At 41.7% G+C, this 101,684-nt stretch overlaps 3 protein-coding genes across 24 annotated transcripts; 2 read left to right on the top strand and 1 right to left on the bottom strand.

Annotated features, from left to right (window-relative positions):
- Window positions 1–6,420: 6,420 nt before the first annotated feature.
- LOC127011035 (uncharacterized) lies at window positions 6,421–49,021 on the bottom strand. 20 transcript variants are annotated; one of them, XM_050887930.1, is made up of 4 exons: window positions 48,816–49,013; window positions 48,574–48,682; window positions 15,187–15,333; window positions 6,421–6,672 (listed from the first exon to the last, which is right to left on the bottom strand). In XM_050887930.1, exons 2-4 carry the CDS (start codon window positions 48,581–48,583, stop codon window positions 6,500–6,502), a joined length of 330 nt encoding a protein of 109 aa, XP_050743887.1. In that variant the 5' UTR covers window positions 48,584–48,682; window positions 48,816–49,013; the 3' UTR covers window positions 6,421–6,499. The 20 variants fall into 20 exon arrangements, 16 of the variants coding, with proteins under 16 accessions (XP_050743887.1, XP_050743888.1, XP_050743891.1 ...); XM_050887931.1 differs by having other exon boundaries at window positions 48,822–49,013; XM_050887934.1 differs by adding an exon at window positions 48,097–48,479 and having other exon boundaries at window positions 48,574–49,010.
- On the top strand, window positions 38,255–40,628 carry LOC127011037 (uncharacterized). Of its 2 annotated transcripts, XM_050887946.1 has the most exons (3): window positions 38,255–38,620; window positions 39,154–39,920; window positions 40,002–40,622. In XM_050887946.1, exons 2-3 carry the CDS (start codon window positions 39,632–39,634, stop codon window positions 40,010–40,012), a joined length of 300 nt encoding a protein of 99 aa, XP_050743903.1. In that variant the 5' UTR covers window positions 38,255–38,620; window positions 39,154–39,631; the 3' UTR covers window positions 40,013–40,622. The 2 variants fall into 2 exon arrangements, with proteins under 2 accessions (XP_050743903.1, XP_050743902.1); XM_050887945.1 differs by having other exon boundaries at window positions 39,154–40,628.
- A 294-nt stretch (window positions 49,022–49,315) lies between the features above and the next one.
- LOC108030943 (uncharacterized) lies at window positions 49,316–61,769 on the top strand. 2 transcript variants are annotated; one of them, XM_050887910.1, is made up of 6 exons: window positions 49,316–49,442; window positions 49,497–49,833; window positions 49,888–50,283; window positions 54,498–57,474; window positions 60,810–60,984; window positions 61,051–61,769. In XM_050887910.1, the coding sequence occupies exons 2-6, from the start codon at window positions 49,507–49,509 to the stop codon at window positions 61,496–61,498; spliced, it is 4,323 nt and encodes a 1,440-aa protein (XP_050743867.1). In that variant the 5' UTR covers window positions 49,316–49,442; window positions 49,497–49,506; the 3' UTR covers window positions 61,499–61,769. The 2 variants fall into 2 exon arrangements, with proteins under 2 accessions (XP_050743867.1, XP_016959630.1); XM_017104141.3 differs by having other exon boundaries at window positions 49,317–49,442; window positions 54,498–57,485; window positions 60,737–60,984.
- The last annotated feature ends 39,915 nt before the right edge of the window (window positions 61,770–101,684 follow it).

Raw genomic sequence — 101,684 nt, 5'->3', positions numbered from 1 at the left:
TCCAGGATGTTTGGTATTATCAACATTGTGGTCGTAGCCGTTTCCGTTCCCAAAGCTATGCGGGTACCCAGGGCGCGGGTAACATCGGCAGTGGACCCATCTGCAAGAGAAATTCGCGTTCGCACGTCCCTTCGGTTGGTAGTGCTCCCAATGTCCTGTGCGATCCCCTCACTGATGAAACTCCTCGAAGCCCCGGTGTCTAGGGTAGCGTGGATAACCTTCCCCTTTATGGTGACCGCGGCTGCGATGCGTCCTTCCTCAAACCGTAGAGGTGGGCGAGGACCCTGTCCGTTTTCCGAAGTCGTTGGCCGGCAGCAGTCGAGGGTGCGTACGCCCCTTCTTCCGCACTCCCAGCAGAAGAGCGCCCGTTGATTGCGACATTGTCGAGTGAAGTGTCCCAATCCTCCACAGCGGTGACAGGCGTTCCTTACGTCAATTGGTCCTACAGATACTTTAGGCACCGTTCGGTTGGTTGCGAGGGTGACCGGGGGATCGGCGGGTTGAGTATTGTTTCTTGGGTTTCCGTTTCCTGAGTGCGCGGTTCCTGAGGTTTGCAGTGGTACTTGGTTATTTCTTTGAGATCTGCGCGACCCGTTGCCAGACAGCGTTGGATGCAAGGCCTGATCGCGGTCACGGGCGGTCTCGTATGCCAAAGCCCGTTGGATCAGCATGGCTAGATCTTCGAACTTGTGTCGCCGAACGAATAGTTGGTATCCTGGCATGAGATTGTTGTAGAGTCGCTCGAGCTCTTGAGCGGAAGAGAACTTTGCCCTTTGCATCAAGAGTCTCAGTTCCACCACGTACTCCTTGCAAGCTTCCCCTTGCCGTTGGTACCGGTTCCTTATAGTATCTTTAAGTAGTTGAAAATAGAGGGGAGGTAGGAACCAATCTAAAAACTCCTTCCTTGAGAACTCGGTTCCCAAGGCAACGTTGTCCTTGGTTTTTCCTTTGCGCTGTTCCAGATCTCCTGGTGGGGCTGCAGACTGTCCACGAATGTCCCTCGGCGTTGGTGCCTCCGGATATATCGTGGCTAGTTCTCGGATCCTGTCCTGCTCTGTTTGCTCGTGGTTACCTCGGGTGAAGAACGCTATAAGCCGGGTGCGCAGTTCCTCAACCGTTCCCGTTGGTTGCAACCCAAACTCCGCCGCGAGGGCTTGCAGCTCGTTGTTGGGGCGATCCGTTACTCATCTTACGCCCATAGCGTAGTATTTGCGCGATGTAGACTGTACGGATTCAATCTAAAGGCCGCTGAGAATCCTTGTAGTTGCGTGCGGGTTTGCGTGGGTTTTACGAATTAAATATACAGGTCTCCGAGGATCCTTGTAGTTGCGCGAGGATATACTTACACGGTTTACCTAACAAGGCCGCTGTGGGTCCTGGTCGGTACGCGAGAAGGTGCCAAGAATTTAATTGTTAGCTCGGATTCGTCGAGTTATTGAATAATATTTGTAAAATTATTTAATAATTATTAAAACCACGGGAGGTCTTTGTAGGTGCGCGAGGATGTACGATGAATACTAATTAAATTATTAAAATACTGGAGGTCCTTGTGGGTTTTCTTGAGAATTTTTTTTAGCTGGGTCCACTGTTGAGGTTGTATTCGCGATGACGACCAGTGATCGACTGTCCCTTAGCCAGCAGGCGCACCTGGTTTTATAGCTGCCGGGTCTACGTGTTTCTGCGACGCGGGCAGAAGACGCGCGACCTTGGAAAGCTTTCGGGCGCTGGCGTCGGTTTGGCTAGCGAACCGCGGGGTTGAGGAAAGGCAGAGGACACACGATCGTGGAAAATTTCCAAATTTTTACACGAAGGGCCACGTGTGTGGTGTCGCGGCGACGCACGCAGCCGAAAACCCAAATCAGAGAACCGGCATGGCAAACATGTGTTGGGAAAATGCTATATATATATATATACAAATTCATTCTTTTATTATTTTATTATTTATCTATATTAGATTTATTGTAATCCTAGCGTGGGTGGTTTGATGTCGTGGAGCCAAATGTGTGTGATGGGAAATTTTTATTGTATTTCGATATGCATTTGTACATCTAAAATGTTATTCCCTAGGTATTTACATTTTGTTCCTGGCGCTTTGTGGGGTGCTTTGAACACCTGTTTAAACGACAGGTTCCACTGCTCGGGATGCTCCCTGTTTACGCCCGCCGCTGTCACCTGTTCCCGTGATTGGTAGAAATATGAAGGGGAGGGAATGGGATGCGCTGAAAAAAATGTTTTCCCCGCCACCCCAACATGAAACACAAGAAAACAGAAAGGGGGGCACAGAAAAATGCTGGGCCATCTTTGTTTCAAACACTTTTTTTCCCCCGGGTCCTGTTTCTGGGTTTTGGATTACGTGCTCCTTCGTCTGGGCGGGGATCCTGGTGCGCATATCCGTCGTTCTTCAATGTAGTTCGTGGTTTTCTCTCAGAAAGTAAACAGTCGTGCCCTGGGCTTGTTGAGATGTCCACTCACTTCCACTCAGAAATGTAATCCTCTCCCGCTCTTGCGACCAAATTTCGCATTTTTAAGTGGACGTTAGCAGCATTTGGCGGTGGCAGAGCTTTATTCTTATGCGGCTGCGATCGGATTCTCTCGAGCCGCTTAGTTGGCTCGCTTTCGGGCGTTCGGATGACGTTGGCTGAAGCAGAGCCCTCTGCCGGTTGGTGAGATGCTTGGCTTTGGCCGCTCTCTGTTGCGGGTGATGTTGGCCGCAGCAGAGCCCTTTGCCCGTGGGATGCAGGAGTTCCTTTCCAGGCTGCGGCGCTGCGTTGGCGAGGCCTTTCTTAGCGATGGTGGGTTTTAAGCTTCTTATATATATTCTTCTATATATTGGCCTTCGTGGCTGGGGTTTAGCGGGCTAATATTTACATTATCTTACGTGTCTACAAATATGTGTCTTACATGGCTACAAATATGTTTAATGTGGGACTTGTGAGAGCCGTTTTACGACTCTTCACAGACGATCGTTGCATCCATCCAGTAAAATACTGGGATGGGCTCGTTCGTCCATATATTGTTTTCCAATACTCATCGTGCCAGCTTAACGGTGTGAACTGCTCCGCTTAATTCGGTTCTTGGAATGGTTAAGGGTTTTTGAGGAGAAAATTTGCTTTTGGCTGTAAGTAGGGAAACATAATATGAGTTAGTGTGCTGTACGCGTAAATAGACTGCTGCTGCGTAAACTACGGATGAGCCGTCACAAAAGGCATGAATTTGATAGCCTTCACCAGAGTCGGAGGAAAGTCCGATCCAGCGTGATATAGTGATGGTGTCGGTGTCATCTAAGAAACTGAAAAAATGGCGTCCAGCGTGCCACGATATGCGAAGAAACTGCGTCTTCCCATTGCAATCCAGTGATGGTTCCATCGCACTGGGTGATCGTTGCAACATTATTTATTTTAATAAAATTCTAGCCGATATGATGATCGGGGTAATCAGTCCGAGCGGGTCGAATAATCGTGAGATATTAGATGGGATTAGTCTTTTCGTTTCGGAGGTTGAACAAGGATTTTGTATTCGAACACATCTGAAGTTCGTACCCAGTACATTCCCAATGTCTTGACCGGGTCCTCATTGTCCCATTGTAGCAGAGTTTTACCGCATCTGTGCTCGACGGGAATTTCTGGCAACAATGATGGACTGTTGCTCGCCCACTTCCTTAACCCCATGCATGCCTTTTGAAGTGCCCCAGATACTTGCTCCATTTTGTCCTTTGCAGCCTCAACTGTACAGTCCTCGGTAAGCTTATCATCGACGTAAATCTCGTGCTTCAGGACATGTTTCGCCCTCGGATATCTGCCAATTTCGTCTTCGCCAATTTTATATAGCACTCGAATTGCTGTAAACGGAGCGGATGCTGTGCCGAAAGTTACCCTTGTGAGACAAAATTCGTTGATTTCGCCGTCGGCTGCCCTCCAAAGGATCCGTTGGTACTGATGGTCGTCGTGATGTACGTTTATGCATCGATACATATTTTGGATGTTTGCTGTGAATACATGTGAATATTTTCTCCAATTCAGAATAACTGTAGCCAGGTAATTTTGCAATGCTCGTCCGACACACAGAATGTCGTTTAGCGACCGACCATTGGGAGTCTTGGCGGATGCGTCAAACGCTATCCTATGTTTGGCGGACAGGCTTTCTTCCTTGATAACCGCGTGATGTGGAAGAACACAAGAGGATATCGATATGTTGCTAGCGCTTACTTGGTGTTCTGTCGCTCGGTACTCTTCGCTTGCGTTATCTGGCTGGGATCTAACGGATCCATTCATCTGGTGATCATTTAAGGTGGCGTTCCAGGTTTAATCGTCCGATGGTCATTTCTGGTCGCAAAGTGCTTTAAGCGGCAAAACATAACGTGGAATTTTTAAGTGCCGGTTGGTTTCTTTAAAGAATTCTTCGCACCAAGACTCTTTAGCGGAGAGAGGATGGGGTTCCGGAACTGCTTCTGTTTCGCAAAACTATTTTAATATATGTTCTGTGTTTATTGCGGTGTGAGTTGCTGGTTGGGCTCGGCAGATCATGCTTGGCCGGACTGGACCCATCCGAAGATTGTGTTTTGTGCCATGGGCTCGGCTGCTGACCCGGTTCGCAGGCCTGGCAGAAATATTTGAGTCAACAAATCTGCTCTGATTATTAGGTCGATTCGTTTGGAGCGGTAGAATTGCGGGTCTGCTAGCGCAAGGCCAATGTGTTGTTCCCACTTCCGAGAAAGGGTGCTTTGTCCGGGCAAAAATGCTGTTAAGGAATTAAGGACATAGGCAGCTCCGACTTCTAAACTGGGTGAGCTTCTGCTCGGTGGACGAATGCTGAAGCTAACGGTGCCCTTGCACTGCTGAGTCTTACTTGCTGCAACTCCTGCATTTGTGCTGTGCGTGGAAACCTTCTTAAAACGTAGCGATTTTACTGTATGTTCCGAGATTAGGGTTGCTTTGGATCCATTATCCAGTAGGTCGTTGATCGCGGCTTTTGGTCCGGTTTTTGGATTGGTGATATAGACTCGGGCGGTCGCTAGTAAAATGCTCCGTATTGGTGCTGCGTTGAATGCAGGCTGGATGTCGGAGGCGTTTGTACAGGTGTAGACTGAGTTTCTTGTGTGAGTGACGGACGCTATGGGTGGTGCATGAGCGTATGGTGACGCTGACCACATTTCTGACAGTTCCGCGTACTTGTGTACCGTGAGTGCGTGTGTGAGGTTCCCAAACAGTTAAGACGAAATTTAACCCAGATGGCAAACTCCTTTCGCTGATAAGAGTCCATGGACAAAAATGCGGGGCACCTCTGGAGGATGTGGCTGGACCCGCAATGCACGCATCGAAGGTTGCTGGGAACCCGCGCTTGCTCATTGTGACATTGGATATGACTGTTGGGGTCCGTGGACGGACGAACCTGTTGCTCAAACGAGGCGTTTCGGTCGCATCGATCGTGACGAGGCGGTCATTTATAAACTGCTCCAGGTTGGGGAATGATGGCACCTCATCTCCTTCGCCAATGTTGTAGACACAGTAAGCGAGCCAATGACTGGGTTTTTTGGCTATTTTACTGATGCGCTGAAGTGCTTAAGTTCAAGCTAAGTTGCACGGTTATGTTGGATGAATATAAATATAGTCTTGAATGAATTAAACGCACATATCAGATATTGTATGCTGGCGTGAGGTTGTTCTAAGCGCGACGTTCAGACTTTCAATTGAATTGGAGAGGCAAACAATGAAAAGATTGGAGACTGAAATACTCGCATACAATTCAAGTTATATTCGCGGATCAAATTCACGGGTGTCTTCTTTCCAATTCTCTGTGTCCAACTCTGAGGCATATTGAATTGCAGCGTGCCGAATGTAAAAAATGTAGAAAATGTATTTATTTAGTAGATCGTACATTTTCGTCACAAAAGTTTTTTGTTTGATATAAGAAGTTTTTACACTTTTTTTTTTTACACTTAACACGTGTACAAAATTTAGTTATTTGTAGCTGTTTTATCTTTAAACTAGCTAGTTTATCCAAAAGTGGTAGAAAAAAAGTTTCCTTTGTTAAGCTATTTAACATCATCTAAATATTCAGGACCTTCAAATAGAGTTTGGAACGCACAAGGTCCATGCTCAGGTAAGGTAAGATGCTCTGAACTGGTAAATGTGGCCATATTTGTTGATTAATTACTTTGACACGGGTATTTTTACAAGAATGTATCGTGGGCCAAAGGTTGAGGAGCTGTTTTGAGTAATTAGAAAGAACGATAAAATAATTTAAAATCTAATCTTAAAGTCTTGGTATGCAATTCCCTGCAGTACCAATCAGCACTTAGTGAGCACCGAATCGCTACAAAGTGCCGATTACTGAACGCTAATTCAGTGCTCAATTTGTTTGAAGTGATCAATAATTAGCACAGATTCAGTGCTTTTTTAAGCGAAAGAAAAAGCAAAGGTATAGCGTTTAGCAGATATACACATAGATATAAAATATATTTCGGTTCTATTTCATTGTTTTGAATTATTTACTATTAAATTTACAATGCGGGCGCTTTTAGGTTACCGGTGTTATTGGGGTTCTTGGCACCTCCTCCATCATCTGGAGGCTGCGTACCCTTCCGCTTCGAGCAACTCAAGTTTCTCATGCACCGCATCGCCTTCTGAAGAACCTTTTCCGGAGGCTCCGAGGGCTCCACCTGAGCGAATGCATCTAGAATTGGAAAAAAAATATGTTTGCATTAGTTGAAAAATTTGGATTTGTCTTCTTGTTTCTGTCTCCTGATTTATTTAATTTTGTTGTTAAAAATAATTGAGAAAACAAAGAAGAACGCTATATTCGAGATATCAAATACCCGTTAGTCAGCTTAAAGGAGCAAAAGGAATATGGAGATATATAAGCAGCAAAGGGATATTTTAGTAGATGTTATGTGGGCGGAAGACAGATTAAAGCGTTTAAGCCGTTTGTGGGCGTGGCACATTTTTTCTTGGGTCAGCAGAAAGGTATTTATGAGGCAAACACATTTCAGTTAAAATTTTCTTTCTGAAACTTATTCTGAACTTGCGCTGCGCAGGAAGCCCAGGAATCTATATGCCAAGTCTGAATTTTCCTGCTCCTATAGTTTTCGAGATCTCAGCTTTCATAGGGAAAGACGGATATGGCTAAACCGACTCGGCTAGTGATCCTGATGAAGAAAATATATTCTTTATGGGGTCGGAAACGCTATTTTCTTCCTTTTACATACTTTCCTACGAATCCAGAATATCCCATTTTACTCTACGCGTAAGGGGTATAAATATACAGTTGCGGAAAAAATAACACTTTTCCAGGAATTAATAATTAGAGAAGTTTGGAAGTCTTATTTTAAAAGCGTCGTTAGGAATTTGTTTAAGCACACAAAAGTAAAATTTAAAGAATTTAAACCACAACCTTTAGTTTTAAAAACAAACATCTCTTATTTTCGGTTCCTTGAAAGTTTTCCCTCAATAAGATGTTAAGAGTCTTTAACAGATTTGTAATACCATAAATTTTTTATTAATACCCACCGTTTCTTGTTTTTTACTACATAAACGAATATTTTAGACTACAATTTTTTTTAAATCACTGGTTTTGTTTATTAATTATTGTTTAATGAAAACAACAAGCAACATCATATTTTCCGCTAATCCGTTATTGCTCTGTTCTTTGACATGTCCCGTTTGTCTATGCCTGTCCCCTTGCACATGAATGCAGGGTATTTATGGACATGTTCGACTATTCAAATCGTTATGTAAAAATAAAATTTTAAAAATTCACTTATTATTAAATTATTAACGATTATTAACGATAAAATATTTTTAAATTTTTTCTTAAATTCTTGGTATGCAATTCCCTGCAGTACCAATCAGCACTTAATGAGCACCGAATCGCTACAAAGTGCCGATTACTGAACGTGAACGGGTGTTTCTGTCGATTAGGAGAAGCTGGACATCTGTTTTTCTGGCGACTCTAAGAAGCAGTGGACAACAGCAGTTTTAACAGCGAATTTTAGATTTCTGATGCTAATGTTAGCAGCACGACACACCGAGGAAGACATAAGGAGAAGCTGGTTGCGTTTATAACCGAGCTTTTATATTTCATAATTTATAAATCAAAATTAGCATTAAGTCAAAGATTGAAAGTATTTTAACGAACTGATTTCTTTGGTTTCTGCTCGCTACGGTATTTGTGCGGCTAGCTCAGTAGATTGTGTGTGTTCGTCCCACCAAATTTATATAAACGTGACCGCCCAGTAGTTCAGTGAAAAAGCACAGAATTCTCGGGTTCGGAGTGGGTTTATTGCGGGTATAACTGCAGTCGGCTTTATAACTTGCTTGTCTCGCTGTCTCCGACGGTGTGGGTTGTCTTGTCGCTCCTCGAAGATCCTTGACCGCTGATTGCTCCTGACGTGGCTGGCTCGGTGACTGCTCGGCCACGATTCAGACTCGCTATGGGGTCAGCCGTGCGGGCTTAGGGAAGCGTCACCGTTCTCAGACTAGGGTGAACAGACTGACGAGCTCTCCAGGATCACTCCTCTCGATACCCGACCTCCTGTCCCTTGCTCTGTCCCTGATGGTCGCACGGGCTTCCGCTCAGATCGTGCGGACAGTCAAGGCGGAACGCCAGGAAACTGCCTTGCTTTTCACTTCGCTTCTGTGCCTCGTGTAAACGAACGTTCCACCCTAGCGTCACCCTTCCGCGTACTGTACGTGCCGTTCCTGCGGGCTCGATCCTCCTTGCGTGGCCGTTGCGATGTGGTGTCCTGCTTGCTGGTGGCGATGTCCTGCAAGCTGCTCCTGACAGGTGGCTGTAGGTCTTGACTTCTGTGCTGGGCTCGAAGGCATACGCCGATCCGGGACTTCTCTCCCTTCTGGCTCGTGACTCTCAGGGTTCTGTTGCGCCGCTCCGGGACTTCTCTCCCTTCTGGCTCGCTACTTTAGGGGTTCCGTTGCGCCGTTCCGGGACTTCTCTCCCTTCTGGCTCGCTACTCTAGGGGTTCCGTTGCGCCGTTCCGGGACTTCTCTCCCTTCTGGCTCGCTACTCTAGGGGTTCCGTTGCGCCGCTCCGGGACTTCTCTCCCTTCTGGCTCGCTACTCTAGGGGTTCCGTTGCGCCGTTCCGGGACTTCTCTCCCTTCTGGCTCGCTACTCTAGGGGTTCCGTTGCGCCGCTCCGGGACTTCTCTCCCTTCTGGCTCGCTACTCTAGGGGTTCTGTTACGCCGCTCCGGGACTTCTCTCCCTTCTGGCTTGCTACTATCGATTTCAAATCTAAGTCTAGTAGACCCTCCAGGCGTAACGCCAGGACTTCGTCGGCAGGACAGAACAGAACCTAGCCGTGTGGTGCCTCCTTAGACCTCAGCCACCTGTGTCTCAGTTCGGAGATTCCTAGTAATCCCAATCCCGAACGTCTCGACGTGACGATCTTGCTCCTCGTAGGCTCCTACGGCGCTGCTTCCGACGACTCGCCCTGGTGTGGCTCCCTCGTAGCTTGCTTGGTTGGATTTCGTTCGCTCTCGACTGACCGCTCGCTCTTGACTGTCTGATCTCGACAGAATGCTCTCGACTGAATGATTGATCCCGCTGCCAGCGCCCTGCGGGTTTATATAGGGCCTCTGGGTACCGTTATTTCCCTTTTGCACACGGCCCGCCAAAACTCTCCACATCGGGTCCAAAGTCCATGGTTCCTGTTTGACCCTCTTGTCCCTGACGCACTGCTTCCCGCCTGATGCTGCCGTCGCGCTGATCCCGGAGACGCATGCGACATGTTTGTGTGCCGCACCGCTACTGAGATGTGGCACCTTCTTTCCAAAGTCCAAAGTCCGGCGGCGTCCCGCTACTCCTTTATGCACACGGCACTCTCGCTCCGCCCGTCAAGTCTCCGCTCTCTCCTTCTCCATTGTTAGTCTCCAAACTCTCTTAGTCTCCGAACCCTCATGCTCTCCAAACTCTCTCGCCCTCCAAACTCTTGTCTCCAAACTCTCTTCCTCTCCAAACTCTCTCGCTCTCCAAACTCTCTTCCTCTCCAAACTCTCTTCCTCTCCAAACTGTCTCGTTCTCCGTTCTCGATCTCCAAACTCTCTCGTTCTACGTCCTCGACCTCCAACTCTCTCGTTCTCCGTCCTCGCTCTTCGCCGCGCCGCCACTACGCGAATTCGCCGCGTACCTCGTGAGCGGCCGGCCATCTGCTGCTGGGATTTGTGGGGAGTTATTCAACTCCTTAGTATACAAATGAATACAAATGGTGAAGCTCAACATATTTCCGAGTTTTTATTACAAAGTGTGTGAAAGACCCCCAGAGTAGACTTCTGCTCAACTTTGACGATCGGGTGCGAATCGGCACAACATTTTGGTGGCCCATGAGGGGAATATACACTCATAACTTCACCAGCTTCCAATATTTGTAAACATACTTCAATCTTTGTGCTTACTTGTGTGCAAATCTACTATTAATTTAAACCAGCAATGTTACGCAACCTTTGCCACGTACATCCCATAACGGAGCCTCGAATAACGGAGGTATCAAGAAGTCGAGGAGAATAGCGGATTCAACCCATGCCCATTGCCATCTCATGCGACACACTAGTCTCGTGAAGTTTGCGTTCCCCTTCAAAGCTTGATCGCAACACGAGCGGAACGACTAAAAAAGGTGAGTGTGTTTGTGAGAGTATTTGTGTGTGGTTTTTCAAAGCAGAGTGCAATAGGAAAACATTAAAATGGGTAAAAATGAAAGTAATGGTAGTGATTTGGCAGAACAGAGCTCGGCACCTTTGGCTGTGGTCGAGCCTTTTGCAGACGTGTACGCAATGCAGATGGACTTATCTTCCAGGTTGACCCAACTAATTAAAAATGCTAAAAAGGACGGTCAAATAAAGAAAACTAAATCCTACTATGAGTTTCGCCTCAACAAGCTCAACGAGCTTTCGAAACAATTTTACGCAAATCATCAATCGCTCATTTTACAGCAATGTCCACGATCGCATCCGTATTTTGCGGATGCTGTTGAATACAATTTTGAGCAAGCATACAGCCACATTTATTGTTCTTTCGTCGATGAATACGATACCAAGTTTCCGGTTCCAATACAGGTATCAAGTGATCAATCCATAAACAACACCCTTGTGCCCAGTCCTGTTTCCACAAATCAGCTGCCCAAATTGCCAGTACCCCACTTTTCAGGAAATTTTGCAGATTGGCCATCTTTTTATGACAGCTTTACGCAGCTAAAACATGAAAATCAATCTCTTTCAAACATTCAAAAATTTCATTTCTTGAAGCAAGCACTACCGCACGGACGAGACCAGGATATAAACCATATGGCATTAACAGAAACCAACTATGCAGTGGCATGGAACCTTGTGGTAAAACGATACAACAACCCTCGACTGCAGTTCATGTACAATATGAATGCACTGTACGGAATCGAGCCACTGTCCAAGGAGATCGCGGTGGACCTTAGGAATTTGTTAAACTTGGCAATTGTATGTATAAGTGAATTCCGACGACTACACATTGCCATTGATTCCTGTGATCATTGGTTGGTACATCACTTACTCACAAAGCTGCCTATCAGCACAACACAGGCCTGGGAACATTCCCTGGGCAACAACGTGGAAATCCCCACCTTCACAAAGCTGGAGGTGTTTCTGCACAATCGATTGGTCAGCATCGATCTAATTGAGAGTAGGAAACCAGCCGTTCCAGTTAGATCATCTATACAATCGACCAACCATCGCCAGACAACCAGACCATCGGGAAACTCCACTGTTAGGGGACACAGCTTCCACAGTACTCTTGAGTCTGGATCCATCAGGTGCTCTGAAACTGAAAAAATGGCGTCCAGCGTGCCACGAGATGCGAAGAAACTGCGTCTTCCCATTGCAATCCAGTGATGGTTCCATCGCACTGGGTGATCGTTGCAACATTATTTATTTTAATAAAATTCTAGCCGATATGATGATCGGGGTAATCAGTTCGAGCGGGTCGAATAATCGTGAGATATTAGATGGGATTAGTCTTTTCGTTTCGGAGGTTGAACAAGGATTTTGTATTCGAACACATCTGAAGTTCGTATCCAGTACATTCCCAATGTCTTGACCGGGTCCTCATTGTCCCATTGTAGCAGAGTTTTACCGCATCTGTGCTCGACGGGAATTTCTGGCAACAATGATGGACTGTTGCTCGCCCACTTCCTTAACCCCATGCATGCCTTTTGAAGTGCCCCAGATACTTGCTCCATTTTGTCCTTTGCAGCCTCAACTGTACAGTCCTCGGTAAGCTTATCATCGACGTAAATCTCGTGCTTCGGGACATGTTTCGCCCTCGGATATCTGCCAATTTCGTCTTCGCCAATTTTATATAGCACTCGAATTGCTGTAAGCGGAGCGGATGCTGTGCCGAAAGTTACCCTTGTGAGACAAAATTCGTTGATTTCGCCGTCGGCTGCCCTCCAAAGGATCCGTTGGTACTGATGGTTGTCGTGATGTACGTTTATGCATCGATACATATTTTGGATGTTTGCTGTGAATACATGTGAATATTTTCTCCAATTCAGAATAACTGTAGCCAGGTAATTTTGCAATGTTCGTCCGACACACAGAATGTCGTTTAGCGACCGACCATTGGGAGTCTTGGCGGATGCGTCAAACGCTATCCTATGTTTGGCGGACAGGCTTTCTTCCTTGATAACCGCGTGATGTGGAAGAACACAAGAGGATATCGATATGTTGCTAGCGCTTACTTGGTGTTCTGTCGCTCGGTCCTCTTCCCTTGCGTTATCTGGCTGGGATCTAACGGATCCATTCATCTGGTGATCATTTAAGGTGGCGTTCCAGGTTTAATCGTCCGATGGTCATTTCTGGTCGCAAAGTGCTTTAAGCGGCAAAACATAACGTGGAATTTTTAAGTGCCGGTTGGTTTCTTTAAAGAATTCTTCGCACCAAGACTCTTTAGCGGAGAGAGGATGGGGTTCCGGAACTGCTTCTGTTTCGCAAAACTATTTTAATATATGTTCTGTGTTTATTGCGGTGTGAGTTGCTGGTTGGGCTCGGCAGATCATGCTTGGCCGGACTGGACCCATCCGAAGATTGTGTTTTGTGCCATGGGCTCGGCTGCTGACCCGGTTCGCAGGCCTGGCAGAAATATTTGAGTCAACAAATCTGCTCTGATTATTAGGTCGATTCGTTTGGAGCGGTAGAATTGCGGGTCTGCTAGCGCAAGGCCAATGTGTTGTTCCCACTTCCGAGAAAGGGTGCTTTGTCCGGGCAAAAATGCTGTTAAGGAATTAAGGACATAGGCAGCTCCGACTTCTAAACTGGGTGAGCTCCTGCTCGGTGGACGAATGCTGAAGCTAACGGTGCCCTTGCACTGCTGAGTCTTACTTGCTGCAACTCCTGCATTTGTGCTGTGCGTGGAAACCTTCTTAAAACGTAGCGATTGGACTGTATGTTCCGAGATTAGGGTTGCTTTGGATCCATTATCCAGTAGGTCGTTGATCGCGGCTTTTGGTCCGGTTTTTGGATTGGTGATATAGACTCGGGCGGTCGCTAGTAAAATGCTCCGTATTGGTGCTGCGTTGAATGCAGGCTGGATGTCGGAGGCGTTTGTACAGGTGTAGACTGAGTTTCTTGTGTGAGTGACGGACGCTATGGGTGGTGCATGAGCGTATGGTGACGCTGACCACATTTCTGACAGTTCCGCGTACTTGTGTACCGTGAGTGCGTGTGTGAGGTTCCCAAACAGTTAAGACGAAATTTAACCCAGATGGCAAACTCCTTTCGCTGATAAGAGTCCATGGACAAAAATGCGGGGCACCTCTGGAGGATGTGGCTGGACCCGCAATGCACGCATCGAAGGTTGCTGGGAACCCGCGCTTGCTCATTGTGACATTGGATATGACTGTTGGGGTCCGTGGACGGACGAACCTGTTGCTCAAACGAGGCGTTTCGGTCGCATCGATCGTGACGAGGCGGTCATTTATAAACTGCTCCAGGTTGGGGAATGATGGCACCTCATCTCCTTCGCCAATGTTGTAGACACAGTAAGCGAGCCAATGACTGGGTTTTTTGGCTATTTTACTGATGCGCTGAAGTGCTTAAGTTCAAGCTAAGTTGCACGGTTATGTTGGATGAATATAAATATAGTCTTGAATGAATTAAACGCACATATCAGATATTGTATGCTGGCGTGAGGTTGTTCTAAGCGCGACGTTCAGACTTTCAATTGAATTGGAGAGGCAAACAATGAAAAGATTGGAGACTGAAATACTCGCATACAATTCAAGTTATATTCGCGGATCAAATTCACGGGTGTCTTCTTTCCAATTCTCTGTGTCCAACTCTGAGGCATATTGAATTGCAGCGTGCCGAATGTAAAAAATGTAGAAAATGTATTTATTTAGTAGATCGTACATTTTCGTCACAAAAGTTTTTTGTTTGATATAAGAAGTTTTTGTTATAAACATAAATCAAAACCAAACTCAGAAAGTGTTAGATGTTCTGAATCGATGGTTATTAGACAAATCATATTAGAAGGGTGTAAAAAGACTTTAAAATATCCTCTAATAACATATAGTACCTGAAGCTTTAGTTTTTTACAAGTAACACGTGTACAAAATTTAGTTATTTATAGCTGTTTTATCTTTAAACTAGCTAGTTTATCCAAAAGTGGTAGAAAAAAAGTTTCCTTTGTTAAGCTATTTAACATCATCTAAATATTCAGGACCTTCAAATAGAGTTTGGAACGCACAAGGTCCATGCTCAGGTAAGGTAAGATGCTCTGAACTGGTAAATGTGGCCATATTTGTTGATTAATTACTTTGACACGGGTATTTTTACAAGAATGTATCGTGGGCCAAAGGTTGAGGAGCTGTTTTGAGTAATTAGAAAGAACGATAAAATAATTTAAAATCTAATCTTAAAGTCTCGGTATGCAATTCCCTGCAGTACCAATCAGCACTTAGTGAGCACCGAATCGCTACAAAGTGCCGATTACTGAACGCTAATTCAGTGCTCAATTTGTTTGAAAGTGACTGCTTAAATTAACATAGGCATATCCTAGGATTAAGTAGTGCTCAATAATTAGCACAGATTCAGTGCTTTTTTAAGCGAAAGAAAAAGCAGATATACACATAGATATAAAATATATTTCGGTTCTATTTCATTGTTTTGAATTATTTACTATTAAATTTACAATGCGGGCGCTTTTAGGTTACCGGTGTTATTGGGGTTCTTGGCACCCCCTCCATCATCTGGAGGCTGCGTACCCTTCCGCTTCGAGCAACTCAAGTTTCTCATGCACCGCATCGCCTTCTGAAGAACCTTTTCCGGAGGCTCCGAGGGCTCCACCTGAGCGAATGCATCTAGAATTGGAAAAAAAATAGGTTTGCATTAGTTGAAAAATTTGGATTTGTCTTCTTGTTTCTGTCTCCTGATTTATTTAATTTTGTTGTTAAAAATAATTGAGAAAACAAAGAAGAACGCTATAGTCGAGATATCAAATACCCGTTAGTCAGCTTAAAGGAGCAAAAGGAATATGGAGATATATAAGCAGCAAAGGGATATTTTAGTAGATGTTATGTGGGCGGAAGACAGATTAAAGCGTTTAAGCCGTTTGTGGGCGTGGCACATTTTTTCTTGGGTCAGCAGAAAGGTATTTATGAGGCAAACACATTTCAGTTAAAATTTTCTTTCTGAAACTTATTCTGAACTTGCGCTGCGCAGGAAGCCCAGGAATCTATATGCCAAGTCTGAATTTTCCTGCTCCTATAGTTTTCGAGATCTCAGCTTTCATAGGGAAAGACGGATATGGCTAAACCGACTCGGCTAGTGATCCTGATGAAGAAAATATATTCTTTATGGGGTCGGAAACGCTATTTTCTTCCTTTTACATACTTTCCTACGAATCCAGAATATCCCATTTTACTCTACGCGTAAGGGGTATAAATATACAGTTGCGGAAAAAATAACACTTTTCCAGGAATTAATAATTAGAGAAGTTTGGAAGTCTTATTTTAAAAGCGTCGTTAGGAATTTGTTTAAGCACACAAAAGTAAAATTTAAAGAATTTAAACCACAACCTTTAGTTTTAAAAACAAACATCTCTTATTTTCGGTTCCTTGAAAGTTTTCCCTCAATAAGATTTTAAGAGTCTTTAACAGATTTGTAATACCATAAATTTTTTATTAATACCCACCGTTTCTTGTTTTTTACTACATAAACGAATATTTAGACTAATTTTTTTTAAATCACTGGTTTTGTTTATTAATTATTGTTTAATGAAAACAACAAGCAACATCATATTTTCCGCTAATCCGTTATTGCTCTGTTCTTTGACATGTCCCGTTTGTCTATGCCTTTCCCTTTACACATGAATGCAGGGTATTTATGGACATGTTCGACTATTCAAATCGTTATGTAAAAATAAAATTTTAAAAATTCACTTATTATTAAATTATTAACGATTATTAACGATAAAATATTTTTAAATTTTTTCTTAAATTCTTGGTATGCAATTCCCTGCAGTACCAATCAGCACTTAATGAGCACCGAATCGCTACAAAGTGCCGATTACTGAACGTGAACGGGTGTTTCTGTCGATTAGGAGAAGCTGGACATCTGTTTTTCTGGCGACTCTAAGAAGCAGTGGACAACAGCAGTTTTAACAGCGAATTTTAGATTTCTGATGCTAATGTTAGCAGCACGACACACCGAGGAAGACATAAGGAGAAGCTGGTTGCGTTTATAACCGAGCTTTTATATTTCATAATTTATAAATCAAAATTAGCATTAAGTCAAAGATTGAAAGTATTTTAACGAACTGATTTCTTTGGTTTCTGCTCGCTACGGTATTTGTGCGGCTAGCTCAGTAGATTGTGTGTGTTCGTCCCACCAAATTTATATAAACGTGACCGCCCAGTAGTTCAGTGAAAAAGCACAGAATTCTCGGGTTCGGAGTGGGTTTATTGCGGGTATAACTGCAGTCGGCTTTATAACTTGCTTGTCTCGCTGTCTCCGACGGTGTGGGTTGTCTTGTCGCTCCTCGAAGATCCTTGACCGCTGATTGCTCCTGACGTGGCTGGCTCGGTGACTGCTCGGCCACGATTCAGACTCGCTATGGGGTCAGCCGTGCGGGCTTAGGGAAGCGTCACCGTTCTCAGACTAGGGTGAACAGACTGACGAGCTCTCCAGGATCACTCCTCTCGATACCCGACCTCCTGTCCCTTGCTCTGTCCCTGATGGTCGCACGGGCTTCCGCTCAGATCGTGCGGACAGTCAAGGCGGAACGCCAGGAAACTGCCTTGCTTTTCACTTCGCTTCTGTGCCTCGTGTAAACGAACGTTCCACCCTAGCCTCACCCTTCCGCGTACTGTACGTGCCGTTCCTGCGGGCTCGATCCTCCTTGCGTGGCCGTTGCGATGTGGTGTCCTGCTTGCTGGTGGCGATGTCCTGCAAGCTGCTCCTGACAGGTGGCTGTAGGTCTTGACTTCTGTGCTGGGCTCGAAGGCATACGCCGATCCGGGACTTCTCTCCCTTCTGGCTCGTGACTCTCAGGGTTCTGTTGCGCCGCTCCGGGACTTCTCTCCCTTCTGGCTCGCTACTTTAGGGGTTCCGTTGCGCCGTTCCGGGACTTCTCTCCCTTCTGGCTCGCTACTCTAGGGGTTCCGTTGCGCCGTTCCGGGACTTCTCTCCCTTCTGGCTCGCTACTCTAGGGGTTCCGTTGCGCCGCTCCGGGACTTCTCTCCCTTCTGGCTCGCTACTCTAGGGGTTCCGTTGCGCCGTTCCGGGACTTCTCTCCCTTCTGGCTCGCTACTCTAGGGGTTCCGTTGCGCCGCTCCGGGACTTCTCTCCCTTCTGGCTCGCTACTCTAGGGGTTCTGTTACGCCGCTCCGGGACTTCTCTCCCTTCTGGCTTGCTACTATCGATTTCAAATCTAAGTCTAGTAGACCCTCCAGGCGTAACGCCAGGACTTCGTCGGCAGGACAGAACAGAACCTAGCCGTGTGGTGCCTCCTTAGACCTCAGCCACCTGTGTCTCAGTTCGGAGATTCCTAGTAATCCCAATCCCGAACGTCTCGACGTGACGATCTTGCTCCTCGTAGGCTCCTACGGCGCTGCTTCCGACGACTCGCCCTGGTGTGGCTCCCTCGTAGCTTGCTTGGTTGGATTTCGTTCGCTCTCGACTGACCGCTCGCTCTTGACTGTCTGATCTCGACAGAATGCTCTCGACTGAATGATTGATCCCGCTGCCAGCGCCCTGCGGGTTTATATAGGGCCTCTGGGTACCGTTATTTCCCTTTTGCACACGGCCCGCCAAAACTCTCCACATCGGGTCCAAAGTCCATGGTTCCTGTTTGACCCTCTTGTCCCTGACGCACTGCTTCCCGCCTGATGCTGCCGTCGCGCTGATCCCGGAGACGCATGCGACATGTTTGTGTGCCGCACCGCTGCTGAGATGTGGCACCTTCTTTCCAAAGTCCAAAGTCCGGCGGCGTCCCGCTACTCCTTTATGCACACGGCACTCTCGCTCCGCCCGTCAAGTCTCCGCTCTCTCCTTCTCCATTGTTAGTCTCCAAACTCTCTTAGTCTCCGAACCATCATGCTCTCCAAACTCTTGTCTCCAAACTCTCTTCCTCTCCAAACTCTCTCGCTCTCCAAACTCTCTTCCTCTCCAAACTCTCTTCCTCTCCAAACTCTCTCGTTCTACGTCCTCGACCTCCAACTCTCTCGTTCTCCGTCCTCGCTCTTCGCCGCGCCGCCACTACGCGAATTCGCCGCGTACCTGGTGAGCGGCCGGCCATCTGCTGCTGGGATTTGTGGGGAGTTATTCAACTCCTTACAGTATATAAATGAATACAACTGGTGAAGCTCAACATATTTCCGAGTTTTTATTACAAAGTGTGTGAAAGACCCCCAGAGTAGACTTCTGCTCAACTTTGACGATCGGGTGCGAATCGGCACAACATTTTGGTGGCCCATGAGGGGAATATACACTCATAACTTCACCAGCTTCCAATACTTGTAAACATACTTCAATCTTTGTGCTTACTTGTGTGCAAATCTACTATTAATTTAAACCAGCAAAGTTACGCAACCTTTGCCACGTACATCCCATAACGGAGCCTCGAATAACGGAGGTATCAAGAAGTCGAGGAGAATAGCGGATTCAACCCATGCCCATTGCCATCTCATGCGACACACTAGTCTCGTGAAGTTTGCGTTCCCCTTCAAAGCTTGATCGCAACACGAGCGGAACGACTAAAAAAGGTGAGTGTGTTTGTGAGAGTATTTGTGTGTGGTTTTTCAAAGCAGAGTGCAATAGGAAAACATTAAAATGGGTAAAAATGAAAGTAATGGTAGTGATTTGGCAGAACAGAGCTCGGCACCTTTGGCTGTGGTCGAGCCTTTTGCAGACGTGTACGCAATGCAGATGGACTTATCTTCCAGGTTGACCCAACTAATTAAAAATGCTAAAAAGGACGGTCAAATAAAGAAAACTAAATCCTACTATGAGTTTCGCCTCAACAAGCTCAACGAGCTTTCGAAACAATTTTACGCAAATCATCAATCGCTCATTTTACAGCAATGTCCACGATCGCATCCGTATTTTGCGGATGCTGTTGAATACAATTTTGAGCAAGCATACAGCCACATTTATTGTTCTTTCGTCGATGAATACGATACCAAGTTTCCGGTTCCAATACAGGTATCAAGTGATCAATCCATAAACAACACCCTTGTGCCCAGTCCTGTTTCCACAAATCAGCTGCCCAAATTGCCAGTACCCCACTTTTCAGGAAATTTTGCAGATTGGCCATCTTTTTATGACAGCTTTACGCAGCTAAAACATGAAAATCAATCTCTTTCAAACATTCAAAAATTTCATTTCTTGAAGCAAGCACTACCGCACGGACGAGACCAGGATATAAACCATATGGCATTAACAGAAACCAACTATGCAGTGGCATGGAACCTTGTGGTAAAACGATACAACAACCCTCGACTGCAGTTCATGTACAATATGAATGCACTGTACGGAATCGAGCCACTGTCCAAGGAGATCGCGGTGGACCTTAGGAATTTGTTAAACTTGGCAATTGTATGTATAAGTGAATTCCGACGACTACACATTGCCATTGATTCCTGTGATCATTGGTTGGTACATCACTTACTCACAAAGCTGCCTATCAGCACAACACAGGCCTGGGAACATTCCCTGGGCAACAACGTGGAAATCCCCACCTTCACAAAGCTGGAGGTGTTTCTGCACAATCGATTGGTCAGCATCGATCTAATTGAGAGTAGGAAACCAGCCGTTCCAGTTAGATCATCTATACAATCGACCAACCATCGCCAGACAACCAGACCATCGGGAAACTCCACTGTTAGGGGACACAGCTTCCACAGTACTCTTGAGTCTATTTCCATCAGGTGCTCGCTCTGCCAACAGAATCACTTTCTAAGACGGTGCCCGGACTTCCTTGCCAAGGATTGTTTCGCGATTATAGTCGACCGCTCAAAGGCATGCATCAATTGCCTTAGTGCTTCCCATTCTCTCAGTCAATGCAGCAGCAACCGAAACTGCTCGCAATGTGGTCAACGGCACCACACTTTGTTACATTTCCCGAATGCTCAACAAAGTCCTTCATTGACTCCTGGAGTATCCCGACAGCATATTTCAGACTCGGGTCGGAGCGCAGACGCGGTACAAAATGCACCATCAACGCAACTCTTCAGCGCAGTTGCCTCCCATCTGAACTCAACGACTTGCTACTGCACTGGTTCGGATCGTAAATAGCTCCACTGGGCAGTCAGCTTTAGTTCGAGCTCTCATCGACCATGGTTCGGAAGGCACCCTCATCACGGAAAACATCATCACGGAACGGCATCCTGTTCGAGCTGAGATCACGGGAATTGGTAATACGTCGCATAATCAGTGCAGGCACAGCACCGACTTCACCATAATCTCATGTTCAGGATCGGATTTTAACGCCTTCATCCTTCGGTCACTAACAGGTCATTTACCAAAACAAAATGTAAATATTAAGTCCTGTAAACATCTCCAAGGGTTATCCCTTGAAGATCCTAATTTCATCAAGTCGGGTCGCATTGACTTACTTATCGGTGTCTACATTATCCCGCAATTAATGCTTCCGGACATTCGCAAGGGGACGGTGGCAGAACCAATTGCACAAAACACACAGCTGGGCTGGATAGTTTTTGGACCAGCTGAAGCATCCCAGACGACATCAATCTCCATCCGTTGTAATTTGACAAACCTAAACAACATGGTACAGAGGTTTTTCGAATTGGATCAGGTCTGCACAACAAGACAACTCAACGCAGAGGAAAGATGGTGTGAAGACCATTTTTAACAAACTCATATCCGTCAGCCGAATGGAAAATATCTGGTTCGTTTGCCTTTAAAAACGTTGTTTGACCCCACACAGGTGATCGGCCGGTCAAGGTAAATCGCATTAAACCGTTTTCACGCCCTGGAAAGGAAACTTAATCATCGGCCAGATTTCAGTCAAAAGTATGTCAGCACTATTCAGGAGTACTTTGATCTCAAGCAGATAAAAGAGGTAAAAGGTAGTGAGGAAGAACACACTAGGATCAACGCTCAAAGGCAACTCTCAATCTCTGCGTGCACCGTTCCACATCATGCTGTGATCAAAGACGACAGTTTAACTACAAAGATGCGCGTCGTATATGACGCTTCGTGCAAAACATCTAACGGGAGGTCTTTGAATGATATTTTATGCAAAACGATCTTGGAGGAGTTATACTTAACTGGCATTTCCATCGGTATGTCTTCGTGGCCGATATAACGAAAATGTATCGCTGCATAGATATGCATGAAGAAGATGCCCAGTATCAGCGAATTTTCTGGCGCGATGAAAAGGGACTCATCAAGGAATATTTTTTGACTACAGTAACGTTTGGCACTGCCTCGGCACCCTTCACGGTGATTCGAGTCATACATCAGATTGCGTCCGACGAGCGCGAACGCTATCCTCTGGCCGAGCATGTCCTTAAAAAGGAAATCTATGTGGACGATGTTCAAACCGGCACAAGACCATCGACGGAGTTCTAAAAATTCGCAATGATGTTATCGCAGCTCTGCAATCAGCAGGCATGGAGCTCAAGAAGTGGGCATCTAACCATCCAGATATCTTAGAAAGCATCCCAACTACAGATCTCTCTAACAGTAGCATTTTTGAGATAGACAATAAGGACTCCATTAAAACTTTAGGGTTGTATTGGCATCCAAACAAAGATGGTTTTGGTTTTAATCTTAAGTTTTCTCTCAATCCTATATTCACCAAACGTTCTATACTATCCACAGTAGCACGCTTATTCGATCCGTTGGGATACCTGGCACCAGTGATCATCGCTTCGAAAATCCTGTTGAAGGAAGTTTGGAGTTTTTTTTTTGGAGCGCAATGATGAGCCCCCCGCATCATTAGATTGGCACGACCCATTGCCGCTCGCCGAGCGGTGGCGACAGCTCATTCAAGAGCTCCCCGACATTGAAGAGATCCACATCCCTCGGTGGTTAGGCTTCGATTTAAGGCATGTCTCGACGTTGCAACTACACATGTTTTGTGATGGATCATCCATGGCGTATGCAGCGTGCGTTTATCTTCGAGCTAGTTGTACGGATGGTTCTGTGCAGGTTAATTTATTAGCAGCCCGCAGTCGAGTCACACCTGTTACGCCACTAACAATTCCGAGAGTTGAGTTATCCGGAGCCCTGCTGTGCACACAATTGGCCGATTGGATTGTCAATCAACTTCAAGCATCACATCACACCATATCCGTACACTACTGGTCGGATGCAAAGATAGTGCTGTATTGGATCAGCGGTGACCCTAGGCATTGGAAGACATTTGTGTCGAATAGAATAGGAGCAATCATGGAGGCAAGCTCGCCATCGCAGTGGAGACATGTTCTTACGCAAGAAAACCCAGCAGATTGTGCTACACGCGGGCTCACCCCTTCCCAGCTGAAACACCACACGCTTTGGTGGAACGGACCACATTGGCTGCAGCTTTCGGAGGAGCATTGGCCAGTCAATCCAGTTCAGTCCCCAAAATCAGAACTTATTTCAGGAGAGCAATCCTTAAAGCACATCGAAGCCCACATTTGTATAGAAGTGCAACCATTTATTGAATCATATTCCCCCTATAATAAACTCTTATTCGTTACAGCCTACGTCAAACGATTCATTTATAATACTCGTCACAAAAAAGCGGATAGACTCACCGGCCCTATTCAGGTATCTGAATTTCAACAGGCTTTGTTCGCACTGGTGCGGATGGTTCAACAAGAAGTCTATTCGGTAGAATTATCAAGACTACGATCCAACAAATTTCTTTCCAAACACAACAAACTCAGTCAGCTATCACCCTTCTCGACGATGAGAGTTAAAGGCAGACTTAAGAATGCTTTCCAGCTCTCCATGTCTCAACGCACACCAATAATTCTTCCAAAGGCCCACCACCTGACGATTTTAGTTATAAGGAACGCTCATCACAACACCTTACATGGCGGTGTGCAACTAACTTTAGCTACAATTCATCATGTTTTCTGGATCGTCAACGGTAAACAGGCAGTAAAAAGGATTCTGCGACAGTGCGTAACCTGTTTCAAACACCGGCCGTCACCATCAAGCCAACTAATGGGAGATTTACCAGCGCACCGTGTCAATCCGCCCAAACGGGCGTTCGAAGCAACTGGAGTTATGGATTACACTGGTGCGATTGAGATAAAGTCATCCAGATTCAGAGGTCACACTTGCTATAAAGCATACATTGCAGTTTTCATTTGTTTAGCGAGCAAAGCGATTCATTTGGAAGCAGTCACGGGAATGTCAGCACAGCATTTTCTGTGGGCGCTGCAGCGCTTTATCGGACGTAGGGGTTTTTGTCAACATCTATACAGCGACTGTGGAACCAACTTTATCTCATCTGACAAGTCTCTAAAGCTGTGGACTAATAAATTCTATAAAGGAATTGAAGAGACAGTAGTTCCTGAACTTACTCGTCGAAACATTCAGTGGCATTTCAATCCTCCACATAGTCCAAACTTTGGAGGACTCTGGGAATCCAACGTAAAAGCTGTTAAAACCCATCTTTATCGATCATTTAATGGGATTCGAATGACGTACGAGCAACTGTCTACCATTCTTGTCCAGATAGAAGCGTGCTTGAACTCTCGGCCATTATGTCCCTTAACGTCTGACTTAGATGATTTGCAAGCTCTCACCCCTGCACATTTTTTAATCGGGGATTCGATGATGTCACTCCCTGAGCCTAGTCTTAAGGATTCTTCATTAAACACAGAGTTCCTGAATGGTCAAAGGATGTTTCGCCTCTTTTGGAAAAAATGGAGTGCAGATTGGCAAGTGGCGCCACGAAACTGACAATCTTCAGCGTAACGACATGATCATCATCAAGGATGATCGAACTGGTCCTTCTGACTGGAAATTAGGGCGAATCATCGACTTACATCCTGGGGCCGATGGGCTCGTTCGAGTAGCTACAATTAAGACCTCAAGACCTTTACAAGAGGTCTGTGTCAAAGATTTGTCGTTTGCCCTTGCCCAGATTTACTGAAGAGTCTAGCCCAAGTACACAACCCATGCACCTTTGAATATACCCGCATTCACTCCATAACACACTTCAACCTTTTCAGAGTTTAAGCATGGTCCAAGGTTTTGAATACTGGGTCCAGTATAGGGGGCGGCATGAACGGGTGTTTCTGTCGATTAGGAGAAGCTGGACAGCTGTTTTTCTGGCGACTCTAAGAAGCAGTGGACAACAGCAGTTTTAACAGCGAATGTTAGATTTCTGATGCTAATGTTAGCAGCACGACACACCGAGGAAGACATAAGGAGAAGCTGGTCGCTTTTATAACCGAGCTTTTATATGTCATAATTTGTAAATCAAAATTAGCATTAAGTTAAAGATTGAAAGTATACAAATGATTACAACGCTAATTCAGTGCTCAATTTGTTTGAAAGTGACTGCTTAAATTAACATACGCATATCCTAGGATTAAGTAGTGCTCAATAATTAGCACAGATTCAGTGCTTTCTTAAGCGAAAGAAAAAGCAAAGGTATAGCGTTTAGCAGATATACACATAGATATAAAATATATTTCGGTTCTATTTCATTGTTTTAAATTATTTACTATTTAATTTACAATGCGGGCGCTTTTAGGTTAACGGTGTTATTGGGGTTCTTGGCACCTCCTCCATCATCTGGAGGCTGCGTACTCTTCCGCTTCGAGCAACTCAAGTTTCTCATGCACCGCATCGCCTTCTGAAGAACCTTTTCCGGAGGCTCCGAGGGCTCCACCTGAGCGAATGCATCTAGAATTGGAAAAAAAATAGGTTTGCATTAGTTTAAAAACTTGGATTTGTCTTCTTGTTTCTGTCTCCTGATTTATTTAATTTTGTTGTTAAAAATAATTGAGAAAACAAAGAAGAACGCTATAGTCGAGATATCAAATACCCGTTAGTCAGCTTAAAGGAGCAAAAGGAATATGGAGATATATAAGCAGCAAAGGGATATTTTAGTAGATGTTATGTGGGCGGAAGACAGATTAAAGCGTTTAAGCCGTTTGTGGGCGTGGCACATTTTTTCTTGGGTCAGCAGAAAGGTATTTATGAGGCAAACACATTTCAGTTATGTAATGTAATGTAATACCATTAATTTGTTTATTAATATGCACCGTTTCTTGTTTTTTACTACATAATCGAATATTTTTGATTAAATTTTTTTTAAATCACTGGTTTTGTTTATTAATTAATGTTTAATGAAAACAACAAGCAACATCATATTTTCCGCTAATCCGTTATTGCTCTGTTTTTTGACATGTCCCGTTTGTCTATGCCTGTCCCCTTGCACATGAATGCAGGGTATTTATGGACATGTTCGACTATTCAAATCGTTATGTAAAAATATAATTTTAAAAATTCACTTATTATTAAATTATTAATGATAAGCTTATTAACTAAAAAAACAAACAAATTAACCCCCTTACAAATTATTTAAATTATTTGTATTTACATTTAATAAAAAAAAGTCTAGTTTCCCGCATTTTTCAGGAAAGACATGTCGTGAGAGGGAGAGGGAAAAAGTCCTTTTTGGGATTTTTCTCCGCGAAAATGCGCGGCTCTCATATGGCTCTTCCCAAGTCGCTGGCTGCTCTTCCGACGTCGCAGTCGACTTAGTGCTGATTGAGGGCTTAAGCTGAATTGTGGAACTGCAGGGTGCTCCCACAGATTTTTAGAAGCATCGAAAAATCGATTTTTTTTTGAGAGTTTCTTGGGAAAGAAACAATTGTTCGATTGAAATGAAACTTTCAGGTTTTGTTGTTATACATAAATTTCAAGTCTTCTCAATTTTTTCAATTGAGTATATGCAATATGAGGACAAGTGTGAACATGTCCTGCAGTGGGAAAGATGCAGGTCGCAATTTTCATCCGAGACAACCAAAACCAAAATTTTTATTTTCAATAGTGTAGCTTCTAGTTAAACATAAAAATTTGACTAAATGTAGTCAATTTCACATTTTCTTCTAAAAAAAAGAAAGTTAAAAATAACAAGAACGGAAGTTAACTTCGGCAAGCCGAAGTTTGTATACCCTTGCAGTTATAAAAAATAATCAATAATTTTATTAAATTGAATTCAAAATTCTTAAAAATATAAAATTGTATATTCCCAATATTATAAGATACGAGTAATATGTCAAAAAGCCCCAAAGCTATAATTTGTTTCACATTATTTCCGACCAATTATCCGATCGGTCCTATGACAGCTATATGATATAGTCGTCCGATTTTAATAAAATTTAATTCGAAATTCAGAACTAATTAAAAAATGTTATTTTTAAGCTTATAAGGTTATATGTTAAAAACCACCACAGATATAATATTAATTTCATATTTTCTGACTAATTTTCCAATCGTTCCTATGGCAGCTATATGATATAGTCATCCGATTTTGATAAAATTTTATTCGAAATTCAAAACCAAATCAAAAATGTTATTTCCAAGCTTAGGAGGTTATAATTTCAATATTATTTTACCACTAATTTTCCGACTGTTCTTATGGGGGCTATATGATAGAGTCGTCCGATTTTGATCAAATTTAATCTGAAAATTTTGGAGAAACATTCTTAGATAGTTGGGGTACACATTTACAAACTATGGTCAGTCTCAAACTCTTAAAAACAGCAACTAACTTTATCAAAATGTAATCTAATCTAACGAAAAACCAACACGCAGATCGATATCTATCTTTTATCGATATATCTTTTACTCTGCCAACATGTCCAGTGTGTCCTGTGTTGCAGAGATAAAAACTTTATTAGGTATAATTTAAAAATTCAAAAAAAAATTGGTTGTTTATAAAAATTAAAAAATGTATAAATACCTCACTTAATTTGGCAATGGGATCAAAAAAATTAAACAATTTTTTGGAGACTTCGAAAGCGAAAGAACGCGAAAGAGTACCTTTCTTCGCCATGGTCTCTATGGGGGGAACACTGACTCCACCACCACCAGCCATTTGAACCGGAGAATTTGGAACCGGAGAACGCGCTTGCTTTATTAGAGAGAAGGAAAGAAGGCAAGAAGATTAGGCATTGGCGTAGAAGAATAAGGAAACCTTAAACTTTTTATTAACACTACTAAAAAGATTCCTTTAACCCAAACATTGTTCACCAGCAGATTTCAAAGTTGGAACTATTTTTGCGTCTTGACAGTAAGACCATGCTATATGGTCTTAAAGGTAAGCTTTAAAATCTTCGGTCACACTACAAAGAATACGATTTTTCGACTAGTGAAATGGTATCCGATATGAGTACTAGGCTTAAATTCATAACTGGTGGCGATAGCGTTCTTTTCCATGTGCGTTTCGAAAATAATCAATTGCAGTTGAACAGCCACCTGCAGCCTTATACGAACTTCAACGCACCATTTACGGGCAGCCTCCAGACACCACCACTACCAGCGACCACAGCAGACCCCGCTACCCCCCAGCGAACATTCGGTCCATTCGAACCGATCTCGAAACAAGATAACTAAAGCTTTGTATTATTACTATTTTCGAGTTAGCCACTCCAAAAAAATTCGTTTGATTTCTGCACTATTTGTTTAAAATCAAAGTCCGATTAAATCCGACAACGGCAATTAATAAATCTCAATATTTTCTTCGATTTTCCTTTTACATTAACTTAACTTATAACCTCCTACGCTTGGAAATAACATTTTTATTTGGTTATTTGGTCAAAATCGGACGACTATATCATATGTCCCCCATAGGAACAAACGGAAAATTAGTGGTAAAATAATATGGAAAAATTATATCTTGGGTGTTTTTTAACTTATAACCTCCTACGCTTGGAAATAACATTTTTTATTTAGTGTTGAATTTCGAATTAAATTTTATTAAAATCGGACGACTATATCATATAGCTGTCATAGGAACGATCGGATAATTGGTGGGAAATAATATGAAACAAACACTGGGAGCTGTCGTAGCGGTGTCCGGTGCAGAACGAAACTTACGCCAAATTATATAAATAATAATGTTATCCTCACAGGAACCTGGTCGGTCCGAGCTCTCATTATACCCTTGCAGAGGGAAATAATGTGAAACAAATTATAGCTTTGGGGCTTTTTGACATATTATCTTATAATAAAGAGAATATAAATTTTTATATATATTTTAAGAATTGCGAATTCAATTTAAAAAAATTATTGATTATTTTTTATAACTTCGGCTTGCCGAAGTTAACTTCCTTTCTTGTTTTTTATTTATTCCAATCCGCAATATTTTTTATTGTAGATACCTCGTTGCTTGTTTTTTCGACATAAACAAATAAGAGAAGATTCTGACCCAAAAAAGATAACAAAAAGTTGTCTATTCCAAATTCCAAGACTTATCCGTATCCACATCCGAACCAAGCGCTAAGACTTCGTCGCCCCTAAAAAGGGTCACACCGGGTGCATAGCAAAAGCAGGAGACAGTGCAGCTAACAGCTTTCCAATTCTCAATGCTAAACACGGCTACTGCTATTCCGTTTACGAAAGATGTGGGGCTCAGATCGCGGACATAATAGGCCAAGCTCCCCATGTTTAAGCTGCTCCTACCCAGAATACATTTCCTCTGGCTGTGGGCTGCCTTTGTGCGATACCGAGGTTTTCAGCGGAGATAATCTGTGGTGGCTGACCTTTAGGGATCTGTTTACGCCTTTTCCACGCGAAACTTTCGGAAGTGGAGGATCTGCCAGTTAAAGTGGAACAATTTTCCCATGTGACCTGCGAGGAAAATTTCTCCGGACGACAACGAGGGACGATAATGGCAGGTATGTCGTAAGTTAGTCAGTTTAATGATATCAGTTCAGTTTAAATGATATCCTTCATGCTGGCCCAGTCTTACAGCCCGATCTAACGATCCAGATCCTGAAGTGGCGATATTTCCGATACGTCTACCATGCCGATATCGAGAAAATGTATCGACAGATATGGGTAGATCCGAAGCATTCCCCGTTACAACGCATTTTTTTCCGAAACGGCGAAGGGCACATTCGAGATTTCGAGTTACAGACGGTAACTTTTGGAGCCAATCCCGCGCCATTCCTGGCTATTCGAGTCTTGCAAATATTAGCACAGCTAAGACTCTCGGCGTACGATGAAAAGCGACGTCCAACGAGTTCTTCTTCGTCCCACCAGATCTGGCAACGGAAATTTCCCCCACGAAACGCAAATGCCTTTCTCTAACTGCCACGCTGTTCGATCCGGGAGGCTGGCTCGCTCCATTTGTTCTGTGTGCCAAAATCTTTATGCAAAAGAATTGGCTTTTAGATCATTGGTTGGGCATTGGCACACCCAGGGTGTCTATGCCGACAGAAGATTTCCAAGATCGCTTTTCCAATTTAGATAGAGCCTTGCGGGTCCTTGCGTATGTAAGCAATCACATCTGTCCGGGGTCCGTCTAGAGGCCCAGAGTTCCCCGCTGGGGAAAAGCTCATGACCATTTGTACTCAGCGTAGGTATTTTCCTGAAGAATACTGCTGCTTGAGTCAGAAGAGTCCTTCGCGGCAAGTTCAATTTTCTCCCTGAACCGTCTTAATCGGTCCAGATACTGGGTTGCGAGAATAAAGAACTTGATGAAGGCAGTAGTTAACTCCTGCAAGGTGTCCCCGACAAGTCAAATCCGACAATGGATAGACCTTCGTCGGCGCTTCCACCGCGCTTTTCCGAGATTTTCTGCAAGCCGTTAAAGAGTCGGTGACCCAGCAGCTCACCTGGCAATTCTTTCCTTCTGGGGGCACCCCATATGGGCGGCTTATCGGAGGCTGGTGTCAATAACTTTAATGCCTTATTTTACAAGTTCACCGCTATATGGAGTACACCTTTGAAGAGCTGTACACCCTCCTAGCGAAAAGTGGCAAGTTCCCACCAAAAAACTGCGCGTCGGCGAGATGGTCGTCATTAAGGATGACAATGACTTTCAAATGAGTGGCGACTCGGGAGAATAGACTCAGTTTTTCCGGGAACCGATGGCAAGGCCGCGTAGTCGACATTCGTACGGTGCGCCGCATTGTCAAACGACCAGTGACCAAGGTGGTTCTTCTTCCAGGAGAGCCGCCCAAAGCCACTTTGTAACGAACCGCGTGTCCCATAGACCATAGTCCGTAGCTATTATCCGCGTCATTGTTAGGTCTGTTTGGATAGCAGACGTACGAGAGGTTTCGAATCCTACAGAATTCATCCTCTTCGAAAGTGTCAGAGGTTCCTAAAGCTGAGCGCAGAAAAGCGGCTGCGGGCAGTGCTGATCAACAAGTACTGCCCCAACTGTCTAGCACACGAGCACTCCACTGGGAGCTGTCGTAGCGGTGTCCGGTGCAGAACGAAACTACTACACGCTGCTCCACATGCACCAGCGCAAAACGCTTGCCCATCCACCGTGCTCAGTATCTCTTTCAGCGTCATAGCGTCAACATCCTTCCCAATGCGCTGGTGGTTGTAGAAACCGGGGAGAAGGCGTTCGTCACCGCCGCACTCATCGATCCGTTCTCACCGACGAGCTCAATCGATGCGACCATGGCCGCCGCTTTTTGTCTGCCAACGACCAACGTGGGAGAGAAGAGGATCTGTACGGCGACGATTCGATCGAAAGTCGACCGCTTGCAGAGGAACGGTTCCATCCCTGCAAGCAAACGGGCAATATTTCTATCGCCTATCGTCCAGAAGTCACTTCTAAGTCACTTCTGAAAGATAGAAAGCCACACACACATTTCGATCACAAAGAAGTAACTTCTAAAACACTTCTGGACGATAGTTAGTAGATAGCAAAAATTTTACAAAAACCAACAGGGTCGCGATCTCGTAGAAGTATTTTCTCAGACACTTCTGGACGATAGATAGGTGATACAAAAACAAAGTTACTGGGAAAAAAGGACGCGATATTTGCCGTTACCCTTTATTTCTAAAAATTTCTCTCCCTTTTTACCTACGCTGTTGTTTTTCGACCGAGCGTCAGTTTATTTCGCACTTTGCTTGTGATCAGTACAGTTTTGTATAAAATTTGTGTGTTGCTTTGTTTTTCGGAATTTTTAAAATTGTATAACTCATTAAAATGTCCAACTTAACGAAGAGTGCGAATTTACGTAAAGCTGTACGATTAATTCACGATATTTTCACATTACCTGGCTCGATTGCAGTAAAATAAGTGTTCAAAGATTCTCCACCTAATTATAAAACGTAATTCGTCCAAATTTATTTTTATTTTAAATATAGAAAAAATTTTATTTTAGAAATGGTTATCATTAAATTTCTCATGTGAACGGAGCTGGACATACATAATATTATTAAGCAAGAAGTGCCGCCGTTTTGTGAAGATAACCACTACCAGAGACACTACGGTTAAAGGAGGCGACGGCGCCCATAGTTTCAGAAGGTTCTAGCTGGATCAAAGACATTTGCGATAGACGTTATAGAAATGTACCACACAGAGCTGGCAGCAAAGACGTATAATCATGGAAGATTTGCGTACGGGAAACAGTGTTGAGCGAAAACCACGACGCACCATCGGCGGGCCACATATTAATCCAAAGGACAACTGCTCGGATGGCAGTCCTATATGTTTGGCCAGGCACTCATAGAAACGCACGGTCGAGAAAATGTCAGACTTGCATGTAATTTATACCAAATCAATGCAGGTGGCTGGCAAAATGATTACCGAAGTGCCGGAGGAACCATAGCCATAGTGTGCGCAGATTTCGTTGAGCCCCTACCACGATCTGAGCACGACAACCAAATGCTTTTTATAGATAAGTGCCCGGACCACCGGCTACACAACGGAATTTCTTACCCAAAGCAGGGATCCTATATACTACGAAGAAACCGTAAAAAAATGCCAACTGAGCCTGCGGTGGATGACGTAGTATTGGCCAAGGAACCCCACCTGTCCAATGCGGCAACAGGATTCGATGCAAAACTTGCCCCAAGGTACGATGGGGCTAACCAGTATGAAGATTACGTCTCTCCAGTGATCTACAAAGTACTCCACATAAATCCAAATGAAAGAGCGGATTGTCCACGTTGGCGAGCCTAAGCAACAACAAACAAAAGCATCGAACGCAAAAACTAGTGGAAGGTAGCAGCATTATAAGTCATCCACGTGCCCCACAGAAATTACGTACATTAGGATTTCACACTGATCCAGATTGCGAGGCAACAGGATTACACGTCAGGCCTAAGAGTGAGTCATCCATACGCCACGCAGAAAGGATTTACTCTAAGATTTTACATTGATCCAGAATGCGAGGCATAAGGAATATGCGTTGAGCTTAAGCGAGAGTCATCCTTAATCTACGCAGAGAGGACTATCATAAGGGTACGACACAAGGACATGAATAAGGTTGTATGTTGAACCATGTTGAAGGCAAATGGATTCTGCCCCGGGCCAAGAAGTAAGCAAGGAAAAACAACCTAAAATGAAAAAAAATATTAAATTTCACCACACCGTGCTGCAGACTGCGGCCAAACGGTTTCCGCAGGGGTCAGGGTAAGGAAAGAACGATAGGACTCAAAGGATACGAGGATTCACAGGATAACAGCCTGAGAGAAGGAACGAGCTTCATTTCGTCTTTCAAAGAAAGAACTGCTAGGCAGCTTCCTGGCGTTAGTCTTGACTATCAGCACGAACTGAGCGAAACCCTAGTGGGTCCATCCAGGACAGATCAAGGGACAGGCGATCATTGTCTCGTATCTCGCAGCAAGCAGACCAACAAAAGCAGCTACAGCTGGTGATGTTGCCAGCTTATGTTAAGAAACAACAATAAGATGAAGGTGAATGCAAAGTAATATATCTTTGATGATATTTTTCTCAGACTAAAAGGGTATACTATATTCGTCAGAAAGTATGAAACAGGTAAAAGGAAGCATTTCCGACCCCATACAGTATATGTATTCGTGATCAAGATTACTAGCCGAGTCAATCTAGCCATGTTCGTCTGTCCGTCCGTCCGTCCGTATGAACGCTGAGATCTCGGAAACTATAAAAGCTAGAACCGTCAAACTTGGCATGCAGATTTCTGGGGTTCCTGCGCAGCGCAAGTTTGAGGTGCCACGTCACAATTTGTAGCGACTACGGATTTCATACTAGAAAAAACATGTTAACTGCAATGTATTTGTCTTATCAATACCTATCGACTGACCGAAAAAAATGTGCCACGCCCACAAACCTCCCAAAACTTTGTGTAACGCCCACAATCCGCGAAAATATGTAGCGCCTGTGGTTTTCAAACTAGAAAAAAAATGTTAACTACAATGCATTTGTCTTATCAATACCTGTCAACTGGCCGAAAAAATGTGCCACGCCCACAAACCTCCCAAAACTGTGGTTACCACAGGATTTATGTTAGAAAAAATTTATTTGCTAAAAAAATGTGCTACGCCTACTCTAACGCCCACCAACCGCTCAAAACAGTGGTGGCCACAATTGTCATGATAGAAAGAATTTTTATACCCTTGCAGAGGGTATAATGATTTCAGTCAGAAGTTTGTAACGCAGTGAAGTAGACGTTTCCGACCCCATAAAGTATATATATTCTTGATCAGCGTCACAAGACGACTCGATCTAGCCATGTCCGTCTGTTCGTCTGTCCGTCCGTTTCTACGCAAGCAAAGCTATCGGGCTGAAACTTTCCCAAAAGTCTTATTTCTATTGCAGGTAGTATATAAGTCGGAACCAGCCGGATCGGACAACTATATCTTATAGCTCCCATAGGAACTATCGGGGAAAAAATTAAAAAAAAATATATTTTTCGTGTTTTTTAATAAATACCTTTCTAAGTTTTTATTTGGTGTTGAATTTCGAATTAAATTTTATTTAAATAGGACGACAATATCATATAGCTGTCATAGGAACAATCGGATAATGTCAAAAAGCCCCAAAGCTATAATTTGTGTTCCATAAACAAATTATAGCTTTGGGGCTTTTTGACATATTATCTTATAATATTGGGTATATACTATATATTTTTAAGAATTTCGAATTCAATTTAATAAAATTATTGATTATTTTTTACAACTGCAAGGGTATATAAGCTTCGGCTTACCGAAGTTAACTTCCTTTCTTATTAAAACATTCAAACCAACATTCAAACATTACTAAAGCCCATGCTTTGCTATTCAACTTACAGAATTTACCATCTTTATGAGAATTTTCTTTTAGATTTGTTCTCTCAAAATACCATTTAGAAATGCAGTCTTAGTGGATATGGATAGGATGAATTCTTGCAACAGGAGCAAATGTCTCATAATAATCTAAAAGATACTCTTGAGTGAATCCTCCCGGTAGCTGGAGGTTGCTGCCTGTTCTATTTTTTAAAATCATTGTAATTAATTGGTCTGCCATCCCAAGGTGTGCGCATTCCAAATTCCAAATTATCTACTTTTAATTGCATACTAGGCAATTCTTTACCAATTCTTTCAGTTGGATCGGCCTTTTTGTAAGTTGTTGTCTGACTAGGCTGTTTATCTGATTCAAAATTATCAGATTTTTCATCCGTACTCTTGTTTGGGATATTTGACTCCTCCGCTTCTGAAATAATTTCAGGAGACAATTGTATATTATTCATACTATCACTCTGAATACTTTTTACCAGTTCAATACATTCATTCAGGAACTCTAAGTCATTTACACAGTCCTAGTATTCTCCATATATACCATTGCAAATTCCTAATCCGGGTGCTGTTAACTCGGTGTTTGCCAAGATGCCCTTTCCTCAACTGCATTCCATCACCAACATCGAAATGGTTTTCACTGGAAAGCTTGTTTTTGCTGCAAGGACTCGGTGCAAGCAAGCAATTTGTCCAAATTTGCCGAATCAGAGATGGTCCGCCTCGACAGACTTCCTACAGGAATTCAACTAGGCGACGGTCTACTCAGCCAACTTCAGCAAACTAACGCCACCAATGAAGAATCGGTTGTACGTCGCTACCCGATCAAGCGCTTACCAAGTTCGGCGCGTGCTGTTATCGTAGGTCTGCTTGAAAGCTCTCCCATTACCACCCTCGAGTAGCTTGCAACTTCTGCCGATGCTGTGATGGATTCCCTTAACTATGACACTGCGGATAACATGTGCGCAGTATCACAACAAAACACCCACCACGCTTTACAGGAGGAACGCATCACACAGCTGGTTAAACGCCTGGATCCAGGGACAATTTTGCTGGTACAACCGTTGGAAATCAACAAGGCAGGTCCGACGGTAGTAACCCAAATGCCTTACTACGCTACTCATTGCTCAAAGTAAACATCTAAAAAAGCTAATAATAACCATACACTGTTCGCAGCCAATGGAACAGCAACCCAATCTCGGTAAGCGGCGACCCAGCACATGACTTTTTACCATAGCCGATACGAAAATCCCAATCATTGGTTCAGACTTCTTGCAGCACTTTAATCTCCTTGAAACTCGAAATTAGTTGTTGCCGAAACACGCCTACCATACTGCGGTATGTTTAGCCAACAATCAATTGCGGAGATCAGGACACATAACATTCACTGCGAATTCTTTAAACTATTGAAAGAATTTAAAGACATCACACAGCTTAACTCACCTCCTCCTTAAGCAACAACCGCCACGTCACACACTGCATCGAAACCAAAGGCTCTCCACCATTCGCCAGGCCCAGAAGACTTACACCAGAAAAATTCCAAGCACAAGAAGTGAGTTACAGTATTTGATCAACCTTGGCGTTTGTCGTGCGTCAAAAAGCCCTCATGCCTCCCCGTTACACATGGTCCAAAAGGCTACTGGTTTATGGCGTCCGTGTGGCGATTACTGAGCTCTCAATGCCCAAACCATCCCAGATCGGTATCCTCTTATCACACATACAAGACTGCAGTCACATAATTTTCAGGAAGCTCGTATTTTCAAAGATCGATCTAAACCGAGCATACCATCAAAATCCCATCGAGGCTCAAGATATCCTCAAAATTACTCCTTTTGGAATATTCGAATTCACCCACATGACTTTCGGGCTGTGCAACGCGGCACAGACATTCCAACGATACATGCATTCCGCATTTTCAGAGATGGATTTCGTCTTCGTGTACGTCGATGACACCGCGGTTGCATCAGTTAATATGGAGCAGCACCATTACTTGTACATCCAGCATACTCTGCGCAACTGTCTCTTTGTACAGGTGCAAGCGATTTCGATGGTTCAGTACTATATCAAGTCATCGATGGCCAGTTCCAACCAATGGGATTTTTCAGTGTAAAATTAACTGAAACTCAACGCAAATATAGCACATATGATCGAGAGCTACTCGCTATATACCTCAGCATCAGGCACTTTCGGGACATGCTAGAAGGAAGAACGTTTGATATCCGCACAGATCATAAACCTTTGGTATACGCTTTTTTCCACAAACCAGAAAAGCCTCTCCACGACAACTTTGGTAATTGTATTTCAATTTGCCAATTCACAACCTCTATCGTGCACGGGGCTGAAACTGAAAACATTACAGCAGACACGCTTTCCCGCATCTCAACCATCGAACCCGAAATTATCAACTACAATCAACTCAGCATCGCACAAGCAAGTTAAGAAGAACTTAAACGGCTACTGAACGACAACACCACAGAATTGCAGTTAAAGTCAATAAGCATTCCTAACTCTAAAAACTCTATAATTTGCGATCTTTCTACTTCCAGCGTGCGACCTTTTGTTCCAGAGCCTCTCAGGAAGATCGTCATCAGCAAACTACACAACTTTTCTCACAGTGGAGATGGATCAATAATTAAACTTATCAAGCAACGCTTCGTATGGCCCTCAATGAACAAAGAGATTTTTCAATTCATTAAACACTGTATTCCTTCCCAAAAATCGAAGATTTCCAGACACGTCCGCACGCTGCTGCAGCAGTTTACGCTTCCTGCACAAAGATTCGGCCACATCAATCTGGACCTCATCGGATCAGGCCAATATAGATACTGTTTAACAATTATTGACTGTTATATACGTTGGCCAGAAGCCATCGTAATCGAGAACATGCACGCCAACACGTTAGCTTCTGCACTCATCGGCTCGTGGATTTCAAGATTTGGAGTTCCAGCCCGCATCACAACAGATCAGGGCAGACAGTTTGAGTCCCAATTGTTCCATGAATTGTTACTACTGCTAGGAATAGACCACCTTCGCACAACAGCATACCCACCCGCAAGCAAACGGAATCATCGAACGCTGGCACAGAACACCGTTATGTGCAAAATCCGTGTAAATTGGCCACAAAAACTTCCACTGATCCTGCTCGGGCTGCGTTCAGCATTCAAATAAGACATCAAAATAACATCAGCACAACTTGTGTACGGAACAACTCTTCGCCTTCCAGAAGAATTTTTTTATCAAAAGCCCAATTTCAAACCTCAAACTGACTTCGCAAAGGAACTGGGGGAAATTATGCGAGAAATACGGACTATCCAGACGGCACACCCTTTGAAGTGAAAGAAAAGCAATCAAAATACTACACCATAAACACCGCCACTCGAAGCATTAAGGTGTCTATAGACCTGCTCAAGCCCGCCTTCATCGAAACTCAGCAGCAAATTATTCCACCCTCGAATTCATCAAGTGACTTCAGCAACAGGATCGACACCGTAACGACTCCTATTGTTAACCAACCTTTAAGACCGAGTCGTACAATTAGACTCCCTGTTCGTTTTACAACATGAAGTCTGGGGAGAGTACTGTGGCGATCATGCTTTCTGCCATCTGGCATCTCTGGAAACTCCTCAGAAGATATATATCAAAAAACTCTCTCTGGTCACACACTCCTTTTAAGCACCACGCTAGAAAGCTCAAAAAGTCACTCACATGTAACAAAGTACAAAATACACATAAAATATAATTAAGCCTACCGGTTCTGCGTTTTACTTAAGTGCAGAACTCACTGTGATTTGGAAACCAACCATAATTTTATCAACAACTACGTCTCTTGCCACCGCGTCCCACAACTTATAGCAATTTTGTTCATAGCCAACAAGTATATATTTGAATGATCATGCGTTCAGAAATTCCATTTAATTGCGGTGTATGTGGAACTCTTAAATGGTAACTTATGCCTTTTACTACAATAATCTTTCAAGGATTCAAAACTTTTATGTTGATTTTGCAATTTCTGAAGAAATAAAATACATCCGATTTATAAGTCATCAAAAAGGTTTACAGTAATGTGTATATTGATCGACAAAGATAACATAATAGCTTCTTCCATCAACACTAGAAGGAGTTATCGGACCATAAACTTCGCTTAATATATTCTTTATTATTTACTTTTCAAATGGAAGTCTATCTTGCTTACCATTTATGCAGGGTTCAAATAATTAATTATTAATCCTTATATTTTTTACAAATTCTACATCTTCAAACATATTATTTCGAAAAATTTTCTAGAACCTATCCCTTGCTAATATGTCCTAATCTTTCATGCCACAAACTTAAGCTTTCATTTCTATATGAGTCAGTTGCATGTGCTTTATGGTTCAATTTAATATTAACAATCGATTCATTTCTTCAAATACTCCTTGTCCATTCATTGATATTCATACTCCCTTTAAATTCAACTTCAATTGTTAAACCTGCAGCTTGCATCTTGGAGACGGACAGAAGACTATGTGGAATATCTTTGAAGAACAGAACATTTTCGCGTGTAATGCTCGAATTAAGATTGCTGCGGAGTTGGACTGTTCCCTTTGCAGAAGCATATATTTATGCACCTTGCTTTACAATTGCAATGTCGATTGGTGAATCCAGTGTCGAATAGTTGGAGAACAGATTCAAGAGCTTTATTATGTGGTCTGAATATCTGTATAACTTTTGCCCTCCCTCAATATGTATGTGTCGGAGAGGAGACAAGTCAGTCTCTCATTAGACTAAGACCATAGGTCGTGGTAGGATATACCAGTTCTAGTATGATGTGGAGTCAGTTTGTGAACTGAGGCCGTGTGTGGCTTCGTTGTGTTGCTGGATCTGGTCTCTCTATTTTCGTTACCACTCGATACTTCTATTTGTCCCGAGTTTTAGCGTGGTGTTATGTTGAGAACTGTTGAGTAAGTGGCGGCTATGAGCAACAAAGGCAACGAAGACTCGCAGCACCATCCAGGACTTGAAATGGAGGAGCAGCAAGCTAGTGATCAAGCGACGGATGAGGGCCGGCGTGGAGAAGACTTCAATTCTCCGACATCAGAAGTGGGATTCGGCTCTAACCAAACTTTTTATAGAGAAGTATTCGCTCTGTTAGAACAACAAAACCGGAACTTTCTGGAACTGGTTAAGAAGCTACAGACGCCGGCGAATGAGTTGCAACAGACTAGCGAGATTTTCCTGCCGAAATATAATCCGGACGTTGTTGGTATGGATGCCACGCAGTGGTGCGCTATGTTCGACATCATCTTACGAGAAAAACCATTAAGTGACAGCGCTCTTATCTTAGCGTTATCTTAAAACTGGGAACCAGAGACGAAGCGAGCTAAATCTGCGGAAATCAAATGTTACCAGTGTGGAAAACTAGGCCACAAAAAGCAAGACTGTAGATCTGGATCTCAGAGTTCGACAAATGGAAAGGAGTGGCGGTTAGTGCAGCCTCGTCATGGAAGGACAAACGTAACATGTTACAGATGTCAGGAGCCGGGACACAGCCACAAATTGTCAAAAAAAAGTACAGAATGCTGGGTTGGGAGTGAGAACGGAAAAAAGAGTCGAGCTATGCGCTATAGTGGAGCCTCAATCGAGTATGCTGGTCAATGGTGAGAGATTTCCAATTACATTTGATTCGGGAGCTGAGTGCTCATTAATTAAGAAAAGCGTTTCTAATAAGTTAGTTGGTAAGAGAATTCATAACGTTATTTAGGGGATAGGCAATGCCAATAAAGTTGTTCAGCCTACTAATTTTGATAAAATTGAAACGGAAATGGTCGAAAATGAAAAAGAAACTTTAATATCATTGCTAAATCAACATTCTCTATCTTTTATCGAAGGCACACCGCAAAGTCGTGTGAATACTGCGGAAATGCATAGTCGTTTAATTGACTCGACTAAGACTGTGCAAAAGCGACCATACAGATTTAGCCCAAGCGAACGGGAGTTAGTACGTGCTAAAATTAAGGAATTGCTCAAATATAAAGTTATCAGACCTAGTAACTCACCATTTGCGAGCCCTGCATTGTTAGTAAAGAAGAAAGACGGTTCAGCAAGGCTTTGCATTGATTACAGGGAATTAAATAGAAATACCGACAAGTTTCCATTACCTTTAATATCAATATCAGGCTAGCGGGTATTACCAGATTTCAATGCATCCTGAATCAATCGAATATACTGCTTTTGTTACTCCTGATGGACAATACGAATTTCTTGCGATGCCTTTTGGATTAAAAAACGCACCTTCAGTGTTCCAGAGAGCTGTTTTAAAGGCGCTTGGCAGTCTTGCTCATTCGTTTGTAATTGTTTATATGGATGATTTATTAATTGTTTCAGAAACGAAGGAAGAAGCGTATGAACGATTGAAACTTGTATTAGATGTTTTAGTGAATGCAGGATTTTCTTTTAACATTTCAAAGTGCTTTTTCATGAGAACTACAGTGCGCTATCTGAGCTATGAGATACAAGCAGGGGAGATACGTCCGAATTCTAACAAAATAGAATCACTAGTGGCGTTGCCCCCACCAAAGTCAGTTGCTTCTTTAAAACAGTTCATTGGGTTAGCGCCATATTTTCGCCAATTCATTCCGGGGTTTTCTCAGCTGATGAAGCCGTTATATTTTCTCACATCTGAAAAGACTAGTTTTGATTGGCAAACGCAAGACGAAGAAATTCGCAGTAAAATCATAAGTGTATAAACAAATAAGCCTTTCTTGATTATTTTTGACCCTCAGTTTCCCATAGAACTGCATACCGACGCCAGGTATGGTGCTACCCTTTTGCACCGCATAAACTCTAAGCCCCATGTGGTTGAATACTTTAGCAGAGCAACCAGTCCCTGTGAGTCCAGATATACATCATATGAATTGGAAACGTTGGCTGTCGTGAATGCTGTAAAACATTTTCATCACTATCTGCATGGGAGAAAATTCGTAATTTTTACTGACTGTAACTCAATAAAATCTTCTCCAAATAAAGTCGAGTTGTCACCTAGGATTTATCGTTGGTAGGTGTCTCTACAAACATTTGAATTCGAAATTGAATACAGGGAAGGTAAAGGTATGGCACACGTCGACTTTCTATCCAGGAACCTGTAGTATCTAAAGAATAAGTTAGTATCAAATAAAATTGAAGAAAAACGAATTGACTTAACAGAAATATCGGAGAACTGGATAATGGTAGAACAACAAAAGGATCCAGAAATATCAGAAATCCTAACTAAGTTGAAGAATGACGATTTACCACTGGTAAAGAATAAGTTAGTATCAAATAAAATAGAAGAAAAACGAATTGACTTAACAGAAATATCGGAGAACTGGATAATGGTAGAACAACAAAAGGATCCAGAAATATCAGAAATCCTAACTAAGTTGAAGAATGACGATTTACCACTGGCAGTAGTTGCCACTTATGAAATTAGATCAAATGTCTTGTATAGAAAGATTCAAAGGAATTCAAAAACGCGTTGTTTACCTGTAGTTCCTCGTACTTTTCGCTGGTCAGTTATAAATCAGGTACATGAGTCTATCATGCATCTAAGGGTACGTCAGGAAAACCCCAAATGGAATTACACCCAATTCCAAAAATATGCATTCCTTGGCACACTGTTCAAATAGATATATCATGAAAATTGAGAGGGAAAAGCGATCGTAAAAAATATATCATTGTACAAATAGACGCTTTTACAAAATACGTTTATCTATTTCACACCTTTTCCTTGGAGTATAAATGCAATGAAATCCTTGATTCCCATTTTGGGCGTGCCAACACGTTTATTTGCCGATCAGGGGCGCAGCTTCACGGGCACAAAGTTTGTGCAATTTTGTTCCAGCCAAAAAATACAAGTACATCTAATTGGAACGGGCGTTAGTCGAGCCAAAGTTGAAAGAGTCATGAGTACCCTGAAGAATCTTTTGACGGCTGTTGAGACAAGCTCTAGATCGTGGCAGGATGCACTAGGGGATGTGCAGTTAGCTCTTAACTGTATAGTTAATCGTAGCACTAAGTGTAGTCCTTTAGAACATTTGGGTGTTGGGCGACCACTAGGGTTGATACCTATTAGTGATACCGAAGATGAAATTGACAAGACACAATCAAGGAAGTTCGCTTCTAAGAACATGAAGGAGGCCGCTAGATATGAGAAGCAAAATTTGATAAAAATGTGGCTAAAGTAATAAGGTTCTGTGTGGGGGACTTTGTGCTGCTTAAAAACAGCGAGAGACAACAAACAAAACTACATCCTAAGTTCAGAGGACCCTTTTTGGTGGTCGAGGTATTGGAGGGAGATCGATACGTTTTAAAGTTTACACAGAACAATAGGCGTTACAAGTACCCACACGAAAGTTTGCGAAAGTTACCGGATGTGCAAATGCCAGAAGAGTTTGATATAAATTACAAAGAACAAAGTCAGTTGGAAAAGCCTGTTGAAAAAGAGAATTCGTGAAGCCATGTGATTGACGATGAACGAGAGTTGCTTTAGAAATGTGTTTGATGAATTCGTGAAGCCAAGTGTTGGGCGATAGACGAGTGATGTGTTTGACGAATTCGTGAAGCCAAGTGTTGGGCGATGGACGAGTGATGTGTTTGATGTCATCGTGAAGCCAAGATATGGGCGATGGACGAGTAATATGATTAATGAATTTGTAAAGCCATGTGTTTGGCGAAGAATTTAAAAGTTGACTTGTAAAAGTTAAGTTAAATTAAGAAACATCATACGAATTTGAGATTATGTGGTTAAGTTTTTGGAAGCAAAAAAAAAAAAAATAATAATAATAAAAACAAGAATTATAAAGTGGAATGAAATTCAGATGTTTATTATAGACACGAGGACGTGTATATGTCAGGATGGGCGTATCGGAGAGGAGACAAGTCAGTCTCTCATTAGACCAAGACTATGGTGTGATTATAGGTCGTGATAGGATATACCAGTTCTGGTATGATGGGGATTCAGTTTGTGAACTGAGGCCGTGTGAGTTACCACTCGTTACTTCTATTCGTCCCGAGTTTTAGCGTGGGGTAATGTTAAGAACTGTTGAGTAAGTGGCGGCTATGAGCAACAAAGGCAACGAAGACTCGCAGCACCATCCAGTACTTAAAATGGAGGAGCAGCAAACTAGTGATCAAGCTACGGATGAGGGCCGGCGTGGAGAAGACTTCAATTCTCCGACATATGTAAACGATCTACATATTTCTGCATTAGCTTCATGGGCTTGTTTCTACTTATTTTGATTCTCCAAGCTTCTTTTAAAACTGAAACAATCTTGCCTGAAGAGCTCTTATGAACCGCAATGTCAAGTCGCCAAAGTGTCGCCGAAGTGACTCCAAGAATTGCAGCCGAAGTGGAACATTTCTTCCCGACGGGAGGACTTCCGCGATCCGAATGCGATGTCGCGGACGATAGTTTTCATCTCCTAGAAGTCAATTAGAAGTGTCTTCCGCGATAAAAAATGCTTGCAGGGAACGAGTGCAAGAGTATGTTAGTCTCGGTGTATTTAAATGTTTGTTGGTATTACAGCTGATCATATTTCGTCAATGATTTGGCGAGTTATTCAACTCGTCACAGACGAGTCTCGGTCAGGGCCGATACATTTTTTAACGTCTGTCTATGGACGAGTTTTGGTGTTAGGAATCAGAAGGACTAAAGACCAATTCCCACTACGGTGTGTTTTTGGTATTTTTACATGAAGCGCAATATGCGACTTGGTTGTGTTTCCATTGTATGCTAATACTGCTAAACTCCGTTTCCCGTTCTTCATCATAAATTCAACAAGAATTGGGTGACATCCCTGACCAGATCATATTCATTTTGTTGTAAGGAAAAATAATCAATCAAAATTGGTAAATAAATAAAATAAATATTTGGTAATTTTATTGCTCGTCTGCTAGTATATAATAAAAAGAAAGTAGGTGGAATGTAAAACAAATATTTTTATAAAGAATTTAATTTTATTTAATAATTAATTAATTTATTTTAATATAATATAGCGGTTCCTTCTCGATCCCCGCAATTTTCTTCATCTGCTTCTTTACTTTGGCAAATGTTGAGTAAAACCCGGAAGTGGTGGGTCCTAGCGAATGTAACTAACAATATTTTTTTGTGCCATCACCTACTTTCTTCACGAGGACACAAAGTCCCAACCGCAATTCTGCTTTATACTGGGCTGCGGTCTGCCCCAAAATGTCATTTCTTTTATTTCTTTGGAACTTGTAATTGTGTGGCATGATTTTCCAAGCCAACTTGCCACAGTTATTTAATCCTAGTTCTAGGATCGGCTTTGAGTTTCGCTAGTCCTCCTCTTTTTGCTCAGAGTTTGCAAATGCAAAAGCTAACACAGTTAAGGAGTAACTTATATGTAAGTTGGTAAAAATCTTGGGCGTTTCTCAGACCCAGCATAAGACGCCTTTAGGGGCTGTGCCTAGCCGGCCACATTTAGCCAGGGTAGAGCTTATAAGTTTCTGTTTAATTTTTATATGAATAAAGAGCGCATAGTTCCATCAAGTCAACTTCAGCGAAAGCTGCTTGATTATTGAATTGATTATCGAGCCTTAAGGGTCGTTACGAATAAAACTATTTGCTATATCGCCCTCAAATAATAAAAAAAAATATTTTTTTTTATAGTATTCGGACGCCAAAAGCACGGTTATTTATTTTAAATACTATATTATTATTTTAAAATTTCAGAGCCAAATTACTTTCAGCCATATCAACACAAATTAATATAAAAAAATAAATATCTAAAATTCCAATACCAGTGCTGCTGGAATCGCACTTTACAGTGCTTTATTTTGATGCCATTTTGGCTAGATTAGACTGCTCTTACGGCAAGGGCTTGAATAGGTCCGTCAAGGGGATCAAACTCTTCTGCAGTATTACGATGACGTTGGCTAGATTAGACTGCTCTTACGGCAAGGGCTTGAATAGGTCCGTCAAGGGGATCAAACTCTTCTGCAGTATTACGATGACGTTGAACGAAAGTTAGCCCTCGTGACAAACAAAATCGTCATGACACAAGACTCAGAAACACAAGACTGCTCAATACTGAAGTAAGGGGTGACGCCCTGCATGTATTTATTACGGGTCTAAAGACGTCCTTAAGAGAGGTCGTATTTTCAGCAAAGCCCAAAGATCTGCCAGCGACACTGGCAGTAGCTAGAAAGGCAGAGGCCACTATTGAACGAAGTATGTATGTATACTCGCAGCTACATAAGTATGCCAAGGCTGTCAGCAGAGAAATCAGAATATTGACTTCCCCAAAGAGCAACAGCGTGAGAAACAAGGAAAATATTTAGGGTCCGATCGCGGCCAAACAAAAAATCACCATTTTTTCAATAGACAAAATAAAATGAACAAAACAATTGGACTGATCGGGGTAAACCAGATCATTAATTAAGATCCATCATACATCTTAAACACATAATGCCTGTCAACTCACCATTCATTGTGAGTACCATACATGGCTCCAGCAAAAAATAAAAAACAAATACTTAATGCAGTTATGTTGGAAACAAAAGAAGCCAAGGTGTGGCCATGTCTACAACAGCTCTGCCTAAACTTATTTTACTTTATTTACATTAAGATATATTCAAATCTGTTAACGTAAAATTCTCGAGTACAACTCTGTAAAAATATTATATTCGAACCGCACGAATAGAATCGTCGATAAAGTAATCGCTTTTGCATTCTGTTTTTCGGAAGAATATGTAAAACTTAATATCTTATTGTTTCTCAATTTAATAAAGTCATTAAACGCAATTGTTGAGATTATCCTTAAATCAATCGCCGGCGATCCTACATATATTTGGCCTAAAGGCCCAATTCTTTTTGCTAGATACCCTTTTATGCTATTATAGGTTTCGATTTGCTTACGCAGACGGGGGCGGCATTAGACTTACGTATCGTCAAATTAGGTACGGAAACGTAACCGAACAGCTAGTCTTAGACTGCCCTCAAGTGAATTTCACAAATGTCGATGAAATGGTAGTCCCAAACTCAGTAAAAACAGATTTTAGAAAAATAATCTTTAAGAAGAGTGAAGTGTTTTCAAAACCTTTCCAGGAGCTTCCATTTAACAACTCGGTCATTGCTAGGATTCTTGTTTATTCTAAAATACGTATATCCGTATCCCATGGGAGCGGCTGAATTTGTTGATAAAAAATCAAACAGCTGCTAAAGAACTGTATTATTCGCCCTTCAACAGCCCAACATGAGTTGTTAACAAAAAAGGCTCCGATGCCGACGGTAACAAGAAAAAACGACTGGGGATCGATTTCAGGAAACAGAATGAACGGACCATTGGTGATCGTTACCCTATGCCAAGTATTCCTGTAATTCTAGCGAACTTAGGAAGGGCCAAATTTTTCACTACCCTAGACCTAAAGTCAGGGTACCACCAATGTGACCGAGAAAAAATCTTTCATAGGATTGGATTACCGAAGCTTTGAAGCGATTCAGCAAGACAACTAATATAATTCATATGTAAGTCGAACTTCTTCCTCACTCCAACTGTATTTCCATGCGACATTTTAGTGGGAATAACGTTTTTCAAAACCTTCAAAAAGTCAAGTTTTCTTTCATTTCCGGCCATGATCTTTAACCGACCTGTGTTATAAAAAAATGTGATGATTCTTTGTGCAAACCGTTATCTAAGCTATTTCAAATATCACTTGTACACTCTAAAGTTTGGAATGAATTTTGTATGATTCTACTTGATAAAAAAGGAAGTAAATCGGATGTTAAAAACTTCCGTGGTATTGCAAAATTGACAGCGATTTCCAAAAATTTTGAACAGCTAATTACTAATCAGCTACAGCACCAATGCAAATCAGTTAAGTCCCCGACTCAGCATGGCTTTGAGAAACGAAGGTCAACGTCTACGAATCTTCTGGAATTTACTTCAGTCATCAGAAACGCTTTAAAAAATAAGGTAGTAAAGCATTCGATTCCGTGAACCATCAGTTATTATTTAAAAAACTTATTCTAATAGGATTCTCGATCACCTTGACTAAGTCAACTTTAACATATTTATCGAACCCAAACCAGAAAGTATCTTTTTTCAGCTCAATCTATAACCTTGACAACGTGATATCTGGTGTTCCGCAAGGAAACCACCCAGGCAATTTTCATAAATGACTTGCCTCAAGAGTTCTCTCCTCTCATGTTATGATGTACGCTGACGATGTAAAACTTTGCTTGCCGTTATAGAGTCCCGAATTCCATGCCCTTTTGCAAGCCGAGTATAAGAGGTTTTTGTCTTTGTCAAACGTTGGTCAAAGGAATTAGTATGTATGTATACATTTCCTTTGTTCGTCCAGTCCTGGTATACTGGTCGTGTGTTTGGTCACATTAATATGCCAAGTTTCTGTTTCTGTTATGTTGGCAGATATTCGCTCACTTTAATCAGGTATTTTTCCTAATCAGATCGCGGCTTTCGTCGATGTGAGCAGTAGGGGATATATATAATATTTTATATTTTATAGCGTCTTTCCACAGAGATCCATTCACCGTCTCTAATCCGTTGAACTGATGCTCCATAAGGTCTTGCCGTTCATAAATTTTCAAGTTAATTCCCAATCCTAATTTGACGGACTTTTTTATGCAATAATTGACGATGTTAGTCGGTGCAACTATGAGTTCTTTTTCTTCTTGTCACAGAAAATTGAAACAATCACGCCACTAAACAATGATAACGACGAACAACCGAAAATGAAAGGCACAGAAGCACCAAGCTTGTATTGGCCACCAGCTCAGCTTTTGATGGTAGATGGTGAATGTACCCTGTCGGAATCGGAGTTTAATATTTGTCAAAAATGCCAACCGTTTGGAACGGATGGACTTTATGGGAAGGGACAATAAGGTTTGTAATTCTTACATTTCCACATTTCGATTTCCTTTGTTTGCGGTAAGTAATGTTGTTTTTTATCTCATCATTTCTTCCCATTTAAACAGTTTGCGTTTTACAGAGCGAAAATAGTTTTTACCTTGGAATGTATTTGGGGTACAATTTGAGATAGGATCAGAAAATATTGAATTAAAATAAAATATATTGCCAATGAATACTGTGATAGTAGCAAATTAATGACAAGCTATTTAAGATAACAAAAAGCATTCCACTTTCACTTCTGTTTTCATTTTATTTCGGCTAACACAAAACACAATTTTATTTTCGTTTTGACAAATAAAACTAAAAAAAATGTGAAAGATGACTATCGATGTTTGCACGATAAAGGTTTGTAGTTTTTTGCATTTTCAGGCGATATATCATTTTTCGTTCATTCTGCATTTTTAACGAAACTTTTCGACCATTTTTCCATCGTTTCTTCCTACTATAGCGTTTCCCATAGAACTCCATGCATCCGTTAAACGGATAGTCCGAAAGGTTTTGCAGTTTTGAAAATTTCCCATTAGTTCCCCGTCCAAATTTGACCGGACTCTTTTATGCGATAGTTAGGCGATGTTTTATCGGCACATCTCCAAATTTTTTTTCTTGGCAGTGAAAATTTTAACATTCAGTAGGATGACGTGAAAGCTTCTAAGTTATAGGTATGAACAATAAATGTTCTTTTTATTTTTAATAATTCATTGGTTTAAATTTTACAGTTGATAATATGCGAACCGTACTGCCTTCCTATTTTTTTTTCGATCTGTAATGGAAAATCGATAATCCAAACATCGATGAATTAATGTTTTCATCGATGTTTCTGCTCCTCTATTTTTCATCTCTAGCATTTTCTTCGGCGCGTAAGTTTTGTTTAACTGAGTTTAGGTACAAGTTTTCAGGGTGTTTATACACAGAAAGACATCAATGGACTTTGATAACGCGAAGGAGAACATTCAGCCGCTGGCCAGTGGTCGCAACGTGAGCCTGCTGCAGGCCTCGCTCAGTCAGGACGCCGCCCACGGTCAGGAGCTACTGGCTATTCGCCGACAATTAGAGGAGGAGGTGAGGACCTACACAGGCGAGGATCCCCTGGGAGCATGGTATAATTACATCTGCTGGATCGAGCAGAGCTACCCGGCAGGGGGCAGTGGCTCCGGTCTTCAGGCGGCCCTTTATCAGTGTCTCACTCAATTCGAAGAGGACAAGCGGTACCGCCAGGACAAGCGGCTTATTAAGCTCTTCATCAAATTTGTAAGCTTGTGGAAGGGCTAACTTACCAACCCATATTACCATGTCGCATTTTAGATGGAGAAACAAGAGGACCAGATCGAATTTTACCAGCAGATGTATAACAACGGGATCGGAACAATGCTCGCAGATTTTTACATTGCTTGGGCCTACAGCTACGACTTGAGCGGCAACATGCGCAAAGCTGATGAGATCTTTCGCTTGGGACTCCAGTGCCGAGCCGAGCCGCTTGATGAGCTCATGGAGGCGCACCAGCACTTTGGCTATACAGTTGGCCAGCGTTTGCTCTACACAACCGGAGAGGAAGCCAACGCGGTAAACCAGGAGCTAAACGAGAGACGGCTGGCCCTGCAATCACTGCACGGCCGCCGCGATCAGAAATCAAACATGATTACTGTGGGGAGTATCCGCACTGGACAAGCGGTCATGAGCGGCTTGCCAGGAGTTGTTCAGGTGGGTGTTATGAGACTTTCATGCTGTTGAAAATATAACTGCAAAAGCAAGGGTCGGCAAAATAATTAATATTCTTTTTGTCACATTTTATATCTTAAAAAATATTTTGTGTACCCTTGAAAATTAAATTCAGAACTAATTGGAAATACACTTAATAAATTATTTCGTTCAAACCGCTGACACTTCCACTGTAATAACAATTTTTTGAGCGACATGATAACCAAATAAAATTACCGAAAATTAGTGGTAAAATAATAAGAAAAAATTATATCTTTGGTGTTTTTTAACATTTAACCTTCTAAGCTTGGAAATACGATTTTTAAATTGTATTTGAATTTCGAATTAAATTTTATCAAAATCGGACGACTATATCATATAGCTGTCATAGAAACGATCAGAAAATTAGTGGTAAAATAATAAGAAACAAGAAAGGAAGTTAACTTCGGCAAGCCGAAGTTTGTATACCCTTGCAGTTATAAAAAATAATCAATAATTTTATTAAATTGAATTCGAAATTCTAAAAAATATAAAAATTTATATTCCCAATATTATAAGATAATATGTCAAAAAGCCCAAAGCTATAATTTGTTTCATATTATTTCCCACCAATTATCCGATCGTTCCTATGACAGCTATATGATATCGTTGTCTGATTTTCATAAAATTTATTTCCAAATTCAGAACTAATTTAAAAATTTTATTTTCAAGCTTATAAGGTTATATGTTAAAAACACAAAAGATATAATTTTTATTTCATGTTTTCCTACTAATTTTCAGATATTTCCAATGCAGCTATATGATAAAGTCGTCCGATTTTGATAAAATTTAATTCGAAATTCAAAACCAAATAAAAAATGTCACCAAATAAAAAATGTTACGCTTGCAAGAGCGTAGGAGGTTATCAGTTAAAAAACACAGAAGATATAATTTTTGAATATTATTTTACCACTAACTTTCCGATTGTTCCTGTGGAAGCTGTATGATATAGTCGTTCGATTTTGATAAAATTTAATTCGAAATTTAGAACTAATTTAAAAATGTTATATCCAAGCTTAGAAAGGTATATGTTAAAAAACACGAAAGATATAATTTTTTTAATATTTTTTTTCCCCGATAGTTCCTATGGGAACTATAAGATATAGTTGTTCGACCCGGCTGGTTCTGATTTATACTACCTGTAATAGAAAGAAGACTTTTGGTAAAGTTTCAGTCCGATTGCTCTAAAACTGAGAGACTAGTTTGCGTAGAAAGTATATATATTCTTGATCACGATCATTAGCCGAGTCGATCTAGCCATGTCCTTCTGTCTGTCCTTCCGTATGAGCGCTGAGATCTCGGAAACTACTAGAGCTAGAAAAGTCAGACTTGTCATGCAAATTCCAGGGCTTCCTACGCAGCGCAAGTTTGTTTCAGAGGGGTGCCACGCCCACTCTAACGCCCACGTCTTGCTAAAAAAATTTTTTTTGATAAAATGTATTTGTCTCATTAATATCAATTGATTCACCCAAAAAATTTTTGACACGTGCACTCTAACGCCCCCAAATAAAACGCTTAAAACTGTGCCGCTCACATAACAAAATAGCCGGTAGGTCGCGCTCTACAATATTTCTTTGCTGCTTATATGTATATCTGTGTTTTTATTTTTCTCCCTCAAGCTGATAGTCGAGGCAGTCGACTATAGCGTTCTTCCTTCTTTTATGATCAGTTCAAACCACGTAAGACAAATGTGAAATGTATGGACCGTCACATTTTGTAGCCTGTAGCTGAATAAACTGAATAAACTCACAACTTTACTTACACTAGAGGTAATGCGGAAATTATATTCAAGTTTTAGATCGTTTACTGAATGTTATCTGTTTAAATACATGTTCTGAAAAGATTAACTCATAACCCTACAGTAAGTCGTAAATTTTCATTTAATATAATTTAAATTCAAAGCGTTGTACTTACACGATTTCTGACTGCAAGCAGGAACCGGACTTTATATTATTATATGTTTAATCAAAGCCTTACTGCATCAGTATACACGAGAGTCAGTAACAAAGGACCTAATGAATACCCGAGGCTCGTAGATCATCTTGAAAACAGAGTTTTTAAATATAGCCCTTTGGCATCTAACATTCAAATAACTTGAAACTTAAGAAAACAGATTATTTGAAAACCCGATTAATATAATTTGAACATAAGAAGGGAGTGGTTTATAAAGTCAAAGGATTTACTAAAAACTGTAGATATAACGTCAGTCTTCAATTTGTTGTTAAGTCCTTCTATTACAAAATATGACAATTCGAGCAGGTTAGTCGAGTGGTCAGTGCAGGCTGGCAGTGGTCAATCTAACAAAAACATGTGATCTCAGAGATTACCAGAAATGTTGAAAACAGGAAGTTATAATGCTTTCAAATAGCTCAGAAATTGCAGACAATTTAGAAAATTCTCTATAGTTGCAAACGTCTAACTTTGCACCCTTTTTACGGAGTAGAATAATAAGAATCTTTAGAGATGGTAGGAAAATATTTGAACAAGTTTAAAAATCGGTTTACAAATGGTTCGGGAACAAAACTTAAGTAAACACATAGTAAGTCCATCTGTCCCAGGAAAATTTGTTGGCATTCTAGTTACCTAATTACTTTCCGTAATTATAAGAGAAAACTAGATAAGTGATTAAAAACCGAGTCGAAGAACTCAGCCAGTTTATCCGCTATTCCGCATCCGGTAGATGCCTCAATTGAGTTTCATCGTACCAATGAGGGCAAATCGGAGGACTTTAGCGTAGCATAAACAAAGTTACAAAACAGTTTCGGATCCTATGAAAATCCAAATTTACATCGGTTCAAATACATAGAATCAAAATTACTGTTGAGTACTTTAATATTTGTACAAGCTAACTTTTCGTTTTTTTTATGACTTATAACTTGTTTCACTAAGTGTATGTCAAAGATCAGGCCCGGCACGGAAACGCTTTCTCAAACATGTAACATACTTACCACCGATTCGAGTATATCCTTTTACTCTTTGAGTAAAGGATATTAAAACAAAACGAGTAAAATCACTTACCTCCTTAGAATAAAATTTTTTTATTAAATAAATTAGTTTACTAAGTAACTATGTACGTTACTTATGTACTTACTTGTACATGTTAATGTTTACTTAACTTTGTTATGTTTCGAACATTACAAACAAGTGGCCCTTACGACACCAAGCAATGCTAGTTACGCTCGAAGCCCTATTTCTATAGAACAAGACAACCGGCTCTGTTTCAGTTTATTTAGAATTTGCATTATAAGCCCCAGATATTTTTATAATATTTGTTGTTAATATTCGTATTCGCGTTATCATAATTTAAATTTACACCTCAAACCGGGTAAATTCTAAGCTATAACATGTTTTAAAATCTGCTAATCTGATATTTTGATGCATTAATACGCAAAAAAAGAATTTTGTTGAAGTAAGATCGGAACATTTTTTTTTGGTTCATTGTACTTCGGTACGAAAGATCATTGATCAGTGTTATCTACGCCAAGAATGAAGGGAAATTGTATTATTTTTAAAGATAGTTCGACAATGTTAACGAACTAACTTCTCAAATAAAATACAGGCAGGACGAAATCAAAGCAATTTCTAGTTTTCCACGAAATATGGGTTCTCTTTATTAAAAGTTTCATACAAACTGTTTTTCCATCATGGTTTTACGCATGCAAGCATTGCCCATGTCATTGGAATTTGGTCTCAAAGTGGAAACTCGCATAACATTCACAATTTCTTTTATGAAAATAAGTCTTAAATGGAAGTACTTTTTATTTTTTCTGCAATTTAGTGTTTACAATTTCGGCTTAAAGTTATTTCATAAGGTTATTGTATTGGATTTTGTTTAGCAAGAACTCCGTTTTTTTAAATTTTATATAGTACAAAAATTTGCTGTAACCTTATTATCCGATTAAACGAGTAAATCGTTTTCGGAATATAACATTTCAAGTACTGCCCAATGTGCATTTCTTAATTGAACTTACAATTATTAAAAACTAGTGAAATAATTTTCTAGTGCATCTATTTGGCACATTGAAATGCAGGCGATAGATTAACTCGAGACTCTAACTTTACCATAAATAAAATTTATGTTCGACGATTGGCTTATGAGGTTTATTGTTTTTTATGGATAAACTAAAAGCGAAGGTAGAATCTGTCAGACAAATAATTCCTTGTCTTTCATTCTTTAGACTGATGTTCCAAGCACGAGCGGGAGGACAAATGCCGGTCGCAACGTGAAAGTGTTTAGCGATGAAAACGCCGGGACGAAAATACCACTGCCTATATCGGAAATAGAAGTAAGGTCTAGCTTGCGTTCTATCATCGACGCAGCTCGCGGACAGGAGAATAAAAAGGAACCGATAGCCTGGAACAAGGCAAATGTAAAATGTCACAGGCATGGCCAAATCTTTGGAAGGAAAACCGTGCCGGGCCTGGGCTTTGACATACACTTAGACGAACAAGTTATGCCACCAATCACAAACTATGAGAACCGCCTGGAGCAGTCCTTCAAGTTTCCGACAAACTTTGTGTCCAAAAACAAACCTCAGGTGCCCTGGGTGACCCCAGTTACCATAGAAGACGAACCAAATGCAAATGGACTGCCTTGCTACAATAAGTGCCTACTTTATCCGCGTCCCAATCTCGAGTTCTCCCCCGAAGAGTACCGTGCATACGTCCATTTAAAACCTTGCAATCCAGAACATTCGTATGTTCAGCGGAACGATGAATGGTGGGGCGCTTGCCGGGTTCTTAGAGGAATTCGCTGCTACCCGAATTTTGCTAGGTCTTCAAAGCCGCAGCCGTGCGACGAGTTAGACAACTTTTGGAAGCCTCCTTCGGTGCCTGGCCTTCAGGTTGTCTTCGACAAACTGTACAACGACGAGAAGCAGCAGGAATACCAAACAGAGGAGCTTTTAGCAGCCAAGTGGCTGCAAAATCGTAATATGACAGTTCACGGAGACTTCGACATGGAGGAAACAGTGTGTTTGCCTGGTAACAAGATGCCACGACGGAAGAGTTTTTTTCCCTCTTCCAGAAAATCCGTGATTCCCCACCATGTATCTTTGGTTCAGGAGAATGAGATAGAAGCCACAGTAGTCGTAAGAGAAACGACTTTCCCGCCGGCACTTGTTTTATTCAAGTCAGCTGGTCCATCAGAGCAAAAAGCAGAAGCAAAAAAAATAGTATTGGAGGATTCTATCGCATATTCCGATAATAATTTCGCGGTACCAGCTCCTCCTGCACGCAAGATAGAGATCTTTGAAGACTCAGAAGAACTGCAGCCAATGGCAAAAACAAAGTCTGTAAATGCCGTTCCGCTTTTTGACATAGATGAGACGTGCTCCACGCAAATTTTTAACATGTTCATAGAGTCACAGGCTGTTAGTACACCAAAGGGCACACAGAAGCAAGCACCATCACGTCAATTTGGAACTATCCTTAGGGAACTATCAGCACCAGAGGACACAGCTTCTGCTCTTACCGTCGAATCTCCAGTGGAATTACGGAAGCAACTATCCACCATACTAGAGACCTCTGAGCATGCCACTCAAAGCTCGGCGACTAGTGTCGCTGCTACCAAGTCGACCATTACCACGTCCTTTTCGCCCGGAACGATAACTGATTGGAAAGTTACCGTCAAGAATGAAGAGGACACTCCTGGACGAATACGTCTGCAAAAAAGCGTTGGTCTGGGGCTTTTAGCAGTCGTCGTGGATCCGGAAAAAGAGGATGGCAACAACATTACCAGTCGCGAGCTATGGGAACCTAATGCTCCTAGCGTGCCGATGCTAAAGTCCTTGCGCTTCCAGGAGGATAAGACAGAGACTATTCCCAGACCTATGGTGGGCTTCCAGGAAGACAAAACTGAAACTTTGCCACAACTGCCACATGCTCCAACCCGTTTCCAGGACGATGAAACCGAAACGCTGCCACAAATGCCATCTGCCTTTCCTGAGATGTCCACGCTTCAGCACGCGGTGACTGTTGAAAAATGTTTATCGCCTCCACAAGTGCCAACTCTGGATAATGAAAACGACTTGTGTGGATTATTTGGGAAGACACCGTCCAAGACTAATGCTTTTGGCTCTCCAAACCGAAATTCTCACCACGCTGCTCGCCATCATTATCAGGATGCAATGGCCTCCCTTGCTGGGTCCACCAGCGATACCGCAGCTACGCCTAGTAGCAGCAAGCTCATGACCAACCTTTCATTTGTGCCTGAAACACAGCCAAAGGCCGAGTCAGAAAGGAAGGACGTTCAGAATAAGTTTGAAATCTTTCTAGACGAGATGCAACCAGGTAAAACTGACTCAAAAACACTAAATTTAATTGACTCCAGTTTTGTAAGGGACTGCATTTTGACGAAAACGCAGAATACCGCGGATAAAGATTCATTTAAAAACCAGGAAATCATTGGGCCGTCCCACATGATTGCTTCATTCATGAAAGATTGCACAGAACTAAGCAGCTGTCCTCCATTGATGCCAACCCCAAATGTTGCAACTAATTCCACAGAATTAACAGAATCTTCAAGAAATCATTTGGCGACTGACAAATTATGCGAGTCAATGCAACCTGACCATTTTTTTGAGCTGAACGCAGGCACAGAGATGTTTGCTACCGATATTAGTATGATTAAAAATTCCACGCTACTCGTTCCGACTGTAGTATTGAACCCTTCTGCTGGAGCAGGGGAGGTGTCGGATTTAAGCATTTACTACAAAACAACACCACTAACGCCTAAGCAGTCGCAACATTCCTGGTCGCAGTCTGAATTAGAAACACCTCGTCATGATCAATATGTCCACCCAAAGTCGATCGCAGATTTCTCTGTGTTAAACGATACATTGGCCGAAGCCAATAGGAACCCTTTCAACGCAGAGCTTATCAGTTCACTGCTGGAATCGATAGACTTCACCATTTACATCGAGAAGCTTCCCCACTGTCAGCTAGTCGGCCATGTTAAGCGACTGCACCCTAACACCCAGCTGGAGGTACAAAACGAGAAGTTCGAGGTTTCCAAGATGATTGGCAAGGGAGCTTACGGTTCAGTCTATGCAGGACGGAATCTCAAATCTGGCAGGAAGGTCGCTCTCAAGCAAGAACGACCAACTAACTACTGGGAGTTTTACATATGTTTGGAGATTCATAGCCGTTTAACAAGTGAGCAAATGGTAAGGTTCAAATGGTAACACAACCCAACACAAAATTATTCGACATAAGATTGAGTATTTATACATAATCATCGGGGATTGTTTACGTAGATTGGATCGATTTGCATAATTTAAAATTGACTTGATGGGACGGGTTCAGTTTTTATATGGCCGTGAATTGCTAGAATTTTTAAAAATATCATAAAATATTAACGTTGTTTATTTGTCAATTTAAGACAGCAGTATACTTAAAAAAAACTTAAACAGAACTTTCATTTCCATACCAATTGTCCTAAAGTAGTTATTTATATATTATTTGTATCTCTTACGCTTGCCTGTTGTGACGTCAAGGTCTTCATTTCTTTGTGTCTCGTTCTGACGTGCTACAGCCGAATAGTGACCGTAGACTAACAAAAGAAAAATACCAGCTTAAGTTTTTTTTAAGTAGACTTATTAATGGTTGTTAACGTAAACTATAGCTTGACACGTCCATTCGAGCGCATACAATCCTTCCAAAATTTTGTCTTGAATCACTTTCAATATGGGATCGGAAAAGCTTCTTTCTAGATGTTACATTTTTTAAATTAGACTACAAAAATATTGTTGGCTTGCAAAAAAGCCTTATTGATTTTTAAGGGTTATCATTTTTTGTTACTCATTTGGCTGGTCTAAATACCCTTACAGACTTTATGATTTAGAATGTGATTAAAAACAAGAAAGGAAGTTAACTTCGGCAAGCCGAAGTTTGTATACCCTTGCAGTTATAAAAAATAATGAATAATTTTATTAAATTGAATTCGAAATTCTTAAAAATATAAAAATTTATATTCCCAATATTATAAGATAATATGTCAAAAAGCCCAAAGCTATAATTTGTTTCATATTATTTCCCACCAATTATCCGATCGTTCCTATGACAGCTATATGATATCGTTGTCTGATTTTAATAAAATTTAATTCAAAATTCAGAACTAATTAAAAAATGTTATTTTCAAGCTTATAAGGTTATATTTAACATATAACACCAAAGATACAATTTTTATTTCATGTTTTCCGACTAATTTTCCGATTTCCCCATAAAGTACATATATTCTTGATCAGCATCACTAGATGAGATTTTCGGATCGTTCCTATGACAGCTATATGATATAGTCGTCCCATTTTGATAAAATTGAATTCGAAATTCAAAACCAATTAAAAAACACCGAAGATATAATTTTTGAATATTATTTTACCACTAATTTTCCGATTGTTCCTATGTGAGCTAAATGATATAGTCCTTCGATTTTAAAAAAATTTAATTCGAAATTCAGAACTAATTAAAAAATTTTATATCCAAACTTAGAAAGGTATATGTTAAAAAACAACAAAGATATACTTGTTTTTAATTTTTTCTCTGATAGTTCTTATGGGAGCTATAAGATATAGTTGACCGATCCGGCTGGTTGCGACTTATATATTACCTGCAATAGAAAGAAGACTTTTGGGAAAGTTTCAGCCCGATCGCTTTAAAACTGTGAGACTAGTTAGCGTAGAAACGGACGGACAGACGGACATGGCTAGATCGACTCGTCTTGTGACGCTGATCAAGAATAATTTACTTTATGGGGTCGGAATCGTCTCCTTCACTGCGTTGCAAACTTCTGACTGAAATCATTATACCCTCTGCAAGGGTATAAAGATAACTATAAAATACAAACAGACAGCCAGGCGAACAGGCAAACGCTATCTAGAATATATATACTTTTTACCGTCTGTGACGTCGAAAGGGTATAAAATAAGTTCTATCACTTTCGTTTTCAATTTCATACTCTCTTCTTGTGCTCTGTTTGTTGGAACGTTATGTTCTTGGTAACTTTTAGAGCTAGAGTTAAGATTTCAGATTACGATTACCTATCTTCGTACGCAGTTCAGTATGCCAATTTAACGCCCATAACGCTTAAATCTGTCTGCCGCTCACATTACCTTATTAAAATCGCGGTCAACTGGCACTTAACAATCTCGCTTTGCTGCTTGTACGAGATGTGTTCAAAAAGTAAGGTGACTTTGTACTTTCAAGGAAAACTTTTAATTTATTTATCAATATTAATGTTGTCCCCTTCAAAGTAATTCTCCTCGATACCATACACTTATGCCAACAATCCCCAAAGCACTTCCAATAAGCACTTTTCGGTATAGCCTTGAGCTCTTCCACCGATGCAGTCTTTATCTCTTCAATCGTTGCAAATCTCCTTCCTTTCATAGGTCTCTTTAGTTTGGAAACAAGAAAAAGTCACATGGGGCCAAATCCGGTGAATATGGTGACTGAGGCATTATTGTGGTGTTGTTTTTGGCCAAAAAATCTCTCACAAGCAAAGATGAGTGAGCAGGAGCATTATCGTGATGTAAAAGCCATGAATTGTTTTTCCACAATTCTGGACGTTTCTTTCGTATTGCTTCACGCAAACGGTGCATAACTTCCAGATAATACTGTTTATTGACCGTACGACCATATGGTAAGAACTCCTGATGCACCACGCCATGGTAATCGAAGAATACAGTGATCAAAACTTTGACATTTGATCGAACTTGGCGTGCTTTTTTTGCTGACATACGACTCATGCCCAAAACGTTTGAAAAAATTTCATGGCACGAGCCCAGCGATATACCGACATCTTCAGCAACTTCTCTGATAGTGATTCGACGATTTTCCAAAACAATTTTCTTCACTGCTTGAACGTTTTCATCAGTTGTTGACGTGCTTGGGCGTCCAGAGCGAGGCTCGTCATTGCCATCTTCCCGGCCATCTTGGAAGAGTTTGTACCACTTGTAAACATTTTTTTTACTCAGAACAGTTTCACCGTATGCCACTGTCAACATTTCAAGTGATTCGGAGCACTTAATTTTATTTTTTATACAAAATTTGATGCAAATCCTTTCTTCCATAATTTTCGATAACAAAAAATCGCTGAGCACGCAAAACAACTTGTTACCTTTACGCCTCTCACAACTAAACAAAAAAGGGGATTCAATTGAAACTTGTTACAGATGTTAGGGAAGAGTGTACCAACATAACAAAACAAAAAAATCGATAATCGAAAATATGTTGCCCGCGAAATTTGTAAGTCACCTTACTTTTTGAACACACCTCGTATATCTGCATCTCCCTTTTGCTCCTTTTGTAGTAACGGGTATGTGATAGTCGCGGTAGTCGACTATGGCGTTCTTCCTTGTATTTAATGCTATAGTTTTTAAGAAATGTTCAGACAAACATTTTTTTAATTCTTTTACAGATCCCAGCCTACGCACATATCGATTATGCCCTAGTGGGAAACAATTCCAGCATATATATCTCGGAATTTTCAGACTTTGGTTCACTTATCGGTGTGTGCAACAAGGTTAAGAGTGCAACAAACAGAAACATAGACGAGTATGTCGTAATGCATTTGAGCTGTCAGATGCTCGACATTTTGGATCATCTGCACGCCATGGGTATCATTCATGCCGACATAAAGCCGGATAACTTTCTGCTACTAAGGCCGTAAGCACATCAAGCCAACTACTTTAAAAACTTTGCATATCATTTTGCTTATTTCTTATGTTTTAGGCTAAGTGCTGATCCAAACGATGTGAGTCTCCAGCTTATTGACTTCGGTGTGTCAATAGACACTAAGTTCTTTCCAAAAAATCACTCATTTAATTATGTCCACCACAATGATCTGTTTAAGTGCATTGAGATGCGAACCCAGAGACCGTGGACTTACCAGCTAGATTTGTTTGGTCTTGTAAGCGTCATGCATGTGTTGCTTTTCGGGCGCTATATGGAAGTAGCTCAAAGAACTCCAAGCCCCATTTGGATGCCAAAGACAACTGTGCCCCGCTACTTTCAGCGGCAAATGTGGGAAAACATCTTCCGAACACTGCTTAACATTAGAGACTGCCGCACCATGCCGAACTTACAACAACTACGTACGCAACTGAAGTATGCGTTAGCTGAGAAGGAAAAATATGTCGGCGATGCCATAACCAAGTTCAATGCGATACTACAAAAGTAGACTGATTCACTGTTTTTTTGTATCAGCTATTATTTTCTAAACTTCACCTAAAAAAATTAAACTTAAAATAGTTATTTAAGCCATATTGTTTTCTTATTACGATTCTATTTAGCTACTGGGAAAATATATAGAATTTCCAGATTTTTTGCTAAAGTGCAACTCCATAAATTTAATATTAATTATAAACATTTTTTAAAGTAGAGCCAACTTGATATATGAAAAGGAACGACATTTTATAGTTGGTGTAGAATAAAAACGTTTTATTCCCGAATTTTGAGTGGACTGTATTCCTTATTTCATTTCCTTCGTGTCCGATGCGTTCAAAAGTAGTCTTAACGCTAAGTCCTAAAAAATCTAAGTGGTGACGCAGCACCAAAATATATCGAAAAATGGCAGTCTGTATTTCATATAACGGCGGAATAATAAGATTCAAATTCAAATAAAACTGTAAAGCGTTCATCAACATCCCGGGCCGCCCTGAAACAAGATTTCAGAACTAAGGAGAACAGCTAACTTGGTGATGGGCCGGGTCATCTCTCCAGTAGACGTCTTAAGTTTTACAGCTCCATCTGGTCCAGGATGGGCTTCCAGTACACGGGCTAATATCCAAATGTATTCCAAATGTATGGCTGATGTTTCAAGGCAAACAAAGAGACATATGTAGCCCTTAGTTTTTCGGGAATTGCGCCCTCTTTATTCTTTGAGTATGAATGGTCCAGCGTAATCACAGCCAGAGTGCTGGAAGGGAGGGTAAAGCTTCTGATATACAAATCCCTGGTAAATCGGCCATGAATTGGTGCTCCGTGAATTTACGTTGACGGAAACATTTAATGCAGTTTTGAACCAGATTTCTTATCAGGTTCCGTGCACCAGATCCAGTACTTTTGTCGAGAAATTACAAATAGTGCGGAAACTCCTGGATGAAGATTGGATATATGTTCGTACTCCAAAATCACTTTTGTGATGCGGTTCGATTTTGGAAGCAGTATAGGGTGTTTTGCATGAGCTGGTAATTGTGAGTTGTCCCGTCGTCCACCAACTCGAAGAAGGCCATCCTTGCAGATAATCGGTGAAAGCTTCACCAACTGTGAGCGGCTGTGAAGTAGCTTATTTTCTGTAAGTAGTTTGCGGTCCTCCATGAAACATCTCTGATCAGGCAAAGAATGCGAGCAGTCTGAATTTCCTCAAAGGTGAGAATCTTTCCATTTATCAGCGCTAGAGATTTAATGGCCTTGGTCTTTTGGATGAAGCGTAAGGCGTAAGCTACAACGCGTACCAGCTTTGTCCAGGACGAGGTGCGTTGAGCCAAAGTTTCGATTGGTGACAATGAGCACGCTTCCTGAGTGGTTAATGCGGTGGTCTTCACTTGTTCTTTGCCATGGTTTTCTGAAAAGGAAGAACATAACTTTTTACAGCTCAACTTTAACGCTAGCATTTCTGGATCTTGCAGCCATGAAGGTCCCATCCACCTTAAGTCGAAATGGAGAAGATCTGAAGAAAGCATTTCCGTGTGGCGCAGTCCGCCGGATTCTCCTTTGTGTTTAAGTGATGCCATGCGTTGCGCGGTAGGGCTTCGAGTATCTCTGAGGTTCTATGGTTACAAATATTTTGAGCTTAGATGACGGATGTGAAAGCCAAGCCAAGACTATGGTTGAGTTGCACCAAGCATGAACTTCAATGTTCCTTTGTTGTATTGCTTGACTGCTTAGAAGCTAAAAGCCACACAGCTCGAGACGCGGTAGAGACTGCTGTTTCAGCGGAGCAACTATGTTTTTTTCCTGCTATGAGCGAAACAGATGTGGTGCCATCTACTCGCACCACTCTGCTATAGATGACTGCGGAATATGCCTTGATGGAGGCATCAGAAAATTCGTGCAGTTCGCTGTTATTTTCATTGTTTTGGACAAACCGTGGCAAGCGAAGATCTCGCAGTATGTGTATGTCGTTGCGGCATTTATTCCACCAGTCCGCAGTTTTGTGAGGAAGCTCCGTGTCCCAGCCGAGATCGAGCCAATTCTTGGAACAGAATTTTAAACTACACCACCACTAGCGAAATAATACCCAGCGGGTCAAAGATGCGTGCCACATCTGACAGCACTTGGCTTTTGGTTTTGTCCGGATTTGTTGTGAGGCATCCCAATGAATGCCTAGAACCTTTGCTGTGGAATTGTACCCCTTTCCTTGTACGTCGGCGGCCGCGTGAGCTTTGTCGGCGATACGTAATGAATTTTAAACCCATTTTCCAAGTTCCATACCAGCACATTTCATCAATTGAATCAACTCGTTCTGATTGTGAATGAGCTCCTCCTTACTGTGGAAAGCTCGTAGTGCTTGATAGTTGTTTCATCTTCTCTCCAGACAATACGCTGATAGCAGCAATGGTTGGCAGCCACTCAGTTTTGCCGATACATCTTGACAATATCTGCTGAGAAGACAAACTGAAACATGAAACGCATTCAAATCGAGAAAAGGTTTCGTAGAATGCTGGGTCCAATGTGCAGAGCTTCGTTTAAGGACCTTCCATTCGTGTCCTTGAATGAACCATCAAATACGACCCGAAACTTTTGGGTGATTACAGGGTGATGTGGCAAGTAAAAGCTTGGCCGTTTGTCAATGTCTTTTGGCGATAGTTCTAGCATGTGGCCCAATTGAAGATAATTCCGCATAAATTGCACGTTGATCCATATTTTTCGATATCAAAAAATCGCTGAGCACGCAAAACAACTTGTAACCTTTACGCCTCTCACAACTAAACAAAAAAGGAGATTCAATTGAAACTTGGTACAGATGTTAGGGGAGAGTGTACCAACATAACAAAACAAAAAAATCGATAATCGAAAATATCTTGCCCGCGAAATTTGAAAAGTCACCTTACTTATTAAACACACCTTGTATTGTGAGTGCAGATTGGGGTCTTTCTTTAGGCGGCGTTCTACACCCTTGAATCTTGTTAGTGCTCCCTGTAATGTATCTGAAATGGTTCCTTGGAATTTTTGAACGGAGTGTGTGTCTTGACAAAGTGCTGTTCAACTTCATCGTCGTCTGGTTTCCCATGAAATTCCTGGTTGACATCCTCGAGCTCCCAAAAGCGACGTAGAGATGCGTCAATGTCAATAGACGTGTGCATTGTTGTTGTAGATGAACAGCCGGTGGTTACGATAGATGTTATGACCCGTCCAAATATTGTCGAAATGGCGATGATGTTGCCCTCATTGTCGAACATCTATTGACCGGTGAGCACTGTCCAAACGTAGTCGCTGCCCAGGAGTAAGTCGACGGCGCCAACGACTGATAGTCAGAATCCGCAAGCTCAAAGCCAGCGAATGCCTTGAGTGTTTAAGAGCCGATATCGTGTCTTGCCAATGTGGAGGTAATTTTGCTGAGTATGTGGTCGCCTAGCTTCATTGTGTGATCCGAGATACTCGACTGCAAGTCCAGGTTGCTGCAGCCTCTAGTTTTCTCAGCCTTGATAGACGAAATCCCTGACACCAAGATTCGTGACGGTGAGCCTGCCAGTCCGAGTGCCTGAACGCACCGCTCGGAGATGTACGACAGCTCCGAACGATCAGTGTGCGATCCCCTTGCGTTTTTGACAAACACTAGAGCGGTTGGCAATACACTCCTTCGTAGCTTTTGTGGCTGCGTTGCGGTTGTTGATCCGTTGCACAAGGCTTCAGCTGTGGCAGCAACTTGTGCGCGTGCAATATGGCTGATGGTGACCGTAGCATCTTCGGGAGCGCTTGGCATATGCCTTTCATCCGTGGGTGTGTTGTAGAGACAGCGGCTTGCGTACCAATAACCTCTGCGAGTAGCAGAGAGTGGTGGCGATTGTGGCAAAACCTACATGTGAATTTGGACTCAAACTTTCGCGACACATGCCCAGGCTTAAGGCAGTTGAAACACATGGATTTGGCCTTAACAAATATGCGTCTCTGATCGACTGACAATTCAGCAAACTGTGAGGAGGCGTAGACCTTGTGTTAGAGTTACACTTCACACAAGAGGTTGCTTCCATCGATAATAAAGCGTGTGGACCCACCTTAGAGTCTAAGTCTGACTCACTTTTGCTGAGCTCAAATTCCTCGCAACGTCGGTCTAAAAACTTGAGAAGATCATCCACTGACGGCATCGATCTTACCGAGAATAAAGTGTATAACCCAGCAGTCCCTTTGAGTTTGCCCTGCTGAATCCAGGCCGCGTACAATTTCTGTGGCTCCGTCCGTCATCTTGCGAAGAACTGTTACATCTGCTTTGGCGGTAAGTTGACAAATGTCTCTAGCAGAGTGTTAACAATGTGACGTGGTCTATTGTAGCGATCAATCAGGCAGGTCCAAGCAGCCTCGTCAGCTGCATCCGTAATTGGCACATGACGAATCAAGTACGTTTTTAGGTAGTGGAACTTTTGTATTGCTGTCAAATGCGGCTTGCTATGGATTGTGCTCTCGTATACGTTCTTGAAGGCTGGCCACTCCTTGTAGTCGCCAGTAAACAGCTTGATGTGGATTTTTGGCAATTCATTATGCATTACAGTTGCTGCCGAGTTTGCCCTCAAAAGCGTGGCTTGTTGCTCAGCCAAACACTCATTGAGCTACTGTTGTTGTTCCAGAAAACGAAGGGTTGCCAGATTGTCTAAGGTTGCCTTCTCTTCCATTCTCCTGAGCTTCTTTACAGGTACGAATCAGGTTACGAAATAATGTGCTTGCCTGCAAGTACTTGTCCTCGTACCTTTCGTAGTCGATGGCTGGATCGACGTACCCCTCCTCTTCGTCAAAAAAGGGCCATTTGGTGGCTGTTGGATTCGAATTCCTTCCACACGTTGTTGAGCCTATCCAATGACACATGTACTTCATCAATCTCCCATTTTGATCCCGGATCTTGCGACGCCGTTAGCAAACGCGTAATGCTTGTCTTTGCTCGGCTTCTTGCTGCCTTCAACAGTTTCAACTGATCCATGTTAATCAGTAACTAAATCTGGCGAAAAGGACCAAAGATATGGTGTAGAATAAAAACGTTTTATTTCCCGAATTTTAAGTGGACTGTATTCTTTATTTGATTTCCTTTGTGTCCGATGCGTTCAATTGTAGTCCTAACACTAAGTCCTAAAAAATCTCTAAGTGGTGATGCAGCTCAAAAATATATCGGAAAATAGCAAAGTTAGTATTTCATATACCGGGGGAATAATACAATTCAAATTTAAATAAAACTGCAAAGCGTTCATCAACAATAGTTCATTCTTGTTTGCTTGCTAAAAATACGTTCAGAAGTTATTTAAAAATCAAAATATTGAGGCTCTTTTTGAACTGAACTTTTGTCGTCTTGTTGTTTGCCTTGTTTGATTTATTGTTTTCGGCTCCTGTGCCAGATCTTACTGTATTATCTTATAACATAACAAGAAAGGAAATTAACTTTGTCAAGCCGATGTTTGTATACCCTTGCAGTTATAAAAAATAATCAACTTTTGTAATACCATGTGAAATTTTTAAGGATTATTGCTGACTTCAGTAATATTAAAAAAAAAATTATATCATTCATTTTTTCAGAGGATTTTTTTGACAGCTATATGTTAGAGTAGTCCGATTTCTATTAAATTGAATTCGAAATTTTTAAAAATATAAAAAATTATATTCCCAATTTTATAAGAAAATATGTCAAAAGCATTAATTTGTATCATAATATTTTCTCAGCAATTTTCCGACCGTTCCTATAAGAGCTATATGATATAGTCGACCGATTTTGATAAAATTTAATTCAGAACTAATTAAAAAATGTTATTTCCATGCTTAGAAGGATATATGTTAAAAAATACCGAAGACATAGTTTTTATACCCTTGCAGAGGGTATAATGATTTCAGTCAGAAGTTTGCAATGCAGTGAAGGAGACGTTTCCGACCCCTTAAAATATATATATTCTTGATCAGAGTCATTAGACAAGTCGATCTAGCCATGTCCGTCTGTCCGTCTATCCGCTATCGGGCTGAAACTTTCCTAAAAGTCTTCATTCTATTGCAGGTAGTATATAAGTCGGAACCAGCCGGATCGGACAGCTATATCTTATAGCTACAATAGGAACTATCGGGGAAAAATTTTTTTCCGACGACTATATTACCTGCAATAAAAAGAGAGCCTTTGAGAAAGTTTCAGCCTGATAGCTTTAAAACTGATAGATCAGTTTGCGTAGAAACGGACAGACAGACGGGCATGGCTAGATCGACTCGACTAGTAACGCTGATCAAGAATACTCTTTCTTCTACCTGTTCCTTTCCGACGAATCTAGTCCCTTTTACTCTACTAGTAATGGGTATAAAAATATCTATTTTGCGTCGCTTGTGATCGATTTTGTTTATCTAATGGTCCGTGATTTTCGAAGTGTGTGATACTGGCTGTACTGCATTATTTTAAAAAAGCATGACTTTCAAATTGGTATTTTCCTTTAATATTTAACCCAATAATCGATGCTTGTAAAAAGATATATTGGATTTGTCGATAAGTGTATAAAATGTAGAAGGAATCTTTTCCGATCTAAGGGGGTGTACATATTATTGACTTTCAGCCCCTCACATATGTGGGTATAAATCTAAAAAGGGAGCGATGCTACCAACAAACTCTCTTGTTTCTCCGACAGCTCGAGCAACAATCCGCTAGTTCACAAACAATTTGAAAATGTGGCTTGGCCAAGTGCATTGACCAACTTCGACACTGTTTTGACTAGAGGATTTTGTACGATACCGTGATATTAAAAAAAAAGTTGGCAGAGTCAGCCGTTCCTTCATGTGGTAACTCATCAAAGCTGACACCGAGCTAGCTATCATAAACAAAAATTTTCTGTCCCATTTTAAGCTCTTTGTTGATGTTAAAAGCAAAGAACTAATCGATGCATTAACCAACATGTCGAGCCCGGCGATGCTTTCGAACACGAAACACCTCTCTGTGTCCACCATCGATGGTAAATCAGATTCCAAAGCCTACTGCATGAATTTTGAACGTTATTAAATCATCAAACCATTAAAAGAAGTCCAATGTCTGATTGCTGTCTGTAAGAAACTTAGATGCTTAAGCAGAGATAAACTATTTGATTAATGAAGAGCCAATAGTCAAGGACATTACATATGGAATGCAAAAATAATGCTGTTTGTCGTTCTTGCAGGGACCATTGCAAGCCAAATGCTATAAAAGTGATTGCTCACAATATACGGAAAAAAGTATTTACCACATTAGATTTGGAAAAAGCGTATCAGTTCTAAAAGTCTAAGTGTTATATCCCTAGAACCGCCGTAAACGTTTAATTCGGCCTCATCGAGCCTTTGGTGCACAGAACGCGACACTAACATACCAAAGCTTCATCGACAATATTTTTCATGGCATCGATTTCGTTTATTGCTATATTGACGATGTCCTGATCATGTTTAACACACTTGAAGGTTACGAGAGACACAAGTCGCGAAAGACTGTAGCGTCGGCAGCTTTAATGTTAGAAATAAAATTGTAACTGAAATAATTGGTCCCGTCAATACCTATCGCCCACGCCCACTGTAACTGCCCTTGAGTAGTTACGAGTGTGGACGATTTGATTTGGGACGTACTTGGTACGGAATGCTTGTCTTCGACAGGCATCTCAAAAGTTGACACGGCCGGAGATTTTCATTTGGAAATCGGAGTAAACCTGTAAGAAGCGAGAAATTTCGTTATTGCTACGCGGCCTGGTAAACCCTTTCGATGCAAAGTAGAACGGTTATGTGTTTTATTGCGTGTTCTTTGCAGAATTTTTCAAAGGCGACAGCAATAAGCGGATCGTCGTATCTGACCATAGTTTGACTTTTCTTCGATGACGAAAATCGAAGATCCGGTAGGCGGTCAGGCATTGAAGTATTGTAATAATGCTTTCTCCTGAGGTTTTTATGGCCACCTTTCAGTTAGATACCATACGACATGTCTGAGAAATGTTTCTTTCTGTTTCGAAGGGTTTCAAGGATGATCTATCGAAAGCCCCTAGGAAGACGCGTTAGAGTATATGCGTTGCCATGAGCTGTTTTGGATCAATATTGCATACCAATGCAATCAAGGGAAGATGATTGCCTGGATGGAATCGTTATTTTCTTTCGTACAAGTATTGGTAAACACGTTTCACTCCGAATGTAATAGAAAATCCATCTTGTTCGATTTTCCAATTTTTAACTTGATGTTTATTAAGCGTTTTCGATGAGAAAACAATAAGCCTTTTCTTGCCGCTTGGTTTTATGAGCGAAAAACTTCACCGATGTCCAGGGAGTATGCATCTGTCACCAAAACTAATGGTAGATTTTCATCGAAATGAAAGTATGCATCAGAGAGTATGCATCTGTCGCCAAAACTAATGGTAGATTTTCATCGAAATGAGTTAGCTGCGTTGCGTTGATTCTGTGGAACTATCTTATCATTCTGAAAGAAATACACTTTTCTTCGTGCGTTGATACCGTTCTTTTAAAGAACACTGAGATCTTGGTCGATTCGCTTTAAACGTTGCTCGGATGATTATGTCCTCAAAGGTTTGAGAGGTGCTCTAAATATCTTTTGAAGATAATTGAATCATTGACAATTACCTATTGAAGGCGATGATATTGAAATAAACGCAGAGGTGTGTTGACAACCATGATACTTTTCGAATCGTCATAGTATTATTTGAAAATTGAATTGAATTAAATTTCTTCCAGTGACGTATGAAGTAAAAAGGGCATCTTTTTAATTGCTCTACGTCGATCTGTGAGTTGACTGCTCCCATAAAATCACGACGTATGCAATTAACTCCACTTGGTTTTGGTGCAAGCACAATTGGGAATGCCCAATTGCGGATAACGACCGCCCCATGTCCCCCACAGGGACAACTCACTCCCACATTTTGAATATTACAGACATTTAACAAAAACGGTAGGCAAATTCTTTACATTTGTACTCCTTTTAACCGATTCTTCTTTTTTTATCCTTCAATACCAAAACTTAATGGCAGCCGTCTATAATTTTACGTGGTTAAAGCAGAGAGTTTAAAAACTCTTTAAGCGCTGCGAAAAAAGAGCTTTACCATTCAAATATTGGTAGAGCTCGCTTGAAAACAAGGCAGACAACAAGGGATGCCATCAATGCGCGAGTTTTGCGTCACCTAATCCTAATGGGCTTCAGGAGAAAAGCCCAAACGGTTGTAATATGCGTTGTGATCTATAACATTGAGAACATAAAATTTTATAACGATAACGATAATTAACGACTTCGAATTTGCAGGTGAGTAGTGTAAAGTCAGTCTATGGTTTGTAGGGTCTCTCACTGCCGCGTGATATAGTGCGTATGTATTAGCATTTAATAGGGATACTACGGCTGATTACAGCTTCAATTGTTTCAATTTGATTTGCTTAGTTTTTTTCGGCTCATGATTTTGTTATTTATTTTCGTCTTGCTTGCAGCTGATTTTGTTACCACACTTTTGACATACGGCAATGTGAAACTTCCTAAATTCTGAAAGAAGAAAAATGTTTCCTTCTTGCATCTGTTACCGTTCTCCTAAAGAACACTAACACTGGGTCGATTAGCTTTAGACGTTGTTCGCTTGTAGTGATGCGATGATTATGTCCATACACTCTTTTTAGAAGGTTCTCTAAATATCTTTGGAAGATCTCTGGATCATTCACAATTCCCTAGGGAAGGCGATGATATTGGAATAGACAATGGCGAAAAAAGAGCTTTACAATTCATACATTGGTAGAGCTCGCTTGAAAGCAGGGCTTCAGGAGAAAAGCCCAAACGGTAAGTAAAATTTAATAGGGATGCTCACGCTTTACAGCTTCAATTGTTTGTTTGCTTTGTTTTTTTCCGGCTAATGATTTGGTCATTTTTCTTGCCATCTTGCAGCTACATTTTTATACCCTTGCAGAGGCTATAATGATTTCAGTCAGAAGTTTGCAACGCAGTGAAGGAGACGTTTCTGACCCCATAAAGTATATATATTCTTGATCAGCGTCACAAGACGCGTCGATCTAGCCATGTCCGTCTGTTCGTCCGTCTGTCCGTCTGTCTGTCCGTTTCTACGCCAACTAGTCTCTCAGTTTTTAAGTTATCGGGCTGAAATTTTCCCAAAAGTCTTTTTTTCTATTGCAGGTAGTATATAAGTCGGAACCAGCCGGATCGGAAAACTATATCTTATAGCTTCCATAAGAACTATCGGTGAAAAAATTAAAAAAAAATTATACCTTCGGTGTTTTTTAACATATAATTTTGGATATAACATTTTTAAATTAGTTCTGAATTTCGAATTAAATTTTAATTTAAAAATTATATCTTCGGTGTTTTTTAACTTATAACTTCCTACGCTTGGAAATAACATTTTTTATTTGGTTTTGAACTTCGTGATAAATTTTATCAAAATCGGACGACTATATCATATAGCTGTCATAGGAACGATCGGATAATTAATGGGAAATAATGTGAAACAAATTATAGCTTTGGGGCTTTTTAATATTGGAAATATAAATTTTTATATTTTTAAGAATTTCGAATTCAATTTAATAAAATTATTGATTATTTTTTATAATTGCCTTCCTAACTTCCTTTCTTGTTTAAACAAACTTATGATATATATACGAGTAGTGTTCAAAAAGTAAGGTGACTTAGTATTTTCAAAAAAAACTATTAATTTATTTATCTATATTAATGTTATCTCCTTCAAAGTAATCCCCCTGAGATACAATACACTTATGCCAACGGTTTTTCTAATCCTCAAAGCACTTCCCATAAGCACTTTTCGGTATAGCCTTGAGCTCTTCCAGCAATGCAGTCTTTAGCTCTTCAATCGTTGCAAATCTCCGTCCTTTCATAAGTCTCTTTAGTTTTGGGAACAAGAAAAAGTCACATGGGGCCAAATTCGGTGAATATGGTGGCTGAGGCATTATTGTGGTATTGTTTTTGGCCAAAAAATCTCTCACAAGCAAAGATGAGTGAGCAGGGGCATTATCGTGATGCAAAAGCCATGAATTGTTTTTCCACAATTCTGGACGTTTCTTTGGTATTGCTTCTCGCAAACGGCGCATCTGGAAGTTGATAATATGTTTATTGACCGTACGACCATATGGTAAGAACTCCTGATGCACCACGCCATGGTAATCGAAGAATACAGTGATCAAAACTTTGACATTTGATCGAACTTGGCGTGCTTTTTCCAAAACAATTTTTTTCACTGCTTGAACGTTTTCATCAGTTGTTGACGTGCTTGGGCGTCCAGAGCGAGGCTCGTCATGGCATCTTCCCGGCCATCTTGGAAGAGTTTGTACCACTTGTAAACATTTTTTTTACTCAGAACAGTTTCAACGTATGCCACTGTCAACATTTCAAGTGATTCGGAGCACTTAATTTTATTTTTTATACAAAATTTGATGCAAATCCTTTCTTCCATAATTTTCGATAACAAAAAATCGCTGAGCACGCAAAACAACTTGTTACCTTTACGCCTCTCACAACTAAACAAAAAAGGGGATTCAATTGAAACTTGGTACAGATGTTAGGGAAGAGTGTACCAACATAACAAAACAAAAAAATCGATAATCGAAAATATGTTCCCCGCGAAATTTGAAAAGTCATCTTACTTTTTGAACACACCTCGTACATTTGTAGGTGTAAATCGCATTTGTTGGATCTTGTGTGGAAACGGTCTCTTTTAAGGCTGCCACGCTTTTTGTAGTTTATAGCCTGCGCAGACCATCAATTCCAGGATCGTGTATTTTTGGCCCTGTATCGGTACAGTTTCAGTGACAGACTGCTGATGCGTTTTGTTCTTGTCGTTCGCCTGTTGTCCTTAACGTATTCCCTTGCATATTTGTAGTTGCCTCGTAATATCCTTGTAAATTCCTTGGATTTATCTTATTGTTTCCTTGTAGCTATTTCGTAGTATCCTTAGAGAATCCTTGGACTTATCCTTGGAGTCTTTCCGTAATATGCTTGGAGAATCCTTTCGTCGTATTCTTTGAGAATCCTTGGAGTCTTTTCCTAATATCTTTTGTTCCTTGGAGTCTCATAGTATCCATTGAGAATCCTTAGATTTTTCCTTGGACTCTTTTGGTATTGCCCTTTTAGAATCCATAGACGATCCTGTTGTGTCTTCTTGTTGGATCTGCGAGCTTGTTTTTTTGCGTTTGTTGCTAAGCTCGCTTACGTGGATGGTTCGCTCTTTCTTTATGTTTTCATGTCTTACTTTGCAGATTACTGGTGACTCAAAATCCATGACAAAATAAGGTCCGTTGTATCTTAGGGTCAATTTTGTTTCGAACTTTTGATAAATGGTGTTCCTTGGACCACACGACGTCACCCACAGCAGTTTCTTTTTGCCTGAACTGCGCTATCATTGTCTTCACCGTTCTATTTGCTCTCCGAGCCGGGTTCCCAATATGGCCAGGAAGCTCTTGAATATTCTGCTGGCACACTGTGCCGTCTGCCGTCTGATGTTCCTGTGGTCACAATCATTTGTTGCCCATGCTTGAAGTCGACACACAGTCTCCACTTGCCCGTCTTTTTTTTAATATCCCAAAAGTTCCAATCCAAACAATAAATTCACAGCCCCTGTTGGTATCGAAGGCTCATGGTCTACCAACCAACCTATTATGCTTTTGTATCCTCGTAATCTTCCTGATAGCAGCCCGGTTGTTCGCCAGTTCTTTGCTTATAAAGCTTGCTGTTGCACCGGTGTCGATTACAGCCTTGTACATGCCTTCACTAATCGTCACCGTAGCGGACAATTGCTGCTCCTCCTCGATTAGCATGCTCGTTAGTGCCGCCCCCAGTGTCCGTGACCACCTCACTTTCGGCAGGCCTCCTGGGGTCTGTGATGTGTGTCGTTTCACGAGGCCTTTGTGTTGTGCTTGCTGGCCTCTACACAGTGTTTGTGGGCTTTATCTGCTGCTGTTCTGTTGGTGTCCATTGCCGTGTGCAAATAACGGGAATAACGGGACTTCGCCGGACTTTGGACTCTGCCGTGAACTTTGGACTAGGAGAGAAAGTGCTACATCTCGGCAGCGGAGCGGCACACAGGCATGTCACATGTATCACGGGAACCAGTGGGACGGCAGCATTAGGCAGGACTTTGGTTGGAAGCTGCGCGTAAGAATAAGTGGGTCAAACTGGAGCCTCGGACTTTGAAGACGGAGTGGAGAGATTTGGCGGGCCGTATACAATGGCAGTATCATTAGTCCATCATGAGGAGTGGAACCATCAAGATCAGTCAAGGTATCATAGTGAACAGTCAGTGAACCAAATAAACTACATAAGAGCCACAACAGGCCGAGTCGTCGGAAGCAGCGCCGTGGGAGCCTAAAAGGAGCAAGATCGCTACATCGAGACGTTTGGGTTTGGGATTCCAGCAGTCTTCTTATTGAGACAGAGGTAGCTGAGGTTTAGAAGCATCACACGGCTAGGTCAAGGTGCTCTGTCTATTACTGTCAACGAAATCATAGCGTTACGCCTGGAGAGTTGGCCAGAGTTTAAGCAGTGTAGGGCTGCTACAAGATATCGTGAGCTCGTGGAGAAGCCTGTCTAAAACCAGTGTACCTCGCCCCAAGCACTACTTTGTAATGTCCCGGCGCAAGCCCAGTACGTCAAGTGGAAACTGAGCAGGTCCTGGCGCGATCAGCGACAAGGGAGAGGGGTCGATGAGTACGATACAGTAGAGCCTACGGGTATAACTAGTGAAGCCCCGGTACGGCGTTTCAGAGGCCAGATTATAACGAGCCAGAAGGGAGAGCGGTCGATCGGTACGGTCTCGAGAGGAGTTGTCTAGGAGAGCCTACGGCTTCGACTCGTAAAGTTTCGGATCGGCAGATGCCCGAGTACCAGAAGCCACACTACGTCAGCACAGTACGCAGGATATCGCCATCAGCGATCTAGCTACTACATCGCGACAGCTACGCAAGACAGATCGAGACCGCGAATACCGCACGGACAGTAAGCAAAGCGGTGGAACGTTCGTTTATACTAGGCGTAGAATTGAAGTGAAGCGCGAGGCAACTTCCTTTCGTTTAGCCTTGACTGTTTGCGCGATCTGAGCAGAAACACCAGTGGGACCATGCGGAACAGAGCAAGGCACCGGCGGTTGTGTGTCAAAAGGAGTAATCCTGGATAGTGAGGTATTCTGTTCACCCTAGTCTGAGAACGGTGACGCTGCCCTTGCGAGTCCGAGTCATTACCAAGCAGTCGCCAAGTCAACGTGTCAGGGACAAGCAGAGAGCAAGGATCTTTAGGGAGCTACAGGACTGTAGGACCAAGTCAACGAAGCGAGAGGACATCGAGGCAACTTGATGGATTACTTCGCCAATGTCGCACTGGACGGCAGGTTAGAAGAGATGAGAAGGGCTTTGATGAAGAATTACTCCGATTCCGACACGAGAGGGTCAGCCAAGAAAGGAAAACAACAGCGCTGATCTCGAGACCCAGTGAGTCAGACTATACAAGGGTAGCTAAACAGGTCCGCGAATGTTCGTTTAGGTTCGACGGGACGGAAAAACCGTTCGAGTTCCTGGAGCAGGTAGAATAGTCCGCCAACACATACGGCTTGGATTCAGACATGATTCCCCGATCGATGCCGGAATTGCGGGCGGAGTTCTTTGATAGCTTCCACGCATACTTTTTGGCGAAAAACTTTTTCACCATGCCGGCGGATCAGGTCGGGCAACGGAAGCAGGGCTTCAGCGAGTCGTTCAAAGACTATATGATCGTTATGCAGACGATGGTGAGGACAATTAACTATTCTTCGAAAGAGATCTCAAGAATCATCAAGGAAAACTGCACCCCCAAGTCTAAGGATACGGTAATGATACTAACAGATGAGTAAGAGGAACTGGAAAAAGAACGAGAATTCTCAAAGGCATTACCAACGCAAGTCAACGCAAGTTTCGGTCCAGAAATGTCACCGCGAGCTATAATAACACAAGGCTAAACTGAAAGAAGTGTTTTGGCGGCTAAGGAAAGCAGAGCTGAGGCTAATCCCGGAAAATGCTAACTTTTCAAGAAAGTTTTTTTGGTCAACGAGTGACTAGCGACGGAATAGCCACAGATCCGGAAAAGGTAGTAGACATCGCCGAACTTGAACCGGCATCAACGGTAAGAGAGCTCCGACAGGAAACTGAACGAGGCGAACAGGTAATTTTCTACTCAAGCCGAACACTTAACGGCTTTGAGAAAAAATACTTAACGACCGAGAAGTAGTTCTTGGCTATCGTCTAGGCGATCCGAACTCAAGCCGTTTGAAAAATTACCACTTTAAACTAGTAACCGACCACGTGGCGCTGAAGAGGCTTAACAGCATAGAAAGCCCTTCAGAAATGTTCGCCAGAAGGGCGCAGCAGCAGTACGACTTCGAAATAGCGTACAGCAGAGGACAACTCAAGGTAGAGGCAGACGCTTTGTCAAGGCAGCGAATACCAGAAACGCTTCCGCGGATCAAGGAGACAACGGCGGCGAAAAGATTGGGACATTCTGCAAAATTTCCCGGACTACGTGATGGAGGGTAACACCCTATACAGGAATATACTTCGTAGAGCGGGCAGCGAGGATGTCGCAGAAGATGTGCGTCCCGAAAGATCTACGGCAAACAGTGCTGAAGGCGATTGGTCTTGTAGGAAGCCGAAGGACAATAGCACTCTTGGCAGCATAGAAAGCCCTTCAGAAAGGTTCGCCAGGAGGGTGCAGCAGCAGTACGACTTCGAAATAGAGGACAGGAGAGGACAACTAAACGTAGTGGCAGACGCTTTGTCAAGGCAACCACTAGTAGAAACGCTTCGACGGATCAAGGAGACATCGGCGGGACAAACTTTTATAGTATGCAGCTGGATTCAGGAAATGCGCGGAAAGATAAGGACCCAGCCGAAGGAAGCCGAAGGACAATATCACTTTTGGCAGCCCGGTACTACTGAATTCTGGATCTGCTAACTGAATATTCGAGGGAGTTTTCCAGTCCAAAATATCGACTGTGAACTTTGATTGATCATTAGTTATGGCGAGCACCGCCAAAGCTTGGATGCAAGCCGAGTATTTCGAATTTAGAAATTTTTAAGTGTATAATAGCTGAACATCCTTAAGTCTCAACTCAATAACCCTTTAGATCCGAAAAAAAGAGTTTACAATTTCTGGCGACTAAGTTGAAGAAAATGAACAAAAGTGACCAAATATAATTGCGAGCATAAATCAAAGCGGTGCGACAAGAAACTGGAGTACCAGCATTTTTTATCAACATCAGTGGCTAGGAAACAGTTTTCGTGGAAGGGTTCTATAAAGTTGGTCGAGGATGCTGCCAGTTGGTTACAATGAAGTAGTTGTGTTGGGAGGTGAGATTGGCACGCTGAGAGTAGGTTAAAAATCTGGCATGGTATTGCCCAGACCATTACAGAAAACGCATGCACAGTTTCGTCAAAATACTTATGCCGACCAGAGCAATCCCCCTTTGCATAATCCTTCGCCCTTTCTTTGCCTTGCCAAAATAAGTCTTATTGTATGCCTGACCTTGATTTTGATTACATAAAGCCTTTACTCGGATCTTTTGCAAACTTTCTGTAACGATTTTTTTTAAGCTCATCTACAATCTCGCCCTTCTGTTGTAGTAAGGTAAGAAGGGGCAGCTTCGACGACGACAGAGCAATCGAACTGGAGCGAGCCAGCGAAAGCGGTGAATGTGGTGGTCTGGTGTTGTTGAGTTCCTCGCCTAGCTGATCCTTGATGGCGACTTTGGTCTCGACATAGCTGTCCTCCAGTTCTCCGCGTCCGCTTCCGTTGGGATCCAACGTCTCAATCTCAGATTGGACTGCCATTGCTTGTGTAAAGTAAGACTCCAGAATTCCTAGCCGTCATCGCAGTTCGGCACTGGAAAGTCCGGTGTCTTCGCCAGCGCTTGTTGTTACGAAGGTTTTAATGCGAGTTATATTCCTTTTAATGTGGGTCCGTTGGCGTTTGCAGTGCTCAATAGTTGACATCGTAGAGATTATGTAACGCAATGCTAAACGGCAATAAAATTGCGAAGTGCGGCGAGCAGCCATCCTGGTGCGAAATGAGGGCGAATACGACGAATGTAGAAGCCAACTGAAGTTTCAGTAACTACGAGAGCGAGAGCGAGCTGAAGTCTGGCAACAGCGGCAAAACTGAAGTTTGGGCAGCGATAAGAGGGACGTGAAGATTGGCAACAGCGGCGACGAAAGGCGAGCAGAAAAACAAAAGTTTACGCACCGACAAGAGCGATATGAAGTTTGGCATCAGCGGCGACGAACCGTAAAGGAACGGCAACTGCGAAAGCGACAAATTGCAAGGGCTAACTGTAAACCAGTAGCGCCAATGAGATTTTTTGTTCTTGCGGAGAGCTTTGCGATGCGATGAGAGTGAGGCTGACTGCGTTTACAGCTTCAGTGTCGACGAAATTGGGAGATGAGAAAATTAACGTCTATTGCCGGCCGTGAATTGCTTGACGATAATTTATGAATTGTTCAATTTTGTATAACTTTTCGTTGAATTATAGAGCATTTCTATAATTATAACTCATTTAAATCAGAGTATGGGGGTGCTGGAAATTCTAAGTATAGGCTGATTTAACGACCGAAAATTCAAAACCGAGACGACTTTTCTCTTTCAAAGATGATATGCTACTACTTTTATTACCGAAGGCTCGCTAAGCCGAGCAGATCGGAGAGTTATAAGAGGGCTTACAGCTGTAAATGTGTAGACATTAGGTTTATACAGTATTCTATTCCAAATCTGATCCAACACAAGAAATAGAGATATAGACTTGCAAACAGAGGGTACTTTTTGACAGCTAGCTTTTTTTACAAACTATAAAAAATTTTAACCAAAAAAATATCTTTTTGCGGACAAGTTCTGATAAACGTGTTTACTTATTTTCCATTATTTTTTATCCTTGTTTCTGATTTCTTAAAAACGGCAGTCGATAGATATTAATGAGACAAATATATTTCAGTTAAAAATTTGTTCTATCATTAAAACTTAAGGGGCCATATATTTTTTCGGATTGTGGGCGTTAGAGTAGGCGGGGCACCGCCACCTTTAATTCTACCAAATTATGGGCAAAAGATTTGTCATTCCATTTTTTTTCTACCCTAGCAGAGGATATAATGAATTCAGTCAGAAGTTTGCAACGCAGTGAATCAGACGTTTCCGACCCCATAAAGTATATATGTTCTTAATCAGCGTCACTAAACAAGTCGATCTAGCCATGTCCGTCCGAGCAGAGGTGAATGTTTTTTTGAAAGTGTCCAACCCGCAAAGTTTAGCGCGAGTGACTGAGGGCCGCCTTTTCTACGTTTGGCGTTACCGTAAAAGAAAGGAAATATAGCCAGGAAGTTAGCTGCGGATCAGGGTGAGTTAAAGAGATCGGAATATTCGGGGTGACGTTAAGCGTATTTCGAAGGCTACTGGTAGTCCACAAGAGGTCTTGCGCGGCCGGCGTTTGTTTGAGCGAAATCTATTATTCGGAATCTATCAAGCTGCCGGAAAGATTGGGTCGAGAAACAGAGGAAAATCTCCGCTCAGGGTCGCGACAACAGCGTTTGCCTTTGGGCAACGCATAAATCCATTGCGTTTGTCTAAGTTCTTAATCAAAAGCTTTTGCTTGGTTCTTAGTTTGAGCAAGAGCGGGAGAGCAATCGCTTGATCGCGCTGTAAAACGTCGGTCCGTCGCGGAGCCGCGGCGGAGTTTCGCCATGGAAACGTAAACTTGCCGTGAAAATGCCCGGGATCTTGAAAAGGAAAGAAAAGGGGGGAAATCGAAAAAGTTAAGTCCTTCCGGCTAGATGTGAAAATTGTGAAAGACGTACAAAAGAAAAATTATTATGTAACGCAAGTTAGTTTAAGTGAAGCCTAAAAAAATGACAAATCATATAGTGGATGGCGGCGAAGTAGTATAAAGTCAAGCAGTTATTTTTGGAGGTTCATTTCGGTTGTAGAATTTTTAAATAGATTTATGTTTTGGTTCGCGTTGTTTTGTATTATCTATAAATTGTCCGCAGATAGCCGCGAACGTCTCGGCGAAAGCGCTTTCATCGATGGATGTTCCTGCAAGCGGTGAAAGTCTTAATTTTTGCATTTGAATGATAGTAAAAAAACACAAGGCGGCGTTAAGAAAAGAAGAGAAAAATCTAAATCCCACTGCACTTAAATGCCCTGCAATCAGGCAGATCGAGAATTCAAGATATATTTTGATTCAATGAGTATTCCTAGCATTTTTAATCATATCAGGTTGCAATTTAAATTGTATTTCCGCCACAGCAAAGGGATAACTATCGCCCAGTTTTGTAGTGACTTTAATTGTAGTTTAAAGTTTCGTGATTGCATTTCAAACTAAATCTATCTCATTTAATCGTACCCATATTTTAATTATAAAATTCTGCATGTTTAGTATTAAGATAGATAATCATGTTTATTTATTTTCTTCGCTGGTAATAAAACCTTTATAATGAACTGAATTAAAAGTCTGTTGCCGCAGCTAGAATGATTCCGCGATTGGGTAGCTTGCGATCGAAGGGGTCGTTCGGACGCATGTAAAGGAATGACCAATGGTTGGGTGGGTATTAAGGGACCTCGGAAACATCTAGTGAGGTCAGTTTGAGATTCAGCCAGAGTACATGGGGAATTTTTGGACTTTCTTTTTGTTTTTTATGTGGTGTTGCTCATTCCCGAGTTTAGCTTGTCCAGCACGCGCTATTAGATTTCGTTTACCATTATTAATAGGCACTTCATGGAGTCAAGCATTTACACCCACTTCCACAGCCGACAAGCAGCCGTCACCTAGATGATATGTGTATTTAATTATATATTTTGGCGGTCTAGCTTTTATTGTTTCCAAGATCTCAGCATTCATACGGACAGACGGACAGACAGACAGAAAGTGTGAAAGTCTTAATTTTTGCATTTGAATGATAGTAAAAAAACACAAGGCGGCGTTAAGAAAAGAAGAGAAAAATCTAAATCCCACTGCACTTAAATGCCCTGCAATCAGGCAGATCGAGAATTCAAGATATATTTTGATTCAATGAGTATTCCTAGCATTTTTAATCATATCAGGTTGCAATTTAAATTGTATTTCCGCCACAGCAAAGGGATAACTATCGCCCAGTTTTGTAGTGACTTTAATTGTAGTTTAAAGTTTCGTGATTGCATTTCAAACTAAATCTATCTCATTTAATCGTACCCATATTTTAATTATAAAATTCTGCATGTTTAGTATTAAGATAGATAATCATGTTTATTTATTTTCTTCGCTGGTAATAAAACCTTTATAATGAACTGAATTAAAAGTCTGTTGCCGCAGCTAGAATGATTCCGCGATTGGGTAGCTTGCGATCGAAGGGGTCGTTCGGACGCATGTAAAGGAATGACCAATGGTTGGGTGGGTATTAAGGGACCTCGGAAACATCTAGTGAGGTCAGTTTGAGATTCAGCCAGAGTACATGGGGAATTTTTGGACTTTCTTTTTGTTTTTTATGTGGTGTTGCTCATTCCCGAGTTTAGCTTGTCCAGCACGCGCTATTAGATTTCGTTTACCATTATTAATAGGCACTTCATGGAGTCAAGCATTTACACCCACTTCCACAGCCGACAAGCAGCCGTCACCTAGATGATATGTGTATTTAATTATATATTTTGGCGGTCTAGCTTTTATTGTTTCCAAGATCTCAGCATTCATACGGACAGACGGACAGACAGACAGAAATGTCTAGATCGACTTAGTTAGTGATCCTGAACAAGAATATATAGACTTTATGGGGTCGGAAATGCTTCCTTCTACCTGTTACATACTTTCCGACAAATCTAGTATACCCTTTACTTTACCCTCTTATCGAGGTAAAAATATAGTGACGACCGCACCCTCAACAATCAAAAATTCTGATATCAACTTCTTTGACAAAAATGTAATATATGATCTACTAAATAAAAACACTTTCTATATTTTTTATATTCGGCACGCAGCAATTCAATATGCCATTGCTTAGTTGTTTGATTTTATTTAATTGTTCCGAATGTAAAAAATATACAGAAGTTGATATCAGAACTTTTGATTGTTGAAGGTACGGTCGTCACAATATTTTACCTCGTTAACAGGGGTTTTTGTTTAATATAAAGTATCACCAACAAAAGTTTTAATATATACTTTTGTGACGAAAATTTATAAATAAATACATTTTTAAATTTGGCAAGCTGCACTTTAATATTCCTTTGCTTAGTTGTTTGGTTTTGATAAAGCAAGCCAAATGTAAACATTTTTTTATTTATTTATTTTTTTTTCAAATGCGGAGGGTTAACGTGATAATCAAGACATAGTTTCCTTGGATCCATACAAATCGACTTGTTCCAATAAAAAGTTACTGCCCCGTGACATATCGAATGGCAGAAAAGCATGTTCATAAGTTTAAGAATACTCCCTTTTGTGATTATAAGTAGAATGCCTCGGGTTCCAAGTATTTAAAAAGATGTCTTAAAGTGATAAAATAAACGTATAAAACGAAAAGCGTTTAAAAAGATTTTAAAAAGGTACTCGTATTCCTTCCACTGAAGCTAGCTACAATCCTTAAAAATTTTACATAGTGTTACTAAAGTTGATTATTTCTTATAGCTGCAAGGGTATACAAACTTCGACCTTTCTTGTTATCCATCCATTTAATGGGTTATACCTAACTAAACATTCGTGAAGGAGGTCCTCTGTTCTAATACAATTCTCCCATCAATAGGACCAGTTTTCATTGATTCGTTTTGATATGAACGATCAACCACAATAATACAGGCCTTCAATTTCAAATCATCTCGGGTCAAAGATAGTTGTGATTCACGATTACAGTATTTAGATAGTATTCATTTCATGTAGGTGGGTATACTGATTCTTTCTATAATCGACATTCAGATTATTATATGGATATGACTTAGAATTCAAGTGAACTTTCAAGTTTGACAAATTCGTTTTGATAAGTTCTCCATTTACTGTAAATCTTATTCTTGTGACAATTTCACATTCAAGCTGTGTTGGCTGCCATGTCCCAATTTGGGGTTTACTTATGAACCACCACTTTTAATATTAATATTATGCAACGTGAAGTTGCATGGAGAGTTTCCCAGGTTACATTTCTAGTTTGATCAGACGCATCGCCAATATACTTACTTAGTATCAAGTACTTACTTAGTATTAGTACCTTATAAACCTCAAAAAATGCCAACAAATTTTTTAATGGCACACAATTAATTAATTAATTATTAATTAATTATTAATTTTTTTTTGTACTTTATTAATTTATGTTTGACATACACTAGTCGGCATAAGTTTTTTGACGAAACAAAATTTAAATATACTCGTAACTTGAATTTGCTTCATTTAACTTTTGGCATCAATGGAAATGTAATTTAAATGCCGTTTGAATAATGCTTAATATCTATTAAAAGGGACAATTTTTTGTAAAAGTTTACTTTTCAAACTTTTTTTATCGCCTTGCTGATTTTCCAAAAGAGGTAGAACGTTTTGGGACAAACTGACAAACAAATTAAAATTTTAATTTTGAGAAGATCTTGTTTTCCGTTTATAGTATTCTTTATTACTCTAGCTTCCGATCTCAATGGCTACGCTTTCTCGAAAGTTCTCCTTCTCTTGTATTCCTCCATATCCAGGGATGGGACATCTATACTTTTCAACTAGGGATAGCACACAATACATAACCAGGTGATGAAGAATAAAAAAGTTGTATTTTCCGAATTTTAAGTGGACTATATTTCCTTTAGTGCATTTTCTTGGTGTCCGATGCGTTCAGTTGTAGTCTTTACACTTAGTCCTAAAAAATCTCTAAGTGGTAACGCAGCACCAAATATTGTAAGTGTCAGGTGTGTAGCATAGCGGTCGCGAGTTCACCACAGCACTGATCTAAGAAATCGGAGTTTGCATCTGTTCAAGGTTAGAAAAGTTTTTCCCACAATACGACGCATATGCAATTTTATGGAGCGTACTGATGACTCCCATTTCCCTCCCCAATGAGGCGAATGGGGAAGTATAAAACTCCACTTGATTCCATCATTGGCGGGGGATGGCGTTGATGCTCCTGCGAATATAAAAGTTACTGCATGTCATCTAAGGACCGTTTGGCACCGACAAAATTCGTCCCATTATCGCTGATGATCTGTGAGCACTTTCCTCGAAGGGACATGAAAAACTGAAGACATGCCAAGAATGTGTCTGTGCTAAGGTCGGTGGCTAGTTCCAAATGTATGGCTTATGTTACAAGGCAAACAAAAAGGCATAGCCCTTAGTTTTTCGGGAATTGCGCTCTCTCTCTCTCTCCTTTGCTTAAGTAATCAAAGCCTAAGTGCTGGAAGGGTAAAGCTTCTGTTATACGAATGTCTGGTAAATCAGCCAAGAAGTGGTGCCCCGTGAGTTTACGTTGACGGAAGCATTTAATACAGTTGTGAGCCAGATCAGGTTCCGTGCACCAAAGATCTAGTACATTTGACGAGCAATTACAAAAAGTTTAGAAACTCCTGGATGAATAATGGGTGTATGGTCGTGCTCCAAAGTAGTTTTTGTGATGCGGTTCGACTTCGAAAACAGTATGAGATGTTTTACATCAGCTGGTAATTGTGAGTTGTTCAGGCGTCCACCAACTCGAAAAAGGCCATTTTTGCGGATAGTCGGCGCGAGCTTCAAAAACTAAGAGCGGCTGTGAAGTGGCTTATTTTCCGTCAGCAGTTTGTGGTCCTGTATGAAACATCTCTGAGCCTTTTTCAGGCAAAGAATGCGAGCAGCCTGAATCTTCTTAAAGGTGATCATTTTTCATTTGTCAGCGTTAGAGATTTAATGGCCTTGGTCTTTCGGATGAAGCGTAAGGCGTAAGCTACAACGCGTACCAGCTTTGTCCAGGACGAGATGCGTTGAGCCAAAGCATCTATTGGTGACAATAAGCACGCTTCCTAAGTAGTTTATGCGATGGTCTCTACTTCTTGAACAGAATTTTGTAGAGCTCAACTTCACCGCTAGTATTTCTGGATCTTGCAGCCGTGAAGGTCCCATCCACCATATGTCGAAATGGAGGAGATCTGAAGCAAGCATTTCCGTGCGGCGCAGTCCGCCGGATTCTCCTTTATGTTTAAGTGATGCCATGCGTTGCGCGCTATTTTGAGCTTAGATGGTGGATGTGAAAGCCAAGCCAAGACTATGGTTGAGTCGCACCAAGCATGTTCTTCAATGTTCTTGTGTTGTATTGTTTGACTGATAAGAACAGTCGGCTCAGTAGCAAAAGGCCACACAGCTTGAGACGCGGTAGAGACTGCTGTTTCAGCGGAGCAACTATGTTTTTTTCCTGCTATGAGCGAAACAGATGTGGTGCCATCTACTCGCACCACTCTGCTATAGATGACTGCGGAATATGCCTTGATAAAGGCATCAGAAGTTCGCTTTTATTTTTATTGTTTTGGGCAAACCGTGGTAGGAGAAGATCTCGAAGTATGTGCGGCATTTATTCCAGTAGTCCGCAATTTTCGGAGGAAGCTCCGTGTCCTAGCCGAGATCGAGCAGCCTCTGGCGACAGAATACCCAGCGGGTCAAAGATGCGTGCCACATCTGACAGCACTTGGCGTTTGTTGCTGTCCGGATTTGTTGTAAGGCAGACTTTGTAGGATAACATATCCTCTTCTGGATCCCAATTAATGAGCAGAACTTTTGCTGTAGAATTGGACTCTTTTGCTTGTACGTCGGTTGCCGCGAGAGCTTTGTCGGTGATACGTGATAAATTTGAAACCTATTTACTAAGTTCCATACCTGCACATTTCATCAATTGAATCAACTTATTTTGATTGTGAATGAGCTCCTCCTGGGTATGTGCTCCCGTCAGTACGTCGTCCAAATAAAACGGCACCATTTTGATCGACGTAAGCTACGTCGTATTCGGATCGTGGGATCTTGGTAAGCCTCTCTCCTCTCCAACATACCAAGAATAAATATTTAAAGTGCCTGGAAAAATATTATTAGAGAGTAAAGTTCGTCAGTCGCCAGTCCACACTGCCTCACAAGCTTAGCTGTCGCTTGATCGCAATACGATCGGGCTGTGCTTCGGCCATTTTCCCTCCCCTTCACACATTCGTGTGCCAATGGATCGTCGCGGGCGGCGCAAAAGGATCCCCTATTCTCAAGGTTGTCCGTCGAAAGTTATGTAATTATTCTTGACTATTCCACTTCTTACTTCAGCACAAATTTGGTCTCAAATAAGTTATACGTTGGTCTCTTTATAAGTTATTGATTAATATATGCATGTCGGCATATGCTGTAGATAAGGAATATAAAGTTGGCTAAAGCGTAAGTAATAATTATACTTGACAATTATTTTTATTAGCGGAGAGTATCGAATTTACCAGGTGCGCACATCAGCAAAACGCTGAACATTCATGACTACAAACGTCGCTCAGAGGGCTCTTGAAATTGTATATACAACTACAAGGCTGATAATCGCCGCTGAAATATTAATAACAGCCTATTAAAAAACTGTTTGGACTGCACGAACATTTATATATGTATGCTTTAAGAAAGGAACCGGGTTCCCCTTTTAAGTTCTGCGCGATGAGATCTCGACGCTCCGGATCCTGGGACTTGCAAAATATTATATTTGATATATATGTAAATATACGTGCACTAAAAGACTGCTGCTCTTAAGAATACCAATTCACAAATAATATATATATGCCTGATGCACGCGTCGTTCGTAACGCTGGTGGTGAGACTCGTCTTCGCTAATTGTTTATCAGGACTAGCACTACCGATTCACTTGATTTAAATGTATTTCAATGTATTTTTGAATGCTTCCCATGTTTTTGATTTGCACTTGTGTTTTGGTTGTATTAAATAAGGCTATTTGCCTTTTGTATGAAAAAGTTCACTTTAACTTAGATTGATTTGATTTACATTGCACCACCACTTTTTCGAAGTATGCTGTTGGTCACTAAGCCTCTGATCGGGTGACTCCTACAGCTGAACAATCTTCGGAAGTACGAAGATTTCGAGTACCGCGGCTACAAGCATCCCAGTATGTCAAATGACGTCCTAGTGGTTCATATTCCCTCCTTCTTTGAGTATAATGACGGCGATGGTCCGACACATGAAAATCTTTTGAGCTATAGGTGTCCTCCTCAAGGGCTGCTGGTGGCTGATCCTGGAGGAGAGGATTCCGTGGACGACTGCCCCTGGAAAGGTCGTCTTTCCTCGGAGCCGGCGGCTTCCCTCAGCAAGACACCAGAATGGATTCTCCCTCTTTTTTCTAATCGTCTAACGTCTTTTATACCCTAGTAGAGCTTTTTCTTAGCTGCCAGTTTGAAGCGGATAAAATAGGTGTTCCCACCTAGGGTTACTATATCTCGGTATCCAATATCTTTGGAGTCAACGGCCGACTGTTGCACTTCGACAGCTACCGGGGTATGGTTACCAGTAGGTTGCTCGTGGCCGTTGTTCTGGCCACGTGACACCAGTAATTTGCCGAATTGTAATTTCTTTTGACATTACTAGCGTGGTTAGTCAAATGCATCCCTCCCTCCGACTTAAGATTCGTCGCTGAATCTTTCTATATGCAGGGCGTATGTAAATTGCTTGATAGGAACTGTTTCATTTTATCTTCATACAATACGCTGATAGCCGCAATGGTTGGCAGCCACCCAGATTTGACGATACATTTTGTTTATATCTGCTGAGAAGACAAACTGAAACATTTTAAAACGCATAAAAATCGAGAAAAGGTTTCGCAGAATGCTGGGTTCAATGTGTAGAGCTTCGTTGAAGGACCTTCCATTCGTGTCCTTGAATGAACCATCAAATACGACCCGTAACTTTTCGCTGATTACAGGGTGGTGTGCAAGTTAAAGGTCGGCCGTTTGTCAATGTCTTCTGGCAATAGTACTCGCATGTGGCACAACTGAAGATAATCCCGCAAAAGTTGCACGTACTGTGATCTTTCATCTGGTTTTCCATGAAATTCCAGGTTGACTTCCTCGAGCTCCCAAAAGCGTCGTAGAGGTGCATTAATGTCAATAGACTGTAAGTTAACAACCAACTCCCAGCCTAGGCTGAGCAGGCCAATCCTTATGCCTTTATTTACATTAATCATTTATCATGTTTGTAATTCTCTAGTATTAATCACTTTTTATTATTATTATCATTATTATTATTATTATTACTATTATACTTGTCCCTCATGCATGGTCCACCCTAAATTGGGTCCACCTTATTGGCCATAGAGCTGAGCCGGCACATTGTGCCATTCCTTTTCATTGGCTGACAGTGATCGTATGACTTCTGCAAAATGTGCAAGGTCAGCGGTCTGTGCCACGGGCATCCGGCTGTGCATGAGCTTTTGTTCAGTCTTAAGTTTTTAGTTTTAATTTGGATTTGAAATAAAGAGCACTAGCTCAATAATTAAACTCCGGCCTTAGCCGTTATCTTTATATTGATTATTAAATTGGGTTATCGTGCCTTAAGGGCCGTAACAACGGAGATAAGTATCTCCCACCATATCTTCGGAAGAAGTAAGGAGTCGAAGCGACCACCCGACTCTCCAGTGGCTGCCAACCTTGGTGGTCACCAATACCCAACCAGCGGCAGCAATCCTACTGCCGGTCCCCCACGGATATTCAACCAGCCGGCTCTACCCCTGCCACGGAGGCTCCGCCAGCCGACGCAGACAAATAAATAATTGTCGCCCAACGGATTAATATTATTACTAATATTCGAATTCCACCCCTGAAGTTGTACGTTATGTAAGTAGGTGAGCGCCGACAATAGCCAAAATCTACGAATACACAACACACAAATACCAGCGCATACAATTTCCTATGCCCAGCAATAGGATTTTTTTTACGTAAATATATACAAAAGTGACTCGATCTTCAATTTTTGATTCAAATTTTTAGAGAGTGCGTAAAGAAAAAATAATAAATTATTCAAATATTAAATTACAAAATACTTCCATGCATGCGTGTTGATTTAATTTTGTTCGACCTAGATTTTTTAAGTACATTGTAAATAAAAGAAACCATACGTCTCAAATAACGTACACTGTGCCAAGGCAACCAATATTTATACGAATTAATTATGCAAAGGAATATTTTATTTCTTCTATAACGTTGGTCTCTATATGTGTTAAGAAGGCCCAGTCGTTTTTCTCCTTGTGTTTTGCTACAATTCTACCCACTGTGCTTATATTGAATTTTATACTAAAGTTGTCCAGTGTGTCTGTGCTAATTATACATCCCGTCAAATTGACCTACACTTGTTGTCACCGTTCTGTATTTTAATTTTGTTCTTGGGACAAATTAATCCAACATTTTTGTGTTTTAGGTGACGATACATTTATTTTCGCTACATTTTTCGGCTTTATATTACCAAAGTGGCCCGTCGAAACCTCTTGTCTTGGGCCCAATCGTCAAAGCCTCGCAGCTCCCCGCGCCCCTTAACTGCCAATGAGTTGGGAGTATAGAGAAGTAAAACAGGAAATTGTTAGCGACGATAGTGAAGAGAGCGAAGAAGTAGGGTTTCGCCCCGAAGTTAGGGACACAGATCAACCAGAAATGAACGCAGAAATGATCCAAGCGCTTGTCGCAAACGCGGTCAGCGCCGCTCTTAACGAGCAGGAAGGGCGTTTAAGAAACGCTTTCGCCACAGAATTGGAAGCGGTTAGAACACAGGTTAGCGCGCTGTCAGTGCAAGCGCCGCAAGTGGAGGTCTATGAAAGAGTAGTACCAGACCCTGCAGTAAGATGCGATGTCAAGTTAGACATAGTAAAATCTCTGCCGACGTTCAGTGGAAGTCACGACGAATACGTTTCGTGGAGACAGGCGGCATCAGATGCCTACGAAATATTCAAGAAATACGCCGGAAGCGAGGCACACTACGAGGCCGTTGTCATAATTAAAAACAAAATTTGCGGACCTGCTCGGTCATTACTCACGTCCCATAATACGGTGTTAAACTTCGATGCAATTATAGCAAGACTAGATTGCACATATGCGGACAAAACGTCCTTGAGAGTGCTACGGCAAAATCTAGAAATGGTTCGGCAAGGAGAGTCCGACCTTATGGCATATTATGACGAGGTTGAGAGGAAACTCACCCTCGTCACCAACAAGATAGTCATGTCTCATAATATGGACACGGCAACGATCTTGAACAAGGAGGTTAGGGACGACGCCCTACATGCCTTCATTGCAGGGCTGAAAATACCTCTCAAATCACTCGTGCTGCCAGCACAACCTAAGGACCTTCCGTCCGCACTAGCCTTAGCGCGAGAAGCCGAGAACAGCATCGAAAGAAGTGCGTTCGCGGCATCCTACGCGAAGGCCATAGAAGACAAGGCCCCTTTTTACGAGGGCAACAGACGCAATAATAAGGGTCAGGGAAAGCAATGGTGAAGTGAGGACAAAAATCCGCACTTCGTCCCTAAACAAAACCAAAATAAGTCTCATAGGGACAATCCCTGGCCAAAGCACAGGGATCCTGAACCATTAGACCAGAATAAAGTTCAACCCATGGAGGTAGACCCTTCAACGGCTAGATTCAGACAAGAAACCAACTGGGGGAAGCCTCAAAGTAACAATAATTATAAGAGGCAGAACTCGTCCCAGCGGCAATCGGGCCAAAGACGCCAACGCGTTAACAATATTGCCCAATCCCAACAGGAAGTAACAGATTATACCGCCACAGCTGAGGCTGAGGTTGCCACCATCGAGGAAGATAGTGACCCCGCCGACCTTAATGACCTCCTCTATTTTTTAGGGAACGCTCCCGACTGCCGTTCGTCGAGCGACAGTTGGCTGGCAAATCAATAAAAATTCTCATCGACACCGGGGCGGCAAAAAATTACGTGAAGCCCGTAAAGGAGCTAAGAAACGTAATGCCGGTCGAAACCCCCTTTACTGTGAGCTCTATTCACGGCTCCAGTAATGTCAAAAACAAGTGCATAATGCGCATTTTTGGACTAGACGTTCCATTTTTCCTCTTGGATACATTGAGCACGTTCGATGCTATAATAGGCTTCGATTCGCTAACGCGAGCAGGAGTAGCATTGGACCTAAGTAACGGCGTAATAAAATACGCAAACGCCACCGAAAACCTCAAATTTTTTGACTGTCAAAATGTCAACTTCACAAAAATTGATGACATAGTGGTTCCAAGTTCGGCTAAAGCCGAATTCAAAAAAACTATCCTGAAAAGAATTAAGGTGTTTTCGACCCCTAACGAGGCGCTCACCTTCAACACATCGGTCATAGCTACTATTCGGACTACGAGTGACGAACCTGTCTACTCCAAGTTATACCCCTATCCTATGGGGGCAGCAGACTTTGTAAACAACGAAATCAAAGAGCTACTGCAAAATGGCATTATCAGGCCGTCCAGATCCCCATACAACAGCCCTGCCTGGGTGGTTGACAAAAAAGGAACTGATGATAATGGCAGTAAAAAGAAGCGATTAGTAATCGACTTCAGGAAACTGAACGAGCGAACAGTCGCCGATCGCTATCCCATGCCGAGTATACCCATGATTCTAGCGAACTTGGGAAAAGCCAAATTCTTTACCACCCTGGACCTGAAGTCAGGGTACCACCAAATATACCTGGCTGAAAAGGACCGAGAGAAGACCTCGTTCTCTGTCAATGGTGGGAAGTACGAATTCTGCCGACTACCCTTCGGCCTAAAAAACGCGGGGAGTATTTTCCAAAGAGCCATCGACGATGTGCTGCGGGAAGAAATCGGCAAAATATGCTACGTCTACGTTGACGATGTTATCATCTTCTCCGAAAATGAAACGGAACATGTCAAGCATATTGACACGGTGCTTAAGCGCCTACTCGATGCCAACATGAGGGTGGCACGAGAAAAAACTAAATTTTTTAAAGAGAGCGTTGAGTTTCTAGGGTTCATTGTCACCAGGGGAGGAACAAAAACAGACCCAGAAAAGGTTAGGGCAATAAAAGAATTCCCAGAACCAAAAAACCTGTTTAGCCTCAGGTCCTTCCTAGGCCTGGCGAGCTTTTACAGAAGCTTTGTAAAAAACTTTGCATCTATTGCTAGACCCCTGACCGCCATCCTCAAGGGGGAAAACGGGACGGTTAGCAAGAATATGTCGAAAAAAGTAGCTGTCAGGTTTAACGAAACCCAGCGAAATGCATTCGACCACCTGCGTAACATTTTGGCATCCGAAGATGTCATATTGACATACCCTGATTATAAATCACCGTTTGACTTAACCACTGACGCCTCAGCGAGTGGAATAGGCGCGGTACTATCGCAGAATAAAAGACCTATTACCATGATTTCACGCACGCTGAAAGACTGCGAGCTGAACTACGCCACCAACGAAAGAGAATTGTTGGCGATAGTCTGGGCAATAGGCAAACTCCAAAATTACCTGTACGGTAACAATGAGGTACGGATCTTCACAGACCACCAACCTCTCACGTATGCGGTGTCCGACAAAAATACCAACGCTAAAATCAAGCGATGGAAAGCGTTCATTGACGAGAACAACGGGAAGGTGTTTTACACACCCGGAAAACAAAACCTGGTAGCTGACGCACTATCGAGGCAACCCCTGAATATCTTAGAAGACGTGGCCCAGTCTGACGCGGCCACGGTGCATAGTGAGCTTTCGCTCTCTTACACCATAGAGTCCACAGACAAACCTCTTAACTGCTTTAGGAACCAAATTATTTTGGAAGAAGCGGACCAACCGCTTCGGCGAGATTTCATAATCTTCGGAAACAGAACTCGCCATATCATCAATTTTAATAACAAGGACTGGCTCGTTGAATCTGTCAAAGAGATCATCAACGCCAACGTGGTGAACGCGATTCACTGCGATTTCCCCACCCTGGCGCGCATCCAACATACCTTGAGGCAGGAATTCCCTGCGACAAAATTCTGGCATTGTAAAACCTTTGTCAGTGACATTACCAACGCTAACGAACAATTAGAAATCACTAATACTGAACACAATCGCGCCCATAGGGCTGCCCAGGAGAACGCAAAACAAATTCTCCGGGATTATTACTTCCCGAACATGTCAAAATTAGCTAGCGAAGTGGTCGCAAATGGCAAGGTCTGCAATAAAGCCAAATACGACCGCCACCCCAAGAAACAGGAATTGGGAACTACGCCCATCCCATCATACGTTGGGGAAATGTTGCATATTGACATTTTTTCGACCGACAAAAAAATTTTTTTAACTTGCATTGATAAATTTTCCAAATTCGCTATCGTACAGCCCTTGATTTCTAGGGCAATAATAGATGTACGAGCACCTATTCTTCAATTAGTAAATTTTTATTCTAATACCAAGACCATATACTGCGACAATGAGGCCTCCTTTAATTCGGAGACAATCACATCATTGCTGAAAAACCAATACAGCATCGACGTTGTCAATGCGCCACCGCTACACAGTAGCTCCAATGGCCAAGTTGAGAGATTTCACAGTACCCTGGCGGAAATTGCCAGATGCCTCAAAATTGATAAAAAAATTGAGGATACTGTGGAACTAATATTGAGGGCTACTATAGAATACAACAGGTCGCTACATTCGGTCACAGGGTCTAAGCCGGTAGAGGTCATCCACGCCAGCAGCGATGAGATGAGGCTGGCAATTAAAACCAAGATTGACAAAGCACAACAATCCAACCTAGACAGGGTTAACCCTTCTAGGCAAAACAGAGTCTTCGAAGTCGGTGAGAGAGTACACCTTCGCAATAACAAAAGATTAGGGAATAAACTGACACCGCTTTATTCAGAAGAACGTATAGAAGCAGATCTGGGAACATCTGTTCTCATTAAGGGGAGGGTGGTCCATAAGGACAACATTAAGTAGGCACTCCACGCGCCACATTCGCCCTTATACTAAACCCCAATCTTTGCTAAACTTCCACAGGCTCGCCATTATATCCATCATACTGCTGTCCACCGCGAGCGCGAGAATCACTGATTTCTCACACGCTAAATACATCCCGGTGCTAGATGGCAACGTCTTAATATGGGAACAGTACGGCCTGGTCAGGCACTCGACAAATCTGTCTGAGTTTGCCAGCATAATCGACTCCACAGTCAGAATGCTGGAACTGTTCCCACAGTCCCATATGAGGAAGCTGCTGGAAGGGGACATTGAGCATGCGCAAAACCTATTGGAGGAACTTAAGATACACCATAGAATGGCCAGGAGCCTTGATTTTTTGGGCTCAGTACTTAAGGTCGTGGCGGGTACACCCGACGCGGACGATTTAACTAGAATCAACACCAATCAAGCTTCACTTATCGAGGCTAATAATAGACAAGTTATAATTAACACAGAGACACAAAAACGCATCAACCTACTCACAGACACAGTAAACAAGATCCTCAAGGAGAAGAAGGACGGGCTGGTTGACTCAGGCCATTTGTATGAAACACTCCTTGCCAGGAATAGGATGTTAATATCAGAAATCCAAAATTGTATGATCACCATCACTCTTGCTAAAAATAACATCATCAATCCCACTATTTTTAATCATAACGACTTAAAGGCTATTTTCGACGAACAGCTAACAGAGGTCCCAATAGTTAGCCTTATGGATGTATCTAAGATTAAAATTCTTCAAAATAATGTTCTTGTCCACGTTATAGTCCAGTATCCTAGAGTTAAGCGTATTTGTAAAAAGGTACTGCTCTTCCCTGTCGCACACCACCATACTATGCTACGAATAGAAGACAACATCGTGGCGGAATGTGGTGACGGAGTCCTAGCAGTTTCGGATTGCACTTCTACCAGCTTGGCCACATTTTGCAAAAAAACGCCCCACGACACCTGCGCCATGCAATTACATGCGGGCGGCGCGGCTACATGCCGGACTCGGCCCAGCAATCTGGAACCCCTTACAATTGTGGACGACGGAATAATTATCGTTAATGAGAAACTGACGAGGATTTCCATCGATGACGGTCCATTAACAACCATAGTGGGGACCCATCTCATCACCTTTGAGGAAAAGGCGGTGATCAACGACTCCGTATATTTGAACCTCAACCACGCAGTGAATATGAGCCCGGGTATTGCAGCCTCCCCCTTAATCAACATCACAGGACACGATCATATACTGAGTCTGCCGTTGCTACAGCGGATGAATGAGCATAACCTGCGTTTAATGCAGGAGCTCCGGAATGACGTGTCGGATGGAGGTTCCCCGAGGATTTGGTTCGCCGTAGGAGTTGCCGTCAGCCTCACGTTATGCGGCTTGGTCCTGCTCCAACAACACTGCGGGAGTAAACGAGAGGCAGCCCAGCTACAAAAGTCCATCGACGAACTGGCTGCCGCCGAGGACGGCGTCTAATTTAAGGGGGGAGTAGTTAACAACCAACTCCCAGCCTAGGCTGAGCAGGCCAATCCTTATGCCTTTATTTACATTAATCATTTATCATGTTTGTAATTCTCTAGTATTAATCACTTTTTATTATTATTATCATTATTATTATTATTATTACTATTATACTTGTCCCTCATGCATGGTCCACCCTAAATTGGGTCCACCTTATTGGCCATAGAGCTGAGCCGGCACATTGTGCCATTCCTTTTCATTGGCTGACAGTGATCGTATGACTTCTGCAAAATGTGCAAGGTCAGCGGTCTGTGCCACGGGCATCCGGTTGTGCATGAGCTTTTGTTCAGTCTTAAGTTTTTAGTTTTAATTTGGATTTGAAATAAAGAGCACTAGCTCAATAATTAAACTCCGGCCTTAGCCGTTATCTTTATATTGATTATTAAATTGGGTTATCGTGCCTTAAGGGCCGTAACAACGGAGATAAGTATCTCCCACCATATCTTCGGAAGAAGTAAGGAGTCGAAGCGACCACCCGACTCTCCAGTGGCTGCCAACCTTGGTGGTCACCAATACCCAACCAGCGGCAGCAATCCTACTGCCGGTCCCCCACGGATATTCAACCAGCCGGCTCTACCCCTGCCACGGAGGCTCCGCCAGCCGACGCAGACAAATAAATAATTTGTACATTGTTGTTGTAGATGAAAAGCCGGTGGTTAAGATAGGTATTATGAACCATCCAAATATTGTCGAAATGGCGATGATATTGTCCTTATTTTCGAACATATTTTGACCGGTGAACACGGTCCAAACGTAGTCGCTGCCCAAAAGTATGTCGACTGGCACCAACGACTGATAGTCAGAGCCCGTAATCTCAAAGCCAGCGAATGCCTTGTGTGCTGACGCGGCGATATCATGCCTTGCCTATGTGGAGGTAATTTTGTTGAGTTTGCGGGCACATATCTTCATTGTGTGATCCGAGATCTCTGACTGCAAGTCCAGTGTGCTGTAGCCTCTAGTTGTTTCAGCCTTGATAGACGAAATCCCAGTCCGAGATCCTGAATGCAATATTCCGAGATGTACGAGAGTTCCGAACCAGTTTCCAAAAGCACATGGCAATGCACTCTTTCTTAGCCCTTGTCGCTGTGTTGTCGATCCGTTGCCCAAGGAATCAGCTGTGACAGCCACTTGTGCCCGTGCAGTATGGCTGATGGTGACCGTAGCGTCTTCGGAAGCGCCAGTGACCTTGATGAGGATTTTTGGCAGTTTATTATGCATTATAGTTGCTGTCGAGTTTGCACTCAAAAGCGTGGCTTATTTCTCAGTCAAACGCTCATTGACCTGCTGTTGTTGTTCCAGAAAGCGAACTAGGTTTTCGTTTCCCACTCCCACGCCATAGGTGCGTCCTCGTCAGATTGTATAAAGTTGCCTTCCCTTTCTCCTGAGCTTCTTCACAGATGCGAATGAGGTTGCGAAATAATGTGGTCGCCCGCAAATACCTTTCGTTGTCGATGGCAAAAAAGGCCATTTGGTAGCTAATGGATTCGAATTCCTTCCAAACGTTGTTTAGCCTATCCAATGACAATGTGGAGCTCCCATTTTGACCCCGCACGTGGATCATGCGACGCCGTTAGCAAACGCGTAATGCTTGCCTTCGCACGACTTCTTGCTGCTTTCAACAGTTTCAACTGATCCATGTTAATCAGTAACTAAATCTGACGAAAAGGACCAAAGATATGGTGAAGAATAAAATAGTATTGTTTCCCGAATTTTGAGTGGACTGTATTTCTTTTATTGCATTTTCTTGGTGTCCGATGCTTCAGTTGTTGTCTTAACACTAAGACCTAAAATATCTATAAGTGGTGACGCAGCACCAAAATAAATTAAAAATGGCAATGTTAGTTTTTCATTTACCGGAGGGAAAATAAGATTTAAATTCAAATAATGGATGCAATGCTTTTATCAATACCAGGGCTACACACATAATATAACTAACTTAAAACTACTTTGGCCATGTTTTTATTACTACACATAGTGAGAATACAATTACAAGGTGGGTTTCAAAGTAACAGGACTTTTTTAATCTAGCGCCCACTAGTGGCGCCATCTATATGTCAACTGGTGCGTTAGAATCTGCTATCGTTTATCAACTTCCAGTAAAAATTTCATGACATTGAACATTGACATCTATTGGAAGTTTGGCTATTGCGTTTTAAGTGTCAGTATGTTTTTGTCATCGGTGCGAAAATGAGCTTCGAACGAAGAGCCAACATTAAATTTTGTTTTAAAATTGGTAGAACTTTTACCGAAACGTTTCAATTGATAAAACAAGTTTATGGCGATGATTGCCTGTCCCGTAGCAGGGTGCACGAGTGGTTTCAACGTTATCAAAGTAGTTGTGAGTCCATAATTGACGATGAAATTGTGGGCCAACCAAAATCCGTGATCACCGAAAATTCCATCAAAACTGTGCGTAAATTAAAAAAAAAGCCGAAATCATTGAAATTCATGGAAATAGAATTGAAAATCTCCAAAACATAGATTTATCGCATTTTGACCGAACATTTGGGCTTACAAAAGGTGTGTGCACGGTTTGTTCCGCACAAATTGACTGACGTCCAAAATTGCTCAGAATTCAAGATTCGAAAGACATCATTAAAGAGGCAAAAAAGACCCGAGCTTCCTTTACTAGATTGGAACACAATATTAAAACTTTACAAATTTTTACATTTCTACCGCTCTTTCTCCCAAAACCAACTGATTTTCTCAAAGTCGATTGATGTCACTCGTAGCAATCAGACGATTACTGTAGATTTTAACTTCTTTGTGAATATATAGTAGTCGCCTTCGCACACCCTCCTGCTGCTCTTCGTCACTACTACTGCCGTCCTCAGTGATATACTCTTAAAATATATGGATAAGATATGTGCAAATAAGTAGCCGTATATAATAATTTATTATAACCATATGGATTGAAGGAGAACAACATGTGATTACTTACTGATCTTATGTGAATACTGATTTCAGAAATTTAATCGTTGGTGATCATAATTTTTACTTCTTAAGGATCCGAAAAAATTTGTTTTTTTTTTTTTTGGTTTTGTTGTCACTTTGGCACTGGAAAATGAAAAACAACCCTAAACTGAAATCAAAACCTTAATTTTCTGAGCCAAAAACTAGCCAACTCATACTAATTTAAGGTTTTTATTTTACTGATTTTTATTTCAAATGAAAAAAGAAAAGTGAGTACCTTATTATAACCGTTACTCGTAAAGTAAAAGGGTATACTAGACTCATCGGAAATTATGTAACAGACATAAGAAATCGTTTCCGAGCCCATTAAGTGTATATATTCTTGTTCAGGATCGCTAGCCGAATAGATCTAGCCGTCTGTCCGTCCGTTCGAATGAACGCTGAGATCTCGGAAACTATAAATGCTATATGGGTCCGATTTGACATGCAAATTCCTGGGCTAACTGCGCATCACAAGATTCTTTCGTCAGGGTGCCACGCCCACTCTACCGCCCACAATCCCAATTCACTGTAGCGCTTACAGTTTTTATGTAAGACAAAAAAAAAACTCTAACGCCCACAAATGGCCAAAACGCTTAGATCTGTCTGCCGCCCACATAACATATACTGAAAAAGCGGGTAGGTGACGATTTACAATGCCGCTTTGTTGCTTATTTATTTCTATTACTCTTTTGCTCCCTTAAGCTGAGTAACGGGTATATGATAGTCAAGGCATTCGACCACAGGGTTTAACCTTGTTTTTATTATCAGCATTAACATTATAATTATAAAAAAAAAACAACTACTGCTGGTTTGGAACAGATTTAGCAAGCTTAATCGTCCGTTGAGTCAGAGTTGAAAACATGGCCTGCTCTGTTTTTGTTTTCGTCTTTGGTGGAGGAATTCAATTAAAGTCCGCTAAAAGCGCTTCTACAATACCCCCAAACAAGATCACGCAAATGGAGGAAAGAAAAAACCTAAAAAGCGGGATCAACCATTGGAGGAAAGCCTTTTACTGTGCTATTTTTTAATATCTTTTGCATGAAACCTGCCTATATAATGCCTTAAATATAGTAGTCTAGTAGCTAGTTACGAGTTCTCTTAATTCGAGCTTAAACAAACTACTGCCTTTTCTCGTTTCAAGTTGAAACTTTGAGAGCTAGAACTCAACGAGTATACAATAAAGCTGAGGTATTTATCCTAGTTTGTTTGTTGAATATATAAGATTAAATTGCAGCAATTACTGACCTGTTAACTCTTTCCGATACAATCACCTTAGGAATGCCAACAGTAAATCCTCTTTTACATACTGTGAACTTCTTAACTTCAAACGCAAGTTTTGAGAAATGATCAAGCACTACGAAAACTCATATATGGCCAAGAGAGCGGTATGGTCTTAGGTAAGTTATGTAAAGTTTTTAAAAAAATTGTTAAAATTTGGTTTAGGGATATAATTGGGGTTCTTCAAGCACTCACATATTTCACAGCCATTCACATAAGCCTTAACGTCCGCTACTAGATTGCGCCAGTAGCTACGAACTCGATACAGAGTCTTATTTATACCACAGCTAGGGGTGGTCATGGGGTATATGCAGAACCGTGAAAACCAAAACTCGTCCAACTGACAAGTCTTTTGAGAACGTACGAGAGGGATCATCTTAAACGATTCTGTCTGCGTTTTCTATGTTTTATCTCAAAGCTTAATCCTTGGAGCCTTAGCACCCATCTTGCTAATCTGCTCCTCAAGTCTGTCTGGGACATGAGCCATATTAATGATACATGATAATGATAATGATTAATGATACTCTATGGTAAATGTAAGGCCAACGTACGCTCGAAATTTCTTTATAGAACTGATTGCAGCCCAACATTCTTTCTTTGTAATGGAATCATTTTTCGTTAAGTTATGCTGACCAAGAATATATATATACTTTACGGGTTCGGAAACGTCTTCTTCACTGCGTTGCAAACTTCTGACTGAAATTATTATACCCTCTGCAAGGGTATAAAATGGCAAATTTTTGGTTTAAGTTTTCGGACGACGGATTCATGCATCCAAAAAAATACTAAAATACCGCTCAAGAAATAATTAATTTTATATATTTCTTGAGCTTTCAAGCTGTTCGGCATCAACGCCAAAAAGCTATTACCACTATGTAAACAATATTTTAATATTATCGGAATTTGTTAACCACCAAAGTATTCTAAGATACAAAGTAATGTAGTCTATTTTTGTTTTTTGCACATATTACACCTGTTGAAAAACGTCCTTTCTTAAGACGTTGGGCCAAATACGGATGAACCCAACAAGATCTAGGTCGCTTTTTATTGTCTTCGTCCATAATAACTACTGCTATAACAACAGTTGCTGTTACATCATTACTTTCTATTCGCTCTAATAATCATTTTATTCGTTGTTTAAAATTTTTTGTTTAACATTTTTTATTTTTATTTAAGCCAGTCTGACCGTAAATTTATACGCACACATTTATCAACACTGGACCCTCAAGAAATAATGGTCTGAAAATAGTACATTTTTTTGGCCAGTTTTTGTTAGGTTGAGTATTAAGCCTAACTTAAGAAAGCTGCTAGGCTATGCGCCATAAGCGATTGAATCGAGGAAGGCAAAAAGCTCGATAACCGAAAGAACGCGCAATGAATGGGGCACGACAGCTTAAGTAAGACCGAATGAATATAAACTTGGTTATCCACTTGTTATTTATTTCTAGGTGTCACAGATTCCACAAATCCAAAGCCTAGATGACGGCAAAGAACTAGTGATTTCACACGGAGGCGCCAATGTTTGCTCAGGAAGCCCCCTGGATTTATT

The sequence above is a fragment of the Drosophila biarmipes genome, chromosome 2R (assembly GCF_025231255.1).
Source record: "Drosophila biarmipes strain raj3 chromosome 2R, RU_DBia_V1.1, whole genome shotgun sequence".
Classification (NCBI taxonomy): Eukaryota; Metazoa; Arthropoda; class Insecta; order Diptera; family Drosophilidae; genus Drosophila; species Drosophila biarmipes.
This window is presented reverse-complemented; position numbering and strand designations above follow the sequence as displayed.

Excerpts from the sequence above, each read along its gene's own strand:
- LOC127011037 (XM_050887945.1), top strand. The coding sequence starts at position 39,632 with ATGAGCAACAAAGGCAACGAAGACTCGCAGCACCATCCAGGACTTGAA.
- LOC127011035 (XM_050887928.1), bottom strand. Across the intron at positions 6,673-15,186 it reads CAAGAACCCCAATAACACCG|ATGCATTCGCTCAGGTGGAG; the intron begins GTAACCTAAAAG and ends TTCCAATTCTAG.
- LOC108030943 (XM_017104141.3), top strand. The coding sequence starts at position 49,507 with ATGGACTTTGATAACGCGAAGGAGAACATTCAGCCGCTGGCCAGTGGT. Across the intron at positions 50,284-54,497 it reads GCTTGCCAGGAGTTGTTCAG|ACTGATGTTCCAAGCACGAG; the intron begins GTGGGTGTTATG and ends TTCATTCTTTAG. Across the intron at positions 60,985-61,050 it reads AACTTTCTGCTACTAAGGCC|GCTAAGTGCTGATCCAAACG; the intron begins GTAAGCACATCA and ends CTTATGTTTTAG.